We start from the raw sequence: 125955 nt of genomic DNA on the forward strand, positions 1-125955 counted from the left end.
TGAATAAAAAACCCAAATCTTATGAGCATTTGACTCAAGTTTGCGTGGAATGTTCAGAAATAGGACATTGGATAATCAAGCAAGAGTATAACATGGTAAAATGACATCAATTAAGCAAAGAGACTCTACGTAGGCATCTTAAGCTTCATGAAATCTCTAAAACTTGAGCATTATGATGATCTTTTGTTAAACTTGATGATTTTGGTGCTAGTTAACTCAAGCATAGCAGGCATTATATGATTTATAACATGAGAGGAAAACATAAGAAGTCAAAGCACAAGGATATGGTGTGTAGCAATTAGTAGGGGATGGAACCACTGAAATGGCCTAACCGAAATGCTAAAGGCACTGCCGGCTGTTTGATTATTCAACGACCTAATCGAAGTGCTGTAGACAAACGCCCAATTGAGGCGTAAGACGACGAGCCATATCCATGCTTCTTCACCCTTTTTTTTCCATTTGTTTTCACATCATTTGGTCAAACAACAATCCCACACATCTTTTCTTCAAGTCCAGGGCACCCATTTTATGAAAATCTAACCCAAAACCCTTTATACTTGCTCAAATCTCACCTATTTGATATCCAATTTTCTGTCAAGATCTTCATATCCATGGTTCCTAGCATCCACTTGGAAACCTTTCCATGCTCGCACTAAATTTCTCAAGAAAATGTTGGGGGGGAAAGATCAAGCAGATCCCAAAAATCAAGAATCATACATTTTTTTTTTGATTTTTTGCAAGAAGTGAATGAAAGGAAGAAGATGATAGATCAAAGGCTAGTCTCTGATACCAATGCAAGAAAGGGGAGAGGAGAGAGAAGAGAGAGATGCACTCATCACATAGAGTACCACATGTGCACTACAGGGGGGTACTACCTTGCACTCATAAGGGAGTACCACCATGGAAGCTTGGGCATGAGAGCTCCAAGAACATGTTAAAGTGATATGCCAAAAGTACAAAAGGTCGTACAATATCCACGTGCCCTATACCTTTTATCCCCGCAGGCACCATAAACCACATATGTAAATGACCCTAAGCCCAAAGTGCCTAGGCCCATTCCCCATATGAATGTGTACCTAAACCTCTACATTACAAATTTAATTATATTCTTAATTTAATTTAGATCCAAACTTCTAATTTTAAATATAAAATAACAAGAAAATTACAATTTGTGAGCATATGAGCATTGTATCTAGATAAGCTAACTTGAGGGTGCTTTGAAGCCACTGGGTAAAAGAAAAAGCCTCCTCCTCAACAACTCCATGAATGTTGGGCAAACTACACTATCGAATCTCTCAAGAAACGATAGTAGATTTCTACATGAGGGGATGGGGTATTTGTACTTGAAAAGGGTGTTTGGAAGTCTCTATATGCACTTAGTGTGCTTGAGTTAATGTCAAGCCATACCTATGATGCAATCCATACACTTGAAAAGGGTGGTTGGAAGTCTCTATATGCACTTAGTGTTCTTGAGTTAATGTCAAGCCTAACCTACGATGCAATCCATACAAACCATAGAATTTGGGAGATAAAATCAACCATAGAATTACTTTATCTAAAGAGAACTAATAGAAAATGCACAACTCTTGTTTTGCATAAACCACATACCACCAACAAAATACCATAGGTAGATAAACCACCACCTCCCAACCCAAATCCACGACTCTTGTCTTGCGTAAACCATATACCACATACCACTAACAAAACACCATAGGTAGATTAACCACCAACTACCAACCAAAATCCACTTTGTTTTGGAAAAACTATGGTTTTCTGAACCTTAAAGAATTAACCCTTTGTCCAATAAATCAAATTAAGGTGCACACACACATAGTGGGACATATTACTTAATTTTTCCATGGAGAGCTTTGTAGTTTTGACCCTTATGTTTTTACTTAAATATTGGTACTTGACTTAATAATGTTTATTTTCTCTACCAGATAATTTTATCATTTTTCCTTTTTGACCTATGTAGGTGTGCACACTAATGTGCACATTTGCACACATGCGTTTTCTCACTAATTAATGTATATGAACTTTGCTAATTTTACTAAAAATATATTTTTATATTTTAAATAATTATTTATGAGTCCTTGCACATTTGGACACAATATTTTTCTTACTTAATTAAATATATTGCTTAGTAAGAGGGATCTGACACTCTCCCCCACTTGAAGATCCCTCATCTTGCAAACTTAGTAGGGATAATCTCTTACTATAGCCTCCGCTTTTTCCCATGTTGCATCCTCAACTGGGAAAAACTTCCACTTGATTAGATATTCCTTTAAGATTCTATTTTTGAGGGGCTTCTCTTTGACATGCAAAACTGCTTCTCATTCCAGTTCCACTTGACATTAAGAGGGAAAGGTACACAATCTGCTCAACATCCAATATATATGACTTGGATTTGGAGCATACTTCTTCTCAATAAGCTCACATGAAAGACATTGTGGATCTTTAAGTATAAAGAAATAAAATCTCATAAGGTTGATCTCTAACTATCCTTATAATTACATACGGTCCATAAAGGTGATAACTTCTTGTACTATCCCAAGAAGAGTGGATTTCTCTTGGGTCACACACAAAGAAAGACCATATCACCTTTTTCTTTGATGTCATTCTTTATCGACGACCGATCCTTTTCATCTAACATTTTCTTTGACACTTCCACTCAATGGGTTAGACCAATTCAATGACACTACACAATCTTGCCATTTAAGTGCTTTAAATAGACTCATCCTTATACTTTGATGATGAAATGATTTATAAAGAAATTTTACCAAATTAATATAGTTTAATCATCTTTTGGGATCTTGTCCAAAAATGCTCCAAAGAATATCTTTGATTACTTAGTTCACTCTCTCTATGTCTAGCCACCATTAGTCTATGGATGATAGGCATTACTAAAGTCTAGAGAGTTTCCTGCAGCTTTGAAGCATATAGTCCAAAATTGAAGATGTGAAATTCACATCTCTGATAATCCTTTGCAATCCATGGAGTCTGAATACTTCCTTCAAACAGAATTTAGCAACATCAAGAGTAGTATAAGTCTTTTTTCACTTGAATCAGATGAGTGACCTTTGTCAAGCAATCTACCACAACTAAGATGGAATCATATCGTACATTAATAACTAAAGGTAATTCAATAATAAAATCCATACTTATGCACTCCCACTTAATGGGGAGGTTGACCTAGGAGCGAAAGATCTTCTTGGGCATTGATTGGTGGAGGACCTAGATTTACAATTTTGAAGCTCGTTGGTGGCCACTTCTTGATGAAGTTTCCACATCGTCTACTCAATGATGGTACCCAGTACAAACTTGATAGCTTAGGACAATGGGAAGGCATGCATTTTCCATAGTGTTATAGCCAAGGATGTCTGAGGGTCCATGCATTCACCATGTGCATCTTCTTGTTGCATGATGGCTTCATTATGATAGTTTTAAGGGGCATTAGTGCCAATTCAAAAGCACCATGATTTAGCTATCTCATATGGGACTCGCACATATGGGGAGGTGCAATGCTACATGGGTGGCATGCACAAACTGTCTCTTCAACCCTAAGTTCTCTACATAGCCCTAGCTAACTTAGATTTTCTCACTCTTCACTCAACGCATATAAGTTGGTCATTATGGTTGTTGAATTCAAAGCTAAAAAATATTTGGCACCATTGGAGAAAATGTGAGGGGAACACATTTACATCTTTTGCTACTATAACCACTTAAGCGTTAATGAATTTCAAGAATACACATATACTAAGCTTAAGAGTTTATACCTTGGAAATACCATAATAATAGATTAAATATTCTAAATAAATTATAATAATAAACTTAAGAACGAATATAGTTGTACATAAATATTGTGAAACACTTATACCCACCAATAAAATGCATTTTGCATTTTTAGTCTAGTTTATGAATAATTGTGTCTCTACCTTTGACCTACATAAAGATATATTAAAAACATGACATACATAAAGAAATATAAGTAACATGATAGACAACTATAAATAACAAATTTAGGCTCCAAAAAACTGCCACATAAGATTCAATGCAAACCCACTAAATAAATTCATTTGTGGGTAGAACTTAAGTTTTTACAGTAAAGTCACAAAAAACCCTTAAATAACCATGTATTTACATAAATTAGGACTAAAAATGGCCTAATAAAATACAAACCCAAAAAATTATGGACGTAGTTTATTTTAAATAAAATTAAGCTTCTTCATCATGCTCACAAAAATGCAAAAACAATAACCACAAATTAAGACATTTAAATAAACCCAAACAAATCAAATTATGAACTGAAGTTAAATTTTTTAGTTGAGTCAATCATTTACATAAAGTTTCAAATTTTAATTATTGAATTGTTAAAAAAGAACCTTGCATACACTATCAAGAATTGTTAAAAAAAAGAACCTTGCATTTACTATTGAGAATTATTGACTTGTAAAAAAAAAAGAACCTTGCATATACTATCAAGAATTGTTTAAAAAAAAGAACCTTGCATTTACTATCGAGAATTGTCAAAATAAGAGCCTTGCATAAACAAAAATGCATAAAGCCTATTACTTAATTCTTTGTAAACAAAAAGTATATTTATTTTAATTATGCACAACATTTAAAGAGGACATAAATCATATTTATTTTAATTATGCACAACATTTAAAAGAGGACATAAATCATATTAGTAGCCTACAAATTCCAACAATCAAATAGAGGTGATAACAAAACCCACTTTATGAATGAGAAGGCAAGGTAAGGCTCCAAATGGGACCTTCAGCCTCCAAATAATTTCCCCACATTTGTTTTTGGGGGAATTCGGTTAGATAGCTTAGCTTTATTAATGAATAGATCATGTACCTTGTCTCACAAAAGTGCCTAGTAGCTTTTAAAAACTAGAAAGAAATGCAAAAAAGAAGGAAGCACCTTTGTAAAATAAAGTATTGATTAAGCCCTTGAAACTACATAGTGAAAAAATCACATTAAGGTAATAATATAAATCACATTTTAGCTTGAATAAAATAATGTATTAAGCCTCCTACTAATTGTTTGAATGGATCACAATTTAATAATACACAAAATGATCTATATAAATGATATTCTAAAAAGCCACCACATACTCAATTCTAAACCCACAAAATCAATTGGATCTATCTTTTAAAAAACCATAATTCAAAACGTTTGATAATCTACATAGCTTATGATGGCTTAAAGAGCCCACAAAGGGTATGATTAGGCAACAAATTGAATGATGGTGGTGATCTTTAATATTGCATGCAATTTTAACTTTTCACCTATCTTACATCTAGTTAAATCTAAAAATTTTATTAAAATCCAAAAAACTTAAATTTAAAAAATATATTGCACGCAATTTTAACTTTTAACCTATAATAATATCTTGAATGAGATGGGTTACCAATTTGCATGTGATTGACAAGATGTAAACGAAGTTTGCATGTGATCATGGGGATTTAGAAAGTTGGTTTTTGGGCCACCATTGATATTGGCATACAAGTTAGTGTTGTTTTATAGTGCATGTTAATGTGCATGCTCCATGGTGCAAACACCTCCTAGCAAAACACAACATTGGTCATGTTCATGTACATGTATAACATCATGTATCATCCATGTCAAGATAGCTATTCATTGATCATTTTATTATGCACACATAACATCATGCATCATGTGCATGTGAAGAGTATTCTCCTTTTACAAGGATTAGGATGTGAGATTCATGTGCCTGTGTTAAGGCATGCATCATGTGCATGCATTGAGTTTCTTAGTTGATCATCATATGTGTGATATGCTTGGAGTACTTGTCCTTAGCTAGGCCAACAATGAAAGAGAAGATGGAGAACACAAGAGCCAATAGGAACAATTCAAGGATGGTGGCTAATCGAAGAAATCGTCGACGCAGTCTAGGTCGTGCTATAGATATTGGCCTAGGGTGAGAGTGAGGGGGTTGGGAAGGCAAGGAAGTGTTGTTATTGTTGTCGGTGGACGGAGCAGTGCTTGTCACCATGGGGGTGTTGATGCTATGTTGTTGTAGGCAATATTGGCAACCAGGGCCAACAACAAAATGGGGTGTTGAATGCTCTAATTCATGCAAAGGATCATGGTTGTGGCAAAGAAGAGGGTAAGAGAGGCAATGAAAGGCCTTCTTATTGTTAATTGATGGTGATGACGATGTGGATGTTGATGTTGATGATGACTTTGACATTGATGATGGCAATGTTGATGATGGTAATGCTGTTGTTGATGGTGGTGATGGTTCCTCATTGAAATGCACCATATTGCTCCTAGTTGGAGACACAGAGAAGGCCCTCCTCACACGATGCTGCTCCTCCGACGTATTGCCTGATCTCTCGCACAGCGATTGCGACCGGAACCCTAACCCTAATTTCTTACGAGGAGGGGCTGGCTCATACTGTGATGAAATTGGAGGTTTTGCAGCGCTGAATTGCTCGTTACTGCAGAAAGCGTGAGCTGTAGTAACCTTCTCTGTTTGGCTGCTTGATGATGATGATGATGATGATGATGATGATGATGAAGGTGGTGGCGGATCATGTCGCTTTTCCAGCGCCCCTTGAGCTTCGACTGGTTGATTATGAGATTTTGGGAAGCGCCGCAGCACCGCGCTGGCAGCCGCCAATGCAGCTGCCGTGAGGACGTAGCCCACTACGCCATCGCGAGGGCTGGCCATGGAAGTCGCTCACTGCTTCGCTTGTTGATCCCAATTAGTGTCAACCGTCACGCCTCCTACTCTCAAATGTTTTTTTGTGGACGAATTAACCGCCCCGCCGTTGTGTGTGCGCGCATATATATATATATATATATATATATATATATATATATATATATATATATATACACTCGTTAGAAAAGAACCCCTTCCCTCTCTATAGACACTTTCTCTCACTCCTAGGCCTGCCCCTCTCTCTCTCTCTCTCTCACCCCCCCTCTAGGAATGCCCCCATCACTCTCTCTCTCTCTCTTGTGCCAGGTTCATTAGCGACCAACCACATGAGCTTCAAAGTAAGCTTGGAAAAAGCTGTGCCAGACCATGAGCTTCAAAGGAAAGGTCACAAAAAGCTGTGCATTCTATGTTTTCAGTTTGATGTCATAGTTTGATACTCTTGATATCTAAGGTTCTTGTTCTTAAAATCTATATCAGCAATCTTCTATTTTCTAGTATTGTGGTCATTGATGAAGTGGATATGATATGGCACAACATATTTTCAGGAACAGGCTTCTTGCATTATAAATAGCGGAGTTGGACAGAATGCATGCCATAGAACATTATCAAAGGAGTCAAGAACAAAATCAATGGAGTCAAGAACAAAATCAATGGAGAATTAACAAGAAGATCAAAGACAAAGACATTCAAAAAAGTGATCTAGTACTCCGATATGACAACAAGCTAGACAATACGTTTCACACAAAATTTCAAACAAAGTGGGAAGATCCTTTCAAAGTGTAACAAAGATTTTCTAATGGCTCGTAATAGCTAAGGATTTAGATGGAGATTTTCACCAGAGAAGAGTCAATGGCTATAGATTAAAGAAATATGTAGCAAGGATGCTGATGATTACCACCAGTTAAACAAACAAGGAGAAAGGGGGAACAAGTTCATGTGAAGGCAACCAGGAAGAGGATGACTCTATATATTCAATGAATTGGTTATTTGAAGGCTGCAGGACATGAATGTCCACAGGCTGAGGGGTGGGAAAAATATGATAAAAGGTTTTTGTGAACTCTAGAATGTATAGAATAACATTGGGATTGTTATAAGAATTAAATAGAAAGAATGTATTTTTTACTATGCTATCATCATTGTATATATAGCATGACAAGACTGCATGAGGAAAGATGGTCAGGCTTAAAACAAGGTTATTATTTTTCAGGGATGTGTACTTTTCCCGCTCTTCTATAGCCTTCAAACTTTTCATAATAACTTCCCTATGTGTTGACTCTCCTGCTTCTAGGTTTGCTTTTGTAACTTTTGTACTTGTGCTAATGTTTCCTTGACTTGCTTCCAGAGTGCAATGTTGCGGTTATGGAGCATATGGGTTGTGAGGAGATGGCATCACCAAAATTTTGCTCCTGCTCCCTTAGTGTAGCGGTTCCTGATTTTTTCTCCAGCCCAGTTAGTGTAGTGGTGGATTGAAGAGCTCGTCAAGTCCCTCGACAGTATCCCCCCCTGAAAGAATTGTTGGTAATCAATATTGTGCAGCAAGGAGGCAAGTTGTGGTAGCCCTGCTTCATCTTCCAATCATCTCCGCTTTCTTGGACTTGACGGCTTTGGAGATCTTTGGCATTTGCTTGCTTCCATGGGTCCCTCTGCTGGTGTTTGGGCCATGGGGCTACCTCTTCAATTCTTGTTTCTTCAGCTTGCATGAGTGTGGCTGGTTCTAGAGCTGTTTCAATTAGTGTGTCTAGCAGTGTAGAATCCTTGAGAGGAGGTAAGACAGTAAATATATGCTGGGCAGGGCTTGTTGGGGAAGTAAGCTATTGTTGGGTTTCTTGTGTTATCTATGTGAAGAGAGTTTCCTTTAGTGCCTCCTTGTAAGTCCGGATCTCGGTGGCAAATTCCTCCTCTATTCTTTGAGACTCTGGCATCTTTTTATCTGTTTTCTTTTTGCGATCTTTCTTGATCTGCTTTATGATGTCCTGTGTTTCCATCAAGATGGCTTGCCCTTCTTCTTCAGTTCCAGTTGTTACTCTAGGCTGGTCCTATGGTAGTGCTAACTGCATTTGGTCTTCTGGTTTGGGCTCTTTGAGAGGCCTTTTCTCTACATGGTTGAGGACGTGTGTGAGGAGGTATGGGTTACTTAGCTTTGACTGGTGGGCTTTTAAATAGTTCTCCATCTTTGTCATAGGAATTCCTCTTTTATCATTAAATATAATTACCATAATTTTCTCACTTCTTAATTATTTAATTACACATAAACTTAAAAATTAGTTTTCCATTGAATGTGACAAAAACCATTCTTTTAACCTAGGATATTCAATCCTAGAATATGATAGGAAGTCCTCTTTTCACGTTATGCATAAGAATGAATTATGCATCAATTTCTTAAAAATTTTACCACCATAGCTCCGCTGCTATTACTGGTAATTTTTAATTTTTATGAAAGAATAAGACATAGTAAAATAATTATAATAGTATAACTATCTTTTAGCATTAAATCCAAATTTATGGATTTATCCCATAATATTACCATATTTTTAAAGCATATAAGTATAAAAACCATTTTCTTAAACCTCTAGCTTCACAAGCCTAGAGTTTGATTTGTGAATAGAGAATTTCTCCATGAGAAGCATTAATTGAATATAGAATAGGTCATAGGAATGACCATTCTTTGGGGGAGAGAGAGATATGCTTTAAAAAAATATTTTAATTTAAGCATAAATGAAAACTTTATGTGTTTAATCACTAAAATCCGTTACAGAGCTTCAATTGCATTAAAGAGCAATTCAATTGAATACTTCTCAATCTTGAGAGGGGTTGAGAAATGAGAAACGTTTAGAGATTAAGAAAAAGACCATAAATCACACTTTACCTCTTATTTTGCTTGATTCTTTAGTCTAAGGAGAGGCCCCCGACCAATAAATTGGGGGAGATGAAAGGGGTACCACCTGAGGTGGTACATCATACGATTCCAATCATGAAAGGTTCGAGACCAACCATGCAGAAACCATACCAAATGAATAATAAGTATGTGGTAATTGTAAAAAGGAGGAACTTGATAAGCTTATTGTTGTGCATATTTCATCTATGAGATTGAACATACGGATTGGTTGTTGTCACCCATCGTGATAGTGCCTAAAAAGAATGAAAAACTTAGGGTATGTGTTGATCTTAAAAAGGTTAATGCAGCCACTAGGAAAGACCATCACCCACCATTACCCTATACATAACACATTTTGGAAAGAGTGGCTGCTGAGAGGGAAGGGTATAACTTCTTGGTTGGTTTCTCCGGCTATAATCAGGTGTCCATAGCACCAGAGGATCAACACAAGACAGCTTTCAACACAATGTAGGGGACATATGCATACAAGGTTATGCTGTTCGGCCTCACAAATGCCCCAGCAACCTTTCAACGGTTGATGTGCACATCCTTCAAGGACTACTTACAAAAGTGGTTAGAAGTATTCATTGACGATCTATATACACACTCTCGATGGGTAGACCATCTGACTTGCTTAAGGAAAGTGTTTGAGCGATGTCAATTATATCGTATATCGTTGAACCCCTTGAAATGTCAAGTTTGGGTCAAGCATGGTGTGATATTGGTACAAATTATCTCAAAGAATGGTATATCCACTGACGATAGTAAGGTCAAACTAATATTGGAGCTGCCACCACCTACCAATTACAAAGGAGTGCAAAGGTTTATGGGTCATGTGGGGTATTATCGACATTTCATAAATTTTTATGCTGAAATAGCCACACCTTTATACAAGCTTCTCATTGTCTTTGAGTGGACTCATGGGTGTCAGGAAGCTTATGATCATCTAAAGCAAGCATTGGCTAGCACACCAATTCTACGAACCCCCCAATTGGGATCTCATATTTCACGTGCATATTGATGCATCAAATTTTGTAATTGGTTGCGTGTTAGCCCAGCTTGGTGAGTTTAAACTAGTCATTAGTTAAATGATGCAGAGGTGAATTACACCACCACGGAGAGAGAAGGATTGGCCATGGTTTATGCCGTCAAGAAATACTGACATTACCTCTTGGCCAACAAGTTTATATTTTTCGTGGACCATCAAGCCTTACTAAACCTAGTAAATAAACCTTGCACCATGGGGAGAATCACACTATAGATGCTATTGTTGTTAGAATTCGACTTTACAATCACCATGAGAAAGGGAACACATCATGTGTTAGCTGATCACATGTCAAGAATTCCAAATGGGGAACCAGCAAACTGGTGTTAATGATGATCTTCCTGATGCCTATTTATTTAAGTTAGACATGGTACCCGAATGGAGTGAAGAAATCTCGGAGTATCTAGCTTATGGGTTTCCATAGGAAATACCTTTGAACAAAGATAAAATGTGGCGGCTTATCAAGCTTGCTGCACCTTATCAACTGATTGCAAGGTGAGCTATATAAGCTAGGAAAAGATAACGTACTCATCAGAAGATGCGTTAGAGAAGATGAGTTCGTCACCATATTGGAGGAAGCTCATTTAGGGATAGCTTGCGAGGGCATTTGTTGGAGAAATCACAGCTCAAAAAGTTCTTCAAGCAGGACTATGGTGGCCTATGTTATTTGAAGATGCCATAGAATTTGTCAAAAGATGCAAAGAATGTCAACGTTTCGCTATCGCACAACAAAGGGACAAGATGCCTCTAACCCCCATCATTTTGTAAGATAACCATTTGAGAAATGGGGGATAGATTTTGTGGGACCTATTAGTCTAGCGACACACCCATCCCAAGCCCGATATGTGATTATAGCCACTGACTATTTCACAAAATGGTCATAGAAGCTAGAGCCTCAAAGAGAGCTGATACACGAACAACAGCAAGATTTATATACGAGCAAATCATCTCGAGGCTCGGATGTCCGTTAGAATTAGTTAGTGATCTCAGCTCACATTTTGTCAATGAGGTGATTGATGATTTACTTGCAGGGTTCCTAGTAATCCATCGAAAATCATCACCTTATTACCCACAGGCCAATGGTTAAGCAGAGAGTACAAAAAGATTTTGTGTACTATCTTGACAAAAACATTGGAAGCAAATCATAAATTGACAGCAGCCCGCTGGGCCTATCGCGCATCATATAAGGAAGCGATAGCATATACTCCCTTTCGTCTAGCTTATGGGGTTGAAGTAGTTATGCCCGTGGCATACATAGTCCCAAGCTTAAGGATTGCCATACAAGAGAATCTAACAGAGAATGCATTAGCTGAAAGACCAATTGACTTGGAAAAGCTGGTTGGCTCAACAAAAACCTCAAGCAAAAAGAACTAGAAACGGGGGATCTTCTCCTCATATATGGTGTCGGTAGTACCAAGAAAAAGAAACTTAAATATCGAGGTCTGGGACCATTCCAAGTGTTGAAAATCATACCTCAGGGATATGTCCGAATTTTGAAACAATTGACACCATCCAAATGGAGGGTTATGTCAATGGAAGTAAACTAAAAAAATATTTTGGACCACTAACCCAAGAGATGCTCTTGCAAGAACATCTCTTAAAACAACAGAAACAGCTTGCAAAAGAAAAAATCCAGCAAGCGCAAGAAGAGGCTAAAGCTAGGGAGGCCAAACAATTAACTCACAAAAGACTGGTACATGTCAACATGGCATCTATGACCCTTTTGGATGAAGGGAAACTGAATATTGAGCCAGCGCGACTCAAGGTGGGATTGATTGTAGCTAAGAGCCATGCAATAAGTATTGCAATAATCGATATAGGGTCAAGTCATAACTTGATCGCCTATGAGACTTGGGTAGCATTAGATAAAGCAAATCTTGAACCCATTGATGCACAAGTTTGTAGCGTTCATTTGACAACCACAAAAGCCGAAGGGTATTTTAATGTTAATATTTCCATCGGAAATAATTCCTTGGAAGAAGGTGTTTGTCATGCATACAAATTCCATGGAAGAAGAGATGATTCTAGAACGATTCTGGATCTGTGCCAATATCCAATGGGAAGAGAGGAGGGCCAAAGCAACAGAAGTACCCACCCTAGCTACAAAGCCGAACAAGGAATCCAAAGATAAAGGCAAGGAAGTTCAGCAGGGAGATACAGACATAAGTGAAAAGATACAGGGAAGAAGAGAGCTTGAGCTCTTGCAAGCACACACACACTCACAAAACCCTAAAAGAGAACACACAAGGTGAGAGGCTGAAAATCTTATTCTTCACACAACACTCAACACACCATATACAAAGATAAGAGTACACACCATATGAAAAGGTACTCAACCAAATCCATACTAGGGTTCTCTATAGTGTGAACCCAACTAAATAAATTGGTGCTATAACTATGCCAGTCTCTAGAATGGCTGTCACACAGCCTGTCATCCCACTGGTTGCATATCACCCATGATCTCACCAACCATGCCAGTGGTATAAGTGTGGGGCCTATCTCCCAAGCGGGTCATCAGTGTCCACACCGCCTCATTAGATGAGCTCGATATCTCAACAATAAGTTCTCCATAACTAGAAACAATAACAACATTGTTCAATTGGGTGGAAGGAACAATAAAAAACTCCCACATGGAACTAAAAAGACTGCATCAACAAATGCCCAACGGAGCCCAACAAGTGAACCCTTGGTTCTCATGGTAAACAAACAGGTATCCAATGTTTGCACAAATGGGTAGTATAAGGTAAGCTCTGTATCATTCACTACAAGTATAAAAATGCTATATGTAGATTCACAAACATTGAATCTTAGTTACATGATAGTTATGACCCCTTTTCACGGGTCTGCATTTTCATGGCCTACCATTTCATAGGTCGTCCCATTTCACGGGTCTACATTGTCACAACCCTACCCATTTCATGATTCTGCATTTCACGACCCAACTGTTTTCACGGCCCAACCATTTCACGGCCTACCATTTGACGGGTCTGCATTTTCACGGGTCATCCCATTTCACGGGTCTACATTTTCATGACCCTACCCATTTCACGATTTTACGTTTCACAACCCAACCGTTTTCACGGCCCAACCATTTCACGGGTTTGCATTTTCACGGGTCGTCCCATTTCACGAGTCAGCATTTTCACGACCCTACCCATTCCACGATTCTACGTTTCGCGACCCTACTGTTTTCATGGCCCAGCCATTTCACGGCCCACCATTTCATAGCCTACCATTTCACGGCCCAACTATTTCACGGCCTATCATATCACGGCCGAATTCAATCATTTAGATGGAAAAGGAGGAATTCTTAGAATATTGGAATTATTGGATATTTTATTTAAATTCAAAGATGAATTTTAGATAAATTTATTTTATCTTTGAGAAATATTTAAATGGTAAAAGGGGAATTCCTATGACATTTGGAATTCAATCATTTAGATGGGAAAAGAGAAATTCCTAGCATATAAAGTTAATGGATATTTTATTTTTGATGAATTTATTTTATGAGAAATATTTGATGACAAAAGAGGAATTTCCATGATATTGGAATGCAAATAATCAAATGCAAAAGGAGGAATTCCCATGATAATTGAGGTCCAAGAAATTAAATGAGAAAAAGAGAAATTTTTTAGTATAATTCAATTTATGATTATTTATCAAAAGTGGATATATGGGTAGAATTGATTTTTATAAAGCCCATGAATTCTTCTATTCCAAAAGAGGAATATTGAATATAATTCATTTGAAAAATTGAGAAAGAATATGGAAATAGTCATCTCAAGAAAAAGAACCTTTATCTAGGCCAAACAATTACAAAAATTTAGAAAAAGTCCTATTATCGGTATCAAATTTAGAAAAAGTCCTATTATCGGTATCAAAGTAGTAAAAACTAAATGGAAATAGGATGTGAATGGATGTGATAAGATGTAAATGGGATGCGATAGGATGTGAATGGATGTGATAAGATGTAAACGATAGGATGTGAATGGATGTGATAAGATGAAAATAGGGATAAGATGTGATAGGATGTGGTGTGATGAAAATGTATGGGGATGAGATGTGAAGTAAATGGATGTGGATGAGAATAATGAGATGAGAGGATATGTGAAAGGGTGAGATGGGAAGTACATGGATGTGGATGTGGATATAGTTGTGTATGTGAAAGAAAGGATGTGCATGTGTATGTGAAAGAATGGATGTAGATGTGTATGTGAAAGAATGGATGTGGATGTGTATGTGAAAGAATGGATGTGGATGTGGATGTGTATGTAAAAGAATGGATGTGGACGTGTATGTAAAAAGAGGGATGTGGATGTGTATGTAAAAGAATGGATGTGGATGTGTATGTGAAAGAATGGATGTGGATGTGTATGCAAAAAAGGGGATGTGGATGTGTATGGGAAAGAATAGATGTGGATATGTATGCGAAAGAAGGGATGTGGATTTGTATGGGAAAGAATGGATGTGGATGTGTATGTGAAAGAAGGGATGTGGTTGATATGATTTTAAAATTCTGGTTGAGAACTGATGAGTTGATTTGGATTCTCATTGAAAAATGATGATTCCTGAATTTTGGTTGAAAAGCGATAAGCTGAGCAAAACCAAAATGAGGCTGAATGGGACGAGTCCGTGTGATGATGTCTAATGGACCATTATTGTGTTAAGGATATGAATGATATGATCTGAATGAATTGTTATCTGATGATGAGTTTTATATAAGGGATCTTTATCCTAGGATTCTGTTGGGTGGACCAGACTATAAGGAACCCCAGAATCAGTTGGATCTTAAGGGAAAGAGTTGTCCTCTAGTTTGCGAGATGAGAACATCTCGCGTTTTTTAAGTGGGGTAGGATGTAAGATTCCTCCCTCCAGCTTTTAAGGTGTACCTCCCCTTCTGATCTTATAATTATTCCCCTCTCTAAAATAAAAGAGAGATCCTATTTTACCCTGTTTTGGCCTGGAGAGAGAAAATGTCTAGAGGGAGGTAATCCAAAATTGCGATATTTTTGGATATAAAAATCCTCCTAGTGTCTACAATAGTTTCCCCTGAAACAAAAATTCAAGAATTAATTGAAAAAAGGTATATAAAGGACCTTAGCCTAAGGGTCTAGATTTTCAGAAATTTTCGGATTATGGTCCAATTAAGGTTCCTATGAGCCAATAGGATCAATCCAAGTGTGGGGAGGAGATAAATCCAATTTATAAAAGAAAAATAGCCAAAAATGAGTAAATGCCCACATAAGATGAAGTGTTGACTGAGGACAAGGCTTATTAGTAAAAAACTATGAATATTACTAAAAAAATGAGATATTTTGAGTATAATGATACATTTTTGACACCTTGGTAAGGAGAAGGGGGCTCTTCAAGGAGGCACCTATTTCACATGTGTGGAGGAGTTTTAAACTCAAAAATAATAAGATATTTTTATCTCTCCTCTCTCCTGGATCAAACCAAATAAAAAAGGGAGCCAAACTGGTCCAAATCTTGTCCAAATTCAGCCAAACTAAACTTGGAAAATTCTAGAAACTAGTTGGACTTGGTTAGAGGCCTCCCTCACCTATAAATAGATCCTTATCCCTTTTTAAAAAAAATATGTGAACTATACATGTCAGTATTATACTGAAATAATGATATTTTCTATTATCCTCTAAAAATCCTCTACAATTTGGAGAGAATGGAGTTTCTCTCTCTCTTCAACCTTCTTTGGAGTCTTCATCAACATACTAAACCAATTGATTGGTTGGGGGCCTCTCCTTAGACTAAAGAATCAAGCAAAACAAGAGGTAAAGTGTGATTTATGGTCTTTTTCTTAATCTCTAAATGTTTCTCACTTCTCAACCCCTCTCAAGCTTGAGAAGTATTCAATTGAATGGCTCTTTAATGCAATTGAAGCTCTCTAATGGAGTTTAGTGATTAAACACATAAAGTTTTTATGCTTAAATTAAAATATTTTTTAAAGCATATCTCTCTCTCCCCCAAAGAATGGTCATTCCTGTGACCTATTCTATATTCAATTAATGCTTCTCATGGAGAAATTCTCTATTCACAAATCAAACTCTAGGCTTGTGAAGCTAGAGATTTAAGAAAATGGTTTTTATACTTATATGCTTGAAAAATATGGTAATATTATGGGATATCCATAAATTGGATTTATGCTGAAAGATAGTTATACTATCATAATTATTTCACTATGTCTTATTCTTTTCATAAAAATTAAAAATTGCCAGTATTAGCATAATTGATGCATAATTCATTCTTATGCATAACATGAAAAGAGGACTTCCTATCATATTCTAGGATTGAATATCCTAGGTTAAAAGAATGGTTTTTGTCACATTCAATGGAAAACTAATTTGCCATGGAAGCACATGCGCATTTCAATGAAATGTGGCAAAAAGAGTTTGTAAACAGCTCTCTTTTGGTCCAAACTACTATCCCACAGCCAGTTGAACCCATTCAACTAGAACCAATACCCCTGAAAAGCTTTGCTGCTCTACACGCAACAAAAAGTTAGCACTCCGCAGAAAAAGAAGAAAAAAGGTTAATTGACGAGGAAAGTGCTAAAGGTGAAGAAACACAACAGGTGCCCAAGCACTTTAAGACCTTTCAAATGGCCGATCGCTTTGTTCAATATGATTTGGCTTAAAGGTCTAATAGTGGGCAACCTGGGACCTCATGTGACGGTCTACTAGCCACAGTTAAGGAAGTGAACTTGGCTGGCCCGAGTTAAGACCCGAGGCCCATTATTCATTACAAAATACCTTTTAAAGGAAGAAGAAGCCAAGCTCATTGCTCTCTTGACTGGATTCTAGGACTGCTTCGCTTGGAAGTACACGGATATGAAGGGTGAACCTTAAGAAGTGTTCCAGCACACCATTCCCATGGTTGATGGAGCCAAGCCAGAGCTTACCCAATGAACCCTAAATATTCCAAGATGGTCCGCAAGGAGATTGAAAGACTTAGCAATGCCGGATTCATCTATGAAATTGAACATACGGAGTGGGTATCACCAATCATGATAGTGTCCAAGAAAAATGGAAAAGTCAAGGTGTGCGTTGACCTCAAAAAGGTCAATGCCGCCACCAAAAGGGATCAATATCCTTTACCATTCACTAAACATGTGCTCGAAAGAGTAACGAGAAAGGAAGCTTACAGCTTACTAGATGGATTCTCAAGATACAACCAGGTGGTGTTAATGATTGATCCCAAGGACCAACACAAAATTGCTTTTGCTACTGAATGGGGTACATATGCATATAGAGTCATGCCCTTTGGGTTGACCAATGCCCCCGGAACCTTCCAACGCTTAATGTGTATGGCTTACAAGGAATATCTTTGAAAATTCCTAGAGGCCTTCATGGATAACCTATGTGTCAATTCTTCTTGTTGGAAGGAGCACCTCGCATGTTTGCGCAAAGGTGCTAAAGCGATGCAAACGATATCGCGTCTTGTTGAATCCTCTTAAATGCCAATTTTGGATTTGACGCATGAAGTGATCCTGGGACACATTCTCCAACCACGGAATATCGACCGACAATAGCAAAGTGCAGCTCATTCTCAAGCTGCCCCATCCTAACAACTTCAAGGGTGTCCAGCGCTTCATGGAACATGTCGGCGACGATTCATTTTTATGTACGCTGATATTGCTAAACCCCTTTATGGACTCCTTATAGTTTTTGAGTGGACAGAAGAATGCCAAAGGGCCTACGCCACACTCAAAAAAACCTTGGCAAGCGTTCCAATCCTTAGATCCCCTAACTGGGATCTCATCTTTCATGTCCATATTGACGCCTCATCATTTGCCATAGGATGCATGCTGGCCCCACCAGGAGAACACAAGATGGACTTCCCCATTAGTTTTTCCAGCCGCCAACTCAATGAAGCTGAGAGAAATTACACCACAAGTGAGAGAAAAGGATTAGGTGATGGTTTACATGGTTAAGAACTTCCGCCATTATCTTTTAGCGACCAAGTTTGTCTTCTTTATAGACCATCAAGCCCTCTTGTACCTAGTCAATAAGCTCTGTATGACAAGTAGAATCACTAGGTGGCTTCTTATCTTGTTCGAGTTCAATTTCACCGTTATACGGTGAGGAAAGGCTCTCAGCATAGACCACATGTCAAGGATCCCCAATGGCGAACAGCCAGGGGGAGTACATGATGATTTACTAGACGTTGCCATGTTCCAACTTTGCTTAATTCATGAATGGGGTGAAGAAGTGGCTCACTTACTAGCCAATGGCTTACCAGTTCCTCTTCTCAACAAGGACCATACCTGTCATTTAACAAAAAAAGTGTCCCCTTACTAGCTTATCCGCAGGTCAACTTTACAAGTAGGTCAAGGACAAAATCCTAAGATGCTATGTTAGAGAAGACGAGTATGTATTCCTTCTTGAACAAGCTAACTCTGCCTATGCTGGCGGGCACTTTGCCGTAGATATCACCACTCGTAAGGTTCTCGCAAAAGCTGGGTTATGGTGGCCCACTTTAATGGCTGACATTGTTGAGTACGTCAAACGATGTGATGAATGCCAGCGCATAGCAATCCCTCGTTTCAAGGATCACATGCCAGCGCATAGCAATCCCTCGTGTTTCAAGGATCACATGCCGCCCTTGAACCCCATTGTGTCCTTACAACCATTTGAAAAATGGGGCATAGACTTCGTAGGACCCATCAATCCAACAGCCCATTTGAAAAATGGGGCATAGACTTCATAGGACCTATCAATCCGATAGCCCAATACACTCAAGCCAGATATATAATTGCTGCCCACCACGAACTACTGCACCAAGTGGGTAGAAGCTCACGCAACCTGCAAGCTGATGCTCGATCGATGGCTAAATTTCTCTATGAGTCTATAATCACACGCTTTGGTTGTCCTCTTGAGCTTGTCAATGACAATGGAAAGCATTTTATCAAATGAGGTAATCAAATTCCTCCTGCAAGAGTTCCTTGTCACCCACAAGAAGTCCTCCCCTTACTACGAATGGCCAAGCCAAAAGCACAAACAAAACCCTATGTGCCATCCTCACCAAAACAGTGGAGCACAGTCGTAAAACAATTGGGGATAGAAGTTGCCGGCTACACTTTGGGCCTATAGAACTTCTTACAAAGTGTTAACCAACGCTACCCCTTTCAGTTTAACCTACGGTACTGAAGCGGACATGCCCATGAAGTTCTTAGTCCCAAGTCTACGTGTCACAGTGCACGAAAAACTCACCAAAAATGCCTTAATTTGTCGCGTGTTCAAACTTGAAAAGCTTGATGAAACCCGCCTCTTTACACTCTATAGCATGATTGTAGAGAAGCTCAGGCGTAAACAATGGTTTGATGATCAGCTCAAGGACAAACACATGAATGAGGGTGACATGGTCCTCTTATTCAGCACCAAAACGCACAATAAAAAAGTCAAGCTCAGGGGATTAGGACCTTTCCTAGTCTTTGAGATCACACCACAAGGCATTGTGTGCATTGAAACACTTGATGGTGTTGAGATGGCTGGTCACTTCAATGGTAGCAAACTTAAACACTATTATGGCCCTCTCATCGAGGCCACCTTAAAAGCCATCCATGATAAAAAAACAACTAAAAAGACCATGAGGATATGAAAAAAAAACTGTGCAAGAAGAGGACAAAGTAAGGCAAAGCCAAGCTAAGACAAAATCATATCATGGTCAATATGGCCCAAGTAGTTGACTTAGAAGAGGAAGACTGGGAGGTGAAGCCAGCTCGGTTATGGTTAGGAATGACCACACCAACTAGCTTTGTCCAAAAATTAGCTCTTATTGATATAGGAGCTAGTTACAATTTACTATCCATTGAAACATGGTGTTCCCTTGGGGAACCCACATTGAAAGAAACACCTTTCATTGTCACCACAGTTGCCTCACAACATATTCATTGCAGTGGCACATTCACACTTTTGTTCCACATTGGAAATAATCCCTTGGAAGGAAAGTTTTATGTGATGCTTGCAGGAACTATGCATCGGCAGGGGATGGATCGGCCATAAGGATCCCCGAACCTCTCCAACCTAAGCTCCTACCTCGTGTCACACCATAGTCACCTACCCTTCAATGGGTACCCAAGGCAACATCTGCATCAAGATTACTCACGAAAAAGGGAAGTAGAAAGTCTTATGACACAGTCACCCCCGAGCTACCGCCACTGACGAGCTTCCTTATAGATATACCTTCAACGTTAGTAATTCCTCCGCCCATCATTCAGAGGCTCGACAAGACCGCAAAACTCCCTTCAACTCCCTCAGCCCCAGCTACTTCCTTGCCATCCTCATCGGAATCTCTTCTGGAAGTGCCACCCCCTACTTTGCGATTACCTAATTGGCATAGACTCCTTTCTTTGACGAACTGGGCATGCGGTCAGTACAAAACCCACAATGGGGTGCTGGCAGCATAGCCTCTGTGTACAAAACCTGTTACAGGGTGCACACCCAAAAAAAAATCCCACAGTCGTTCCTTTCTCAGATCCTAGGTGCCATGTCCGTTCCTTCCTCAAAAACCCCTCGCCATTCCTTTCTCAGATCCTAAGTGGCATGGTCGTTCCTTCGTCAAAGCCTAGTGGCTGTTCCACGTTTCGCATGGCCGTTCCCTTCTCAAAGTCTGGCTTGCCACCACAGACATTCCCAATTTGGAAACCGTCGTTCTCGCACACTGCCACCACAACCGTGCCGACTCTGTATTCAAAATCTCTTGGCTGTTCCAACCAATTCTACGAGCCCGCGGCGGCCGTTCGCTTCTGCAGTCTGACTTCACATGCCCTTATGCTTACCGTCGCATGCCCATTCCCTAAACTTTCCACGGCCGTGTCTTCTTCAGAGGGTTATAAATATGGGGCCCCTCCGTCCATTTCCTCACTTTTCACTCTCAACCTAGCCAAACTATTGCCAATTTTTTCCCCAAGCTCTTACCCTCACATCTAGCATTCAAGATGTCAGAAGCTTCCGACTCCTCCCTGGAGGTGCTCCACCACACTTCCTTGAGGAGGAAGATACCTACCAGCGTTTTGAGGAGTACGCGAAGCACCCCACCCAGCTCTCCCACCTGGGCAAAGCACTGATGAAGCAAGTCAATGGACACATTGTCCATTCTCTAATGACGTAAAGTTGAGCACAAGCTCCTTTACTACACCGTTCCATGCTATGGAGCTGTTGCAGCTCACCCAGCAATGGTGCAGAAATTAGAGCAACTTGGATTGGGCTGATTTCCCACCCTAGAGCCTTGGGGGCAAGATTTGTATAATGCTTTATTCTTCACCAAAACTTATGATGCAAATCAGCACACCGGTGTTATCTTAGACATCAAGGGCCGATAGCATCCAGTCCATCTCAGCGTAGGGCTTGTGCAAGAGGCTCTTGAACTCCCACATATGGAGCAGCCATATGTACACCTCATCAACGCCTTTAAGCTCATCCGCAACCTGTACAAGGGCAATGCTAACAAAGATGGAGTTGAGTGGGGCAACATCGCCCAGGAAGACCTAGCGATGCTAGCATGAGCTCTGCATGCAGCTTCACCACCTTAGCTCATGTGCACCAGCAGGGGCAACATGTCAATTGGTCTGACTATCTCTTCCAGGAGCTCCATGCTATATGCTCCAACCCCCAAGGCAAGTTGGCGGTAACAACATTACTCACCAAGAATCTCTATTATGCGGTGGGATGGGAAGAGCTGCCATGTGCAATCCAGTTGAGCGGACCGAATGTCATTGTTTCTTTGTTATACCCTCCATCCACCTCTCCTATTTCCCCACCAACCAAGAGGCTGCACCATGAACCCGCACCTACAGAGAATAGGCTCAGCGACCCCCAAGCCCCAGGCCCACACAGGAAGAGCTCGATGCCGCTGCAGTTGTAGAAGCCGCCAAGAAGGCCGCCAAAGAGGAAGAGGAGCACCAGAGGGAGGATTTTCATAACAGGAGTTTATATGAGACCCCACCCCTTGACAGGTTCACGGAGATGCCTTCTCATGATCAGGTCGAGCCTTCATCCCCTAATGACACCCAGAATACAGTTAACACTCTCTGTTGGGCTCATGCAAGCAATTTCAGTTCCAGCCAGAATTATGCAGAGAGCATCCATGCGGCCCGCGGAGATGTGCCTAACTTTGCCCATGGCTTTGCCAACATGGTAAGGGAATTCATCCAACATATGAAAGATTTCATCTCCCAACACACAACAAGAAGTAGCACAACTTTCATAGAGGGAAATGTTATTAGCCAAAGCCCAAGAGAGGGCGGTGTCTGAGTTATACTAGACCAACATATAGTTCCTGGAGCTGCAGAAAAAGTTCAACCAACAAAGAGATCAACTGGGCATGGCTATCAACAGAATCCCTGAGCTCACAGGTCAACCAAGCCCATGCAGTGGTTAGCGACAGCACACAAAGAGCTCACAGTCATTGAAGGACTACATCAGGAGGCCATGAGCCAGGCCCAGACAATAGAGGATGCTCTCTCCTACACCACGGCAGATTTTGCAAAGCATCGCGAGACTTAACAGAGGCTACCATCCATCGCCTACATCAGTAGCTCGGAGATGTGCCCAACCGCCATCCACTCCATCAACTCCTTCATCTAGCTCGGTTAACCACAACGTGGATGCACTCATGAAGACCGCCACCACAGAGCTCCCCATTTTGGCATTTCCCCCTCAAACCCCTTATCAGCTTCCGCCCAGCCACCATCCACTCCATCAGCTCCTTCATCCAGCTCGATTAACCACAACGTGGATGCACTCATGAAGACCGCCACACAGACATTAGGGGAAGGTTGAGGTCTATGGGGGCCCTTTAAGCTGCCATATTATGTTTTTAAGTACTTTTGCTTAAGGACTCTAAGCAAACTTTGACTAGGCCTGACAAGGGGATCTTTATGCAATCATTATTTGAATTTCTATTTTCTCAAATATATATTTGCTTGAGCTAAATTGGGGGTAACTTTTTGGTTTCCCCAAATTCAAAATGGCTGAAAAGCCTTCCCTCCTCTCTTCCCTCCACTTTTAGGACCCCCCACTTTCTCTCTCTACATTCTCTCTCTAAGACGCCCTCGTCTCGCTACCACTCTCTTTCTCTTCCCCTTTCTCACATTTGGGTGTGCCATGGCTCTGCATCTCTGATTAGTAAGCTTCCATAACCTCTGCACTTCCAAATGCAGATATCTCACACTCTCTCATCCTCCATGCCTCATCTTTTTATCATTTTCTGCTCTCTCTCTCTCTCTCTCTCTCTCTCTCTCTCTCTCTCTCTCTCTCTCTCTCTCTCTCTCTCTCTCTTTCTCTCATGTCTTTCCCACATTGAAAGGCAGAAAGTCCCTCTGTCAACCTCTTTAGAGCTTACCACTTTCCATTCTTGCATTGTTTACCATATATATCCCCTACTTCTGTCTGCAATCTACATCTCTCTCTCTCTCTACTGTATTATGCTGCAAAACCTCAATCTACCATCTTCTATGCCTCTTGCCATCTTCCTTATCCTTTCTCCTATTACCTAATCAGAAGAACTATGATCTTCTAATATTTTTTACAGCAAAACTTCATTGCACTCTCCTCAGAATACCCTATTCTCACTCTTGCATTGTGTTCTACAAGAAGCTCTTTTCAGCATTGCCTAACCCTAAAGAAAATGCCACTTGAAGATATATCTAACAGAGCACCAAAGTTCAGGTTACATGTAGATTTGACTGCTGAGTATGCTACCATCCCGCCGCCGCAGCACAAAAACAAGTGGTGTGACCAATGTGCCATTGGGTACTCTTCGATCACAAGGGCAAAAATGTATTGACCTCTGGACGAATGGATTCATACACCCTATTGACCCGCTCACCAATGCTCCACCTCATTTTGTTAATATCACTACATTTCTTAGTTATGTAGGTGATGGAGCTAATGGTCTATTTGGCTATTGTAGGAGGCTTTCTTTTGTTGCAGCTCAGGAATCGCATTCAAGAGTGCATTTTTGAGGCTTATGGCTTGAGTTGCAACAGCAACACAAGAAGGACATTGATAGGCTTGAAGAAGTGGTGAACAACTTGAAAACTCAGAATCAGGAGCTCCTCCAGAAGAACAACTTGTTGCTTAAGCAAGCCTTTGATATTAAACGGGACAAGATGAATGCAGCCAAACAGGATGCACGAAACAAGCAACGACACCTTGCAAGCCTGAAGAAGCTTCCAATAGGCTTTCAACAACGGAAAAGAAAGCGTCAGTCCCTAGAAACCTTGGCAACCCTAAGTGGAGCAAGAAAACGACGTGTACGAGCAACAAGGTAACTTCTATTCTTACCATTGTTTTGCAGGCCATTCTGTTTTGTGAAACATATTGATGTTATTTTGTATTTATGTTCCATGTAGAGATATTGCTGGGGATATGATGGGATATGAAGGTGGTGCTGATTGAGGAATGTAGAGCAGGCATATTGAAACATGTTATTAAGTTATCAGACATATCAAAGCTACTAGAAGATCCCACATGCAAAATATCTAAGTAAATCCAAAACAAAACTTTTGGAGAGCTGCAAAATATGGTAAGCCCCATACAGATTATGGATGCATGTGATAGTGCTGGTGTCAGTAGGAAGGGATATGAAGCCATTTACAGGGTGTTTACACTAGGTCATTATGCTAAAGGACTTCTTCGACCCATGCTACCAACTCCATACAGTGTAACCATGGTAAGAAAAAGTGCAAACTCAGAAATTGCGAACATGTTAGGTGGCCACCGTCATGTGGAGGATGCTCTGCCTGTATGTACTACAAACGTATTTGAATACAACAAGTACAACAATGTCTATTGATTTAAGGACCCTTCAAAGAGCTATAATTTTTTATTATGGTCTAAGCATTGAGGAGTGCCAAGGTCAGGCTGTGTTTGTGTTAAAGCTTGATGAGTGTCAAATTGTAAAAGGACGAAAATTAGAAAGAGTCAGCCTAACACTTATGAACAGGTCAGGCTATGTTTGTGTTAAAGCTTGATGAGTGTCAAATTGTAAAAGGACGAAAATTAGAAAGAGTCAGTCTAACACTTATGAACAGGTCTATCAAAGGAAATATGGAACAAGATGATAATCTTCTTGACTATAGTGCACAAGCCTCAAATTCCAACATGGGAAGTCAATCTCAGGGAAAAGATTACTATGGAGTGCAATCAGAAAAGAATATATGGTGGTTGTCAGCATTTGAGCTTCCACAGGAGACGAATGATACATTGCGATGGTACCTTACCCGAACAGGCATCCCAAATGTCAGATCATTGCAATCAAAAGGAGAAACTTTGCATGTGGAAGATGTAGGAACATTTACAGTTGAGTGGCACATGGCAGGTGATTTAAAGACATTGAAGTGTATGCTAGGATGCAAGCTAGGAGCAAATACTTTTTTTCCATGTATTTATTGTTGCTGCCATTCAAAATCAGAGTATATTGATCGCGGCAAAAGCTTCAGGCAAGGTTGCAGCCACCAAGACGACCAAATCTCATGCAAAGGGCAAGAAAAATGTACAACCACCTTCAATGAGTACAACGCAAAACAAAGATCCAGAGAAACCTATGCAGTTGGTTAATGGCATTATGAATTGTAATACCAATTGTCCGCCTAATCATGATCAAGAAGATATCTCATGGAGCCCTATATTAGAGATTCCACTTTCCCGTGTTCATATTTGCACGCTTCATGCTAGGTTACGCATAATGGACAAATTACTGAAGTTACGTATCAATTATGCATGGAATATGGAGCCTGAACATCTTCGCAACAACGAATGCATCAGTAAGCTAGAAGATGTCCTTTCAAGCGTGGGGCTTCATGGTGGTGCTGTAAAGTTAACTAAGGATACTAAAAAGTCAGGACCGGGTCAGGATAATCCAAACAAAATATGCATGGGTGGGTCCAAAGCAAGACACCTTCTCTCAAATTACGAGGGGTACAATAGTCACACAAAATATGAGATATGGAAGGCCATTTGTGAATGCACCACTTATCGTGGGAATAATGCAGAGCTTGGTCTCAAGCGGCGGGCAAGGCTGTGGGAGTCACTTGACAAAATGATTCAATTGCTAGAAAAGGCTCCACTTGTTGCTGAGGAGATTGCAAACTTAAAGACTGCAATACATACATTTACTCAGCAAATGGTTGATGCATGGGGAGAAACACATATCACCCACTATATGGTACTTACCTTTCTATCTATTTACTGATATTAATCGCCAAATAGTAAAATTCTGATATGATCTTTGTTGCAGCACATTATATTTGCCCACGCACAATTTTTTCTCGACCAATATGGTCCAATGGCAATTTGGAGCACCCAAGGAATGCAGTGCTCTCATTATCAAGCTAAGGCAGCATACTATAAGAACATGCGACATGGTGGAGGTGGTAAGGAAAAAAGTAATGCCTTGCATGAGATGTTTAATTGGTTTTATCGCAGTTTGGGAGGTCGACGCCGACAGAAACCAAAAGGGCATGTGTCATTACTACGAAGGGTTGTAAAAAATGTCAATCTGCAATGAGCAATTGCATGGCGAGCATCAAGTGCCATGCATGGGATGCATGAGTGGTTCGGTGCGCGTAGGCGTATGGGTCGAAAATGGGTTCCATATTAAAAAATTGTAGCCTTTTTTAAGTTAAAGCTTTTTTTTTAAATTTCTAGAGATGTTCTTTATTAATAAGTTTTTTTCAAAAACTATATAAACCTGTAAAAGTGAGTTTTAAAAGTACATTTTCAAGTTCATTCACTCGTGTAAGTCAATGGATGGCTAGAACTAAGCACACTGCACGCAAAACTGAGAGCGTACCATTTGGTGCACACAATTTGATACAGGCAGTCGCCGCGGCACAGGCATTTCAATAAGTGCAAAAATGCATCAAAAAGAAGCATACAAGCATGGACAGAGAGGTAGAGACTCGACAGAAAGATGTACATCCGGATGTGTTTTCAGGACTGGACAATATTGAGGATGTCTCCAAGCAGCCTGGAGACATCGGCTCATTTAGAGCCACGCGTACACCATTCCCCCGCTCTCAGAGGCTGAGCAGCAGGAGCATGTGCTAGAAGAGCAACAACGCCAGATTGATGAGGAGGCGCATAGAAGAAGAGAGCAACAGCAAGCCCTACTCCCTCAGCAGCTAGAAGAGGAGCTAAGGGTCGCATTATTTGAGGAAGACCAAGAAGCACTTCTCTGTACTGAGCAAGAGCAGTATCAACAGGCTGCTGACTTCTATGAAGCAGAGGAAATAAGCCGTCATGAGGAGCAGGATAGGCTCTTAGCACAAACACTGCATGAGGAACTTGACAGGCGTCAGCCCCAGCCTCCACCTCAAAAACAAAGAATAAAGATTTGTGTCAAGAGAAAGAAGGAACGTGTAAACAGGCAGCAAGAGGTGGAGATGGAAGAGGAGGATCGACGACAAGAAGAGGAGCAAAGGGAGAGGGAAAGACAAGAGCAGGAGGAGCAAAGGGAGAGGGAAAGACGGGAACAAAGAATTCAAGAAGCATGCAGATTAAAACAAGAACAAGAAAAGAAGTAGGCAGAAGCAAGTAAAAGAAGACTAAATCTAGATCCAGTCGAGCAAAAAAGGCGAAAAAATATAGAAATGATAGACAACCATGGGAAGAGAGGTCGCATCCAACACCACCCCCTGTAGCCAACAAGAAGAGAAGATGGAAACCGGGGACCGTGGCTCTGCGAGAAATCAGAAAGTACCAAAAGAGCATAGAGCCCATCATGGCAAAGGCCCCTTTTGCAAGAGTTGTAAAAGAAGTCATCGACAAGTACAGTGACAGGGTCACTCGGGTACAGAGTACAGCACTCGAGGCCCTCCAAGAGGCGTCAGAAATAATTTTGGTCTCTCTGTTTCAAGATTCTGTGGTGATCTTCAGCTGGTGCGTTTATGAATATTTGCTTGTTTAAGTTCAAGTTTAAGTTCCCAATCAGTCCTAGAGGCATCAACTGTGTTTTTGAGAGCATAATGCATATAACTTTATTTATGCTCTGCGCTTGTCCATTTGTCTATGGATAGTACGGAAAAACTTATGATAGACAACCATAAATTCTTCTACGAGAAGTTCTCCACCACTTCATTGAACAAATGACTACTCATCACTAATCAAGATTAGGGAACTTTGATGATGAGCACAGATTAAGCAAGAATTATTGATTAGCATGGTTCTTTTTCTCTTTTTCTCCCACTCTTCCTTACTTAATTGTTGTATCTTTGCACTACCTCTGGTTCAGCAGGTTCAGGTTTTTTAAAGGGTTAATCATGTCTCTCCAAAACTGAAGCTTAGAGAATGCCATGAGTTCTCAAATGCCCCCCATCGGTGTCTTCGATTCGACAGCATTGTGTTGGGTGCACTCATATGACAATCATTCAAAATACAAATTTGTACGCGAAGCTAACATCCCTTGGAACCGTGTTGCCGATTTTGTAAAAGGAGAAGCTGACAATGCAAACTTTCCGACTTCTTTCAAAAAATATAGCCACCATCACCGAGATGCCTCCAATCTTACAAAGATTGCACATGAATCATGGATTGAGAAGATAGTGTAAGTGTGTATTTGTTTTAGTTTGTCTAATCCATGAATTAATCATCACACACACACATACAATTAAATGTTTATCGTTACTTCTTTGTTTTGTTTAGCTTTTGGTGTGGTTTTGGTCCTGCTGGCACTAAAGCACCAATGGAATCTAACATTGCGGATGGCAAAGATGTCGAAATTACCCAGCTCAATGAATGCAAGGACACTAGTAGCGAAGATGATGTTGAGGTGGAGGAGCGTAGTGAAATAAAAGAGTTGCCACAGCCAACTGCAAAGAAGCCATGTAAGAAAAGGCGCCCTCCCATCACAAAGGTGCTGTGCCATGCTCACACCAAAAGGGTGACCCTAAAGCCTGTTGACATGGCACTTGCACTACGTTTACGTCAGGATAAAGCGCTCCATAAGGAAGGATTTATAGGATAGGATTAAGCTTTTAGGCGACGGCGGCCTTTGTGCCTTTTGTAATCTCCAACATTGTAATATATTTTTTTGAATCTATAAGATATTGTCAATGACTCGTTAACCAACGTATTCATTTGTTTCAACTGTGTTATAAAAGCAGACATTTCATTTCTTGTACTGTTGTTTGAATGGGTAAAATTGTGATCATGTATTAAGAGCTTTAGTCAAACAGGAACAAAATTTGTATAATTGATGAGTTGATTGTGAAAACCAATATGAAATTTGAATATTATCTTGTTATACATGGTATTGTTGTTGGCATTGAACAAAGGATCCTTACATAGTGCAGAAACAAAATTAAATTGAAGTTATTTTAGGACCAAAAAAAAAGGCTTAAAGCTTAATAAGGCCTTAGAAAAGCTCAGGGATTAAAAAAAAGTCATTTGGGGCTCAAAATCACCTGGTGAAGTCTGGCAGTAGATAGAACATTTTTAAAAAAAGCAAAAGTTTTTCTTTTTTTTTGATGTTTCTAGGCAGAGTAATCATCAAAAAAAGTGTACACAATGCATTAAAGTGTACAAAAATAAACAAATGATGCATGTGCGCTACGGCGCGAATTTAAGCGTGTACTCAACTTTGAAAAGCATAAATTCGCGCCGTAGCGCACAGGCTTGTTTTTTTCATTTTTGTACTCTTTCATGCATTATGTACACTTTTTTTATGATAAATATGCTTACAAATATCAAAAAACATAAAAAATTTTGATTTTTTTTTAAGATTTTATACTTCCAGATTTTAGCTGGATGTGTTTGAACAAATATTTGATCATTATCAATGATCAAATATTTGATCATTATCAATGAAATTTCCTACACATTCACATGCCTGCCAATAGTTTATAGGGCACAGTGCTGACACAACAAATAAACAAGAGAAATGGTTGAGAATTCTTAAAAACATTACAATTAAAAAAGTATACATTTTGTATTGATTTCGTAGAAAGAAAATTACAAGTTCCTGAGAAGATTTCTGAGAGCTTCTTTAGCTTCGTCACTCTGCGTGGCTTTCTCACCTAGGCTATTAGCTATAATAATAGGATTGGTTACACCTTTGGAGATTGATGTAGCACAATGGCTTAGCACATGGCCGGTGTAGTTGCCTGCAAATGTATACATAGCTGCCTCCCTGCTAATAAGTATACATTTGTTTGCATTATTTGCTAGCCCATCGGTGAGAACCCCACTTAGAGCTTTACACTTGATGAGCTCTGCTTGTGTCTCCTCAGAGTACTCTAAATGGATTACTCGAATAAATGATGGAGAGAGGCTAGGAAGGTAATGAATCAGGGAGGTGTCTCGTCCATCGGATTGCACACGAACTCCACCTCCACGTGCAGCAAACTTGTCAAAAATATAAGCTTTCTACAAGAGAAAAAGTTTAGGTGTTAGTAATAACTCACTTATAAATATGAAGGCACGACTCTGATTTAACTCCACTTCAATGTCATCATCACATTGGCTTGTGCGTGGGTTGCATATGTCTATATACTGCTTCCACGTACTGCTTCCACGCTACTCATCTGATGTATCTACATGCAAGCGCTTATGTGGTTAAAATGCTTCTTGAGGGACACTTTCATACTCTGCTGCTATATTTTCTATAGCAACAAGAGCATTGGAAATAGTTTCCTCAATTGTACGTTCTGTATCATAACCTTGGAATGCTAGCGCTTTGGTAAGATCATGGTCATCAAAATCAATCTGTACGCCTGCAATCTGTTGCTCAAGTGTGTCTTCCTTGCAGAAACCATACCCAATTGCTAATATGCTTAGGGCCTCATCCTCCCTTAACCCCAAGGATTTACAAATGTCATCAAGAAAAAGAAATTCCTTGTTATCCATGATGATGGGATTCAAAGTGGTTACATCCAACTCAGGGACCTCTTCCACAATTTCATCCCCCTCGAGGTCACGACGATGAGGCTCTTCATCCTCAGTTGACCCTTGTTGGAGAAGCACCAAGGCCATGGACGCTTCAGCTTCTTCTGAGAAAACCTCTTCCACCTCGCCTTTGGATTCCTTCACAAGAGCTACTTCTTTGCTCATTGCCTTTCCCTTCTTTTTTTCTCCATCCCTGGCTTCTTGCAGAAACAGTGCTAACATCATATCCCATGAAAGGAAGGTGGTGCCTACATTACCAACCTGCAATTCATAAACGGTGTCATCATCTTCGACCCTGTAATTGCTAGATGTAAGCCCTTTCAAAAATCGATTGAGCCTGAATCGGAACGACTTGTCACCATGGTACAGATGCCTGATTAAGTCCACTAGAACCCATTTAGTGGTGGACTCAGCCAATTGCACGACATATTGTACCACTACATCATTCAACCTGCTCTTGAAAAGCCTCTGCGTGAAGGTCTATAGTTCTCTGCATATCAATCATCCCCTCAAAAATGGCGATGTTCTGACCTGCACCTGTGCTGAGAGCCCAATTTTCTCAAGCTTTGCGCGTAGCGAGTTAGAGCTTGAAGCCATGGTGGGATATTGAAGGGAAATAGAAACTGCGAGATCTTAAGAATGAAATGAGCTTTATAGAACAAAACCTATTCTTATAAAGCATTCCATTTAAACATTTAATAAATTTATAGAACATACTTAAAAATTTTAAATTAAAATCCAAATTGGAGTGAAATACAGAGGACAGGGGTGTGTTTCTCTCTCCTCCCTTTTAGACTAACCCACTTTTCCCATCTACCACTCACTACACCCTCACTTGTAGCCCTATCTTCATCTCCAACTTGAGGAAAGCTCTTTGCTACCACCTACTCAGAGAAAGCTATATTATCAGCCTCTCTCTCTCTCTCTCTCTCTAGAGGAAGCTCTATTATCAGACTCTCTCTCTCTCTCTCTCTCTCTCTCTCTCTCTCTCTCTCTCTCTCTCTCTCTCTCTCTTTGTGCAAGCAGGCACCTAATGCAATCTCTCATTAGCTTTCTTTTGAGGAAAGCTCTTTGCTACCAGTTACTCAGAGGAAGCTCTGTTATCAGCCCTTCTCTCTCTCTCTCTAGAGGAAGCTCTGTTATCAGACTCTGTGTGTGTGTGTGTGTGTGTGTGTGTGTGTGTGTGTGTGTGCAAGCAGGCACCTAATGCAATCTCTCATTTGCTTTCTTTTGAAGGTTTAGCTTTCTCTGTGTGTGTGTGTGTGTGTGTGTATGGATTTGCAGCGATCTTCTTTGAAGCTTTAGCTAGCTCTCTCTCTCTCTCTCTCTCTCTCTCTCTCTCTCTCTCTCTCTCTCTCTCTCTCTCTCTCTCTCTCTCTCTCTCTCTGAGCAGGTATTTGCTTTTTTGCCATATTCTTAACATTCGCTTTCTTTTCATTTGGGCCATCTATGGCTCTTCAGTGTGTATGCAGGCCATCATCCACTATCGAGTCCATGGCTATTTCCAAAGTACAGGATGATGAAGGTTATTGGATTCCTACCGTTTTTAAGCGGTTCATGTGGATAACAATGCAGCGCAGTTTGAGGGGTGCACACAAGGTTCCTCGAAGGCATATGGCTTCCACAAGCCATCACTGGAAAGGAAGGATCTTAGAATTCAAAGTTTGCAACAACAAGGATGGAAAGCGGCTTGCAAAGGTGCAACATGTTTACACCTCAAGCCAAATACATCTTGAAGATGAGAACTCACCACGGTTCCCAAACTAACGGTAAGTTTCAGAACTTGTTTAATGTTTCTTTGCTTTAGAGAAACGCTTGCATGAAGACTATGTGAATATCAAGAACTCCAATGTATTCTATTGTATGCAGATGTTTTCCCTTCAACATGTGTGGAATGGCAGCCTCTAGAATGTTTTACAGGGACCTTCAAAGCATGTCATGTTGATCTAGGTAGGCTTATGTATGCTGGGGAAACAAGTTCCGAACTTGCAAATAGAGGAGTATTTTTCATTGCTGCAACATATGTTGTGCCACAGAGGGGAAGGTTTGGAGCACTTGAGCCAATTTCTCCTCCTGCACTAAATAGCCCCCGGAATGGTCCTTTCCAGACCCCACCACAATGGAGAGCTTTCAGCGCAGGATTTTCCATGACATTCAGTCAAGCCTAAAGGCTGCATTATGGATCCCACAGGATAAGTGTATCTCTTTTCATGCCTTTACATGTGTTTATTGCTATTTTCAAAGTAGGCAAGTTCCATCGCACCCCAACAATGTGGATAAGCGAAGATAGGGCCTTTGAAGCTCTAGATACATTTCTAAAAGGCGATTGGACCACCAAGGTGGCAAAATATCAGGGCGATGTAATAAAGTGCTCAGCGGTAATGTCAATGGTAAGATGCAGGTATCAGATAGGCAAGCAAAATCTAACTATGGTGTACCCTATTAGAAGGTGGAAATGCTCGCATGGTGAATGGGAAGCTTTGGACTCTGATCTCTATGCTAGGGAGGAGGTAGAACTTCATATTGAAGTTCACCCAGGAGAGGAGCATACAGTGGTAGTTAATGATGATTGGAATGAGGGAAGAGGGAAGTGAGGGTGGTAACTTTTTGAAACTTTTCCTTTAAAAAAATATAAAAAGAAAAGATATTAAAGATTTTCTTTGCTGGCAGATCTGAAAAAGGTAAGATTCTACCTTTGACCACAAGATTTAGGTTCTTAATCAACCCAACATTTTTGTACACATGTATTTTTCCTATTGGCCTTCACACTAATCATCTCCTTAATCTCATGGCAGCTTAAAGGGCCCCCATAGACCTCAACCTTCCCCTAATGGCTCCCCATTTTGGCATTTTCCCCTCAAACCCCTTATCAGCTTCTTGATCTGCAGTTCCAAGCCATCCGCCTTAACCTTCTCCAACACGATATATATATATAGAAGAGTCCCTCTCCCGCCCATAGTATACATGTGCTCTATCCAAGCTCCCTATAGAGAGCCTAACTCTCATCTCCCATTTTTTCTTCCAGGGGTTGCTCACCTTCCAACACCCTCATGATCTCTTTGAACTCCCCTTCCACCCCCTTCAAGCCACCCTCATAGCCTAGAGTTTACTACTTCGCTCTATGAATTCCCTGCCACCACACAGCCCAATCAAATCTCATCAATTTATCTTTACCAAATGGTGTGTGTACCTACCCCTATCTCCCCCTCATCTCGAGCCAAGCGCTACAGTACCTCCGCACAACTGGTTTTGGCACGTCGTCCACAACGCTTACCTCGCCCTCCTCAATGATCCTCTGCCACCCTACTTGGCGCCTAGCTTACTCATTCTCTACCACCGCTGCTTTATCCAAATTGAAGTCATGGAGGCCACTAGCATATGCTAATTCGACAACACCCACATCGCCTTTCCATGGGAGTACAGCAAAGTCGAGGCTGCCAGTGCCGCAATCAAATTTTTTTATGCTTGTAATTGTCAGGTTGCCGTTGTGCAACTGGCCCAGCCCAAACGACAACAATGATAGGATTGTTGGGAGGGCGGCTTACCTCCTCCACCCCCAATGATAGGACTGCTGGGAGGGTGGCTTACCTCCTCCACCCCCACGATCTTCTTCACCACCACCCCCTCCTCCACCATCAGGCTCCTTGTATGCATCTCACACACAACCCCCACCCCCCTCAAGAACCTCCACTCTTCCCCTTTTGGTGCCCCACCTTCTTTCCCCCCCTTCACTTTTCCACTCCACCCCCATCACCCACACCCCCCTCGCAACTTTCACTATCCACCTCCGTCGAACCCCCACCTTTTCTCGACACGCGAGCCTCACCACCCCCGACCTTCATCATCGACACCCCCTCCACCCTCATCGTCGCTGGCTCCCCCACCCACCAACCCACCACTTGAAGAAGGGAAGATCCCACCACCACCACCATTGCGAGGAAGTCAACCCTCTACCAAGCCCCTTGAATTGGTGTGATCCTCTAGACCACACGGAGTTCGAGCAAGCCATCGCCATCCTGCTCGGTCGACAACTCCAACATCACCCCATTACTCGCATCACCGACTGCCTTCCTTCGCCCATACCTCGATGCCAAGCACACAACCTGGCAGCGTAATCACCCACCCAGACCTCACGGCCCGGGCGGCGGGTGAATACCACTGGCCACCCACATGTGAATACCACCAGCCACCCACATGTGAATACCAGCAGCCATCCACTCGCTGCTCATCCCATAACGTTTGATCTCATGGGCAAGCAACCAGCCTGGCGAACGGCCCTTCCTCAACAAACCCTTCATCTGGGATATCTACTATAACGTGCCCTGTGCACTGAGGATCAGCCCTGATTACCTTCCCATTCAAAGATGGTGGGCCTAGAAGACGTTCTACCATGAACAACAGAAGAACTTGAAGTTGCAATTTGTTGAGATATCGAGCTCATCTAGTGAGGCGGTAGACAATTGATGACCCGCATGGGGGATAGGCCCCACACTTACACCACTGGCATGGTTGGTGAGATCATGGGTGATATGCGGCCAGTGGGATGACAGGCTATGTGACAGCCATTCTAGAGACTGGCATAGTTATAGCGCCAGCTCATTTAGTTGGGTTCACACTATAGAGAATCCTAGTATGTATTTGGTTAAGTACCTTTTCATATGGTGTGTACTCTTATCTTTGTATATGGTGTGTTGAGTGTTGTGTGAAGAAGAAGAAGATTTTCAGCCTCTCACCTTGTGTGTTCTCTTTTAGGGTTTTGTGAGTGTGTGTGCTTGCAAGAGCTCAAGCTCTCTTCTCCCCTGCATCTTTTCATGGTATCAGAGCCTGGTTCATGCTAAGGGCTGAGATGCAAGCAAGAGAAGCACAAGAAGCGGTACGAGGGTAAGAGCTTCAACTACTCTTCCCTATTTGTGTTTGCGAGACTACACCCTTGTCGGGAGGTCTACGGGAGGCACCGGCAAATGATCTCTGATTGAGGAACTTTCTTCGCGGGAGTAAAGCTATAGGGCAACTATACTGTCCTATTGGACTAAATTTTTGGTGCCGAAAATGCGATTCAAGCACGTTGATGACACGGAAGCGGTAAAGCTGTTTAAGCCTTTATAGAGTGCCACACTTCCACACACGCATACAAACACACCAGAACACCAGACCCAAGAGCATGAACAAGACTTATATTTCAGAACAGACCTTCATCTCTACAGAGTTGGACATCCAAGATATCCTCAGAACCATCTTCATCTAGCACTTACTCACAATCAGCCCACTCCAGCTCCTAGTCACTTCCAATTCCTTCACTCTTTTGCTTCTCTGCAACCGACCCCTTCGTTCTTTGCACTGTACCTCAGCTGAAGGCCACTCTCTCCTACGCCACCAGCATACTGCCAGTTCTCAAAACAAAAACCCGGTAACCCTTCTATCATCGCTGACCCAACAACCAGCCTAAGCCACAGCACCAAGGCGGCTCCTTCCAGCTGAAACCATCAGTCACCACAGCAGCCTCTAACTTTCTCTTTCTCTGTCGCCACCCAGCAGCTGCCTTCGTCGGCGCCAAGGCACTTTTCCTTCCACTCTCTTTGCTACCAGCTTCTCTCGACTACAAGCAAAACCAAGCCATACATTTCTGTCATCGCCAGCCACCAGCAGGCTACCTCTACTGCAGCTACTGCTGCGTACCAAACGACACACACCCCCACTGCTGCCACCCCTTCAGGCTTCCTCGCACAGTCGGCCTCCTTCTTTTCTTCTACCCCCAGGCGGCTCTCCAACCAGTCAACGCTCTCTCCTCTTCGTTGCCTTCTAAGGTCTTCGACACCAGCATCCCCTAGCTAATCAGCAACAGCACCAAGCGGCTCCCACAGCTCGTCGCTAGTCACCAGCCTGTCAACGTCTCTCTGTCACCACCAACAGCCTCTCCCAGTTCACAAGCAACCCTTCCCCAAAACTAAGGCAACACCTGTATCCACAGCCATTCCACCACACACGTTCTCAATCTTTCCCTCCATAGGCGGCAACCCAGTCCCTACAAGCGGTGGGATCCCCCACGACCACTGCTCCACGGGCCTCTCCCTTCTCGACTCCTCCCTGCAGAGCCACCCACGTCTCTCTTCTCTACTCCGATGACCTCCTCAAGGTAATCGATCCCACTCACCATAATTCTAGTATTGCACATCACTCGGATACCCTCTCCCTCTTCCAATATCTGCTGAATTTTTTTCAGAACCAGATGATGCATCAGTCTTGCTTCCCATAACATGTATGCCTCGTCCTCTTCCTGTAGACTCTATCCAATTCAAGCTTAAAGACTTCATGAGCTCCACTGCTTCATGAACCTCCCTCTTCAAAGAATCCTCCTGTTTAGGAACAACAGCAGCTTCTCTTCCAGGATGCATACTCTCAATCTCTGGCATCTTCACAAACCTCTTTGGCTCTTCCTGTATTCCCAACTGCCTCAGACGCTTCACCTTCCACTCCTTCTCACGAGCAACTCTGACAGCCTCCTCAAAGTTATCCAGGTTCTTCAGCTCCACCTTCAAACGGAGGGTTGGCTCTAGACCAGCCACAAATCGGTCTCTCTTTATCATCTGCGGGGGTACTTTAGGAATCAAAGCCTCACACCATAGACTCCACAATCTACCAAACTCTATTAGATACTGATCCACATCTTGACCATCCTTCTGCTGAATGTTACACAACTCCTTCCACACTTCATTCGGACTCTTCACATGGACAAACTGTGCCAAAAATGTAGCTCTGACTACACGGTACTCAGGATCCTGTTGATGAACATTCCTGTGTGTAGTCACAAACATCTGTAGCCATGCTTTTGCATCACCCTGCAAGCAATAAGGCAAAATCTGAGAAAGGATTTTCGGGGTTGCCTTGTCTTTCATTAGAGCTATAAACTCCATCTTCTCCAAAAACCTAATTGCACTCTCCTGTGGCAATCCCCAATACTCTGAAAAATCCTGAGCCATTTCTTCAATCTTTCTTCACACAAACCCCTGTTCTCTTTCAAAAACCGAAGGAAATTTCTTCCTCTGTGGAGGCACCAAAAAGTGATGACACGGAAGCGGTAAAGCTGTTTACGCCTTTATAGAGTGCCACACTTCCACACACGCATAAAACACACCAGACCCAAGAGCATGAACAAGACTTATATTTCAGAACAGACCTTCATCTCTACAGAGTTGGACATCCAAGATATCCTTAGAACCATCTTCATCTAGCACTTACTCACAATCAGCCCACTCCAGGTCCTGGTCGCTCCCAATTCCTTCGCTCTTTTGCTTCTTTACAGCCGACCCCTTCATTCTCTGCACTGTACCTCAGCTGAAGGCCACTCTCTCCTACGCCACCAGCATACTGCCAGTTCTCAAAGCAAAAACCCGGTCACCCTTCTATCATCGCTGACCCAACAACAAGCCCAAGCCATAGCACCAAGGCGGCTCCTTCCAGCCGAAACCATCAGTCACCACAGCAGCCTCCAACTTTCTCTTTCTCTGTCACCAGCAGCAGCTGCCTTCGCCGACGCCAAGGCACTTTTCCCTTCCTCCACTCTCTTTGCTACCAGCTTCTCCCGGCTACAAGCAAAACCAAGCCATACATTTCTGTCATCGCCAGCCACCAGCCGACTACCTCTACTGCAGCTACTGCTGCGTACCAGACGACACATGCCCCCACTGCTGCCACCCCTTCAGGCTTCCTCGCACAATCGGCCTCCTTCTTTTCTTTTACCCCCAGGTGGCTCTCCAACCAGTCGACGCTCTCTCCTCTTTGTTGCCTTCCAAGGTCTTCGACACCAGCATCCCCTAGCCAATCAGCAGCACCAAGCGGCTCCCCCAGCTCGTCGCTAGTCACCAGCCTGTCAACGTCTCTCTGTCGCCGCCAGCAGCCTCTGCCAGTTCACAAGCAACCCTTCCCCAAAACTAAGGCAACACCTATATCCACAGCCAGTACACCACACACATTCTCAATCTTTCCCTCCATAGGCGGCAACCCAGTCCCTGCAGGCAGTGGGATCCCCCCACGACCACTGCTCCATGGGCCTCTCCCTTCTCGACTCCTCCTTGCAGAGCCACCCACGTCTCTCTTCTCTACTTCGATGACCTCCTCAAGGTAATCGTCTCTTGCGCTTTTAGCAACTGTGCCTTGGACGTCTTCTGGAAGAACCCGCCAACTTGGACGAATTCAACTTCTTTCCTTCCGTTAAAAATTCTTGTGCCACCTTACTGCCATGTCATCACCTTCCATATTGCTCCCCCTTCCAGAACCATTTCATGCACACCTTTGAATACAACTTACGAGTGCCCACTCCATTTTGACGCATACACATACAGAGCGACCAAAAAGCTGATACCATCTCCAGTAGGATTTTATCAATTTTCTTGCACATACACTTCCATCAAAGCCCCTAGCTTGATTGCCGCATCCACGACGTCCACACTGAGTCAATGGGTGCTTCATGACTCTTAACACAACACGAACATCACTCATGTACACATGTACGAGTTGAGTTTGAGGTTCCCAAAAAACTTCACACAACGTTAGGACCTCCATTTTTTGGAAAGCAGGCGATTTCGAGCACTGCAGGTAAGTCATCGATTCTCTGCAAAACTCTAATTTAAGAACTGCAGGAAGACAGATTGGTTGTGTAGACATTGTGTGTGCTACAAGGAGGTCAACAGTTGCCATTGGGTGTATGTATGCACATTGAGGTCACTGTTGTGACATTTGAGTGTAATACATTACCACTATAGAAAATACAACAGTTTGTGCAGGACAAACCAGAGTGCTGTTTCTGGTTAATTTGTGTGTCTGGCAATATGTCAAATGATGGCATAAACCAGATTGTTGCTGAGAAGCTTGATAAGAACAACTTCCATGCTTGGAGGTTCAGGCTGACAAATTTCCTGATGGGAAAGGGTTACTGGGACTACATAGAAGGTGAGCACATGAAGAGGCATCGGAGATACCGGAGATCAAATCGATTGCTACACATGTGAAAGACTTCAAGGATTGGAACCGAGGAGCCAGAAAAGTTATGTATTGGCTCTCTATCAGTATACAGGACACCATGATTGGGCACATACAAGATGCCAAGTCCCCCAAGGAGGTGTGGGACACCTTCGTAAAACTCTATGAAACGAAAACCAAGGCACGAAAGATACAGTTGAAGAATGAACTTCATACTATGGAGAAAAAGAGTATGTCTATGAATGACTATGCATTGAAGATCAAGGGTATTGTGGAATCCCTTACATCTATTGGTGTTTCAGTAGATGATGATGATAAGGTGGAAGTCTATCTACGTGGTCTCGGGCCACAATACAAGGCGTTCAAGACGTCTATTCAGACTCCGAAAAACATTCCCAATTTCACAGATTTGGTGTCTATGTTGATTATAGAAGAGAAGAGCTTGCGTGAAGACCAATAGTCTTCACAAAACAAAAACAATTCAGAGCAACAGGCCTTCTACACAAGTTTAGGAAGAGGACGAGGTAGAGGAGGCCATGGACGTAGCCAAGGAGGTGGCCGAACAAGTAATCAGAATTATGTCCAAGCAGCAGCAACAATGACGGTCCCCCAGAATTCACAATAACAACAACGCGCAGGTGGAAGAGGCCAATTCAGAGGCAGGGGGAGTCAAAGAGGTTGGCAAAGGCAGTATAATGATACACGTGGATGCTTTTATTGTGGTAAGCCTGGACATGTGTAGGCAGATTATTATAAGAAGCAGGCTAACATGCAAAATGGAAAATTGCAGCAAAACAACTATGCATCCTCGAGAAGAAACAGTGAGGATAATGAAAGGTTGTTTGTTATGCATGTCGTTAATGCCATGTCGTCTGAAAATGTTGAAGCAGGACATAAAGACGATGTATGGTTCGTTGATTCAGGTGCTTTGAAAACACATAACAAGTCATGGGGAGTGGTTCAAGGAGATGAAAAACCTTGAAAGTCCAGGTTTTGTGGAAACAGGGGATGACACTGCTTATCCAATTGCCCATGTTGGAGATGTGCCATTGTCTATGCAGGATGGCAAAGTGAAGTACCTTGCAGATGTACTTCATGTTCCGAACATAACAAAGAATCTGGTTTCAGTTGGCCAGATGATTGAGCAGGGTTTGCAGGTTTGGTTGAATCCTGATGGTTGTTATGTTGAAGACTTTAAAGACAAGTGCAGGTTGGTTGCAAAAGGCAACAGAGTGGGCAGAATGTTTACATTGAATGTAAACATGCCTGAAGTGAGTGCTGCGATGTTTGCAAATGATTCAGCAATAATTACAGACACAGACATTTGGCATAAAAGAATTGGACATGTGAATGTGCAAAGAATGAAGTCTATGCAAACTAAAGGAATTGTGATGGCTGCCAAAGTTTAAAGTTGAAGGTATGCAGAAAATATGTGAAGCATGCTAATTTGGAAAGAAAACAAAGCATGTATTTCAACGTGACAGAAATGTGAGCAAAAATGCACTAGATGTTATGCATTCAGATGTATGGGGTCCTACGAAGACCATGTCTATGGGAGGCTGCATGTATTATATGTGACATTATTGATGACCACACAAGGAAAGTGTGGGTATACTTCATGAAGGAGAAGAGTGAGGTGTTCACTCATTTTTAGAATTTCAGAGTTATGGTTGAAAAGCAAATAGGGAAACATGTAAAGTGCCTAAGATCAAATAGAGGGGGAGAGTACTTCTCCAATGAGTTCTCTGAATTTTTGAAGAAGAATGGTATTCAGAGACAGTTTACATGCAGATACACTCCGCAGCAAAATGGAGGAGGATCCTACTATGTATAGGCGCATAGTAGAAAGCTTGATCTACATGACGATCACCAGGCCAGATTTGAGCTATGGTGTTGGGTTGGTGAGTCAGTTTATGCAGGTTCCTCGGAAGCCGCATTTGGATGCATTGAGATGCATACTGAGGTATGTGAGGTCTACTTTGCATTGTGGATTATTTTACGAAACTAGGATAGAGATATGTGTACATGGGTACACAGATGCTGATTGGGCTGGTAGTATCTCAGATAGAAGATCTACTAGTGGCTTTATGTTTTCTTTGGGCAGTGCTACTATGACTTAGAGCAGCAAGAAGCAGCCTACGATTGCTTTATCCAATACAGAGGTCGAGTACAGAGGTGCTGCTATGGCAGCATGTGAGGTAGCTTGGTTGAGAAAGCTACTTGTAGATTTGGGTCTATCAGTGGATAGACAAGTTGTCATTTTTTATGACAACATTAGCAGTATACAATTGGCCAAGAACCCAGTTTTTCATGCTCGCATGAAGCATATAGAGGTCCACTACCATTTTGTTAGAGAGAAGGTTTTGGCAGGAGACGTTGACCTTGTTTATGTCAGCACACAGGATCAGGTCGCTGACATCTTCACCAAAGCATTGGGTACAAAGAAGCTCCGCAGATTCAAGGCTTCGCTTGGTATACATGAGATGGAGTTGAGCTCGAGGGGGAGTGTTGAGATATCGAGCTCATCTAGTGAGGCGGTGGACACTGATGACCCGCCTGGGGGATAGGCCCCACACTTACACCACTGGCATGGTTGGTGAGATCATGGGGGTGATCTGCGGCCAGTGGGATGACAGGCTGTGTGACAGCCATTCTAGAGACTCGCATAGTTATAGCGTTAGCTTATTTAGTTGGGTTCATACTATAGAGAACCCTAGTATGTATTTGGTTGAGTACCTTTTCATATGGTGTGTACTCTTATCTTTGTATATGGTGTGTTGAGTGTTGTGTGAAGAAGAAGATTTTCAGCCTCTCACCTTGTGTGTTCTCTTTTAGGGTTTTGTGAGTGTGTGTGTGCTTTAAGAGCTCAAGCTCTCTTCTCCCCTACATCTTTTCACAATTCAACTTCCCATGGATCGCGCCCCTGTCACCACAACATCTTATGTAAGATAATGTGCCATTTATGTAATATAAGATGCACCCAAAATCAATTAAGTGGATACCAAAAAATGATAGCATTGAGTTGTGAAAAAAAGATAATGGGGGAAATATATACTACTAAAAGAGGGGAACCATGTTTGTTATCGACATTTGAGTACATTGAAGACCACTTAGAGATGGTTAAGGGGTTAAAGGATTATATAAAATATTGACAAAGATTGTTAGATGAACAAGGACTAGAAAAAGCAGCTTTCACTTTGTATATCCAACCAATGTCAAGTATTGGAAAAATATGATATAAGATCTAGAGACTACTGATGTCCAAAATGTTGGGTTTTATGAAATTTGTTGGCCAAGAACACAAGGTATAAATAGATCTATCGTGGATGAGAAACTTGATGATAACTTCTTAGGGATGGAAGAATTTGATGATCACTATTGTTATCCACTTAGCAAAAGACCTAAGGAAGCATTTCAACCAATGGTTAATGTTAGGAAAGGGATAATTCATCCTTATTCGAGTAATAGATCTAATCTTCCTAATTTGGCTAGGCATAGCTCAAAGTAATATCAATGTGAATATGTCATTTAAGTAAGTTTTAATATAGTAATGGGCACCATCATTAGACGACATATGCAAGTGATTGTTAACTCATTTTCGGGTTAACAAGAGTTGCCACCCACAATACCACAATAATTCTACATCAAATATAAAATATGAAGACACCAAAAGTATGTATAATCAAACTATAAAGTAACAATGTCCAAATCTATAACTTGGATGGGCACCACAAGAAAATGGTCCAATGGAATATTTATGGTGATTTCCCACTCCAAGAGCATGTGGCAATAACAAGCTAGAATGGATTCCATGTGCATGTACTTCGCACATATATACAAGATCAAACATTACATATGCACTTATGAGCCTTGGATGAATGATTGGCCTTAGATCAAACATGTATCAAACATCATATAAACACTTATGAGCCTTGGATGCCCAATTGGCCATAATTAAAGTGTGTGTGCTTGTAGCCTTGTACATAAAGTCACTTTCTCTCATAGTGCAATATGCTCTCCCATTGTGTAATAGAGTCTTGATTTTACTAATCCTCTTGCCAATTACATTTGCTAATGCATGCTAGTGATGAGTGTGTGTGAGTGATTTGAGGTGAGAGGAGAGATGAGAACCCATAGTCCAATGTGTTTATGTGATAACTCTCAAGATTGCAAGAGATCATCACAAAAACTCCCACCCATCACCACGGAGGTGTGGATCTCTTGAAGAAATGTGCTCGAGCTTGCCCATTGGAAAGATGCCCATAATAGTTGTAGCTCACAAAGGTAAGCTCATGTGAATGTGTTTTTGGGAGTGATTGGAATGGCCATAATATTTTTGGCACTGCTTCATAGGAGAAATCCCTTAGTGTTTTACATTGTTTTTCACTAGATCTACCCAAGAACCATTGCCCACACTCTCTAGTAGTGATTTTCCACCAAAAAATAGTTGGTTCAATGGAGATTTGTGGTGATTTTACTTTCTTTTTGCTCTCTTTTATGTTTTGAAAAGAAAGTGATTTAGCTTAATTTCTTGCTTGATTTGTTGTTGTGTTTTGATTGGTTTTAATGGTGCATTTAGCATGCACACAATAATCTATGCTTAGAATACATTATTTCATCACATTATACATTGGGAAGCATTTTAGTGAATGTTTAGCTCTCTTTTGTATTTTTAACATAGAGTTTACATGCTAATTTTTACATTTTCAATCAGTTTTTGTTGTTGCATTTGAGTAGATTAGATGGTTTTGATGAGGGAACAATCGATACTACATACACTGAGTCAAGTAAAGAGAATGTGTGTATGATCAATCTATGAAGCAATGATGTCTAAATCTACAACTTAAATGGGTGCTCTAAAATGGTCCAGCAAAGTATTTATGGTGATTCCTACTCCAAGAGCATGTGGCAACACGCTAGAATGGATTCCTTCATTTCAGTGTTCACAGAAAACCTGCAAACCCTTACAATGCACCTACAAAATTCATGATCTCACTTGTAAATTTTATTTTTGCAATTTTAAAGATCGATAAAATTTTAAGCATTTTAGTGGAAAAACTTGTAAACATTGAAGAAAAACTTATAAATTTTAAAATTGCAAGTTTTAAGATCTATGAAGAAAAATATTCTCGTGAACACTGGATTCCTTATGAATGTACACACATGTATTATGAGATTAAGCATTATGAATGTACACACATGTATTATGATATACAATAGGACACTTATGAACCTTGGGTGCCCCATCGGCCATATTTTAAATGTGTTTAAACACTTATGGCCTTGTATATAAGCCATTTTCTCTCATAATGAAATATACTCTCCCATTGTGCAATTGAGCCTTTCTCTTCGTAATCTTATCTCTAATATTCTTCTCTAATACATGCTAGTGAGTGAATAACCCATTGCCCATACTCTCTAGTAGTGGATTCCCATAAAAAAGAGTTGGTTTGGTGGAGATTAGTGGTGATTTTGGTTGCTTTTTGCTCTATTTTTGTTTTTTTAAAATAATATATTTTAGCTTAATTTTTGTCTTAACTTGTTGTTTTTGTTTTGTTTAGATTGCTTTAAATGGTTCATTTAGTATCCACATAGGTTAATCTAGATGTGGAATACATCTTTTACATTACATTAAGCATTAGGCAGCATTTTAGTGAGTGTTTTTTTGGGGGGTATTTTTTACATACACTTTAGATGCTAGTATTTGCACTCTCATTGAGTTTTTTTATCGTATTGGAGTAGATTAGAGTGTTAGAATCTATTTTATTAGCTTAATCATTAACAAAGAATATCCCCAAAAGCCATAAAAAACTCTTAATTTTCACTAAATTAGTTTGGTTTTTTGCATTAGAAAAGTGATAGTGAAGAGAAAGTGTGGAAAAATCCAAAAATGAGAAGTTTTAGTGGTATTTAGGGTAATGTGAGTTTTTTTTTAAAAAGTGATTAGGAGTTCACATTGATGCATTATTGTACCAAATCACAAATTAAGAAATACACAGACCTTAGTAATTCAATGTAAAATCCAATCATATGCTTAATTGTGTGAATTAATTACCGATGATCAGTGGTCAATTAAGACTCTTAATCAATCAAAAAAGAAGAAAAAATTAGTGAAATATTTGGTTAATCTTGGATTAACTCTTAACCGAAATTTTCATAGCTCTTTAGTGACTAATGTGCATTAACTCAATGTGAAGATGCCTTATAAGAGTCGGCTAGAATCCACTTTTGGTTGTCATTTATGTGACATGTGTAAGAGGTGTGTAAGAGGGTGTCATAAAGTGTCAACTTCTGACTTCCATTTGTCTTTTTGGAAAAACCTCTTACACTCCCTAATTTGAAATTTAAAACCACCCCTTCCACATAAACCGGATTCCAAAAACTAATATAAAAACTAAAAAAAGCACCGCGCCTGCAAAATCATGCTAAAAAAATCGGGTCACGATCAAAAAATCCGAGTGCCAATCAATAAAATCCGATCATGCTTAAAAATCATGACTATAATGCATAGTCACGTCAAAAAGTCATGGTTGTAACTTCAAAATCATGTCAAAAAATCACAACCGTGATTGTATAATCATGTGTGCATAATTATGTTTTAAAAAACAGAGTGTGATCATGGCCTATATAATCACGGGAGTGAAAAAATCAGGGGCAAAAAAAGTAGCCTTGTTCGTAGGCTTGTATCTCCCAAACCGCAAGGCTAGTAAACGTGTTCTAGTGCTCATCATAAAGATATTTATGGGATCTTTAGATCTCTCTTTGGGCAAACCAACCCAATTTCCATCATTGTGGCTTTTGACCAACTTTTGCAAAAATCAACCTAGAAAAATTGAGGTAAAAACATTAAAATCAAGTTTATGGACCATTTTTGGACTACTATTTGAGCTACCAAGCAAAAGAATTTTGATACGGCTAGGGGAACAAAGTTATAGCACTCTAAAAATAATATAACTCTCTCATAGAACTTGTTTCCTAATTCTTTTTGCAGCATATTTAAAAAAAACATTTTGACATTTTCCCAAAAAACATGCATGATTTGACAGTGGTGGAAAATAGATTTTGAGACCTTTTCTTACCGTCTAGGAAACTGTTGGCGTGCATGTTTTTCAGAGAAATATTTTGTAAGAGGACATTTACATACCCTGATGCTAAAGGGGAATCCATGCAAACAGACACATTTGAGACATAAGGAAATAGACCAAGCATATGTACAGGCTGTTTCGAGTTACAAGGAAACCCAAAAAAGACACCAAAAAACCAAAAAACCAAAAAACCAAAGAACTAAAAAAGGAGAACGGTGGCCACAATGGCTAACTTAGGGGGGGGTTAAATGTGCCAATATTGGAACTTGCTCTAATAATTGGAACCTATCAGCCCTTGAGGCCCATGTCTCAAGTACTAGCCCTACTCATATTTGCCATGCATTGGACCAATCTTATGCATCCAACTATGCAACTAGGTTTCAAACCCTTCACAATTTCAATCCCCAAATGCAACAGTGGGTTTGACTTTTTTGTGTGCAACATGGTTACATATATCTTATACATAAGTGTATGGGCCAAAGGCCATGATTAAGTGTAAAAGGCCACTAATAAGTGTAGTGTGAAAAGGGGCCCATGTATATTACCCCATGGACATATTTTATTTAGTAACTTTTGGAATATACAATCTTCTCTGGAAGCTTATGTTGGTGTCTGGTCAAGACCCATCACTTACATGGTTCCAGGCCACCTAGTCGGCTCTAGAAGAGTAGCGACTAATTCCCAATGCAATAAGTCATTACCTAAGCTTAGGGAGCTCATCACAGTTAGAAGCAAGTTAGTTCTAGAGTCTATCTTGAATCTAGACAAGAGTCCACATTCAGACAAGACTACACTTAACACAAGAGTGAATGCAGAATAGACAAGGATATGCAGAATGACACATAATTAAGACAAAGACCATTCCATATAATATTCCTGAGTAATAGTTTGAATCATACAGTACAATGCCTTATCAAGAGCTCTACTCATGAACTACTCAACTCTCCCATCTTCCTATTCAGTACTATTTCTCTCCTTTGGGCCCAAGAAGACCCAAATGATTCTCAAACTATCCAGGCGAAACACATTCTTTCTACAATCTCAATTAGGTAGACCAAGTCTTCTCTATACTCTAAATTCTGTAATCCAACTAGTCCCCCTTTGCCCCTTTTTTACAACTACACGGGTACTACCCATTCTTCAAGAAATTGTTATAAGTTTGTTACAAAACAAGAAGGCTCGGTTCATTGCACAACAACGGTGAGTCTGGGTGGTGGCAGTCAATGGATTAACATACTACCTCACAAGCACAAGAGAGAAGAAGAAGAAGAAAGTGCATGCAAGGTTGAATCCGATGATTAGCACTTGGCCAACCCTATTAGGGTTAACTCCCCAATGTGAGGCCTCTAGGGGCTCACTCTACACTCCCTTTATGTCACCCAAAGAAAGATCCAAGCAAGCTAGGTAGGAGCAAGAGGGAAGGAGCTATGGACAGCTCAACTGCTACCTCATAACAAATGTATGCAAACAAGACAAGATGGAGAGCAATGAGAAGGGAGTGAAGGAGAGAAGGGAAAGCAACACCATTCCTATTCACATACACCAACAATCACAAGCAAGCAAAAGCATCACAAGCAAGCAAGCCACCATAAGCTCAAGAGAGAGAGAGAGAGAGAGAGGAAGAGAAGCCAAGACTCCATTGAGACAAATGGGATTGTCTCTTTTCATATTTCATAAAATGTCTTATATACATGAGCTTATATTTACAATGTTCGGTCTCCCAATTACAAATAGGGGCCCAAAACTAGTCTTCCTAGTTTAACTAGCTCTATGTACATCAATTCCTTTAACCGGCATTACACAAGCTGTAAGCTTGGTCATCCCATGTCTCATTTACAATTAGTGCTTAGCGCGATTACAAAATATGAATTACAAAGGAGGTATTTTAGCCGCCGTGAAAGGTCATGTTAACCAAAGTGGTTAACATACCCCTCTCCCAATTGCAGGTCCGTCCTTGGAACTGGTCGAAGAAGTTATCTATAGTGAATAGAGTAAGTGCAGATGAAGTCTCATCGCTCGCGAGGTAGGAGAAGGAGGGGCACAATGGAAGACACTATAGCTCGTCCAGAAGGTCGTCTCCATCATGCCTCTTCAAAAGTTTGGAGCCTCCAAGCAAGCATCCACATGACTCGTTCATAGTAGCCGAACTACTACTTGAGAGTGGGCCCTTTGTTGATGTCAAAGGCAAGGTCTTGGGCACCTTCGAAGTAATGGTCCCCTGTCGCGAAGGACTCTAGCAAGGTGATGAGGTTGAATAATCGAATCATGGAAATCACCGTTGGGTCAGGGACCTGGTCGTAGAGCGGGCAGATGAATTCGTGGAAGCGCCTGACCATGGATTCTTCAACTTGAGCATTAGGTTCTCTAGTAGCCTTTTGAAATCACTATGTTATGTGTAGTTTTATAGTTGCTTTGATGCAAACAAAACCTCAAGGTCAACATCCCAGAACTTGAGGTGTGATAGAGACTTTTGTGAGTTCCATGCATTGAATAATGTGCTATTCGATCTTGGCATCACATCATAAGCAAGGTCCCCCTATAGTCATATCTACTAGATCTCTCCAAGTTTCTAAAACACAAGGTAAGAGAACCAATTGTGAAATTGCGATTTAATGGCCATAAGATGATAGAGAAAAGTCCTCATAGTGCTCTTATCCATGTCCATGAGTTATCATGTGTGTTAACAACAACGCTAATTAAACATATTTATCAGTTTCCTTTCAGCACACCTTCAATCTAGGGATTGATGTTTTCTTTTGGTCCATCTCATCATGTATAATGCACAAGTATTTATTAGGATTCATTTGAGAGCTCAAACCTCATGCATAATATAAATTTCTACAACTAGATTATTGTGGCATATGGAGTTTTTTATGATGCATTATCTTGTTCCTTTCATCTTGGCACTTCATGGCTCCTAGTTATTCTTTAATTCCCCTACATGTGGTGTACTATGAAAACTCACTTGTCTTGGTAAGGCTCATATGCTTAAACTCTCTATTCCAAATCCTATTGACATGGAATCAGTAGGTATTGCTGAAGATAAAAGTGAGCAAGTTTTTATGATGTAGCATATGCTTAGTTCCATGACAATAGATGCACCGAATTCAGGAGATGTATGTTGATTCAGGTGCCTCTAGCCACATGATGACTAGCAATGGTGAGTAGTTTAGAGAATTCAGGGATTTGGAAAAACTAGGTTATGTAGAAATAAGTGATGATATTGTGCACCCTATTATGCATATTGGAAAAGTCCCTTCATCTATGCCAGATGGTAAAATGAAGTATCTTGCTGATGTGCTTCATGTGCTAAATACAATAGAGAACCTAGTTTCTATTAGGAGCTCATTGATTGATGAGCAGGCTCTATAAGTGAGGTTCAACCTACACGCATGAGGTTCAACCCCCCTCATGGATGTTATGTGAAAGATTTTAATGCTTCTTGGTGATCGTAAAGGGAAATAGAGTTGGTAGAATGTTTACATTAGATGTAAGCATGCCTAAAGTGAAGGTTACAATGTTTGCACATGGTACATGTGTGATTGCAAACATTGATATTTGGCATAAACACATGTCAATATTTAGCAGGCAGACAAGTGTGATTGTAAATATTGATATTCGGCATAAACACATTGGACATGTTAATATTTAACAGGCGCTTGAAGAATATGCAAGCCCAAAGTATTATTTATAGGTTTTCCAAAGTTCAAAGTGGATGGAATGCACAGAGTATATGAAGCATGCCAATTAGGCAAGAAAGCTAAGCATGCATTTCTAAATGATAAGCATGTAAAAGCTTTGGATGTGGTGCATTATGATGTTTGGGGACCAATAAAGACAACATCAATCATAGGATACCATTGTTAGGTATCTTTGATCTATGACCACACTAGAATGTTATGAAAGAGAAAAGTGAAGTGTTTACTCACTTTCAAAGCTTTAAAGCTATGGTAGAGAAAAATAAAGATACGTGCATAAAATTCCTAAGGTCACATGTTGGGGGAGAATATTTCTCTAGTGACTATTTGAGAGAGCATGGAAAAACGTACATATTGCAAAAGTTTCTTGTGCATTAACGAATGAGAAAAGGATATTATTTTTGGACCGAAACAGCAACAATGACTATAGTTTATATCAGAAATAGGCCCTATACAGCAATTCATGCTGTGATGCTACCTAAGCAAAAAAATTACTAGAAGAAAACCAAATTAGCACACTTGAAAGTGTTTGGATGCATTGCTTATGTGTGAAGTAAGTTGGATCCAAGGTAGAAAAATCTATACTCATTGGTCATTCCCTTGAGTAGAAAAATTATTAATGTTATAACCCCACCACGCAAAGATGCGAGTGAGTAGGGATGTTATATTTGATGAGATGAGCAGTAGTAGGTACAGTAAAGGATTCTATAGAGGTAAAAGTAAAGAATTTGATGGGTTCTTGAATCCAAAGTAAAAATCAAACACACTTAGTGATAAAGAGAATCCTCTAGAAATGGATCTATTATGAGACCTTGGTCAGGCAACTTGAGCAAAATATTAGTGTTAACCCTCATTGGACACCTCTCCAGTGTCAACGCCATTCATTGGCACGTCACTTCATTTGGCCCATTGACTCTTAAAAATGCTAACATTGTATATTTTACATGTGCAATCCACAGCTTATCTATGAAAGGCACGCCACGGAATTAATTATGGAGATTGCATTCTTAGAAGCCTAGGCAGCCGTGGACCTATAATTTAAGTATGGATGTCCAAGGTGTGAAGCTTGGAGGCCAAAATAAGGGTCATTTTGAAAGAATTAGGTAAAATAGACCACAAAATTGGTTTCCTAGCATAGTGTTTATCCCAATTTTGACTCCTTATGTGGAGAAATTGGGATAATAACAGAAATTGTTTGGCACACACAGAAATTTCTATGTTTTCTATATTTTTGCATTAGTGTAATTAATGTGAGTTACTCATGCTTAATCCTCTCCCTAATTTGGGGCATTTTGATTGGTTGGCTGCATTTAATGCATACTGGCTTTTAGGCCACTAGCCCAAGAAGTCCAAAAGTCTATTTTGAGTGGCTAGACACATTTAATGCATGCAAGCCCCACGTCAAAGATTCTACGAAAACCCCTTTTTGATAAAACTAAACATTAAAATCGTAACAGTAAACCAAAAACGTAAAAAATAAATAATAAATAATAAATAATAAAAAGATAGAAGGTGAAAGGGGAAAGGTAAAACATCCGAGGGCCAAAATAAAAAAAGTATAGAAATTTTCGAAAAGTGCTCGCATAAACTTGTCTAAAATATATTTTAGGCTATGGGTCCAGCACCCTAGCGTTGGCTGACCCAGAAAAAATACACTATTTCTAGTGCTAGAGGGGTTAATAAACATAAAAGACGTGTTTCGAAAAAACTTTGGACAATTCAAAAAAATCAAAAAATAAAAATTTTAAAATTTCTCAACTTGTACGGGCATCTGTAGGACCTTCCAACACCCCGTATTCACATGCACCTATAATCTGAGCATGTATTAGAGGCCACTTTAGATGATGATACATCTATTGAGCTAGGTGCATACCAGCCTACACTGGGTTGGTGCCCAATTTAGTATTATACAAGGACCTGTAATAGGGACCACTGATACATAATCAAATTTTGAGTTAATGAAAGGATCCCCAGTCCGAAGAAGCGGGAACCCTAACCAGGTCTCACTAGTCAAGCTAGCTACTAGTCTTTTTAATTGCGTAGTTAGCTACCTCAAAGGTTCGGCCTCAACCACGATCTTTAAACCAAATCTTATGACTTACAAACCATATGATGAAGGAGTTGAGGTTAACTCCAGAAAGACACCTAGTGTACTCTCATCATTGTAAGCAAGGAGCATTCACGTTGATATCTATATCCATACAGTGCCTCACTACTATAAATGGTGGAACAATCATGAGTTCAGATGTATTATATGTCCCAGGGATCAAGAAGATCTTGTTATCTATCTTTGCCATTACTAAGGCTCGCTTAGTGGTTTTGTTTGAGGATGACAGATGTATTGTTCATAATCGCAATGAGACAGCAAGACAATTGTTGCTTCTGGTACTTTGTCTCATGGCCTTTATATGCTAGATGCATATGAAAGAAAAAGGCATGCTACATATACGGTTTCTACCACAAAGGCAATGGGTGATGCTAAGCTATGGCATGCACACTTTGGTCACTTGAACTTTGGCAAGTTGTTGCATTTGCATAAACATGACATGGTGTCTGAGCTACCACATCTTGAATCCCCTATCAAACATGTTTTGTAAGGGTTGTATTCTTGGAAAAATATAGTAGGCATCATTTCCCAAATATGGTTCAGTTAGAGCTATCCAAAAAATGCACCTTATACACAGTGATGTATGTGGTCCTATGAGAGGACACCATCTATTGGGGGCTACCTCTATTTTGTCACATTCATTGATGATCATTCCACGCATACCTGGGTATATCAATTGAAACAATATCTACTTTAGGCACTTTGCTACTATGGTTCAAAATGCTTCTTCATGTAGGATTGGTACCCTGCGTACTGATCGAGGGAGGGAGTATATGTCTAAGGAGTTTTATGCATACATGGCTGATAATGGGATAAAATACCAATGTATTGTGCCCTACACACCTCAACAAAACGGTGTAGCTGTGAACGTAAAAATAGGTCTCTCATGGAGATGGCACATTGTATGGTCAAAGTCAAGAGTTACCTCATAGTTTCTGGCTAGAAGCAGTCATGTGTGCAACATATGTTCTAAATAGGTGTCCTACAAAGGCTTTGCATTCTATTACACCTTTTGAAGCTTGGAATAGCAAAAAGCCCTCTGTGGCTCATTTACACATTTTTGGTAATCTTGCTTATACACGTGTGCCTGAGCAACTTTGCAGGGCAAGGTTGATGTAATAAGGCAGTTAAATGTATTTTTTTGGGATACATCTTGGAAAGTAAGGGTTACCATCTCTATCATCTTGCTACTACCAAGTGGATTCTTATGAGTAGAGATGTATTTGTGGAAGACGCAATTCAGCCCTTGCTTTCATGTAAAAATTAGCAAAATGTACGTTCGCAGGACATATTCAACACTCTCCTTCTATTGTTTAATGGAGGAAACATCAATATAGAGCATTTGGGTAATCCAAGGAATACTAAAAATAAGCCCATGTAGGTTATAAATTAGCATGTTTTTCAGCCCATAAATCAGCCTATTGGTGAGGCAAATGTGGATGATGCAGTTGACAAAGAAACAAGGAAAATTATGGAGTCAAAAGTATGCCAAATTGGCTGGTGCAAACACTACGTAACAATAAATTGGCCACTCCTTTGCCTAGTAGAACACATGCAGGCTCTCATTATGCATCTCTTGTTGATCAGGTTATGCTCTTATTGTTGCCAGTTTATGTGATGAAGAGGAACCTGTCTCCATTGATGGAGCAAAGAAATCTGAAAATTGGATGAGTGCTATGCAATTTGAGTATGATTCGATACTCAAAAATGATATATGGGATTTGGTAGACTTGCCTCTTGGCAAGAAGTCTATTGGTACAAAATGGGTTTACAAGATCAAACGTAAAGCGGATGGCAATGTTGAGCGGTGCAAAAGTAGGCTTGTTGCAAAGGGTTATGCTCAAGAGAAAGGCATTAACTACGGTGAAACCTTTGCACCCACATGTCATATGACTACCAATCATTGCATTTGTAGCACATAAAGGTTGGAATGTGTGTCAGCTAGATATCAAAACTACTTTCTTGAATGGAGATTTGCATGAGGAGGTCTATGTATCTCAACCTTATGGTTTTATTCAAAAAAGTCAGGATTCAAATGTATGCAGATTGAAGAAAGCTTTATATGGTCTTAAGGAGGCTCCCAAAGCATGGTATGAAAAGATACATGCATACTTGCACTGGGTTTTTGCAATAGCCCAACTAATAGTACCCTCTATATTAAGGGGACTAAGGATTTTTTATTGGTCATCGTGTTATACGTTGATGACATGCTGCTTAGAGGCCCTAATGATGATCATATTTCAGCTTTTAAATTTAGAGAAGTCTTTTGAGATGTCAGATCTTGGACCGTTGCACTATTACTTGGGCATTGAGTTTTGGCAACGTAATGATGATGGCATTTTTATGCTGCAGAGGAAATACATAGATGCATTGTTAAAGAGGTTCGATCTTAAAGACTGTAAGCATGTGGCTACACCTATGGAGCCACGTTTACGACTAAGTCTTGAAGATGTAGGTGGCTCTTTTGATGTTGGCTTGTATCAAGAAGTTGTTGGATGCCTTATCTTTTGTGTAACACCAGGCTTGACATTCAGCATGTGGTCTCAATATTGAGTAGATTTATGCATAGCCCAGGCACAAAGCATTGGCAGTCTATGTTCTGTTACCTAAAGGGCACTAAGCACTTTGGTTATTTTATCCCAAGGGGGGTACATCATAGCTGCATGCATTTACAGACTCACACTAAGCTGGATGTTATTTTATCCAAAGGGGGGTACATCATAGTTGCATGCTTTTACAGACTCACACTGGGCTAGATGTTATGACACATGAGTGTCCATGAGTGGTTTTTGCTTTGGCCTTGGTGATTCATGTATATCATGGCTCAGCAAGAAGCAACCCATTGTGACCACTTCTAGTTGGGTTTCATTATCTATCTATCATCTCATTGTATGCTCTCTTGAGCTTCTCCACTCTGTGTGTGTGTGCGCGCACGCGCATTCTTGCAACCTTATTTCCAACAGAGAAGATCCTAAGCATGTCTCATATAGCCAAGGACTTAAATAAGGCCAAGGAGGCTGAACTTGTAGCTCTCGTCAAGGAGTATAGGGATTTCTTTGCATGGACATACCATGATATGAAGGGAGTTCTTGCCGAGGTGGTACAACACACCATCCCCATGGTACCCGAAGCTAAACCAATCCAACAACGACCCTATCCAATGAATCCCAAATATGCAAGCATTGTTAAGGAAGAGATTGATAAACTCATTGAGTGTGGATTTATCTATGAGATTGAACACTTAGAATGGGTCTCGTCCATTGTGGTTGTGCCCAAGAAGAATGGAAAACTTAGAGTGTGTGTTGATCTCAAGTAAGTGAATGCTCCCATGCATAGGAACCACTAGCCCTTGCCATATTCAAAACATGTGCTCAAACGAGTTGCGATCGGAGAGGCTTATTGCTTTTTGGATGGATACTCAGGCTATAGTCAAATTTTAATCGCACATGAGGACCAAGCCAAAACAACCTTTTTCACTAAGCACGGTGTGTATGCTTACAGAGTTATGCCATTCGATCTAACCAACACACCAGCCACATCCCAAAGACTTATGAATACTGCTTTTAAGGACTTATTAAGAAAGTTTCTCGAAGCTTTCTTGGATGATTTGTGTATTCATTCATCTTGGAAAGAGAACCTAGCGTGCCTAAGAAGGTTGTTTGAAAGGTGTAGATTTTATCACATATCCTTAAATCCTTTACAAATGCCAGTTTTAACGGAGTTATTCTTGGGCATATAGCATCCAAAAATGGGATTTCCACATATAAGAGCAAAATCAAGGTCATCTTGGAATTACCCCCACCAACAAACTACAAGGGAGTCCAAAGGTTCATGGGTCATGTCGGCTACTACCATCGGTTTATTCTTCTCTATGTAGAAATATCATGTTCTTTGTACAAGATATTGATTGTATTTATATGGACTGAGAAGTGTCAACAAGCTTATGATGCGTTGAAGCAAACCTTGGCGAGTGCTCTAATCTTGCAAACACCTAATTGGGATCTCATCTTTCATGTACACATTGATGCCTCTAATTTTGCAATTAGATGTATACTAGCACAGCTAGGGGAACACAAATTGAACTATCCTATTAGTTTTGCAAGTCGGCAACTAGATGATGTTGAAATCAATTACACCACCACTAAGAATAAAGGGTTAGCAATGGTTTATGCTGTAAAGAAAATTCGGCATTACCTTCTTGCTAACAAATTTGTTTTCTATGTTGACCATCAAGCCTTGTTGTATCTGGTAAACAAACAATGTTCCACAAGAAAGATCACAAGGTGGTTTTGTTGATTCTTCTTAAGTTTGATTTTACAGTGGTTGTGAGGCCTGGCAAGAAACATGTCATGTGGCGGATCATCTATCCTGCATACTTAATGGCGAAGCACTAATCAAAGTTGACAACGAGTTATTGAATGCTACACTATTCAAGGTTGAAGCTATTCTAGAATGGAGTGAGAAAACCGTTAACTTTTTAGCTTATGGTTTTTCAAAAGGAAAGGAAACTGAGAAAAGATTTAGCAAGAAAGTTTCTAAAAGAGAGTGCACCTTACCAACTTAATGCTGGAACTCTTTATAGATAAGGTAAGTATGACATATTAATGCTGTCCCAGGGAGGATGAATACTTATACATCATCGAACAGGCACACCAAGGGGTAGCTGGTGGACACGTCGCACGCGACATTACAACAAGAAAATTACTCCAATTGGGGTATTGGTGGCCCACTCTCTTCAAAGATTATGCATATATTTGTCAAGGGAACATTGTGCAAAGCCATAGAACAAGGAGAGGATTCCACTGCATCTTGTCAGAGTCAACCAACCTTTTGAAAAATGAAACTTAGATTTCATTGGCCCTATTAGTCTTGTTGCACATGGCACACAAGCACGCTTCATCATTGTTGCAACAGATTATGTAACCAAATGGGCCAAAGAAAGAGCTTCACGAAAAGCGGATGCCGTGGCGATGACTAAGTTTATCTATGAGAACATCATTACTCGCTTTGGATGTCCATTTGAGCTAGTGAGTGATCAAGCTAAGCATTTCATCAACGATGTAATCAAGGTAAGCATTTCATTGATTAAAGCCGCTCAACCTACAGAAAGATTGAAGCTGAAAGCCTGGAGGGAGAGATTGAAGCCGCTCAACCTACAGAAAGGACAGCTGAAAGCTGGGTTTGTGCTGATAAGCACACTTTCTCCCTTTAGGTTTTGACTGAAATCTCAAGGATAAGGAGATCGAGGTAGGAGATCTTATACTTATGTATGGGGTCCCTGCAGTGAAAAGAAAAGGCTTAAATATATTGAAAAGCGACCATTTAGGGTTTGTGAAGGTACTCCACAAGGTACTATACGTGTTGAGACTCTCGAAGGAGTTGAAACTATTAGTTTCCTTAATGGTAGTAATTTTAAAAAATACTATGGACCTCTTACCGAAGAATCCTTACGTGCTTCTCATGACAAGAAAGCCGTCGCTACCAAGGAAAGGGCTGCTAAAAAGAAGACCCAAGCCCAAGGGGAGGCAAGGGAAAGATAAGCCAAACTCCAACAACGTCGAGAAGAAAACCTTAAACCTACTGCACAAGCCTTTGTGGTGGGAGAGGTTGAAGGAGACACAGAGGAGCACATAGCCCCTCTACAAACATCCATTTAATTGCCTAGCCCTTATGGTAAAGTGCTTTATAATGCATTACTTGTGATACGAGGGCTAGTCACAATCTAATTTCTTTCAATGCACGGAACCAATTGGGAAAACCCCAACTCGTAGATACCTCCTTAAAGGTGAAAGGTATGCATGGTAGAAATACCACGGTTCTTGGGCTTTACAAATAGAGATATATTGTGATGGCAGCAAGAAACTCGTGGGAGACTTCCTGGTTATGCCTGCTAGAACATTACCTGAACCGGTAATACTTGGTCATACATGGATGAAGGCTGCAAGATGTATGATTGATTGGTCAAAAGGGTGTGTCTTTGTGGGTGAAACCACAACTGAACAATCTACTCAAACCCCTGCCACCTCTCACTATTATCAAGGGTCGCAAATGAGGAGACATCCACAAAATCTATGGAAACCCCCTCTACTTCAACGTACGCTATTCAAAAAACTCTCGATTCTTCTACCTCCACACAGTAAACACCTACATATCAAAAGAACGAACAAATATGACGAGCTATAAAGTGGCAACCAAAATCTACCTTAAAATGGGTTCCCAAGATTTCTCCATCCATACCACCTCAACCAACCAAGTAAAGAGGACCTCAACACAAGAATCGGTGCAGAAAGTCCAAGTTACAAGTTATCCCAAAATAGATTCCCAAATACTTATTAAAAGCTCAAGACTACTACGAGGGTAACCATTGTATTTGGATACCAAAACATAAAAGTATACCACTAGTCTCATTGCCACCACTTACAAATTCCCAAGTCTCCTCCAGTGATGGATAAAAGCTTCAATAGCTCAAATGCCACAACAAAGAAAAGCTATTGTAAAAGAACCTTCACCACCAACGCACCTAAAAAAGTCTGGATCCTTAAGGAAAACCCTATCACACGAGACATGGTGATTGACGGTGAAGCTTCTACATCACTACAAGGTTACAAAAGCATTATTGGTTATCCAAGCCCCAACCCCATTGATTTACCTAGAGCGACCCACTATACAAGTGCTAACTCCATTGCTCATCTATAAGGGTGAACCCATAAGCTCCATCCAGTCCTATGAGAGCCCTTTGCCACCATTAAAGCTAGAAGTTGACATGCCACAACAAGTAACAAAGGGCGGTCCTAGCCAACAAACACTGCTGGAGAAAAGTTGGAAGAAGGGATGGTTACAAAAAACCTACAATACCTTTTGCAAGGTCAAGGTATGATAGAAAGCAGGAAGGGGGGACTTATTTTAATGTCATTACGTTTACCCTGCACTTTTTTCTCCCTGACAAGATCATTTACATATCAAGAACCTATTAGAAAAAAGCTAACCCATGACAATATATCTTGAACCAATAGTGTACAACAATATAGCAACTATACACATACTAAAAATCCGAGTAACCATATAATTTTTAAATAAATAATTAAAAAAAGATGATGAGAAAGAGCACATGTTAAATAAAAGAATGAAGTATGACTCTGTTGTGAATACAGGCCATGAGCATGGACTTTTCATAGACTGACATACGAGTGACCCTATCTTGGACCCGGAATCGAAGGCAGCTAAGTATTCCTCCTTTCGAGACCCACTCATGCTATTTTTATACACCCCTAGGGGAGAGATGTTGTGGAGCCACCTTTGTGAACCTGTTCTACCTATAGTTCCATCCCCTTGCACCAAGCCTTACATGTGGGCATTGCATGTTGTATGCAGCATCCTACTTATGTTGGCACTGTAGAACTTATTTTAGGCACTATGGGACAGGACTATCACAATCCATGGTAAGAGAGACACCACAACGACATGATCACGTGAGTGTACATTACCTAGTGGGGGAGGACCCTATCAAGCTACTGCACAGGAGCATATTGTAGAGCAAAGGAGGAGAATAAGAACTTATGGACTTACACCGTCATTTTTTAGAGTAATATTTCCGCTTCTTTGTCCCTTCTAGAGCATGGTGGGTGATTTTCTAGATAGCTTAGCTCACACTAGCTACTTAGCTCACTTACCGATAATACCCATGTCATATCACAGTGAGGATGCACTTAGACCGTTTCCTAGTATACGAGAGGACACACATATATACGAAGCACACCCAGGTGAGAGGGAAATCAAACTAGTGACAAAGAATCGGAGTATGCTTACAAACTTCGGTCAATGTACGGTCCTGTCCTACTTTTATATTTTTAGAAACAAAATGAACGCTTATAATAATCACTTAACAGTTTCATTTATGAGGCTAGACAATAGTTAGAGATAGCTTCACCAAAGTGATAGTGTGTCGAGACTAAGGTCATAACCCGAGGCATGCTTTTTGCTCTATCTTAGTTTAGATCGAATTTGGACCAATCTTAATATTACCCTTGTCTTAACTAGAAAATTTGACCAGTCTCATCGTCGCAAAAATCTTTCCTCACTACTTGATTGGTGTTTGCATTATGCTTAAATTCAATTATTTCCCACAAGAGCACCTTACTCATGGTACCATGTTACCTTCTTGTAGACCTTCCAAGACCTCCGACATTTCATGCATCCAACAAAGCCTCGATGAACCTTCATCGACATATTCTGAGGACGGAATCTGCATCAAGAAAGGGGGTATGTTAACCCTCATTGGACGCCTCTCTAACGTCGACGCCATCCATTGGCAATCGTCACTTCATTTGGCCGTTGACATTAAAAATGCTAACATTGTATATTTTACATGTTATATCGCCACGCTTATCTATGAAAGGCACGCCACGTGATTAAGTATGGAGATTTAATTCTTAGATTAAGTGTTTACACAAGCCTAGGTGGCCCTAGATAGCCATGGACCTATATTTTAAGTATGGACGCCCAAGGTGTGAAGGCTAGGGAACGAAGATAGGGGTCATTTTGGGTCATTTTGTGTTCTCACCATTCATTCTCTTATGCAACTAATTGGTGCTCTTCTTCTCTGCTCTCTTGTTCTCTTGTGTGTCTTGCTTGCTTGCCTAATTCAATAAGAGCTACTATATGCTCGTTGTGTGTATGTGAGTGCATGTGAGAGAGGGAGATTGTGTGAGAGGAGCGTCAAGCTTCCATTAGAGTACGGCGTGGCATTAGAGTGGAGCTTTGGAGTGTGGCTATGCGGAAACACTGTCTCCTAAAGAATCCAAGCACAAGCGTTCACGAGGTGAGTGACACACCTTTCCCATGTAATTGTGAGCTAGGTTATGGAAGATTAGCTTCTCAGTTTGAGTTATTTTAGGCTCCCGAGACGAGTGCAGTTGGACAAAGGCCCACGACCTTGGTTAGTTCCTACACTCTTTCTATGGTGCAAGGACTTCCCAGTTAGGCATTCTAATATGTCATGTGGTGGTGCTACAGGTGCTGAAAATGCAAGAAGTTCACGTGTCTCATGCAAGGGAAATCAAAAGGCGATGGATCACTCTTTTATCATACTTGATAGTTCATCATGTCACTCCTTTGTTGATGCAAATAGTGCCTCATTAACATAAGAAGTTTGGGATCTTGACAGTTGTTACACCTCGTGTAGTTAAAGAAGTGTTGAGAACACCTAGCAATGATCCAAGTGTACATGAACTAGGATCAAATATTTAGTGATAGGTTGAGATACGATGGATATCCCATCATTATGCATATAAGGTCAAAACTATGAATATCCCATCATTATACATACAAGAGGTAGATCTCATATACTTTGAGGAGGCACTTGGACATAAGAATTGGAAAGATGCCATGGATGAGGAGATGGTGGTTTTTTTACGCTAATGAGACATGGGATTCGGTTCCTTTTCCTAGGGAAAATAAGGCAATTGGGGTATACAAAGTGTGACATAGTTTAGATGGTTCTATTAGTAGTATAAGGCAAGATCAGTTGCCGAGGGATATGCACAATCATATGGCATTGACTATGAGGAGATATTCATCACGATTTTTGGGATGGCAAACTGTGAGAGCATCCATTTTTATGGCTCCAACTAAGGGATAGTCTTTATGGCTACAACTAAGGGATAGTCTTTACATTAGATGAATGTAAAGAATGCAATTTTACATGTGACTTACAAGAGGTACTTTACATGGTGTAGCCACTAGGATATTTGCAGGTTCTGTAAAATTTTATATGGCTTAAAGTAAAGCATGGTTAAACAAGATAAGGGAGTATCTTACCACTATCAGATTTTAGATATCTAATGTTTTATTCTCCAGGATTGTGCTATAGTAGGTGACAATGACGATGACATTCATGAGGTGAAGATGATTATTAAGAAGAATCATCTCCAAGATTGTGCTATAGCAAGTGACAATGATGATGACATTCATGAGGTGAAGATTCTTCTTAAGAAGAAGTTTGAAAATAAATATTTGGGTGAGCTATGATACTTCTTGGGCATAGAAAATAAGAGAGCTCTAAAATTTAAAAGTTGCATATAAAAGTGTATTGAGCTTTGACATTTTGATTTATATACAACTTAAGTTATGGGAAATCACTCTTGGCGACTTTCCAAAACTCTTTTATAACATCTCTAGCTCTTTATTCTTCTAGCTTCTAAATTAGCAAAAATGGCCACATCCCACAGCTCTCCTATAGCATAGTATAGTCTCTAGATCCTTATTCTTCTAGCTTGTAAATTAGCAAAAAATGGCCTAGGTACATTATGGGGCATACCCTAGTGCCATCACAGTAGGTGCTTATTAACATTACATTTATCCCCATTTCATAGAAGCTCAAAGTAAAAAAATGGCTTTGTGTGGGCATTGGGAAAAAACCTTCTATGTTTAATGTTGTGTAAACTCTATTTGACCTTATCGTTGGCTGCTTTCACCATGTGTGAGTACTTGTTTATCGTGAGTTAGAAACCACCCATGTGCTTAATCCTTTTACCAAACATTTGTATCTGCATATGTTGGTCTTATAGCTAGTTTTGCATCCTTGGTACTTTTTGTTGACTATTTCCCTTGTTGCCCTTTAACTTCATTTGGTCAATGTGTTAGTAAGGTTAACATACAAACATCTATTTGTGAATAGTCTAATAAAGGTTACATCTATAGATTTAGTTTTACAACCACCAAGCCATCTACTTCTCTTAATCTTCTTGAACAGGAGACAAAAGAGATGAGGATGAGTAGGAGGTGGTCCTCCTTCTTCTCTTCCCCACCCCCCCTCCTTTTCCTCCTCCACATCTTGTTCTTGTCCTCCTTTCCATTCTTCTCTTCCCCTCCCCTCTTCCTCCTCCTCCTTCTCTTCCCCTCCCCTCTTCCTCCTCCCCATCTTATTCTTGTCTTCCTTTCCTCCTCCTCATCTTGTCCTTGTCCTCCTCTACTCTCTTCCTTTCCTCCTCCTCATCTTGTCCTTGTCCTCCTCTACTCTCTTCCTCCCTTCCTCCACTCTCTCTCAATCTTTCTTCACCTCTTCTCCTCTTAATCGTTCTTTAGATCTTCTCCTATCCTCATCTTATCCTTGTCCTCCTCTCCTTCTTAATTCTCCTCCTCCCTCCCTCTGCTTCTCTTTCATCCTCTCTCTTAATCTTTCTTCGGGTCTTCTCCTCTCTTTCCTCCTGTCTCTTAATATTTCTTCAAGTATTCTCCTCTCTTTCCTTCTTCCTATCAATCTTTCAAGTCTTCTTTTGCGTTTTGTTCTGTTCTCTCCTCCCTCTCAATCTTTCTTCAGATCTTCTCCTCTCTCCTTCCATATCATCTTTCTCCCAAGCCCCTTTTATCCCCCTACCACCTTTTCCCCTCCTCCTCTCTATATCCCCCCCCCCCCCCTTTCGGCCCCGATTGTGTTAAGTGGAGAAAAAGGTAGCAACACACTCACACACATGCAGCAAGCAAGCAAAGATATAGATGAGTACACCATTGACAGTAGATTAATGAGAATGAGTGAAGTACACATGATAAGGTCACTTACACACACTCACTCATAAGAATGTGACACATGATCGAGAAAAAAAAACCTCCTAAAGAAGAAAAAAGTGCCCTAGCCCATTATTAGCTTATGTCCACACATCCCTACCATGTAAATGGCTATAAACCCTCCCATAGAAACATGTATAAGGATCACATGGCTAATCAATCCCCAAATGGTAATAAGCCCAAAGCTTTGTGTGATGAAAAGCTTCGAACTTCTCACATGAGAGAGCCTTCATGAACATATCTGCCACTTTATCGTGTGTAGAGACAAGCTAGGCTAATCTCTCCTGCAAATGAGCCTCTCCTCCTTGACATACTCTCCCTGGTATTGTAAGATTCCTCTCTCTAGCTTTTGAGATGTAAAGATATAATAATCTCCCCTTCAGTCTTGTATCCTCCCTTCAGAAGTGGAAAAAGATCTTGTTTGACCCGATTTTGGTCTAGAGAGAGATAATAAAAATTTGAAATATTTTTGGATAAATATTTTCTTCCAAACAATAGGAAGTGATCCCTTGAAATAGAATTTCAATCTAAAATTCCTAAGTTGCATTAGATTTGGATGGTGGGTGAACCATGGAGTCCCCAAGTTCAAAGTTCTAAGCTTTATTAAATTCTTTTGAATTTGAAAAATATGATATCCTTATTCATTAAGGTTGGAGATTAAAAATAAAATAAAAATGGAAAAATTTAGAAATATCTACAAGAAAATAATAAAGAAAGACTCACATGAGGTGAAGGTTCCTTAATTATGAATTTTCAGATATTTAAGGAGACTTTTTGGAGGTTTTGTGACACCTCAGGAGAGAGAAAATCCTCCATCAAGGAGACACCTAGCAATCACATCAAGGAGGCATTTTTTTATTCAAAAATATCATAAAGTGGCTAGATATTTCATCTCTCCTCTCTCCTCTTCCAAACTAGATCAAAAAGTGAGCAAAACTAGACTAAAACTTGTCCAAAATGGATCAAATTGAAGCTGGAAGCCTCTAGATCCCAGTTAGGGCTTGGTTGGTTGCCTCCCTCACCTATAAATAGACCCCCATTCCTTTGTATTTTCATCTTAGAGTAATTCTATGCTAGTGTAATTTTCATTTTAGTGTATTTTCCTCTTCCCTCTTTATTGGCCCTCCATTATGAAGCTTTGGAGTTTCACTAAACCTCTTCTTCTCTTGAAGATTACCCTTTCCCCTTGGTGGCAAAGCCTTTTCTTTGAGGACTATACAACTTTTGCAAGGTAAAGAATCAAGCAAACCAAGGGTAAACCTAAACAATGAAGTTTATGCTCTCTTTTAATGTTAATCTTCTTCCTAACCTCCCTCATGTTTGGGAAGCATTTTATTTTGTGGTTTTTCTCTTAAAACCATGCTTTTCTTGATTTATGATGAATTAATGTTTATGTTTAAACTTAGGTTTATGCATAAACTAACTTTTATATTAAAAGTGAAATTTTTAGCATTATCATTTCATAGTAAATGCGGGAATTTTTAGCATTATCATTTCATAGTAAATGCGAGAAAGTTATGGCAAATTTTTATCATTAGAAAATAAAGGTTTATTCATAAATTCAATTTTATGCTAAAAATGTAATTTTGAGCATTCTCATTTCATAGTAAATGTGGGGAAGCTATAGCAAAATTTTATCATTGGAAAATGAAGGTTTATGCACAAATTATTTTTTATACTAAAAGTGACATTTTGAGTATTTTCATTTTATAGAAAATGCGGAGAAACTATGGTAAAATTTTTATCATTAGAATATGAGTTTATGCATAAATTAAATTTTATGCTAAAAGTGGAGTTTTAAGCATTCTCAATTTATAGAAAATGTGGGGAAGCTATGGCAAAATTTATATCATTAGAAAATGAATTTATGCATAATATTTTTTATGCTAAAAGTGGAATTTTAAGCATTATCATTTCATAGAAAATGCATGGAAGCTATGGTAAAATTTTTATCATTAGGAAATGAATTTACGCATAATAAATTTTATGCTAAAAGTGGAGTTTTGAGCATTATTCATTTGCCATAAAAATAAAGAAGGTTATGCATAAATTTTTATAGAGAATTATGGAAAGGATTATGAATATAATTCATTTAGATAAAAAATGAATTAGTATGTGTGCATAAATATTTTATGCTAAAAGAGGATTTTTCATGATATTTTATTTTGAGAAAACTGAGAAGTGAATGTGAAAATATTCATAGGGATGCATCGAGAAATCATGGATAAATTTTAATCAAAAAGAGGAATCACGAACATATTTAACTTTTGAAATTATGAAGAATACGTCTAGATTCTCGAGAAATAGAATCTTGGGTACATTCTGAACAGGAAAAGGATTTCCCATTAAAAGACCAGAAACACGCTTAGTTGGATGAATGTAAATACTTGTGACTAACTTATTCCTAGATTCCCTGGAAAAGGAATCTGGAATTCTTAAAAAGACCAAGGATCCAAAAGAGAATTTAACTGAATTGAGTCGGAAAAAAAGTTACCTTTAACTAAGCCAAGTAATGGCCGAGACTTAGAAAGTTTGTCAGTATGAGAAGTAGAGTAACTGTCTTTTTAATCTAGTTGGATGTGGAACAAAGATTCAGATAACTAGATCAAGGAAAGTCATTCGCTCAAAGCAAAAAGAGACCATTTTGTTTGTAGAAATTGGAATTGATGTGGAGTGATGAGAAGTGATATGTGGGATGTGTGGAATGATGTGGAGTGATGAGAAGTGATGTGCGAGATGTGTGGAATGATGTGGAGTGATGAGAAGTGATGTGTGGAATGATGTGGGTAATGTGTGGAATGATGTGTGGAGTGATGTGGATTAATATGGATTGATGTGTGGAGTGATGAGGATTGATGTGGTTGATGAGGATAGATGAGTGGATTGATGTGATTGATGAGGATTGATGTGTGGAGTGAAGTGGATTGATGTGAATTGATATATTTGATGTGGTTGATGTGGATTGATGTGGAAATAATGTGAATGAATGTGAAAATGATGTGGGATGATGTGAATGGATGTAAATTGATGTGGAATGATGTGATGTGAATTGATGTGAAAAAATGAGAAATGACGTGGAATGATGTGATGTGAATTGATGTGAAAAAATGAGAAATGACGTGGAAGATGTGAAATGAAGAAGAATGATGTGGAAGATGTGAAGAAGAATGATGTGAAATGATGAGGAATGATGAGGCCTGATATACGGAAAGATAGGAATTTTGTTGGAAACCCTAATTTGTATGTGAAACCTGTTTTTTAAAGATTGTTTTATGTCAAGAATGTTGGGGGAAGCATTTTGACTATCTTATGGAAAGAGGTCGTGGTGGAGACCTAAGTGGAAACATTGCAACAGTTGAAGGAGATTCAAAGAAGGAAGTCTCGCGTGGCAAGATCGGCCAAGGTCTTGACCAGTGAGCTTCCAGTGGTGGATGAGGGACCAAGGAAGCGGCCTATGAGTGAGCGCTAGGTCACCTATGAAGGAGCCTAAAGGGTGTTAACCATACGGTGCTCGGTCGCCCCCAGGATACCCACGTGTGCGTCGAGGAAGAAAATGAATTGGAGTTGTTTTCTGAACACCGGCATTCTTTCAATGCAAGAGTATAAATGGTCACCTCGAAATCTCTTCTCTCCATCAACGTGTAAGAAGTTAAAAAAAAAAGAACATCACATGCCATCATTTACCTTGTGTGCCTCAAAAATCTACTACCCCCCTCCCCTCCCCTCCCCTCCCCTCCCGTCTCTCTTATATGCCCTTTGTGTGGAGCAATATTATATGCTATGACAACAATAATAATCATACCAAACGTAAATAAAAATGGTAAGCACCTCTTTTTAAGTTGAAAAAGATATTAGAGAGAGAGAGAGAGCGCGAGAGACACAGAAATTGAACTGAACCCACATTCCAAACGTAGCTGCAGAGAGCCTTGGGAACCTGCCCGCTGTCATGGAACCCGCAGAAGGTATCAACAGTATACATGCCCACAGTGGAACCCAAGAAGGAGAGCTGACCTTGCTCGCACAACGGTAGACCGCCCCTTTTTTTTTGGTTTTTTTTTTTTTGGGGGGGGTATCTCCCCCTGAATCCGTAGATTTTCCACCTTAGCCCTTTTCCTGAAGTGCACACACGAAAAGAAAGAGGCGCAGTATCACCTTCAAGCTCAGAAAATTACACTTTTAACCCTTTTAATTAGCTTTTAATTATGCCTTTTTGATAATCATTAGTTCTGCTGGCATTATATTATGCCTATGTGGTAAGGCTTTGTTCTGCCAAAATAATTCACCTATCACACTAACCTTACTTTTTAAAATTCAGACTCATCAAATCTGCATTTATATTCATTTTTTTTCCCTTTGGGTTCTGGTATGGAAGTGATGCATCCGAGTTGGTTCGAGTTTTAAGGGAGATGACTTCGGGGTTGGATGAAATCCGAAACAAATTAATTACCTTATTGGAAAAGGTACCTTTTCTTGCATCCCTGCTTTTGATACCTGTAACAAAAGAAGCTATCAATACTTATGATTGTGAAGATTTGTGCTCACTTGCTTTGTGGGATGCACACACATTTGGCTTTGAAGTATAGGAATTTACTGTATGTTAATGTTAAGTTTGTGATATAATATTGATTTCTATGAGTATTCATAAACTATTTGGGGCCAAAGGGCTTGCTGACACCATAGATGCCTTACGAGGAACAGTGGGTGTGAAAATACTTATTTTGTTGCACACCTTGCATTCTTGTGCATAAGCAGGAGTTGCTGTAAACATGAGGGCACAAAAATTCTTGGTCATTACACGCTGATGAGAAGAAATTGATGTGGGTTGCAGGTCAAAGAAGGAGAGTTTTCTACAAAAAATGGCATAAGTTATCTTGAAACAAAGCATCTTCTGCTCATGTTTTATTGCCAATGTATCATTTTCTACATCCTCTTGAAGGCAAAGGGGAGATCAGTTCAAAATCACCCTGTTATTGCAAGGCTCATAGAGATCCGGATGTTTTTGGAAAAGGCAAGTAAAGCGTTTGCGCACTCATGCCTGTTATTATGTGCCCGGTGTGAACATACCTGGTTTTATTATTGCCCTTCTTTGGTGCAGATTCGACCGATAGATAAGAAACTTCAATATCAAGTAGAAAAGCTTTTGAAAATGGCTGCGGGTCCATCTGGTGCAGCAGGAGGTGACGAAATGGTGGCTCCCCCGGATGATCTATTGTACAAGCCAAACCCCGACATGCTTGTCTCAAAGATTGACGAAAATGCAATGGTACATTGCTTGATTATTGTTTTAGAAGTAATGCTAAACATGGTATCAATGAGCTTGTATTACTAACTCAATCCAACTAATTAAGAGGAGTTGTATACAGGGAAAAGATGCAGTCTACCATCCTCCAATGATAGCGCCCATGGCCATGGATGAAGAGAGGATTTTGAAGAATAAGAAGTCTGAATCCCGGGCACAAAAAGAAGCTTTGCGGAAAGCCTCCCGGAGCTCTTTGATTAAGGAGCTTGCCAATGAGCTGGAAGGCCGGCCTGAAGAAGTAAGTGGCCTCTATGTGAGCTCATTATCTGTCATTTCATTTTACACTAATTTTTAAGGGTTTTTTTTGGGTGTAGATAAAGGAGTTTGTTGGGTCTGAGAGCAAAGAAATGACACGAGAATTATCACGGCTAGAAGCACGTGCGCAGCAGGAAGAGAATCTATTTGCACGTGTCCCGCTTTCTAGAGTTGAAAGGAAGAAGCTCAAACACATGAAGAGATCTAGAAATGGGTAATGATGATAATGCCATAAGATTGCTGTGTATTTTTTAGTGTTAAGTTGTCAGCATGGGCTTTTCTCATTGTGTTGGTGATGGTGGTTGGTTCTAGATTAATGGGGATGCTGGATGACTTTGATGATGATATCGCTCATCTTGTGGATATGGAGGAAAACAAACATACTAGAGTCTCATCACGTGAATCTGATCCACCTTTCTCGCAAGTTGGTGCACAATTAAGGAATCCCAAGGTTGTTTTTGTGTTAAGTGTTTTTTCTGATTTTTTTCAGTTAATTTTATATCCAGTTGTCACATTTTCTGTGTGTACATGCTGAGCAATGAAGATTACCCCAAGCCTGGCTAGCCATTCAGATAGTCAAATGGCATGGACATCTTGTGAAAGAGCTTGAGCTGATGTCCAGGTGGACACCAATTTTGTGGTAGAGTGCTTGCAAAGAGAGCTTAGAAACTAAGCTCAAGAATTTGAAAGGGGACCCAAAATAAAGCAATTCCTCGATGTCAGGAAGAAGACTGCTTTGGAAGAGGAAATTTTTATGGAATCTGCCGAACAGTTGGAATTTAAGCTGCGAGATGTAGCCTTATCATTTCTTATGAAAAGTGGGGATGTGATACAGGACCTGAGAGGAGGCTTGCATTGAAGGAGCCACCCAAGCTTAGCCCTCATGGTGCTACATCTGTGAGGGCTAAGTCTGTGGTTTAGCAGGAGAAGGTTTCTGTTACCTCTTGCCATGCCTCTACTCCACAAGGTATTGCCACTTTCGTCAGAGGATCATGTATGGAAATTGGATGTGTAGGGTCATGCTAGTCTGCATGTGGATGTGGGCAAAACAAAGATGCATGCAGAGGATAATATTCCTTACAAAAAGCGGCTAAAGGGATTTAAGTATAGGGAGAAAACCATGAAGTATGAGAACTTTAATGGTGACTTTGATTCCAACAAAGCTTTGTCATTCATTTGACAGTTTGAGATTGCTTTTTGCGTTGAGGCTTTCACCGAAAAGTCAAAGCTGTTTTTTGGTGCTCCTCCGTCTTGATCTCTTGTGAACAGAATTGGCAGATCCTGTTCTCTTGCATTGCCCACTGCTCGCCTGTCTCTCCACCCTTGGGCTATGTGATGAGACTGATCACAATTTTCATGGCACGTGACATGTATCTGTGTAGATAGCCAAGCTTATGAATGAAGCCACCCTCTGTGGTAGAACTGTGTCTTTGGGGGTTGCTGCAGTGGATCCAGCCAAGTGACGTAGGTCTCTAGTCCGAAGAGGTTGGCACTACAATGTCCATGGCATGCTATAGTGGGGTTGCCCCCTTATGTCCTACCAATAAATCAAAGGATGAAATGGAAAGAAAATAAATGAAACCAACTACAATTTTCCATGAAGGTGATGAGATGTGAACTAGTGCTTCTTTACTAGAGCTTTGCACTCACTTTATGTCAAGATGACATGGTTATATTGGTAATTGAGGGTCTCTCCTTTCACGTCCCCAAGTACAAACTCTCACGTGTGCCAAATACAAGCTTTCTCATGCGTGCCAGTGTCTCCCCTTGTGGGCTGTGTATTCACGACTCTCTCTACTCTTTGTGGTGTCAGCCTATGCGTGATGTATGTAGAATGATGCTTATGGTCTCTATTCTGCTGCAAGTTTTTGAGACTTCTTGAGAAGGGTTCCTGTGCTGTTAGTCTGGCTTTGACATGATGGTCCTAGGAGTAAGTGCCGTCTGGTTCATGTGCCATGCACAGCCCTACCTTTGGAGAGAAAGTGGTGAGGAGTTTGTGGTTTCTACAACTCTGCCTGTGTGTAAATAGAATAATCTCTCTTTGTGGTTGAGAATCGGTAGGGCTGGTCATCATACTCAATGACTCTGGGCAAGGCGCCAAATCCTTCCCTGAATAAGCAATCTAAGCACCCACAGATTTCTTAGTATGCTGGACAATGCAGTATGACATGTTTCTGTCTCCACCTCCTGTGTGTGACATACTTTGCATCTTTGGAGCTCGCTGTGCTCTCATGTCAACTCTACCTCAGGGCAAGTCTCAACATGTGACTAGTGTGATGAAATTGGTAGCTTGCCTAAAGATATTTTCAATGAATGTGATGTGTGAATAGCTATGTATTTGGGCATCTGTATACACTCCTTTTGTGAATGTCAGAAAGTGAACTTTGTATAAGCCTAGGGAGGATGGCATCCTTTTTGTATACTATGAATATACTGAAACTCAGCTCTCTGTCTCTCTCTCTCTTCTCTCCATCTCTCTTGCTTGCATTTTGCATCAGGTGGTTCCAAGATGGTGTTTAGGGCTGAAAGAAGACTCCTACAGCTTCCGCATGTGACATTGGTATGAGAGCATCAGGCTCAACAAGGCTAAACACTGATTCAGTCCTAGATGCAGGTGCACAGTCCAAGGAGAGTAACACAAGACATGGAAGAAGTTCCGAGGAGGTTGGTTGGTGGTGTTCCACAAGACCCAAGGGGAATGGCAGTCTTGTGAGTTGGGTGCCACTTGGGGCATACCAAGAAAGGCTTTCAGGGAACGGTTCCAAGGGAGGATGATCCTCCAAGGGGTGGAGTGAGAGTGCCAGACTCAATACTCGGGAACAGAAGACCACAGAAAGTTTTCAAGGGCAAGGCATGAAGGGATAGGGGACAGGATGGAATAGATGCATAGATCTTCATCAGATTTGGAGTGGATTTGGAGATCGGGCAGGGTTTTCAGTGAAAAAGGTTGCATGGAAGGGAAGGATGGCGGGTTTTGGGAATCCAGGAAGAGACAAAGGGATGATGATAGTCATCCAAGAACAGAAGTTGGAATCCCATCATCAAGTTTAGCAGAGGGGGATGCCATGTGCAAGACATGTGCATGCTCATTCCCAGGGCTATTTTTTGAAGGGTAGCAGATAAAGAACCAATTTTGGAACCAGACTCTGGAGCTACAGCAACTAGGCATGGGCAGGAAGACTGTGGAATCATCCAAGAAGCTGAAGGCCATCTTTTATGAAGGCACATCTGGGTCAGCTGGAGCAGCAAGTGGGAAATTTGTTTAGGTGACCTGGCGACAGTAGGTCGGCCAGTCCACAAGTGTTTTCCAGGCCTATAAATAGCAATTGCTTGGCTCCTTGATGACCATTCAGTCCTTCATGGATTCAGTCATTAGATTAGGTGTTTACCACCTTTTGAGGGGCAGCCAAGGGCTAGCCAAGATGTATCCTTTTTGTATACTATGAATATATTGTAACTCAGCTATCTCTCTCCCTTCTCTCCATCTCTCTTGCTTGGTGTGTAGGGTTGAAAGAAGACTCCCAGAGCTTTTGCATGTGACAGACCTAAGGCAAGGTTTTCAGTAAAAAGGTTGCCAGGAAGGGAAGGATGACAGATATGGAAGACCATATGTGGAGATAGGGGATGTTGATAGTCATCCTAGGGTTAGAAGTTGGAATCCCGTCATCAAGTTTAGTAGAAGGGGATGTCATATGCATGCACATGGCATGCTAATCACCGGCTAAATCCCTAATTTGTAGTAGATAAACATTAGGGTTAGGGCACTAGCTAGGCTCAAGAAAGGCTTAGTGTGGACATAGATGAAGTTGGCCAAGCTTACCTCAGATCGGTGATGGATTATATGATTGTTTATGTCCACTGAAGCTATTCGACAGCAGTCGGCCAGTTGGAATGGTAGCCAAAGGGCCTATAAAAGGCCATGCAAAAAAACATTGTAGATCACCTCACTCCCACTTGGGGGTAGGTCTAGAATAGGAACCTTGAGGTCTAGATTAGGATTTTGGGTTACTAAAGGTAGCCAACATCTTATACCCTTTTGTACTCTTTGAATATATTGAATATATAGCCATCTCTCTCTCTTTCTATTCTTTGTCTATGTTGATTCTTCTTGCATAAGTGTTCCTATGCAGTGCTATTGCAGGTCAAGGACAGAGTTATCTCAGCCAAGAAAGGTCAAGTTTCCTGTATTTTCTTTTCAGATTTGCATCATTCTAATAAAGCAAATACACCATTCGTGGTGGGGCCCTACAGAGGGTATTCGGGATCCAATACTGTGTCCACTTCTCCTTCTCTCTCTCTCTCTCTCTCTCTCTTTTTCTGCACATCTACATTCGATTTTGTGCGTTATTTTCGTCGCGACAAGTGTGCTGTTTTCTGAGCTTTGAAGTTACCAATCTTTCCCGAAGCTTCCGCATGTTACAATGGTATCAGAGCCTACTTCAAGTGCAAAGATTCAGCAAAGAAACCGGATTTTTTTCTCGCTCGTGTGGTTGGTTTTCAGACGCCGGTGGACTACCCCTTTCGGGGTGAGTCCCGTCCCTCGAAGGACAGTTGGTTTTCAGCCTCCGGAAGTCTCCCACACACACAGTGGATGGTCAGATTGCGCTCCGGAAAGGAAGTGTGTTTTCCTGCTATGGCGAGCTTCGACAATGAGAGAGACCAAGAATCTTGGGACCAGAGTGCACTAGGCAGCCTAGCTAGGGCACCAGGCTTGAGTGTTACAGAGATGTCCAGCAGATGATGCGAGCAATTGCAGACCAGACGACCAAGTTGGAAGAGCAGAAGGCGCAGATCCTGGCTCTAGAAGAGCGTACCCGTTCTCTAGCGTCGCGTTTTCCATCTCCTCCCTCCTCTCCTTCCGTATCCCAGATTCCAGATCCTCGACACATCGGGGTCACGACGGCAGCCAAGCTCTTTGCTTGAGTTGTAGATGCGTGCATTTGGAGATCTGACAACGAGATTGACGAAGCCATGCGACATGTGGAACATGAGCGTTACCTTGCAGCCTTGGACGCTAGATTGACACCAGCGGCGCCCTCGAATCATTTTCCCGAGAAAATGAACTTCAGTAAGTATAATGGTAAACTCGATCCTACAACTCTCTATTCATGGCTGCATCAGTTTGAAGCTTACTTTGCCGTAGTTCGAAAGACAGATACTGACAGAGTGATCTTAGCTAGTTGGTACTTGGAATTGGTACTTGGAAGGTGAGGCCATTCCATGGTGGACTCAATGGGCTCATGTCCACACCAGATTAGGTATGGCAGCTTATGTGTGGGACGAGTTTGTCCGCGACCTTAAGCAGCGGTTTCTACCTCCCCACTACCTTGAGCGACTCGAAGACGAGTTCAAGGGAGCGCGTCAGAACGCGCAACCAGTCCTTCAGTTTGTCAATATAATTTCGCCTTTATGTTTACAATTAGGCTTATCTGATTCGGACAAGAAAGGGCAAATTTTGTATGCCTTTGATACGCAAATCCAGTGGGAGGTGCGTATGTTTAGGCCAACCACCTTCGAAGATGCGCTCTCGCTTGCGCAGAGTACACAAATGAAGCATAATGGTGGCAAGCCCCCGACTTCCCAACCGGCTACTCCCAAGGGTATCGCCTCGGGGGAAAAGGCCAGATCCAAATGGGGTCTTCCCTAGGACAGAGCACGGGAGCCTCTGGCTCCAAGAACTCAAACATACAAAAGGACATACTTCTCAGGAGTGTCCTAAGAAGACTCCAAAGACCGCCGCCGCAGCCTCCACAGATTCCGTGGTGACCCACACAGACCCCAGTGGTTGCCCCTAGTTCTTCAAATCCCAATGCTTCAGTTGGAGCAATTATTAGCCGGGAGCTCGAAGATATGCAGAAGGGCGCCCATGACCAGGAGTATGAGCGCAACGAATTGCTCAAGTCCTTTGGCTACATAGGTGGCCAGAGAGTCGTCTTGTTTGACAATGGCAGCATGGAGGACGTGGTCACGGAACAGGCCGCTCAGTGTGCCCGTTTTGTCCTCACTTCAGTGGACAAACAAGTTGAGGGTTTTAGGACAAGCATGACAACGAGCGTCAAGTATGAAGCTCTAGGTGCTAAATTAGTGATTCAAGGTATAGAATTTGTGCGTGATTTATGGTTGTCCGTCTTGTAGGAGTAGACATAATCTTGGACATTCAGTGGTTTCACAAGTTTCTTCCTGATGTCAAGTGGGACAAGCACACTTTCGAGATTAATCGGAATGTGTCAAACGCCCCAGTGATGACCATTAAGTGTGAGCCAGGAATTCCGAACTTTTCGCTCATAAGCCACTTGCAGGCTAAGCGAGAGTTAGGAAAGGCGCACATTGTGCGATGATATACATCCAGACAGCCCAGACCGTGGCCAGTGCTTCCGAGAAGTACTCGACTCTCCATGAAAAGTTCCAGAAGATTTTTCTTCGGGACAGTCTCCCTCCGCAACTCTTCCCCGTCTAGACCGGAGGACCACAAGATTGACCTCCTCCGAGGCTCGGAACCCTTGAGCATGTTTGGATAATATGTCTTCATATTATGCATTGCATGGATTATCTAGCTAGCAAGCCCTTGGAACTTTGTACACAAATAAAATACTCCAATAATATACTGCAGTATTGAGGGGGGGGGGATCGGCCCGTTCGCGGTCCCAATGGTGGTGTACTGTGCAGTGCTTCTCTTTTGGAGATTGTCTTGAGCAATGATGTATCTTTCACTAATTATGTGTATTGTGGCTAGTTCATTTTACTGTTGACGAGCGTATTGTTCACGAGACGGTGCTCAAGGATGTTCACACCTAGTCGGTGTAGTTTCAGGGCCATCCCCAAGGCAGCCCCTAACCATGGACAAGCCTTGCAAGGGGTAGCTAACACCCCCAGCCACCCTATAAGACCAGGCGTCAGCCTATATGGCAAGGGAGCACAGCATAGTAACATAAACGGCACGAAACGTTTTGAAACAAAACGAAACCTACCCATCGAAACGGTGTTTCGCCCAAATGTAAAGTGAGGTAAAAAAAAAGGGCGGAAGGTTTTTTTTGTTTCTGTAACTCGCGGCGGGTGCTCGGGGGACTAGGGCCTTTGACACACTTGTTGATACCATCAATGCATATTAAAACATTTAAACATAGCCACAGCCTTAACACATATCCATCATCACTTTGCATAAAACATAAAAGCGATAAAGCATCCACAAATGCTGAAAATGGATCTTGCACATGTGACACCGCATAGAGGCCGGAATGGGCCGACCCCCCCCTTGGAGTATTTTATTACCCAAGGAGAATAATATCATGTACAAGCTTTGAGGGCCTTACTCTCCCCACGGGAGATGCCGGATTATCCATATACAAATGCCATAACACAGCCCAACACGAGGCTACCAAGCCGGAACATAGGCTGTAGAAATGCCGAGCCAACAATATAATCTATATACCTCCGTGTGGGTACTGATTCTTCCCCAAAAACCGGCTTGAGTGTTACAGAGATGTTCCAACAGATGATGCGAGCAATCGCAGAGACCAGACGACCAAGTTGGGAGAGCAGAAGATGCAGATCCTGGCTCTGGAAGAGCGCACCCGTTCTCCAATGCTGCGTTTTCCATCTCCTCCTCCCTCTCCTTCCGTATCCCAGATTCCAGATCCTCTACACAGGGACCCTCTTGCAGGGTCATGACCGCAGTCGAGGTCTTTGCTTGAGTTGCAGATGCGTGCATTGGAGATCCGACAACGCGAAGACGAAGCCATGCGACGCGTGGAACATGAGCATTACCTTGCAGCTTTGGACGCCAGATTGACACCAGCGACACTCTCGAATCATTTTCCCGAGAAAATGAACTTCAGTAAGTATAATGGTAAACTCAACCCCACAACTCTTTATTCATGGTTGCATCAGTTTGAAGCTTACTTTGCCGCAGTTAGAAAGACCGATACTGACAGAGTGATCTTAGCCAATTGGTACTTGGAAGGTGAGGCCATTCCTTGCTGGACCCAGTGGGCTCATGTCCACACCAAATTAGGTATGGCAGCTTATGTGTGGGACGAGTTTGTCCGCGACCTTAAGCAGCGGTTTCTACCGCCCCATTACCAGCGACTCGAAGACGAGTTCAGGGGAGCACGTCAAAACGCGCAACCAGTGTCCTTCAGTTTGCCAATAGAATTTCGACTTTATGTTTGCAATTAGGCTTATCTGATTCGGACAAGAAAGGGCAATTTTTGTATGGCCTTGACACACAAATCCAGTGGGAGGTGCGTATGTTTAGGCCAGCGACCTTCGAAGACGCACTCTCGCTTGCGCAGAGTGCTGAAATGAAGCATAATGGTGGCAAGCCCAAGACTTCCCAGTTGGCTACTCCCAAGGCTACCACCTCAGGGGGAAAAAGGCCAGAACCAGATGGGGTCTTCCCTAGGACAGAGCACGGGAGCCTTTGGTGAAGGGAGCTAAAGAAGCTCAGCTGAAACAGTTAGGGTTTCATGTGGGAGACACACACAGAGAAGAAGGGAGAGAGAGAGAGAGACGTATGGGGATAAGTCAACTCACAAAAGTATGAGTGTGTGACTCTCCTATCACACATGTATATTTGCTCTATTACACATAGTGCACTTAGTACATTAAAAGTACTAAGTGTACTATGTACTATAAAACTTATGGGCTTGTACACACTATAAGGGTGGGCATAATGCCTTTACCCCAACAACCTCCCACTTAAAGGCAATGTGCCCTTAAGTGAAGGAAAAGAAAAAATCAGCATGTACATGATAATATACAAGGCCATATCAAGGCTGAAACTGGCCTCATCCAATGCCCATCAAGTGTCTGCAATGAGCAAACCGCTCTAGAGGAAAACTCTTTGTCAACAGATCAGCCGGGTTGTCATCCGTATGAATCTTGACAAGCTGAATCAGCTTGTTCTCTATCACCTCTCTGATGAAGTGATACTTCACATCCACATGCTTCGTCTTTTGCATGAAAGACAGGGTTCTTTGCCAACTGGATGGCACTCTGAGTGTCACAATGCAACAATGGAATATCCCCTGTATAACCCAAAACCACTAACCGAGATAGCCATAATGCCTCCTTGCAAGCCTCTGTGGCTGCAATATACTCGGCCTCTGTAGTAGATAAAGCAGTGCACTTCTGTATCCTGGATATCCATGACACGGCACCTCCTGTGAATGTAAACACATAACCGGTGGTAGACTTTCGGTTATCTGGATGACCGGCATAATCCGAATCCGTGTAACCATGCACTAATGCATCCTGTTTGCCAAAGCAGATGCACATATTCTGTGTGCCCTTCAGGTATCTCATGACACCTTTCACTGCTTCCCAATGTTTCTTGCCAGGGTTGGCCATGTATCTAGTAACCACTCCCACTGCAAATGCAATGTCCGGCCTGGTAGCAACCATGGCATACATGAGACTGCCACAAGCTGAAGCATACGAAATCTTGGCCATATCAGCCTTGTCACTATCCGACTGTGGGCTGTCCATAGCGCTGAGTTTCACATATGGAGGCAAAGGAGTACTAGTCTTCTTCCCCCCCTCCATATTGAACCTCTGCAAAACTTTGCCAATGTATTCCTTTTGAGACAAATACAACACATGCTGATTTCTGTCCCGAGGTATCCGCATACCCAAAATGTGATTTGCATGACCCAAATCCTTCATATCAAAGGTCTGATGCAGCCTCTTCTTCAAGGCATCCATCTCTTTACGAGATTTCCTGGCAATCAACATATCATCAACATACAAGATGAGGATCAATAGACTGCCATCAAAAGCTTTCTTGGTGTATAAGCAGTGATCTATGTCACTGTTGGGTGTTGGACTCACACACACAAACCTGCACATTAGGGTTAGGTGCAGGGTAGAGAAGCTCACACACAGAAATGAGAGAGAGAGAGAGAGAGAGAGAGAGAGAGAGAGAGAGAGAGAGAGCCAAAAGTGTGGTATCCACAAAATGCAAGTCAACTCTTGCATGTGTGCCACATCCATATGATATAGAAGTACAAAATATTATATGTTAGTTCTTTCACTCTTGATGTCCAAGGGGAAAAACCACATGGGAAAAAGTGCCGTGCCCTTGGTTAAGCCCTGTTCACACATAGCACTACCATAATTGAGCATATGCCTACAAATCCCCCTTGTAGTGGAAGTGTGAACCTGTACAAGGTAGGAGATCACTCTCTGTATGAGAGTAAGCGCAAAGCTTTGCGGAAAGCTTCAAACTTTTCTCGAGGTAAAGCCTTTGTGAATAGATCTGCAACATTATCTTGTGTAGGGCAATAAGATAAACTGATCTCCCCTGCATGTAGCCTCTCTCTGACATAGTGATAATGAATCTCTATGTGCTTGGTACGTGCATGAAATATTGGATTTCGTGCCACGGCCATAGCACTCTGGCTATCAGTGAGAATGGTGGTGGGTGTCTGTTGACACTCACGAAGATCAGCCAATGGTCTCCTCAACCATACACAATCTACTGTAGCTGTAAAGACTGCCCTGTACTCAGCCTCACAAGTAGATGTAGCAATAGTGGGTTGCTTTTTACTCAACCAAGACATGCATGAACTGCCAAGAAAAAAACAATTCCCACTGGTGGATTGTCTGGTATCATAATCACCAGCCCAATCTGAATCACTGTATGCATAAAGCTGCAAGCTGTCCCCCCTGGGATAGAACAAACCAAGATCCAGGGTACCCTTAAGATAACGACGAAAGATGCGTTTGACTACTTGCCAATGCTTTGTGCCTGGGCTGTGCATGAATTTTCTCAACAAAGACACCCCAAAAGATATGTTTGGCCTCGTGTTACACAAGTAAATGAGGCATCCCACTGCCTGGCTGTAAATGCCGGCCTCAAAAGGCTCTCCAATATCATGCATAGTAAGCCGTACACCTGGTTCTACCGGAGTAGAAATGGGCTTACATTCATCCATGTGAAACCTTTTTAGCAAACTTTTTATGTACTTAGTTTGCTGCATAATAATGCCATCATTTGTATGCATAAATTGTATGCTGAGATAGTAGTGTAAAGGCCCCAAATCTGACATATCAAATTCAGCTTTCAAATCAGCTTTGAAATCTAAAATTTGTGCTTTGCTTGTACCTGTATTGAGCATGTCATCTACATACAAGATGACTATGAGAATATCAGCATCGGTTTTCTTCACATACGCTGTTTGCTCTTCCCTGACAAGATCTTCCACTTCTTCCACAGAAGGGGGCTGAATGGCTGGCTGTTTTCTTGTGTAGGGGCTGGCTGATCTGAATCCCCCCTAATTGCAATGGGTAAAAGTCCATCAAACATGTCCTGTAAGCGTGTATCATTGCTTTTATACAAGCTGTACATGGGCTGTTCTGAATTTTCAGCAAATACCACATCTCTACTGACAAAAATTCTTCGTGTAGTTGGATTATAAAGACGGTATCCTTTGCTCTCATTGCTGTATGCATTTAATTGCTTTGTCATCTAGCTTTGTTCGGAGTTGTTCTGGCACATGTGCATATGCCAAACACCCAAATGTATGCATATAATCCACTGTTGGCTTTCGGCTATACCAAGCCTCAAATGGTGTTATGGTTTTTAAAGCTTTTGTTGGACACCTGTTCAACACATGAGCTGCACACATTATAGCTTCCATCCAAAATTTGTGAGGCAACTTTTGTGCTTTCACCATGCATCTTGCCATCTCCATGAGAGATCTATTTTTCCTTTCAGCTACACCATTCTACTGCGGTGTATAAGGCACAGTACATTGGTGTTTGATGCCCTTTTGAAGCATATAATCCTTGAATGCATTTGACATGTATTCTCCACCTCTATCTGAGCGGAGTGTTTGGACTTTACATCCACACATATTTTCAGCCATTGCTACAAAGTGTCGAAAGCATGTAAACACATCTGCTTTCGCTTTCAAAGGGTAAGCCCAAGCAAACCTGGAGTAGTCATCAATGAATGTGACAAAGTAAAGATGCCCCCCTATGGATGGTGTCCGCATTGGACCACATATATCACTATGTATGAGTTGTAATTTACTTTCAGCTCTAACAGCTCCATCTTTGGGGAATGGTTTTCGTTGCATCTTTCCCAAAATACACCCCTCACATACATGTCTTGGTAGAGACTCAAGAGGCGGCATATTATCAACCATATGATGCTTCTGCAAAAGCATCAAACTCTGAAAATTTACATGCCCAAAACGAGCATGCCATAGCTCTGCATCATGCATAGCAGGAGTGTGGGCAGCCATTGTATTTACATCATAAGTGCGCTTGTCATAGCTGTCTAGCTTATACAAGCCTTTGTATCGTGTTCCAGAAGTGACTATTTCATAACCCTTTGATGGGTCTTTTACCAAACACTTCCCATCTTCAAATTCAACCTTTAAACCTTGGTCGTTTATGGCTGAGACGGAGAGCAGATTTTTCTTTATCCCTGGAACATACAATACATTTTTCATACATATATTGGCACCCTTTACTGGATATGTGGTATGATCTGCACATGATACAGTGTGGCCATTTGAAGCATAAACCAAGTGCTGAAATACATCTTTGCATGAAGTGATGTGGCTTGAAGCACCACTATCAAAATACCATGATGCATGCTGTCTGTCAGATGCAATGCAAGACATATCAGTGTCTGAAGCACTTGGTGTGTCACTAGTGCATGTGACCAAAAAAGTGTAGTCTTCCTTGATTACATTAGCTGATTGCTGTGCTTTGTCATCAGAAGAGTTATGGCAGTAGTGACATTTGCCCTTCTTTTTGGGCTTGTTTGCATCCCCTTTGTCAGACTTTTCACCACTAGAAGAGGGCTGTCCATGACCAGCCTTGCTAGACTGTTGTCCCTCATGCCTAAAGCTCTTTGCTTTACCCTTATCCTTGGCTGTAAATGCCTTTTCTCCACCACGGTTGCTCGATAAGTTTGCTCTTGTTTGCTCTTCCTGCAAGAGTAAACCCACGAGCTCTTCAAAAGTGACGGGATCACCACCTCCTCTCATTGAGAGGTTGAGAGAGGTGTGAAAGCCCAAATAGGAAGGTGGTAAAGAATGAAGAGTGTGAGTGACCATCTGTGTGTCTGGGATAACCTCATCAATGTTGAGCAATTGTTCTTGCAAATCTTTCACTTTGGTGAGATGATCTGCCATAGAGTCACCCTCATCCATAGAAAGAAGATCCAATTGCCTTTTCAAGTAGGCAACTCTTGCCTCGTTGCGTACCTGATACATTGCTTCCAATGTGTCCCATGCAAGCTTCGATGTCTTGCAAGAACGAATGTGCGGAATAATAGTCCTTTTCATTGAAAGGGCTATCAATGACATGGCTTGTGCATCTCTAGAGTCCCATCTCTTCTGCTCTTGTGTGGGAGCAGGATCTACATCAGGAGCTCTTTGAGCACCTCCCCTTTGAGGCGTGGCTGGCTGTCTGGTAAGTGGGCGTGTGTCATCACCACACATGATGCCCCAAAGCCCTTTGGCTACCAGCAAATTACGGATCATAAAACTCCAGAGGGAGTACTTAGATCCATCCAGCTTGTCCTCCTGGGTGAGCACACCAAATACATCTGTAAACAAAATATATCTGCAAGCAAACCAAGCACCAATGTGCACTGCCAGGCAACCAAATGTCCTGTGCAAATGTATGCTTGCAAACCAAAGCAGGTGTAAACCTGCACCAAATTGTCCAATTACACTCAATGTGTCCACATACGCGACAAATCGCAGCTGTAATACCCAATTACATGCTCCAATCTGAAAATCCCCAATTTTTATGCACTCCAATCACTTCAATGTGTATCTAATTGGCCAATTTCCACAAAAGCCCCAAATTTCTGCAAATGAAAGAGGCTCAATTTGCCGATTTTGACCTCAATTTTGAAAACCCCTAAATTTTTGCAAATGAGAGGTTCAATTTGCTGATTTTGACCTCAATTTCAAAAACCCCAAATTGCAGGCAAAGCAACATGCCCAATTTTATCAATTTGTCCTGAAATTGAGAAATCCCCCAAATTTGCCTGAATCCTGTACCACCTGCAAGCTTTCAAATCTTCCTGGCAAAATCTGCCTGCAAACCTTATTTTGTTTTCTTTGTTTATTTTTGTTTGTTTGCTGAAACAAAGATACCTGGGCAGCAATGATGCACAGCCGGGAAGATGTAGTACGGAAGAGTCGTTGAAGAGAGTCGTTGCAGGTGCAGGCGTTGGAGGGAGTCGTTGTTGGTATATATGAAGAAACGCATCATTTCAGCACAACACATCTGGATCTCTTCAGCGTTTTCCTTCCTAGGAGCAAAGGGGGATACAGTTCAGCATCCAACAGTGTGTTCCTTCAGCGTTTCTACACCAAGAGGGCTGGGAACAGCAGCGCATCCACGCATCATAGCATTCCAGCATTCAGGCCCACGCATCAGCATATTCAGCCATCTTCCCAACTCCTACATAGAGGGATACCAGCATACAAGTGGTGGAACTCAGCATTGGAGTCAGGACAGCCATCTTTCATCATTATTCACTCTCTTTCAGGGGTAGACATCATCTAGGACAGCATAGATCCCTTTGGATCTCATTGTAACTGCATTCGTCATCTAATATAGCTGCATTGCATGGCATTGCATTGACACATATTTGTCTATCTCTTAAACAATCATTAAGTGCAGTTCAGTTAGACTAAGGTTGTGTTTACTACGGTCGAAGACCTCACATGTCACATTCACTGCATAACCCTCTGGCTGTTGCATATATATCTCCTCATGGAGATCACCGTGAAGAAAAGGAGTCTTCACATCTATCTGAATCAAATCCAGATTATCATGAGCAACCAAAGCTAATACAGCTCTAAGTGTGGTCATTTTGACCACTGGAGAGAAGATCTCATCAAAGTCCACACCATATTCTTGCTTGAAGCCCTTAGCCACTAACTTGGCTTTGTATCTTGGCTTTGCATCAGGTGCAACTTTGAGCCTGTAAACCCACTTGCATGGCAAAACCTTCTTGCCCGTAGGCAAATGCACCAACTTCCATGTTCCATTTTTGTGCAGAGAATCCATCTCTGACTTCATAGCACGCTCCCAAAGCGCCTTGTCTGCCCTCTGTAAAGCCTCCTTATAACAAGAGGGCTACCCACAGTCAGTGAGCATCAAGTAGTCAACCCCTGGAACAAACCTGTCAGGGGGTCTGGAGGACCTCCTTACCCAATGATCATCATTTGCAGGTTGCTGTCCAGCCTGCATATCACCTATTGGTGGCTCCTGTTCCATGCCATAAGGTTGAAAGATCATGCCCGGTATCTCCTCTAACTGTGGGATATCCATAGGGATATCTTCTGCCATCTCTGGTTGTCCATTTGGACCATTTTCAGCACCATTTAAGGGCTGGTTTTGTTGCTGTAATGGCTGATTTACAGCCCTTCGTTGTTGTCCATGATGTCCATCATCATCAAAGATGACTCTGCCAGGCTCCTGTTGCCTTGCAGGCTCCTTATACATGCATGTTTCATCAAAAATGACATCATTGCTGCGTATAATCTTTCTATTCACTGGATCCCAAAGTCTATATCCCATTTCACCTCTGTCACCATATCCTAGGAATATGCATTTGTGAGACTTAGGATCAAGTTTGGTGTGTATTTCCTTGCGTATGTGCACGTACGCAACGCAACCAAACACTCTCAAGTGCTTGTAGGACGGAGGCTTCCTTGTCCATACTTCCTCTGGCACTTTCCCACCAAGCCTCGTGTTAGGTGACCTGTTTATAAGATGAACGGCTGTCATAACAGCTTCAGCCCAAAAACCATGAGGTAACGCAGCATGTGACAACATAGAACGGACCTTCTCCTGAATGGTCCTGTTCATCCTCTCTGCTGTCCCGTTTTGTGGAGGATCATAAGGAGCAGAGAGCTCCCTCTTGATGCCTTTAGCATCACAAAAGTCCTGAAACTGTTTGGACATATACTCTCCACCATTGTCGGAAGTGTTTTGCCAGTTTGATTCTCAACAAACTTCTCAAACACTGAGAATGTATCACTCTTCAAACGAAGAGGATAAACCCACACCTTGCGTGTGGCATCATCAATAAAAGACAAAATATTTTGCCCCTCCCAAAGAAAGCTGAGGCATCTCACATACATCTGTATGCACAAGCTCTGACTGAGCATCTTTCTGTCCAAGAGCTTTCTTGTGGAGGCACTGGAGTTGCCTGCCATATATACAATGCTCACAAAACTGAAAACTTGAGAACTTTAGAGAAGGCAAGTAACCAAAATGAGACAATTGCTCCATTCCTTTGACACTCATGTGTCCCAACCGGCTATGCCACATAGAGATTTGCGGCAGTTCGGTTGCATTTACATTAGCATGGTGACAAACACCAGCATGCATGAAGTAACGAGTGTCCACCTTAGAGCCTCTAGCAACAACCAGTGAGCCCTTACTAATCTTCCACTTTCCACTACCGAATGTGGTAACATAACCAGCATCATCAAGCTGTCGAGTAGAAAACAGGTTCTTCTTGATCTCAGGCACATGCCTGACATCATGGAGCATGAGCTGTGAGCCATCTGAAAACACAAGCCTCACATCACCTCTGCCACGAATCTGGCATGCATGGTTGTCACCCAAATAAACTACTCCTTCATTGCTAGCAGTATACCTGACAAACAAGTCTCTGCAACCTGTGACATGAAAGGAGGCACCTGAATCAATGATCCATGAGTGCATACCATGACCATAGTGAATTGGCATCAAGTGAAGACATGAATAGGACTTCATCCTCACTGTCACCTGCATGTGACACATTGACTTCTTCAATCTTGACTCCACTTTTGCCCTTTGGCTTTGCATCTTTGGCTTCATTTTTGTCTTTGTCTTTTCCTTTGCCCTTTTCCTTTTGATCATTCTTCCATTTGTAGCATTGCTTTTTGAAATGTCCCTTCTTGCCACAATAATGGCATTCCAAGTCCTTTTTGGAGCGGGACTTGCTCCTTCCCCGTTCTTGGCTTTTACCCCTTTGCTGGGATCTCCCACGTGCATTCATTGCATTGGACTTTCCAACAGAGTTGTTCTTCCTGTTCATCTCCTCTTGAAGGAGAGCACCCTCCACATCTGCATATGACAGCATAGCATTTGAATTGCTAGTAACTGTCCTGAATGTGTCCCAACTCTCTGGCAAAGTGCATAAGAGAAAGGTGGCTTTGAACTCATCGTCCATTGCCAACTTTTGATTGATGACGTGGCTGACAACACCATTAAACTCATTTAGATGGGCTGTCATAGACGCCCCTTCCTTCATTTGAAGACCTATGAGTTTCTTCAACCAATACACTTTGCTGGGCATACAAGTCCTGCAATCTTTGCCACATTCCCCAAGCTGTCTTCTCTTCACGTATGCTGAAAAGTAAAGAGTCTGACACAGACAACATGATGGTGGATCTTGCCAGCTCATCCATATCTTCCCATTCTTCAGCAGTAAGAGAAGCGGGCATTACACCCCTTTCTTTGATGGGCTTGTGCTGCTTCTTTTGGAGCAACACATTATAGCACTGGGTTTGCCAAATGTCATAATTATGTGAGCCTTCAAGCTTTTTGATGTGAAGCAATGAAGAGCTCTCACCTGTGGTTGCCATAGCAATATGCAACCTTTGACACAGTCAATGCCTGACTCCCTGCAAGATGTGCAAACACTGCACCAAAGCACACAAAGTGCTCACAGTTGTTCTCCCAAAGTTTATCTCCCACTGTGGAAGCACGAATGCAACTCTCCTCCCACTGAATGTGATAAAATCACCAAAATCTGGTTGCTGCAGATTTATGACAGCACCTTAGATGTGCTCTGTTCCCCTTCCAAAGTACTGTACGACAGTACTAAGTGCTTACCAAAGATGTACCAAATCTGTACCGGCAATTACAGCAGCTGAAAATGAGCCTTTTCCTCACTCAAATCAATGTACAGCCATGCCAAAACTTGTACAAAGTTGTACCAAATCTGTACCAGCAAGTACAGTAGCAATAAATGCTCTCCTGGTTGTCCAAATGAGTGAAAATCAGACCTTGATTGTCCCCACCACTGCATACGACAGTCCCGGACAGAAATTGGACAAAAGCCCCTTTTCTGCAACAGAAATCAGAAATTTCAGAGGTATTTGCTTCAATTTTGGGATTTGCATGTCCATTATCATCAATTGAGTAGGTACAGGTCCTAATGGCTCAGATTTGAGCACAATTGGCAACATTGGGTGACATTGGTCACATTCCGGGTAAATTGGCAGGAAATTGGGTGTCAACATTTGGGGCTTTTGATGTAATTGTGCCATTGGGCATTCATACATGCTGTATGATGTGAGCAATCTCACATTCGGGGCTAAATTGCAGGAAATTGGAGTGCAAATCAAAGGGCTTTTGTGCCAATTGGGTTGATTTGCATGCAGGCACTAGCATTTGATGCTTTGGGCAATGTGTTGATGCCTGTCAAGCACTCAATGTGCCAGTAAATCAAGGGGCTTTTATGTATTGGATGTATATGTGGCCAGGGGGAAGCATTGTGAAGACTCTGGATGCCTTCATGTGCATTAATGTATTATTCATGATCAGAAATTGATCTTGAATCAAGGTTTTTTCTTTTCCTTCACTTAAGGGCACATTGCCTTTAAGTGGGAGGTTGTTGGAGTAAAGGCATTATGCCCACTCTTATAGTGTGTACAAGCCCATAAGTTTTATAGTACATAGTACACTTAGTACTTTTAATGTACTAAGTGCACTATGTGTACTAGAGCAAATATACATGTGTGATAGGGGAGTCACACACTCATACTTTTGTGAGTTGACTTATCCCCACACGTCTCTCTCTCTCTCTCTCCCTTCTTCTCTGTGTGTGTCTCCCACATGAAACCCTAATTGTTTCAGCTGAGCTTCTTTAGCTCCCTTCATTTGGCTCTAAGAACTCGAACAATGCGTCCAAGCTTACTCCAGACCAGAAAGCGGAGGCTGCCAAGATGGGTGTGGAGGAGATCTCTTAGTACAAGAAGGAGGGTAGATGTTTCTTTTGTTATCTCGGGAATGTCCTAAAAAGACTACCGCTCCAAAGACCGTCGCCTCAGCCTCCACAGCTTCCGTGGTGAGCCCAACTCCCACACAGACCCCAGTGGCTTTCCGTAGTTCTTCAAATCCCAATGCTTAAGTTGGAGGAATCATTAGCCGGGAGCTCGAAGATTAGCAGAAGGACACCCATGACCAGGAGTATGAGCGCAATGAATTGCTCAAGACCTTTGGCTACATAGGTGGCCAGCGAGTCGTCGACAGCACGGAGGACGTGGTCACGGAACAGGCCGCTCGGCGTGCGCGTTTCGTCTGGACTTCGGTGGACAAGCAAGTTGAGGGTTTTAGCACAGGCATGACAACGAGCGTCAAGTATGAAGCTCTAGGTGCTAAATTAGTTATTCAGGGCATAGAGTTTGTGCGTGATTTTATGGTGGCCCCTTTTGTAGGAATAGACATAATTTTGGGCATTCAGTGGTTTCACAAGTTTCTTCCTGATGTCAAGTGGGACAAGCATACTTTCCATATTAATAGGAATGTGTTAAACGCCCTAGTGACCATTAAGTGTGAGCCAGGAATTCTGAACTTTCCGCTCATAAGCCACTTGCAGGAATGTGTTAAACGCCCCAGTGACCATTAAGTGTGAGCCAGGAATTCTGAACTTTCCGCTCATAAGCCACTTGCAGGCTAAGCGAGCAATAAGGAAAGACGCACATTGTGCGATGATATACATCCAGGCTGCCCAGACAGTGGCCAGTGCTTCCGAGAAGTATTTGGCTCTCCATGAAAAGTTCCATAAGATTTTTCTTCGAGATAATCTTCCTCCCCAGCTCCCCGCGTCTAGATCGGAGGACCACAAGATTGACCTCCTCCCAGGCTCTGAACCCCCGAGTAAGTTTCCATATCGCCTTTCCAAGGCAATGGAATCGGAGTTGGACCGTCCACTCGAAGAATTGTTGCAATCTGGCTTCATCCACCCTAGCGTGTCAACATTTGTAGCACCAATCTTGTTTGTCAAGAAAAAGGATGGGACTTCTCGTTTGTGTGTCTGTTATCGTGCACTCAATAAGCTGACTATCAAGAGTAGATTCCTGATGCCTTGAATAGATTATATTCTCGAGAGGTTGAATGAGGCTAAGGTGTTCTTGAAACTCGATTTAAAGAGTGGGTACCACCAGGTGAGGATTGTGGAGGGGAACATTCCCAAGACAGCCTTCCGTACGAAATGGGACCACTTGAATTTGTGGTCATGCTGTTTGGCTTGACGAACGCCCCAGCTACATTCAACCGCATGATGATGCGTGCTTTCCGGGAATTAATTGGAAAGTGTGTGTTCATATTTTTGGACGACATACTGGTATTTTCAGCTACGGTTAAGCAGCATGACATTGATGTGGAGAAAATTCTTAAGTTGTTGGAAAGCAATGAGCTCTATGTCAATGAGAAGAAGTCGGAATTTTATTTGTTCTAGGTGCATTACCTTGGATACATAATTAGTGCAGAAGGCATTCAACTTGATTTGGCTAAAGTGGCCGAGATTGTCAATTGGGAAGTACCTTAGAGAGCTTATGACATCAAATCCTTTGTGGGTATATGCCAAGCATACTCCACCCACATAGACAAGTTTTCTGACCTCTCGGCAGATCTCACCTATCTGCTAAAGGGTGTCAAGACAGGAAGGCAACGGATTCGAATGACTCCATGAGCGTTGGAGACATTCAAGAACCTCAAGGTGGCTTTATCAGAAGCACCTTGTTTAGCACTTGCCTTGTGGGACGAGCTATTTCAGGTGATCACCGATGCGAGTAACATCGCAATTGGCGGTGTATTACAACAGAACGGCATCTAGTAGCTTACATGTCTCGTAAGTTACTGCCCGAAGAGAAAAATTACTCAGTCTACGATCGTGAACTCCTTACAGTTATACAGACCTTGAAACATTGGAAACGTTTCCTTTATCGCTGGGACTTTGAGGTTCGCACTGACTATCAGGCATTACGCTGGATTCAGACAATGCCAAGTGCACAATGGAGTGACCGACAACACCGTTGGAGCCAGATATTTCAACAATTTGGTGGTATGATTGAGTACCTTCCAGGAAAGGCCAATCTAGTGGCTGATGCTTTGAGCAAGAAGGGACAAGTGACTTCGATTCAGACCACTAGACTCGACGTTGTTGATACGGGACTAGACGACATGAAGCACACGTACGCGGATTTCGAGGAATTCAGTACACAGTGGGAACAGGCATTGGATTCCACAGGACCTTGCCACTTTCTGATACGCGATGGTTGGCTTTTCTACAAAGGCTGACTGTGTGTCATGAAGTCGTTTAGAGGGCAACTCTTCTCCATGACGCTCATGACGCCATTATTGGTGGTCATAGGGACATGAATTCGACTTTGGAGAAATTGGAACGGCAATATTATTGGCCAAAGATGAAGCGAGATGTGCTTTTATATCTACAACGCTGTGATATTTGTCAAAAGGTGGAAGCTCCTCGTGGAAAGAAGATAGGGTTATTACAGCCCTTACCAATTCTTGAGGGACCTTTCCAAGATATCTCAATGGACTTTGTCACGCATCTGCCTCCCAATCCGAGTAAGCGTAATACTCAGTGCTTAACTATAGTTGATAGATTTAGCAAATTTATTATGCTTATTTCATGCAGAGTCAATGTGACCGCTGAGGATGTTGCCCAGTTGTTCGTTCGGCATTGGTATCCGATTGGAGGGATTCCTAGGACCATAGTGTCAGACCGAGATGCGAAGTTTACCAATCATTTTTGGAGGGCATTGTTTGATAACTTTGGTACTAAATTGAATTTTTCCAGTGCATTTCATCCACAGACGGACGGCCAGACAGAGATTTACAACCAGTTGGCCTTTGATGTGCTGAAGTGTTATGTCCATCATCAGCAAGGTAAGTGGGAATCATATTTGCCTTTAGTTCAAGTTGTTTTGAATGATTCTTTTTCTTCAGCTATTGGCAGGACTCCATATGAGGTAGCGTTTGGAAGATCATTCCAGTTGCTATTGACCAGGACCTCGTCTTCAGTACCTAAAGCGAACAGGGTTCCGGAGTCTTACCAGGAGATTTTAAAGTTAGTAAAAGACAAGTTGGCTAAAGCGCAAGAGGCCTACACTTGATAGGCCAATAAAGACCGAAGGGATATGAAGTTTTCGGAAGGGGATTGGGTTCTTCTTCGGATTGTTGGTGGACTGTCACACACAGTCCTGCAGATTAGGGTTAGGTGCAAGAAGAAGCTCACGCAGAAATGAGAGAGAGAGAGAGAGAGAGAGAGAGAGAGAGAGAGCCAAAACACCAAGTGTGTGGTAGCCACAAAATGCAAGTCAACCCTTGCATGTGTGTCACATCCATATAATATAGAAGTACAAAAGTTATATGGATAGAGTGTCCTTTCACACTTTGATATCCAAGGGGAAAAACCACATGGGAAAAAGTGTCCTTTGTTAAGCCCTGTTCACACCATAGTCACAAGGAAACTCCGTTTCGGGGCCTATCAGATCGGAAACTCCGTTTCCAATGTCACTCATTTCTCGTTTCCTTTGTGCCGTTTCTTGATGAAACTCTTAAGGTTGCATAAAAAATATAACTATGCTGTTTCCAAGAAGCTGTTTCTTATCCGTTTCCATTTCCAAGATTAAGTCGTTTCCATTCCCGATAGCCTTGTCGTTCTTGTTCTGTTTCCGGTTTCATGTGACTATGGTTCACACATAGCACTACCATAAGTGAGCATATGCCTACAAATCCCCCTTTAGTGAGAGTGTGAACCTGTACAAGGTAGCAGATCACTCTCTGTATGAGAGTAAGCCCAAAGCTTTGTGGAAAGCTTCAAACTTCTCTTGAGGTAAAGCCGTTGTGAATAGATCTGCAACATTATCCTATGTAGGACAGTAGGATAAATTGATCTCCAGCATGTAACCTCTGTTTGACATAGTGATAATGAATCTCAATGTGCTTGGTACGTGCATGAAATACGGGATTTCGTGCCACGGCCATAGCACTCTGGCTATCACTGAGAATGGTGGTGGGTGTCTGTTGACACTCACGAAGATCAGCCAATAATCTCCTCAACCATACACAATCATTGTATCTGCGAAGACTGCCATGTACTCAGCCTCGCAAGTAGATGCGGCAACAGTGGGGTTTTTTTTGCTCAACCAAGATATGCATGAACTGCCAAGAAAAAAACAATTCCCACTGGTGAATATCATAATCACCAGCCCAATCTGAATCACTGTATGCATTAAGCTGCAAGCTGCCCTCCCTAGGATAGGCCAAACCAAGATCCAGGGTACCCTGAAGGGCAGTGAAGGGGATGACTTCTCAACATGCCTACACTGGTAAGAAGACTTCAACCTTATATTTCAAAACCTTTGTATAACAAAAAATGCGTCTGACTGCGTGCCAATGCTTTGTGCCTCGGCTGTGTATAAACTTTCTCAACAAAGACGCCCCAAAAGATATGTCTGGCCTCGTGTTACACAAGTAAATGAGGCATCCCTTTGCTTGGCTGTAAATGCCGGCCTCAAAAGGATCTCCAATATCATGCATAGTAAGCCGTACACCTGGTTCTACTGGAGTAGAAATGGGCTTACATTCATCCATGTGAAACCTTTTTAGCAAACTTTTTATGTACTTAGTTTGCTGCATAACAATGCCATCATCTGTATGCATAAACTGTATGCCGAGATAGTAGTAGGCCCCAAATCTGACATATCAAATTCAGCTTTGAACTCCTTAATTTGTGCTTTGCTAGTCCCTGTAATGAGCATGTCATCTACATACAAGATGACTGAGAATATCGGCATCGGTTTTCTTCACATACAATGTGCTTTCAGCTGGACTATTCACATAACCTTGGCTGGTTAGATGAGCATGTATTTTATCATACCAAGCTCTTGGAGCTTGCTTTAACCCATACAATGCTTTGTGTAACCCGCATACTTCATGTTCCTCACTAGGAACTACAAAACCAATGGGCTGATTTACATATACTTCCTCCTATAAATCCCCATTTAAGAATGCGGTTTTGATGTCCAATTGATGCACTTTCCATCCTTTATGTACAGCCAATGCAATCACTGATCTTATTGTAGTCATTCTCGAAGTAGGAGCAAAAGTCTCCTCATAATCTATTCTCTTTTTTTGAGAGTAGCCTTTAGCCACTAGTCTTGCTTTGTACCTGTCAATAGTACCATCAGACCCACTTTGTTCCAATGACATGCTTGCCTTTCGGCAAGTCCACAAGATCCCAAGTATTGTTCTTCATGATAGAAGAGATTTCATCTTGCATAGCTTGCACCTAGTGCTCATTCTCATGTGCTTCTTCATAAGAAGAAGGCTCTTTTGAATCAAAGAGACCACCCATGGCTAATGTAGACTCCCCATGATGCATATTCAATGCATGGTTGGAACTAGTCCTTGTTCTACTTGTGAGTGGAGTTGCAAGCTTGCTTTCTTGCAAAGTTTTCAGCAACCATCTTGGCATCGACTTGGCTGTGTCTATGGCTGTTTGCTCTTCCCTGACAATATCTTCTACTTCCCTGACAAGATCTTCTACTTCTTCCATAGAAGGGGACTGAATGGCTGGCTGCTCCACATGTTCTACATGAGGATTTTCTTGTGTAGGGGCTGGCTGATCTGAATCCCCCTTGCTGAAATACATCTTTGCATGAAGTGATGTGGCTCGAAGCACCACTATCAAAATACCATGATACATCCTATTTGTCAGATGCAATGCAAGACATATCATTGTCTGAAGCACTTGGTGTGTCACTAGTGCATGTGACCAAAAAAGTGTACTCTTCCTGAATTACATTAGCTGATTGTTGTGCTTTGTCATCAGAAGAGTTTGCTACTGCATTGCCTGCATTATTCTTTTTCTCTTTTATAATCTGCTTTCTACATTCATTGATGTAGTGGCCAGGCTTATGGCAGTAGTGACATTTGCCCTTCTTTTTAAGCTTGTTTGCATCCCCTTTGTTAGACTTTTCACCACGAGAAGAGGGCTGTCCATGACCAGCCTTACTAGACTGTTGTCCCCCATGCTTAAAGCTCTTTGCTTTACCCTTATCCTTGACTGTAAATGCCTTGTCTCCACCACGGTTGCTAGATAGGTTTGCTCTTGTTTGCTCTTCCTGCAAGAGTAAACCCACCAACTCTTCAACAGTGACGGGATCACCACCTCCTTTCATAGAGAGGTTGAGAGAGGTGTGAAAGCCCAAGTAGGAAGGTGGTAAAGAATGACGAGTGTTGGTGACCAGCTGTCTGTCTGGGATAATCTCATCAATGTTGAGCAATTGTTCCTCCAAATCTTTCACTTTGGTGAGATGATCTACCATGGAGTCACCCTCCTCCATAGAAAGAAGATCCAATTGCCTTTTCAAGTAGGCAACTCTTACCTCGTTGCATACCTGATACATTGCTTCCAAGTTATCCCATGCAAGCTTTGATGTCTTGCAAGACCAAATGTGTGGAATAATAGTCCTTTTCACTAAAAGGGCTATCATGGACATGGCCTGTGCATCCCTAGAGTCCTATCTCTTCTGCTCTTGTGTGGGACACACACACACACACACACACACACACACACACACACACACACACACACAGAGTCCTGCAGATTAGGGTTAGGTGCAAGAAGAAGAAGCTCACACAGAAATGAGAGAGAGAGAGAGAGAGAGAGAGAGAGAGAGAGCCAAAACACCAAGTGTGTGGTAGCCACAAAATGCAAGTCAACCCTTGCATGTGTGTCACATCCATATAATATAGAAGTACAAAAGTTATATGGATAGCATGTTCTTTCACACTTGATATCCAAGGGGAAAAACCACATGGGAAAAAGTGCCCTTGGTTAAGCCTTGTTCACACATAGCACTACCATAAGTGAGCATATGCCTACATGGATTATGAAGCAAAGGTTGAAACAGGTGGGCAAGCGATGCCCAAAGTTGTCTTTCAGGAGCTTCGGACCTTTTCCCATCCAGAGAAAGGTTAACGAGGTTTCAATGAAGTTGAAGCTACCTCCGAGTTGGACCATGCACGATGTGTTTCACGTCAGTTGCTTAAAGCCATATGTAGATCCGATCCCTTCAGAAGTTAAAGACGAGGCGGAACCAGATATTATTGATGACGCTGAAGTTACGGTTCCAAAACAAATCCTTTTGCACCGTTTCAAGCATGGCTCAGGCCGAAGGCAAAGATAGTTCCTCACAAAGTTTCAAGACCGAGGGACCCACGAAGCAGTATGGCTTGACAAAGTTCTTTGACGACTATCCGGCGTTATTGGCGGACTATTTGGAGGCTATGCAGCTTCCGTCAAGTTAAGGCTGAAGGGGATGTCACGTGCATCCACTTGGATGCCACGTAGACATATCTGTACAGAAGGTGCAGGACCTGGGATGGAAAATTGGTCCCATGTGAGCCCAGTCTGGGACGAGTCAGCCAGGGTTTCATTCCAGTTGTCCGAGGTCAGGTGTGCATTGTCCTGCACATGAGTCCAAGGTCACGTGTGCATTGTCCTGCACATGAAACAGTGCCAGTCCGCGTTGTGAGTCTCCCTCTGGAATGATGTCAGTGGTTCTGTGTATCCAGTATGGTACTGGATGCCAGATCACTGTGTAGATAGTTAGGGTTTGCATATAGGAAAGGGGCCAGCCCATAGGGCTACCCCAAGGACACATGTGGGCATGGGGAAAGTGTAAGACCATCCCCATAAGGGCTAGGAAGGCCCTGGCTGTACCCACCAGAGCCATGGGATGGCCATAGGAGGGCTATAGACAGCCTTGGGGCTCTTGGACAGGTGGCCGACTGGTCACACAGCCCCCAAGGGACTGAAATCCAGGTGTGGGGCAGCCCACACAGGCTGTCCAGCAGCCAGTTCTGAAGTTCATGGTGGCCAGCCATCATTGTAGACATGCACAACATTTTTAGCATTAAATGCTGTATTTTTCATTTGTGGAGCATTTTTGGGACAGCCGACTGCTGGACTGGACCAAGTCCGACCAACATATGGTTTCAAGAGACTGACATGAAAGGCATTATGTAGCCGCCAATGATCTGGTAATACCAATCAAAAAGCTACCTCATTGATCTTCTCCAAGATCTGAAATGGTCCATAATACCTGCAAGATAGCTCGGGATACATTTTCTCTTTGCCTGTCTTCTTACGGAGGTGAGCTTTTTGGAATTTCAATAAAACCCAATCACCTTGCTTAAATTGCAACTGTTTCCAATGTTTATCTATCTGCAGCTTTCGTATGCTTTTCTTGGGATCTCTGTATGGTTGTCTTGATTTGTGAGAAGGCAGTATCCAGATCCCTAACATACTCATCTGTTGCAAATATTTCATCCTTTGTGCGTAGAATAGGATGCAAAACAACTTTGCCATAAAGAATTTCAAAGGGTGCCTTACCGGTAGAAGCATGCACTGTATTGTTGTAGGCAAACTCAACAAGTGGTAGATACTTCTCCCAATATGACTTGCGGTCAAAGACGTAAGATTTCAGCAAATCATGCACTGCTGAATTTGCAATTTCGCTCTTTCCCATCCGTATGTGGATCATATGCCAAAGAGAAATTTAGCTTGGTTCCCATGTTATCAAATAGTGCGTGCCAAATGAGACTAGTGGTGCGAGGATCATGGTCCCCCACAATTGGCTTTGGCGTGTCATGATGTTTGAAGATTTTGGCCAAAAATATCTTCGCCATATGCTCTGGTTTTATGGTCTTCCGCACTGGAATGAAATGTGCTTGCTTACTGAACTTGTCCACAATAGTCCAAATAGCATCATTCCCTTGCTTTGTTTTTAGAAGATCCATGATAAAATCCATGGTGATACTTTCCCAAGGCCGATTCGGAATCGGCAACGGTTGAAGCAACCCTAGAGTCTTATGTCTATCAAATTTGATCTTTTGGCAAACCAAACATTGGCGTACATAATCATCAATGTCTTTATGCATCTAAGGCCAAAAGAAATACTTCTCCAAAGCTTGCGTAGTGGCAATAATGCCCTTATGTCCTGCACAAGGTGGTATATGGCATTCCTCCAATACTTTTGGCCTTAAGTTTTTATACACACAAAGGCAGTTGTGAATCATCAAATATCCATCACGTATGAAATAATTCGGAGCTGAATTACCCTGGTGTGAATCAGCCCTTATATGCTGAAAATCATCATCTGTGTGATAGGCATCACACATATCTGAGTATTGGCATGAACTTGAGGCCTTTGGGAAAGCGCATTAGCTACTACATTCTTCTTTCCGGGAGTGTGTAGAATCTGAAAATGAAACATAGAGAGGAAATTCTCTCATCTTATATGCTTTCCAAACAACTTTGTTTGTGTAAGAAAGTACTGAAGACTTTGATGATCCGTCTTAACGGTAAATTCATCTCCCAACAAATAATGCTTCCACATCGGGAGAGCATGAATGACTGCTGGAAGCTCTTTCTCATAAACCTACAAATGAAGTTCCGCGTGTTGCAACCGGCGGCTTTCGTATGCTACATGTCCTCCTTGATTTATTACTGCACCAATACAATCTCTAGATGCATCACATTCAACGGAGAATGATTTGTGCAAATGTGGCACAATCAAAACCGGTCCAGATATGATGGCTTGCTTTAAACCATGAAAAGCCTTCTTTTGTATATCACCCCACTAAAACACTGCCTTTTTCTTGGTGCGATCATGTAATGGCGAAGCAATTTGAGTGAAGTGCTTAATGAAGCGTCGGTAATACGAGCATAATCCCATAAAACTTCGAACTTCATGCACTGTTCGCAACTCTGGCCAATCCTCGATTGCTTGCAATTTGGCCGGATCCATGCGTACGTCTTCCTTTGATACAATGTGACCAAGATAGTGAATCTTTGATAAGAAGAATTCACTCTTCTTACCGTTAATGTAGAGCTTGTGACTACGAAGCTCTTCAAACACAATAGTCAAGTGCTCTTAGTGTTGTTCCTCATCTTTGGAAAACACAATGAGGTTCTAGTAAATTGTTTGAAAATCTTGTCCATCATCTGATTGAACGTGGCCGGTGCTTGGTAAGTCCAAACGGCACTACCAAGAACTCAGAGAGCCCAAACTGCATGCGAAAAGCAGTTTTATGTACATCTTGTGGTGCCACTCATATTGATGGTCGCCCCTCTTGAGATCAATTCAGTTAAAGCAAGTTGCACCTCCCAGCTTGTCAAGAATGTCATCGATGTGCACAATAGGAAATATGTTCTTTCGCAACCTTGTTAAGGGCACGATAATTGACGCACATTCTGTATGTTCTATCTTTCTTTAGCACCAATAACACAAGTGAACAATAAGGAGATGAGCTGGGTTGTATTAACCCTTTCTCGAGCAAGTCATTTACCTATGCCATAATCTCTTCTTGCTGACTAGCACTGACCTTGTATGAGGCCGATTGGGCGGTGTGCTGCCAAGTATCACATCAATACGGTGGGTGATCTTCGGAATGCTGAGGTGGTAATCCAGGAGGCAGCGCATCTCGAAAGCAATCAGTATAGTGATGTAGGAAATCTACTCGCTCTCGAGTTAGTGGATCAACATTCACTCTTTCATGTTCAACACTCTCTTACAAAAACCAAGTAAGAACAAGCTGATTTCTTTATTACCTTATTGACCTGTACATGACTAACAATAGGTATGTTACTTCTTGGAGTACCGGCATCTATAACAATCTCTACCTCTATGCATGAAAGAGATTTTCTTTGTTTTGTATGATTTCTTTGGCTCCATATGAGCATGCCAAGGCATTCCCAACAAAACATCACAGCCAGTGAGAGGAGCAATTATAAAGCTCTCTTGATCAAGATAGCCCTGTATGTGAATTCGGAGCTTGCTAATGATTGGCGTTACATTCACTCATTTACCCTCAAAAGTTGCATCTCCATCCATTTGAGTGCCATAATCTGATACATGCAACCCTATGGCGGCAACCATCTGCACAAAAATGAAATTGTCCATGAATGCATCATCAAAAAGAAATAGAGCAGGTTGATCTTTTAATTGTCCCCAAGATTTACATATAAGTCTTTCAGTTGAAGTATGTCCTGTGTTTCCCAATACATATGGCACAGCATTTACATGAGGCTTTTTGGTGCCACTATTTGCATTTTTTGGGTTCGTGGGCACCCATAATACAAGTGATCTTTACTACCACATCCAACACATTTTCCATCACGTGCATACTCAATCCTTTGTTATTTTGATAGTCCATGATCATTGCGTTTGCCCCACGGCTTCTTGAATGAACGTTCCTTAGTATCCTGGGCATCTTTTTGATCACTTTTTAAGGCCTGTCCGTCCTTTTTTTGGTCATAACTAGCCCTCTTCTTAGCCTTGGAAGAATCTGAAATTGGCTTAGATTTGTCTTGTTTTTTGTGTAACTTCTCCGTTACGGTAGCCGAATGCATTACTTTTGAAGGGTTTGATTTGGGTACACTTCAAGGCTTTCTTGAATGATCGGCTGCAACCCAGACTTAAACTTCCTTTTCTTCTCTTCATCCGAGAGTGTCATAAAAGGGACAACTTTTAGCAGTACCTTCCAATATTTGGCGATGTAAGTTTGCACGACTCCCCTTTTTCTTGTTTCAGCTAATCCCATTCTCTACGCACATTTTTTAGCAAAATTTGGTGGTAAGAATTGATCATAAAACCGAGTTTTAAATTCAGCCCATATGTGGGCAGCACTATGATCCAAGAGTTTGGCCATCCACCAATCACTAGCTATATCTCTTAGATGCATACCTAGATGCCTCAGTTTAGACTTCTTCGAGAAGTCTTCGTTGCAAAAAGCTATCTCAAATTGCCAAATAAAAGCAAGAGCTTTGGTAATTTCCATCTACCCAAAGAAGTTCTCAAACTTGATGTCCTTATCCCTTGACTTAACTCTTTGGCTTTCTTCTTTGAATGAGATTTGTCGTGCTGATCAGTCTTAGCATTAAGGGACAATGTCGAGCTTTCTTTCCACTATTGCGAGCGGTACTCGTAGAGTGAGTGGAATCAGCATGATGAGAATGCTCTTGGCGTGGAACAGTATGATGAGGATGAGATATGGCCTCTTTTGAATCATCAGAATTTGCATGTGCTTTCCAACGAGAAGCCTTTCTTCCACTGAAGTCCTCCGATACATCCTTGTGTCCTCTCAAATAAGACTCAGCCAATTCACGAGGATCTTTATATGCCATCTTTGCTGCCATGGCCTCAAAGGCTGCATCATCTAGAGAAATTTTCCTTTTGTGCTCAAGACTTTTTGCACAGGATCTTTTCTCAAAGATCTCCACTGTATTATCTCATCACGATATCATCCAACTTGGTGCCTCAAGGCCTCCAACTCAGACCTTAGATCAACAAGATCTGTATGTGCAGTACCAGCAATCTCTCCTGCAAATGTCCTCTCTTGCTCAAGAGGAGTATGAGCAATTCCAACAGATCCCTCTACATGTGCCCTCTCGTACTCAAGAGGCTTGTTGGGAACATGGATCCTCCCACTTCCCGGGAGGTCACCTATCCCAATTGTGTTCCTGTGCAAGCGCGCTTAATTGAGGTGTTCCACAAATTGGTCTAGCCATCTAGACCCCAAAACCTTAAGGTGTTAGGTGACCTCCGGCTATCCGATTTGTAGAAACCTCAACTTACTAAGATTCAAACCCAGTCTCACCACGTGAGCTAGTTCTCTCTAGAAGTGTGGATTGCATCTCCAACACCCTCCCTCAAGCCACACTTTGGTTGAGGTCTTAGCTCCTAGGATTGACACCTGGCTCTGATACCACTGTTGGGAACATGGATCCTCCCATTTCTCGGGAGGTCACCCATCCTAGTTGTGTTCGTGCGCAAGCGTGCTTAATTGAGGTGTTCCACAAATTGGTCTAGCCATCCAGACCCCAAAACCTTAAGGTGTTAGGTGACCTCGGACTATCCAATTTGTAGAAACTTCAACTTGCCAAGATTCAAACCCAATCTCTGTTAGCAGTCATCTCCTGTCTGTATATTTACACCAGGGCCTCTGTTGTGGGTGTGCCCACCTGGATTAGGTGTTTTCTCATTTTTCCCCACTCCATATTTTTTCCTATTTTTTCCTATTTTTTACCAGATGTGGGAGGCTGTTTTTTGGCTCCTGGCTGATCCTTATGGTGGCCGACTGAGTCTGCTACCCCCAGATAGCCTGTTGTAGCTGGCCGACTTGGTGTAGATGTTGGCCGACTCCACACGTGTGAGGGCCGACTCTTTGGGACTGGCCGACTAGAGCTGGTGCTGGTCGTGGGCCTTCAGCTTGTTGTCGGTTGTCCTACTGTTGGCCAACTGCACATGTGGGGCCATATAAAATGGCCCCATGGCCCCCCACTTGTAGTATTAGTTATTCGGGATTTTCTTGTGTATATAGAGCAGAGTTACATGCCTCTCTCTCTCCTTCTCCATTGCTGTGTTTTTCTGCAATGCACTTGCTCGTGTTCTCAGATTTGGTCATCATCTCCGCTGCATATTCTGACATGGTATCAGAGCTCTAGGCTCTTGATAGATCTTGGGAATCGTGTGAGCAAGAGGGGGGCTGTTTTGTTGCTGATTGGTGGACTGTTTTGGTGGACTGTTCGGGAAGAGGAGAAGCAAGAGGAAGTGGGCTGATTTGCTGGACAGCCACTTGTAGGTTTAAGAAGTTCTTTTTTTCCCACTCACCCACCCTTTTCAGTTACATCCCCGCAATGGCAGATTTACTTGAGATGGCTGAGAAGCATGTGAAGATCCCGACACTCCCCACGTTCCCAGTGGACCGTCAGTTGGACGGGAATAACTACGGCATCTGGAAGGTAATGATGGAATCTGTTCTAGAGTCTTATGACCTTGCTGATTTCATTGTTGTTGGGGTTCCACGGCCGGAGGTAGAGGAAGGGGAGTTACCCTCGATTGAAAGAACGCGAGGCACATGCACAGTTGTGGGATTGTGTCAATGCCAGGGTCCGTTCTTTCATCTTCCTCAATTGCACACCACAGGTAATCAATCATATCAAGCATATGACGCTGGCCAGAGGTATATGGCAGCATTTGGCTTCTCTCTATAATAGGGTATCGCCATGAAGAGGATTACCTTGGAAGTACAAATGCGAGTTATGAATCCTGCAAAGTCATTGACGATGCGGGAGCACATTAACAAGCTGCAGGCTCTTCAGCCTGAAGTTCTTCAGGCAGGTAAAGAGAGATCATCGGAGGATATGGCCATCACGTTGCTGTCGCATTTGCCCTCTCAGTACTTAGCATTTTACTCTTCTTTGATTACCAGTGGGTGGCAGGCTAAGCACCATCACATGGGAGGAGCTTGTGCCCATGGTCTTGGACAAGGAGGAAAGATTCACGAACCCTCCACAGGGCGGAGGTTTGGAGGCCTTAATTGGCCAAACAGTCGAAAGGCCGTAACAACAAGGGCAAAGGGAAGGCTTCATCGGAGAAGTCTTCTGAGAAGATGTTCGACGCAGACTGCGAGAAACTGAAGGCGGAAAGGACCTGTAATGATTGTGGCGAGAAAGGCCACTATTGGAGGTAGTGTCCCAAGCGGAGCACCGAGAAGGGTGGCGAATCCTCAGCAGCAACCGTTAAGACTCTGGCTTTTGTGCACATGGAGGTTATGGACACCGGTGTTTCGTTTTCCTCATGCAGGGAGGTGGTTGGAGGACTCTCCGCTACGGATACTTGGGAGTAGACAGTGGTGCTTCCAGGCACATGACTCCTTCCCCTTCGGCTTTACAGGATCTCTGTAGGTATTCTGGTCACATTCTTACTGGGGATACATCCACTATCCCAGTTCATAGTGAGGGCAGGCTGTGGAGATAGTTCCCGATGGTAGAGGGGGGAAGCATTCCTCCCAGGTGTTGTATGTTCCATCACTTGGTTTTCATTTGTTGTCAGTGCATCAAGTTTGCAAGACTGTGCTGCCTGACTCCACACGTGTGAGGGCCGACTTTCTGGGGCTGGCCGACTGGAGCTGGGGCTGGTCGTGGGCCTTCAGCTTGCTGTCGGCTGTCCTACTGCTGGCCGACTGCACGTGGGGCCATGGCCCCATGGCCCCCACTTGTAGTATCAGTTATTCGGGATTTTCTTGTGTATATAGAACAGAGTTACACGCCTCTCTCTCTCTCCTTCTCCATTGCTGTGTTTTTCTGCAATGCACTTGCTCTCGTGTTCTCAGATTTTGTCATCATCTCCACTGCATATTCTGACAGTCTCACCACATGAGCTAGTTCTCTCTAGAAGTGCGGATTACATCTCCAACAAGGCTCAGCTTGAGTGCTCATGTTATCTCTTCTATATGCTTAGCCAAAATTCTGTATGCCCAAAAATCATCCTTTCTCAAGCAGAGAAAGAAACCTTTGCTGTGATACCAATGTCACAGACGAGCATGAATACACAAAACCAGTGGCCCAAATCACAGCATACATTCAACATCCATCACAACATGAGCATGAATCGATTCATCTGTCACACAGGCATTATAAACATATACATCTTGAAACCACACAAGATAATCTTGCACATGACACAGCACTAGGGGATGACACATCATCCCCCCCCCCCTCTCTACCTGAGGTATCTGTATTACCAATAGAGTAATCTCTTGTACAAGATGTGGATGCCCGGGAGTTCCACTCCTTTGCCAGCACCAAATTTATCCAAATCTGTGAAAAACAAAGTAATACAAGCTCTTGGTCACCAACCAGAGCAAAGCAGTCACCAACTGCTCAATAAAGAAAGCAAACCCTCAGTCACCAACGAGGGCCAAAGCAGTCACCAATTGCTCCTCCAGAAAAGCCAACCCTCGGTCACCAACCAGGGCGAAAGCAGTCACCAATTGCTCCTCTAGAAAAGCCAACCCTCGGTCACCAACCAGGGCGAAAGCAGTCACCAATTGCCTTCCAGTGAAACCAAGCCCTTGGTCACCAACCAGGGCCAAACAGTCACGAACTGTTCCCTTGGTTTCACGGCTGTCCACAGGATTGTGCAAATCAGCAGCTCCAAACAGGCCCAAAACAGCACTTAGACCAAATCGTTTTGCATCCAGTGAGTAGGGTTGAAGCCAGGCACAAACTGTATCGGTTCCATCCCAAGAAAACCCTTGGTATCTTGCTGTAAATCAGCACAACCAGCCTGTAGAAAAGTAAGAGAAGCTGTTGATCAGCCCTATGTTGGGGTAAAGGCATTCTGCCCACCCTTATAGTGTGTACAAGCCCATAAGTTATAGTACATAGTACACTTAGTACTTTTAATGTACTAAGTGCACTATGTGTACTAGTGCAATATACATGTGTGATAGGGAAGTCACACACTCATCTTGGTGAGTTGACTTATCCCCACAACTCTCTCTCTCTCTCTCCCTTGCTTCTCTGTGTATGTCTCCCACATGAACTCTAACCCTAATTAACTCTCCCATTCAACTGGTATCAGAGCGTAGGTAGCTGTCTTGATCCTCTCCCTCTTGGCGTTGATTTCTCTACCGGTCAGAGGCGACGTCAACAAGCAAAAGACCCTAATTAAGTGGCGCATTCAATTGATACGCTTGCCCATTCAGCTGCTGCCCAGCAGCGGCCACGCTGCCCAACCAGCAACGCAGAGGGCTGCCCAGCCAACCAGGCGCAGCCAGGCGCCTACAGCAGCAGAATCAACACACGCACTACAAAAGCGGTGAACGTGTAGTGAAAACACCTGGAGCGCTACTAGGTGGAGGCGGCGAAGGCTTTGGTCGTCGGCTGGCTACTAGGCGAAGTCGGAGGCGGGCGCCAATACAACAGGCGAAGAGGCGTTGGTCGACTGCTGGCCACTAGGCGAAGGCAGCAAGGCTTTGGTCGTCGGCTGGCTACTAGGCGAAGTCGGAGGCGGGCGTCAATACAACAGGCGAACATGCCTACGAGCGAACCCGTAGTGCGAAAGGGAGGAAGGCGAGCGTGGAGCTTTTCATGCATCCATTCAACTGCTAGCCGGCGGAGATTCATCGTCAGGTGCAGTCCGCCAAGGCCCGCCACATCGTCACGCAGGCGGCCTATGTCGTGAAGCTGGCAGAAGAGGGGATTGGCGGTGGTAGCCACGGCGCCTCTCATAGCCACGCCCAAGAAGAGCAGCACGAACTCGGAGAGCTACGCACTTACGCTTCTGTGTATAGAAGCTCCAACCAGCTGCAGTTCATCTGCACAGATTTTCAGCAGCAACAGCATCATATTTTCTGCAACAGCATCAACACAAAGAAATTCAGCCTGCAAATCTCAGAGAAATTCAAAAATTAAGAGGTATTTGCCTTCAATTTTGGGAATTTCTTATCAATTCAATCGATTGAGTAGGTACAGGTGCCGAATTGCTCAATTTTTGAGCAAAATTGGCAAAATTGGGTGACATTGGTCACAATCAGGATCAATTTGCAAGAAATTGGATGTCGAAATTTGGGGCTTTTGATGTAATTGTGCAATTAAGCATTCATACATGTTGTATGATGTGAGAAATCGCACATTCGGGCAAAATTGCAGCAAATTGCAGTGCAAATCAAGGGGCTTTTGTGCCGATTGGATTGATTTGCATGCAGGCACTCGCATTTGATGCTTTGGGCAATGTGTTGATGCCTGTCAAGCACTCAATGTGCCTGTAAATCAAGGGGCTTTCATGTATTGGATGTATATGTGGCTAGGGGGAAGCATCGTGAAGACTCTGGATGCCTTCATGTGCGTCAATGTACCATGTATGATCAGCAATTGATCTTAAATCAAGGGGCTTTTCAAGATCGTATGCTTGTTGAGCTTGGCAAAGCAGCAGGCAAGACATTTATGCCTTGAATCCTCAGAAATCAGCTTGCAGTCAAGGGGCTTTTGCCCAATTTCTGTTCGGGACTGTTGTATGCAGTGTTCGGGACTGTAAAAGTCTGATTTTCACTCTTTTGGACAGCCAGGAGAGCATTTATTGCTACTGTACCTGTTGGTACAGATTTGGTACAGCTTTGTACAAGTTTTGGCATGGCTGCACATTGATTTGAGTGACCAAAAGGCTCAATTTCAGCTGCTGTACTTGTCGGTACAGGTTTGGTACATCACAGGTGAGCACTTAGTATTGCTGTACAGTACTTTGGAAAGGAAACAGAGCACATTTAAGGTGCTGTCCTAAATCTGCAGCAACCAGATTTTGGTGATTTCATCACATACAGTGGGAGAAAAGTTGCATTTGTGCTTCCGCAGTGGGAGATAAAGCTTGGGAGAACAACTGTGAGCACTTTGTGTGCTTTTGGTGCAGTGTTTGCACAATTTGCAGGGAGTCAGGCATTGACAGGTTGCATATTGCTATGGCAACCACAGGTGAGAGCTCTTCATTGCTTCACATCAAGAAGCTTGAAGGCTCACATAACTATGATATTTGGCAAACCCAGTGCTATAATGTGTTGCTCCAGAAGAAGCAGCACAAGCCTATCAAAGAAAGGGGTGTAAAGCCCGCTTCTCTTACTGCTGAAGAGTAGGAAGATATGGATGAGCTGGCAAGATCTACTATCATGTTGTCTGTGTCAGACTCTTTACTTTTTAGCATTCGTGAAGAGAAGACAGCTTGGGGAATGTGGCAGAGATTGCAGGACTTGTATGCCCAGCAAAGTGCCTCAAGCAAAGTGTATTGGTTGAAGAAACTCATAGGTCTTCAAATGAAGGAAGGGGCGTCTATGACAGCCCATCTAAATGAGTTCAATGGTATTGTCAGCCAAGTTATAAATCAAAAGTTGGCAATAGACGATGAGTTCAAAGCCACTTTTCTGTTATGCACTTTGCCAGAGAGTTGGGACACATTCAGGACAGCCACTAGCAATTCGAATGCTATGCTGTCATATGCAGATGTTGAGGGTGCTCTTCTTCAAGAAGAGATGAACAGGAAAAACAACTGTGTTGGAAAGTCCAATGGAATGAATGCACGTGGGAGATCCCAGCAAAGGGGTAAAAGCCAAGAACGGGGAAGGAGCAAGTCTCGCTCCAAAAAGCACTTGGAATGCCATTATTGTGGCAAGAAGGGACACATCAAAAAGCAATGCTACAAATGGAAAAATGATCAAAAGGAAAAGGGAAAAGGCAAAGACAAAGACAAAGATGAAGCCAAAGATGTAAAGCCAAAGGGCAAAAGTGGAGTCAAGATTGAAGAAATCAATGTGTCACATGCAGGTGACAGTGAGGATGAGGTCCTATTCACGTCTTCACTTGATGCCCATTCACTTCTTACAGGTGGTCATGGTATGCACTCATGGATCATTGATTCAGGTGCCTCCTTTCATGTCACAGGTTGCAGAGACTTGTTTGTCAGGTATACTGTTGGCAATGAAGGAGTAGTTTATTTGGGTGATAACCATGCATGCAAGATTCTTGGCAGAGGTGATGTGAGGCTTGTGTTTTTAGATGGCTCATAGCTTATGCTCCATGATGTCAGGCATGTGCCTGAGATCAAGAAGAACCTGCTTTCTACTGGACAGCTTGATGATGCTGATTATGTTACCACATTTGGTTGTGGAAAGTGGAAGATTAGTAAGGGCTCACTGGTTGTTGCCAGAGGCTCTAAGGTGGACACTCTTTACTTCATGCATGCAGGTGTTTGTCACCATGCTAATGTAAATGCAACCGAGCTGCCAGAAATCTCTATGTGGCATAGCCGGTTGGGACACATGAGTGTCAAAGGAATGGAGCAATTGTCTCGTTTGGGTTACTTGCCTTCTCTAAAGTTTTCAAGTTTTCAGTTTTGTGAGCATTGTATATATGGCAGGCAACTCCAGTGCCCCCACAAGAAAGCTCTTGGACAGAAAGATGCTCAGTTAGAGCTTGTGCATACAGATGTATGTGAGATGCCTCAGCTTTCTTTGGGAGGGGCAAAATATTTTGTGTCTTTTATTGATGATGCCACACGCAAGGTGTGGGTTTATCCTCTTCGTTTGAAGAGTGATACATTCTCAGTGTTTGAGAAGTTTGTTGCTCTTGTTGAGAATCAAACTGGCAAAACACTGAAGGCTTTGCGTTCCGACAATGGTGGAGAGTATATGTCCAAACAGTTTCAGGACTTTTGTGATGCTAAAGGCATCAAGAGGGAGCTCTCTACTCCTTATGATCCTCCACAAAACGGGACAGCAGAGAGGATGAACTGGACCATTCAGGAGAAGGTCCGTTCTATGTTGTCACATGCTGCGTTACCTCATGGTTTTTGGGCTGAAGCTGTTATGACAGCTGTTCATCTTATAAACAGGTCACCTAACACGAGGCTTGGTGGGAAAGTGCCAGAGGAAGTATGGACAGGGAAGCCTCCGTCATACAAGCACTTGAGAGTGTTTGGTTGCGTTGCGTACGTGCACATATGCAGGGAAATGCGCACCAAACTTGATCCTAAGTCTCACAAATGCATATTCCTAGGATATGGTGACAAAGGTGAAATGGGGTATAGACTTTGGGATCCCGTGAATAGAAAGATTATACGCAGCAATGATGTCATTTTTGATGAAACATGCATGTATAAGGAGCCTGCAAGGCAACAGGAGCCTAGCAGAGTCATCTTTGATGATGATGGACATCATGGACAACAACCAAGGGCTGTAAATCAGCCATTTCAGCAGCAAAACCAGCCCTTAAATGGTGCTGAAAATGGTCCAAATGGACAGCCAAAGATGGCAGAAGATATCCCTATGGATATACCACAGTTAGAGGAGATACCGGGCATGATTTTTCAGCCTTATGGCATGGAACAGGAGCCACCAATAGGTGATATGCAGGCTGGACAGCAACCTGCAAATGATGGTCATTGGGTACGGAGGTCCACAAGACCCTCCAGAGCCCCTGACAGGTTTGTTCCAGGGGTTGACTACTTGATGCTCACTGACTGTGGGGAGCCCTCATGTTATAAGGAGGCTTTACAGAGGGCAGACAAGGCTCTTTGGGAGCGTGCCATGAAGTCAGAGATGGATTCTTTGTACAAAAATGGAACATGGAAGTTGGTGCATTTGCCTGCAGGCAAGAAGGTTTTGCCATGCAAGTGGGTTTACAGGCTCAAAGTTGCACCAAATGCAAAGCCAAGATACAAAGCCAGGTTAGTGGCTAAGGGCTTCAAGCAGGAATATGGTGTGGACTTTGAGATCTTCTCTCCAGTGGTCAAAATCACCACACTTAGAGCTGTGTTAGCTTTGGTTGCACATGATGATCTGGACTTGATTCAGATGGATATGAAGACTGCTTTTCTTCACGGTGATCTCCATGAGGAGATATATATGCAACAACCAGAGGGTTATGCAGTAAGTGGAAAGGAGAAGCTTGTATGCAAGCTGAAAAAGAGTCTTTATGGGCTCAAACAGGCACCAAGGGAATGGTATCATAAATTTGATACATTCATGAAATCCCAGAATTTCAGGAGAAGTGACATAGATCACTGCTTATACACCAAGAAAGCTTTGGATGGCATCTATTGATCCTCATCTTGTATGTTGATGATATGTTGATTGCCGGGAAATCTCGTAAGGAGATGGATGCCTTGAAGCAGAGGCTGCATCAACCCTTTGATATGAAGGATTTAGGTGATGCAAATCACATTTTGGGTAAGCGGATACTTCGGGACAGAAATCAGCATGTGTTGTATTTGTCTCAGAAGGAATACATTGGCAAAGTCTTGCAGAGGTTCAATATGGACGAGGGGAAGAAGACTAGTACTCCTTTGCCTCCATATGTGAAACTCAGTGCTATGGACAGCCCACAGTCAGATAGTGGCAGGGCTGATATGGCCAAGATTTCGTATGCTTCAGCTTGTGGCAGTCTCATGTATGCCATGGTTGCTACTAGGCCGGACATTGCATTTGCAGTGGGAGTGGTTTCTAGATACATGGCCAACCCTGGCAAGAAGCATTGGGAAGCAGTGAAAGGTGTCATGAGATACCTGAAGGGCACACAGGATATGTGCATTTGTTTTGGCAAACAGGATGCATTAGTGCATGGTTACACGGATTCGGATTATGCCGGTCATCCAGATAACCGGAAGTCTACTACCGGTTATGTGTTTACATTCACAGGAGGTGCTGTGTCATGGATATCCAGGATGCAGAAGTGCACTGCCTTGTCTACTACAGAGGCCGAGTATATTGCAGCCACAGAGGCTTGCAAGGAGGCATTATGGCTATCTCGGTTAGTGGTTGATTTGGGTTATACAGGGGATATTCCATTGTTGCATTGTGACAGTCAGAGTGCCATCCAGTTGGCAAAGAACCCTGTTTTTCATGCAAAGACGAAGCATGTGGATGTGAAGTATCACTTCATCAGAGGTGTGATAGAGAACAAGCAAATTCAGCTTGTTAAGATTCATACGGATGACAACCCGGCTGATCTGTTGACAAAGAGTTTGCCTCCGGAGCGGTTTGCTCATTGCAGACACTTGATGGACATTGGATGAGGCCAGTTTCAGCCTTGATATGGCCTTGTATATTATCATGTACATGCTGATTTTTCTTTTCCTTTACTTAAGGGCACTTTGCCTTTTAAGTGGGAGGTTGTTGGGGTAAAGGCATTATGCCCACCCTTATAGTGTGTACAAGCCCATAAGTTATAGTACATAGTTTACTTAGTACTTTTAATGTAGTAAGTGCACTATGTGTACTAGTGCAATATACATGTGTGATAGGGGAGTCACACACTCATCTTGGTGAGTTGACTTATCCCCACAACTCTCTCTCTCAATCCCTTGCTTCTCTGTGTATGTCTCCCACATGAACTCTAACCCTAATTAACTCTCCCATTCACCCTAGAGTGCCTGTATGCAGCCCGACTGGCTCTCTATAGCCTGTAAGCAACTCGGCCAGCACTAGGAAAGGGAGAAACCAATCTGCTGTGACCATAGTGCTCGTTGAAGCTCCCACCATCCCCCTACTCGCACTGCGTGCACGCCATTCACCCTCGCGTCCTCTCCCTCCCGCCTGCCCTTGTTTATGTGACTCCCATCCGCCTTGCTCTCCTGCGTTGAAGCGCCCCCATCTCCTCGCCTTCGCCCCCCCCCCCCATTTCAGCGCCCCCATCTTCTCGCCTTCGCGCCCCCCCACTTCAGCGCCCTGTCCCCCCCCCTTCGCCTCTTCTCCCCCCGCCCCTCTTTCGCGTTGCTTCCGCCCCCCCCCTCCCCCTAGGGTTTGCTTCGCCGCCTGTCCGCCTCCCCCTCCCCTAGGGTTTGCTTCGCCGCCTTTCCCTTCCCTCCCCTCCCCGTTTTAAAAAAAGTAAAAAAATAAAAATAAAAAAAATCCTTCCGCCTTCTCCCTTCGCCCTCCGTGTGCAGCTCGGCTTCCTGCAGGTCTCTCCGCATTCGCTCCGCCTTCGCCATAGCTTCAGACTCTGATGGAGGCTCCTCCCGCCCCACCTCAGAGGGACTCTTCCGCAGCCCCCTCGCCCGCTCCGTGAGGATACCCCCATCAGGCTTTCTCTTTCGCCAGAAGAGGAAGCGAGCCTCGCCGCAGAGGTGGAACGCCTCCAGGCACATTCTGCCATCTGTCGTATAGTTGGCGCTCGCCCCAGCAGAGGGGAGATCCGGGATCTTCTTCAGGCCCGCCTGCTTGTAGATGTGGGCAAGATCCTGGACGTTCAGCTACTGGGCCGTGGACACTATCAGATCGAGTTCGAGACAGCCCAGAGCGTGGCCCAGGTCCTTGCCATGAGCCCCCTCGACATCAGGGGCGCTCGGGCATTCTTCAGACCTTGGCAACATGGCTTTGACCCAGCAGCGGCCGAGCAGGGAGAGCGCCTTTTCCATGTTACAGTTTGCTTCCCTGGACTCCGCCGCGAGTACCTGCCGCTCCTCTCGAGGCTAGGAGCACTGGTGGGCTCGGTGCTCGAGATTGGCCCCACAACAGCTTCAGTGGTGGCTAGAGCAGCAGGGCTACCTTCAGTCAGAGTTTTGGTTTCTGACATCTCCTCCCTTCCGAAGGTCATTCAGCTACCTAGGATAGGGGCGAGGGATGGATTGATGAGAGAGTGGAGTTCTCGGGGCTCCCGAACCAGTGCTTTATTTGTAGGCAGGTCGGCTACCTGGCCAAGGCCTGCCCTCGCAGGAGACCCCGACCTTCACCGCAGCAGCAGCAGGCCCCTGATGGCCCGCCCACAGACGCGGCTTGGCAGGCAGCCTCCGGGACACCTGCTCAGCCCACAGAGACCTTAGAGTGGCAGCCTGGGCAGGGGCGCCGTCGAGGGAGACAGTCACAGTAGCATGCCCAGAGACCGATGCAGTAGCAGCCACAGTCTCAGCACCACTGGGTTCCCGTGAGGAACAGCTTTGCTCCCCTCCAAGAGGAGACCCCATCGCCGACTGAGGACCAGGAGATGCCAGCACCCCCTCCTCCCTCGTCCTCCCCTCCCGCCTCGCTTCCACCTTCGCCTCCTCCCATCCCCGCTCCGGTTTCGGCAGCGGCTCCTTCTCCACCCCCTTCTCCCCCCCCTCCCCCCCCCGCCTCAGCTCCCTGGGAGGCCCTGGCAGTCCCCTGGCGTTCACCTGCAGTCCGGAGGACTCTGAGCGCCGACCTTGCTCGAGTACCGCAGAGGAGACTCACCATGCCGATTCGGGCTTCACGGATATCATCTATCCGCAATCGGCTGAGTCGTCTCAGCACTAGACAGCGCTCGGAGGCTTTTGATTACTCCTTCACACGGCTTTTTGGAGCAGAGGGCCCCCATGAGCCAGCACCCATAAGAGTGCATGTAGTGATACCTCCGGCCCGCGGGGAGGAGGCACTTGATTCAGCAGTGGCCTTCTCTTTCCCTCTCTGTGGCCCATGCGATCGGGAGTGGACTCTGGAGCTCGCTCTTAGTACTTTGAAGACTCAAGCAGTTGAGTTTTCTCACCATGTGAGCGATCTGGAGGTGACAGATGTGATAGGCCGACTATGGGAGTTGGCTCATTTTTTCTTGGATCCCGGGAGTGTGGACGCCTCAGGGATCCGTCATTTGGTCGTTCGCATAGTGGCAGACTTAGCGCGCGACCCTGGATATGTATGCATTCACGAGGTTGCTCTGGCTGAGCGGGAGGCAGTCGCCACGGGACACAGCCACTGGCGCCTGATCCGTGATTCTTGCAGCACACCGGGTGGGCAGATTCGTAGCCGCTCGGATGGGGACTATTCTCCATCCAAGCCGCTAGCGAAGGCCCGCCGTACGGCTGAGACAGCATCCACATCAGCAGGTCATCCATGAGGATCATCTCATGGAATGTACAGGGCCTTGGCGGAGCACATTATATACGTTATCGTGGCTGCTTGAGGCAGGAGCTTCAGAGATGCCTGGTTGGGGGCAGCATTGATATTTTCATGATGCAGGAGCACCACTTGGGTGAGAGCAGGATCCGGAGATATGGTTCGGTGATGCCTGGTAGATGGGACACCTTTTGGTCTGCAGGGTTTGGCCCTTTGGGTGGGCAGGGAGGAGTATGTATGGTCATTGCGGATGTATGGCGGCAGGCCATTGTGGATCGCAAGATCATTGTGCCTGGTAGAGCACAGTATGTCATTCTGAGGACGCATGATGAGCTCTTTGGCGTGCTCAATGTCTATGCGCCCAACCATGCTAGTGCCAAAGCAGAGTTCTGGACCCAGGTTACGGATGCATTGCCAGAGGCCGCACATTGGTGTGTCGGGGGAGACTTCAACATGCTTGAGGACCCGGCCGATAGGGTGGGAGGCAGTCATGTTACAGTGCATGGCACGGAGCTTGCAGCTCGGGAGCGATTTTGCATGTCACTGAGGATCACTGATGCATGGCAGCATGGGGCCTTCTCCCGCTCTCAGGACAGTCTTAGTTTCTCTCGGTCGGATCGCTGGCAGGGAGGGACTAATCTATCACGGATTGATCGCTTCTATGTGGGCGACTGGTTAGGGGAGCGAGGGGGCTCCGTTGGCATTCTCGCTGGCACCTCTTTTTCAGACTGCGCCAGTTATTTTGACACTTGAGGAGAGGACACGGGAGACCAGCTTGCAGTTGAGGATCCCAGAGAGGGTTCTTACAGATCCTAGTCTCGCTGAGGACATTGAGAGGATATGGCATGATAGTTAGAGCTCTGACCAGGATGCAGCAGGCCAGTGTGCCCAGGGACTCATCGAGCTTAGCTCTTTTCTGCATGCAGCAGCCTTGACACGGCTGGGAGAGACTCGCGAGCGGGAGCATCGGCTGAGACGTAGCCTTGCTTCGCTTCAGCGCCTTCAGGAGCAGCAGCCTGCATGTGAGTGGGTGGCGTCCCAGGTGAGCCAGGCACGCCAGGAGGTTAGAGAGGCAGAGGAGTAGAGACATGAGTTTTACTATCGTCGCCAGGCCTCTCAGTGGACGCAGCTTGGTGATAGAGTGATTGGGGAGTTTTTTGAGATTACTGGACCCCGCCATGCTCGAGCAGGAGTCCGCCAGCTTGGGAGGCTGGACGGATCGGTAGCTGCTGAGCCCGAGGAGATCAGAGCCATTGCCACTGAGTTCTATAGAGACCTGCTTTCAGCGGAGCCAGCCACTGAGGCTCGGGATGCTTGCAGACAGACTGTGTGGGCCCATGTGCAGAGGAGGGTCACAGATCGTATGCGTACAGTTCTGGGAGGGCCTCTTTCAGAGGTTGAGCTTGCTGAGGCCTTGAGGGTCCTTCTGCGTCATAGTTGCCCAGGAGAGGACGGATTGACGCGTGCCTTTTTTATGCGCTATTGGGACCTTTTGGGGCCAGGCCTCCGCAGGGGCTTCCAATATGTTTTGGACACTGGGGTGATGCCACATAGCTTTTTAGAGGGCTTGATCTTTCTTATCCCCAAGGGGGAGGGAGTATCAGATGATATTCGGCATTGGAGACCTATTACGATCCTCAATACTGTCTACAAGGTCTTAGCAAAGGCCTTGAGTTTGAGGATCCAGCCCTTCCTGGGGGAGTTGATTCATGCTACCCAGACAGGATTCGTCAAGGAGCGTAGTATCCTTGACAACATCTTCACCTTCTGGGAGGCGACGGTCCGAGCTAGATTTCTTGGTGAGGACTTGGTCGTGATGCTTCTCGATTTTGAGAAGGCATACGATAGAGTCGATTGGGGATTCTTAGAGGGCACTATGCTTCGCCTGGGCTTTGATCTAGGTTGGATTCGAGGGGGTGCCGGCTCTGTATTCCACAGCTCGGAGCCAGGTACTGATTGCAGGAGGACGGGGGCCGAGTTTTGAGCTGACCAGATCAGTCCGTCTCAAGGGTGTCCTCTCGCCCCGTTTCTTTTTCTCTTCTTTGTTGAGGCTATGAGCATGTATCTGACGGCAGAGGAGGTTGGTTTGAGAGGACTCCAGCTCCCAGTCCGGGGGGAGGACCTGCTCGATGCTGAGTTTGCCGATGACACGGGCTTATTTTTGCATGGCCAGGAGGCCAATCTTCATCGGGCAGAGCAGTCGCTTCAGGTTTTTAGTGCAGCTTCGGGAGCATTGATCAATTGGCGCAAGACAGTGGCCTTTTGGATCAGTAGCGTTCCCACTCCGGCATGGAGCCCAGACCCGGGATTTAGATGGATTCCTCCTGGCACAGCAGTGCGATATTTGGGATGCCAGATTGGACTAGATTTGTCACCTGAGCAGCAGATCGCCCCGCTTCTTCTGAGCATTCGGAAGAAGCTTTTGTATTGGAGTACAGCTCGGCTATCCTTGGCGGGGAGGGTAATGGTGGCAAATCAGGTGCTTTTAGCGACCATGTGGTATATTATGTCCTGCTGGATCTTCTCGAGCTCTTGCATCAGCCAGGTACAGAGGCTGATTAGGAACTTTCTTTGGTCTGGGCGCGATGGTCAGTCAGCCCGAGCAAAGGTTGCTTGGGCAGTCATTACACTTCCGCTGGCCCAGGGAGGCTTGGGCATTATAGATCCAGTTGATCAGAGTAGAGCCTTATTGGGGAAGCTTATTGTTTGGGGGCTGCTTCCAGGCGCTGAGCCTTGGAAAGAGCTTCTTTTGCAGCGCGGCTGCAGGCTCGGGCTCCCCCAGCAGCAGGGGGCACTTGGGCACCAGAGATACGATGGATCTTCATAGAGATTAGGAGGACAGGCCTCAGTAGAGGATGGGAGTACAGATTTGCCTTGAGCATCCTGAGAGCTTGGGGTTGCTGAGACCGGGGTTCTCTCAGAGACCTCTTGCTTGTGTTGAGGAGCGGGCCAGATAGCCGCTCATCTGGAGCCCAGCGGTTCGTACAGAGCAGGGTCATATGCTGGGTTCTCGGCCTCGTCTAGCCTAGGGACCATTGGCGGCAGGCCCAGCACATAGTTTTGGAGATCCAGGTGGAGAGGCTGAGTCACTTCAGAGGGGGGTTGATTATGAGGGATGACATTCAGGCGGCACTCACAGAGGAGTGGTTCACGCCTCTCGAGCTAGTGGCCCCACGGTGGATGGGAGCCTTTACACAGATGGAGATCCTGATTGCTGTCTGAGCTTGTACTGAGGATGGCAGATGCCTCTACTATGAGATCCAGGATGAGGGCAGACTTTAGAGAGTGGAGGTGGACACGCCTTTGGTTGCAGAGTGCATCTTTCAGAGGATACGGGTAGTGGCCGCCGTTTCTCGGAAGTGGCATATCGACCCAGACCCTGCAGATGTGCTCCCTGATTGGCGCATATGGGCATATGCTGCGCGCCCTTTGGCCCGGCTCCAGTGGGACCCTGGTGAGTACGAGTGGCATGATCCTTATGCATCCCCTGAGGCCACGGAGATCATCTTTTTCCAATATACTGTTCGGTTGGGGCGACATATTTTGACGGCGAGGAGGATGGTCTCTCCAGCTGCCATCGGGGCACTGGCGGCTACAGGGACTCTCACAGGAGTTCCTGGAGGATTTTTGGACCCGGCTCTAGGCTAGTCGACAGGCACGCAGGATCTCGACTTTCCAGTGGTTGGCTGGTCGCCCATAGGGGCTCAGCAATTGGCACCTGGCTTGTCTACAGTGGTCTTCCGGCGGCCTGCGTCCGATGCGGCCACCCTCTAGAGACACAGAGACATTGCCTTTGGGACTGCCCTCAGGCGCAGCAGATTTGGCTGCGGATGTTGCGCATTCTGGCCCCCCTCTCTCCAGAGGGTATGTATACGTGGGGAGCCGCTGCTTGGTCGACTTCGTCAGGGCCTGCTATGGGCTATGAGACGGAGCAGGACAGCCAGGCCATCAGATTCATTAGGGGCCAGCCTCGCCTTGTTCCTTCACCGGATTTCTCGTCCGCCAGCTGGACACAGGAGAGGGATTTACGATGGGAACTCCTCAGCAGCCTCACCATCTGGTTCACCTGGAGGGCCCGATGTTTCAGGGCCTTTGAGGGGAGACTGGAGCCACCAGCAGAGACTGCTCGGGGGATTTGGCAGGAGTTGATCCACACCCTGCGAGGACAGTATGACCGCATCCGGGGCGACTCGGATGAGGCGATCTTGCGGCGCCAGGCTTTTCACACCACTTGGCGCAGCGGCCCCTTCTACACCTTGCACGCGGGGTCCCCCCGTTGGCATTACAGGCCACCTGTTTGGCTCTTTCCCCCTCCTATTGTATGATATAGCCCCTCAGTTTTTTGTACTGTTACTTGTACATTTCAGGACCTAGGGAGAGTCTCCTTGGCTGCCTTGTTTTGTTCTCTGCTCTGCTTTCTTATGAGCAGGAGAGGATCTTTTGTAGCCCTACGGGCGTTTTTATATAACTAATGAAAGGATCTTTTTTCGGAAAAAAAAAGGAAAGGGAGAAACCACTGGCGACCAGCCCAATAGCACCAGTTTTGATAGTCGACCAGCCCCGAAGCACATACTCATGGAGTCAACCAGTTGCCTAGCAACAGGAGTAGTCGGCAACTCTCCTCACTGCTGTCCAACAGCCCCGTATTCTCTACAGAAGAAGTCGATTTCATCTTTTTGGTTGCCCTGACTTGTTCAACACATGAGCCTCCCAGAAAAGCAACTGGTGGGTCACAAAAATAACCCCTCAGCCACTTTTAGCAACTCGTGGGCTTTTGGTGGAGTGCCCAGGTGCCCAACAGTCATAATTGGTCCCAGTTCATGAATAAAGTCCAGCCCGATGTGAACTCTTATAAATTATAAGTTTTGTCTGCCCGAACTTTAATGAATATGAACCTGCAACCATAGACTTTAGTAGACAAAGGAAATAATAATTAAACAAGGTTGTGTGTGCACACTTGCCACCTGCAAAACACAAAAAAATCACCGCCTTAGTTCCAAACAGGTGTGCACACACGTGTCCATGGGGTGTCTAGGCGTCCTCGATGCCTGTGGACATTCATAGGCGAAATACCATGCAATGTCCAGGCAAACAAAACAAGTCACACATGCAAGTGCATTTCACATGCAAATGCTTGTGCACGATGATTTGGATTAAATCTCCCAACTTGCCATCTTGTACACTGAAATAGTCGTGACCATGGGCACCACCCATGGCTGGATGTGAATATTGTACTCACTAGAGCGATTGCCCTTGCATGAGTCCAGTCAACTCACCAGGGTCACCAACCATTCGATGAGTTCACATACTCACTCAACAGAGTCACCAACTCTTTCATGAGTTTACACACTGACTAGGGTCACCAACCCTAGCATGAATGCATAAATTTAGTAGTCAGAGTCACCAACTCTAATCACTCATTAAAGTCACCAACTCTTATATGAGTGAATCCATCATGCTCTAGAAAATTGTTCTGCATGGCACAAATCTCTGGAGGATTGTGACAGGCGTTCGGGACGGGTTCGAGTGGTATGGGACACTAGGGCTTATTTCGTATGGTCTGTATGGACGGGCATCTTGACCCCTATGCCCGGGGGTTATCTAGTTCATTGGATCTACGGCTTGCTTGTTTTGGGCCTTGGGTGCTATGGCTGTGGCTACTCTATGCTGCCCAAACATGTACATCTTTGGCCTTTACCCATTTTGAAATTGGCCCCTCTGCTCTTGTCCAATCCCGTTCCATGTGTTCCTAGCCTGCTTGTCCCTGTAGGGAGTTAAAAACCCTTGCTAGTAGTGCCCCTAATCTACCTAGTCCTCATCGTTACTCTGAGAGAGAGAGAGAGAGAGAGAGAGATTCTCATGTAATGTTGTGATGTTTTCTTTTTATGCAGAAAACAACGAAATTTAAGAGGCAAAAAGGAGTGCAGTTCAACAAGGTGTCGAAGGGAAACCAGAATTTTAAGCGAGCGAAGCAGAGAAAATAACCCAAGTAGCGAATGAAAGTAAAGGCATCAGTTTTGATTCATTAAGAGAGAGGAAAAAGGAGCCTCTTGGATGAAAACATGTGTAGTAAGCGGTGTAATGGAACATGCTGCATACTAAAACATTGATTTTTTGTCCATACATAGACTTTGGCTCTCGCATAGGCCTTTCAACGAAAGATTTGACGGCAAAACACTTGCTTGATTTGGTCTTCATCAGATACTGATTGTGGATGTAAAATTTTCCAATAGGAGTGTTTAAAAAAAAAGTTTGAAGCATATATTCTTCTTGATTCTCCAACCCTAGGGTGTCAATTGACTATCTTACTTGCAAGAAAGAGGAGTCCTTTTTATGCGTATCCTCAAATTCTGATCTTTTGGGAATAGAATGTGGCCGACGTCTATCCCAGTTGTGTCTCACCATGATTAATTGTGTGACTGAAGACATGGTGCATTATAACCCAAAAACCACACACCCTTCCCCTTTCACAAAAACGAAGAACTCTCTGAGTGGTTCAAAGGAAGCAAAGTGGCTCTCCAGGGTAGGTTGTGTAGAGGACAAGCTACGCTCCCTCTTGTCCTTATACAGGATAATGTTTTTCAGAGTGAAGGTGTGTGTTGGTGTCTAATGCATGAATGTAGAATGCCATTTTAGTTAAAGAGCTTCTGTCAGTCTGTTTAGTTTCTTCAAAGGCATAGCGTGACTCATCTCTACTTGCAGGTGGTGTGATGAGAGCTTGAGTGCAGCCAGCTCAGGCACACACCTTGAGATGTGAACCTCTTGCCGACAGAGCTACATGGATGTGGACAAATCTTTTTTCAAAGTTAAGATAGAGCCTACCTAAAATTAAGAATAGGGAGCAATGTCCTGCAATGGACCAATGAGATCTTTCTTCAAATTTAGAGTAGACCTTGCTTGAATGCCGATCGCTTTCTAGAGTCATGATGTCAATGTCTCAGTAAGACCCAATTTAAGAGAATAGGTCAAAGTGCTCAACCGTCTCAACCCTCTCAATTCCTATCAACTTAGCTTAGCGTGTAAATGCCTGAGAATAGGGCGCACCGAAATGCTCTTCTTGTGATCTATTGATGAAATAAATCCACGAATCGTATGTAAATTCAGATCATAATAAGGTTTTTAAAACCCTTTTCTCGCCTATAAGTAGTGATTTGCCTTCTTTTTGTTGTTCTGCATGCGTCAGTCATGGCAACATTCGTGCATGTGTTCTCTCTCCCCTGCCTCTTCCCTTCTCTCTCTCTCTCTTCGAATTGCCCCTCTCTCGTCTGTTTCTCCACAGGGCTAGGGTTAGGCTACACACTATGCTGTAGGCTCAAATTGACACCCCCCCCCCTCTCTCTCTCTCTCTCTCTCTCTCTCTCTCTCTTGTGTCTCTTTCTGTAGAGAGTTGGGGGGTTGCACACTAAAGCCAAGCTCAAGCATGGAAACTAGCCAGCATTGTCCAGCTCTCTCTGTCTGTAAGGGTAGATGTGGGTAATGTTTGGCGAGCACGGAGGTGTGTTGGGGGGATGGGGTGTGGGAGGAGGCGAGAGGAGGCTGGGGTGGGCGGAGGATCACCTGGCGTGAGGGAGGTGAACACTGGACTGTGAACCTCGTCTAGACCATCTAATTAGCACACACTTGGCCGCAGATTTGACTATATGAGCTAGAGTTCAGTGCATCAGTAGAAAATGGGCATTAACGCTATCTGACAGTGGACCCTGTATGCCTCATATAATGCACATTAGATTATGCTATGTTGCTAAACATCGAATAAGGGAGCCTATCTTCATGCCAAGTGAATGTGACCTTAAACAGTCAAATCTCTACAGAGGATAGTGTGCATAGAATTACAATCATGTTACCTACTCTATTGTGTTAAACATCAAATAGAGCACTTAATCCACTTGCTAGAAGCTTCAAGCAAGGCACAGCAAGCAAAAAAATGTGCTGCAGCAGCACTGTTATAACTGTGCAGAGAAGGGATTGTGAAGAAAGTGAGACTAGTTGATTCTTAATGTATGCAATTGGAAGCATGTATGGTATAAACACATGCATTAGGGAGCATACATATATTCACAGATGTATTTGAGCTCTTGGTGAGTGTGGATTTGAGGGTGTTTTTACAGAATTTGCAGAAAGTGAAAAGTGTGCATAAGGTCAAGTGACAAGTGGTTTCAAGTCTTAGTCAATATTGCCTTGGAAATTTTGACATGTATGGATGTCATTGGTGATCAAAGCACATGTATTTATGGCAATGAGGACACGTAAGTGTTCCGGATGTATTCATGGTTAAGCCAGTTGATGTACAAGTGTTTGGGTTTTGACATTGCCATTATTAGGAGCTTTTACATGTGCATGCGAGTAGCAGTATGCATTGCATTGCATCTCATTTGGTTGATTTATTGAGTGTCTACTAAGCATTTTGTTTGGCCAAGATGGGTGATGGTCCTGTACAAATTGTTGGTGAAAAGCTTGACAGGAACAATTTCCAGATTTGGAAGTATTGCATGACAAACGTTTTGAAAAGCAAGGGCTATTGGAGCTTCGTGTCAGGTGATGAGGAGCCTAGGGTTCCCGTGGATAATGCGATTCTGGCACAACTTACAACATATAGAAATTGCTAGGACAGAGCATTCAAAGTGTTGCATTACTTCTCGATTTGTGTGACAGATGGAATGTTATGTCATATCCAAGCTATGGATAATCCCAAGGATGCATGTGACACTTCGGTGATATTGTATGATGCCAATACATAGGCAAAGAAGATTCAATTGAAACAAAAGATGCATAGTATAACTCGGAACAATACCACCATACATGATTATGTGAAGAAGATCAAGGGATGTGCAGATGCACTTGCATCTATTAATGCACTTACCGATGATGACAGTGATCTTGTGGCTAATTACATTAAATGGCTTCGGTAAGAAGTACAAGTCATTTGACACCTCTATCGCAGTGAGAGGTGGTGATCCCTTGGATTTGAGAAGTTGGTTTCATTGCTTATAGACAATTAGATCACACGATGGGATTTGGCTTTTATAAAGACAATATGTTTTGGACATGTTGTCCAAATATGGGATGACAGAGGCAATCCAATCTGAGTGCCATTGGAGCTTAACACAAAATTGGATGTCGATACAGGTGACATCTTTTGAAGGACCCTAATATGTCTATGCACATTATAGGGAGTTTGATCTACATAACTGTTACTAGGCTAGCTTTGAGCTATGATGTTAGCTTGGCGAGTTAGTTTATGTAGGCCCTGAGGAAGCCCCACTTGGATATGGCTAAGAAGATACTTAGATACATGAAGTCCATAGTACACTATGAACTTTTCTATGACTTTCGATATAGGTACATATACATGGGTATAGAGATGCGGATTGGGTCTTAGAAAAAGATTTACTAGTGGCTTTATGATTGATAACTTGGATCATGGACATGATCGTGAAAAGAGCAAATATGAATGAAATATCACACTAATTGTCTTTGTAGGCTTGCCATATGGCTAGTCGTTGAGGAGACCCTTATAAGTTACAAGTAAAGAGGATATCAAACAATTCTTGTTTGTTAGAGAATACCTACTAGCAAATACTTTAGGAAATCGTTTAGAAATCAAAAGCTTGGATGTACTAATGAAATTGTTTATAGAAGGCCCTCAAAAATCGGGTGAATCAGAGTACATCGATAGTATGGAGCTTTGGACCAAAATGGCACATCGCCATTTGTTTACTGCACAAGGAATTTGCTCATTGATTTTGCAGTAGATTTGATCTATTCTTTTTTAGTTGATGTGCTTTTCTTTTCATGTTTCAATTTTGCTTCAAATATGACTTAACTTTGGGGGGTGGGTATGGAAGCCTCATGGTAGTCTAGCCATTATGGTTAGTTTGGGGTTCAATTCCCCATAGGCTCACATGTAGGTTTATTGCGTTTTGAAAGTATGTACAATCAACATGTTTGTGAGTCTTACAAAAGAAAACGTGACAAGCTTACATTCCACACGATCATGTAAGCTAATCTCTCTCTACCACAAGCTTTCTTATTTGTCCTTATAATGCAAACTTCAATTAAAAGGAATAACCAGTTTTGATTGTTAGGGGAAAAAAAGTTTCCTATAGTTTAGATAGAAAGGAACTTGGCCGATTCACTTAAGAAGAAAAAGGATCAAACTTTCTCAAAATTTTCAATGCCGTCCCCCTTCCAATGAGAAGGTTTTATGTATGGCTTAGAAAAAAAAAAAAATCCTAAACCTTGTGTCATCCTCAGCAAAAGTAGCACATGCATCAAGGAGCTTGCCATAATGAGACTCACAATCCTTGATGGATTGAACCTACACAAAGAGTGGCAAAGTGCACATTCTGTCAATTTGATTTATCATGTTATTCTCTGTAACAAAATGCTTTGATGCCATTAAAGCCTAGATTGAACACTAATAATGTGTTGCATTATTGAAGCAAGCTAAGTTTAATGGTGGTTAACTCACCGGATTTAGGCGGTGGCGATGCCAGATCCAGGCACAGTCCAAAGGAGGAATTAAAGGAAGCTCAGAGCTAGAGTAGGTTCCATGCTCCGCCAGCAAAGGCAGCCAACAATTCTCATACCTGCCATTATAATATTCTGTAAGTTATTAAAACAAATACTCTCTCTCTCTCTCTCTCTCACTCTCTCTCACACACACACACACACACACACACACACACACACACACACACACACACACACATTCAATTACACTCGTTAACGGATCAGTGAGAATAGGAGATTAACACTTGATTTTAAGTTTAGCAATCAACCCGCACAAATCAATTTGACAATCACTGGAAATCTCAATAAACTCTCCTAGTCATGGATCAGAAATCGCCGCCTTAAAAACAGGGGAAAAAAACATTGAAGGATATTCTCAAAATGAGTTTTTGCGCGTTTGAGAGCTGGACCGTGGTAGAGGCAGTGGGGATGAGAATCAACGGCTGCGAGGAAGTAGAGCTGCGATTTGACGGCGGCAATGAGTTCCAATGCAATGGCTACAGAAGTGCAAAATTGAACCCCCTCAAAAGTAAAAAAATTGCCCTTGCCAAAAAAAGTTCGCCCTTAGAAATAATTAATTTTATATTAATAAATTTAAAATATATAAATTAATAAATCCTCTACCAATAGTTACAACTTGCAAGTTATTAGACTCTAGTACATCAACTTATAAGCTACTAGACTCTAG

The 125955-nt window shown here is 42.8% G+C and overlaps 1 protein-coding gene across 1 annotated transcript; it reads left to right on the top strand.

Moving 5' to 3' along the window:
- The first annotated feature begins 68778 nt into the window (after positions 1-68778).
- Positions 68779-121037, top strand: LOC147623409 (Sas10/Utp3/C1D family). The gene is made up of 8 exons (XM_086821552.1): positions 68779-68974; positions 69321-69408; positions 69777-69956; positions 70044-70211; positions 70312-70485; positions 70562-70716; positions 70815-70953; positions 120647-121037. The coding sequence occupies exons 1-8, from the start codon at positions 68895-68897 to the stop codon at positions 120737-120739; spliced, it is 1077 nt and encodes a 358-aa protein (XP_086677678.1). The 5' UTR covers positions 68779-68894; the 3' UTR covers positions 120740-121037.
- Positions 121038-125955: the final 4918 nt, after the last annotated feature.

This window comes from Cibotium barometz, chromosome 27 (genome assembly GCF_041138505.1).
Source record: "Cibotium barometz isolate CiBa-2024 chromosome 27, ASM4113850v1, whole genome shotgun sequence".
NCBI classification, from domain to species: Eukaryota; Viridiplantae; Streptophyta; class Polypodiopsida; order Cyatheales; family Cibotiaceae; genus Cibotium; species Cibotium barometz.

Excerpts from the sequence above, each read along its gene's own strand:
- LOC147623409 (XM_086821552.1), top strand. The coding sequence starts at position 68,895 with ATGGAACCCGCAGAAGGTATCAACAGTATACATGCCCACAGTGGAACC. Across the intron at positions 69,957-70,043 it reads TCCGGATGTTTTTGGAAAAG|ATTCGACCGATAGATAAGAA; the intron begins GCAAGTAAAGCG and ends TCTTTGGTGCAG. Across the intron at positions 70,486-70,561 it reads TGGAAGGCCGGCCTGAAGAA|ATAAAGGAGTTTGTTGGGTC; the intron begins GTAAGTGGCCTC and ends TTTTGGGTGTAG.